General features: G+C 39.2%; 6 protein-coding genes, 1 long non-coding RNA gene and 1 pseudogene across 14 annotated transcripts; 2 read left to right on the top strand and 6 right to left on the bottom strand.

Annotated features, from left to right (window-relative positions):
* Positions 1 to 12,402: 12,402 nt before the first annotated feature.
* LOC134211225 (esterase B1-like) lies at positions 12,403 to 34,544 on the bottom strand. Its single transcript, XM_062687920.1, has 4 exons — positions 34,441 to 34,544; positions 33,516 to 34,374; positions 32,991 to 33,459; positions 12,403 to 12,932 (listed from the first exon to the last, which is right to left on the bottom strand). The coding sequence occupies exons 1-4, from the start codon at positions 34,507 to 34,509 to the stop codon at positions 12,509 to 12,511; spliced, it is 1,821 nt and encodes a 606-aa protein (XP_062543904.1). The 5' UTR covers positions 34,510 to 34,544; the 3' UTR covers positions 12,403 to 12,508.
* A 23,348-nt stretch (positions 34,545 to 57,892) lies between these two features.
* On the top strand, positions 57,893 to 60,702 carry LOC134211223 (para-nitrobenzyl esterase-like). The gene is made up of 3 exons (XM_062687919.1): positions 57,893 to 58,781; positions 59,483 to 59,945; positions 60,009 to 60,702. Exons 1-3 carry the CDS (start codon positions 58,013 to 58,015, stop codon positions 60,439 to 60,441), a joined length of 1,665 nt encoding a protein of 554 aa, XP_062543903.1. The 5' UTR covers positions 57,893 to 58,012; the 3' UTR covers positions 60,442 to 60,702.
* Positions 60,703 to 66,468: 5,766 nt separating this feature from the next.
* LOC134211222 (esterase B1-like) lies at positions 66,469 to 81,848 on the bottom strand. 4 transcript variants are annotated; one of them, XM_062687918.1, is made up of 4 exons: positions 81,660 to 81,848; positions 67,741 to 68,712; positions 67,077 to 67,545; positions 66,469 to 67,015 (listed from the first exon to the last, which is right to left on the bottom strand). In XM_062687918.1, exons 2-4 carry the CDS (start codon positions 68,498 to 68,500, stop codon positions 66,592 to 66,594), a joined length of 1,653 nt encoding a protein of 550 aa, XP_062543902.1. In that variant the 5' UTR covers positions 68,501 to 68,712; positions 81,660 to 81,848; the 3' UTR covers positions 66,469 to 66,591. The 4 variants fall into 4 exon arrangements, with proteins under 4 accessions (XP_062543902.1, XP_062543899.1, XP_062543901.1 ...); XM_062687915.1 differs by lacking the exons at positions 66,469 to 67,015; positions 67,077 to 67,545; positions 67,741 to 68,712 and adding exons at positions 77,860 to 78,244; positions 79,640 to 80,626; positions 80,685 to 81,052 and having other exon boundaries at positions 81,511 to 81,833; XM_062687917.1 differs by lacking the exons at positions 66,469 to 67,015; positions 67,077 to 67,545; positions 67,741 to 68,712 and adding exons at positions 77,860 to 78,244; positions 79,640 to 80,626; positions 80,685 to 81,052 and having other exon boundaries at positions 81,660 to 81,832.
* A 679-nt stretch (positions 81,849 to 82,527) lies between these two features.
* LOC134211219 (juvenile hormone esterase-like) lies at positions 82,528 to 93,365 on the bottom strand. Of its 5 annotated transcripts, XM_062687911.1 has the most exons (5): positions 93,288 to 93,363; positions 85,667 to 85,758; positions 85,236 to 85,603; positions 84,191 to 85,177; positions 82,528 to 83,005 (listed from the first exon to the last, which is right to left on the bottom strand). In XM_062687911.1, exons 2-5 carry the CDS (start codon positions 85,694 to 85,696, stop codon positions 82,699 to 82,701), a joined length of 1,692 nt encoding a protein of 563 aa, XP_062543895.1. In that variant the 5' UTR covers positions 85,697 to 85,758; positions 93,288 to 93,363; the 3' UTR covers positions 82,528 to 82,698. The 5 variants fall into 5 exon arrangements, with proteins under 5 accessions (XP_062543895.1, XP_062543896.1, XP_062543897.1 ...); XM_062687912.1 differs by lacking the exon at positions 85,667 to 85,758 and having other exon boundaries at positions 93,288 to 93,365; XM_062687913.1 differs by lacking the exon at positions 85,667 to 85,758 and having other exon boundaries at positions 93,226 to 93,345.
* A 246-nt stretch (positions 93,366 to 93,611) lies between these two features.
* On the top strand, positions 93,612 to 103,862 carry LOC134211221 (ester hydrolase C11orf54 homolog). Its single transcript, XM_062687914.1, has 3 exons — positions 93,612 to 93,859; positions 102,787 to 102,885; positions 102,945 to 103,862. The coding sequence occupies exons 1-3, from the start codon at positions 93,781 to 93,783 to the stop codon at positions 103,733 to 103,735; spliced, it is 969 nt and encodes a 322-aa protein (XP_062543898.1). The 5' UTR covers positions 93,612 to 93,780; the 3' UTR covers positions 103,736 to 103,862.
* A 14,504-nt stretch (positions 103,863 to 118,366) lies between these two features.
* On the bottom strand, positions 118,367 to 120,237 carry LOC134209383 (uncharacterized; annotated as a pseudogene).
* Positions 120,238 to 122,853: 2,616 nt separating this feature from the next.
* Positions 122,854 to 129,859, bottom strand: LOC134211218 (uncharacterized). Its single transcript, XM_062687908.1, has 4 exons — positions 128,996 to 129,859; positions 127,427 to 128,780; positions 127,228 to 127,367; positions 122,854 to 123,640 (listed from the first exon to the last, which is right to left on the bottom strand). The coding sequence occupies exons 1-4, from the start codon at positions 129,519 to 129,521 to the stop codon at positions 123,465 to 123,467; spliced, it is 2,196 nt and encodes a 731-aa protein (XP_062543892.1). The 5' UTR covers positions 129,522 to 129,859; the 3' UTR covers positions 122,854 to 123,464.
* A 721-nt stretch (positions 129,860 to 130,580) lies between these two features.
* LOC134215511 (uncharacterized) lies at positions 130,581 to 137,542 on the bottom strand. The gene is made up of 4 exons (XR_009980198.1): positions 137,403 to 137,542; positions 136,918 to 137,309; positions 131,241 to 131,503; positions 130,581 to 131,179 (listed from the first exon to the last, which is right to left on the bottom strand). It is a non-coding gene; the product is annotated as an uncharacterized LOC134215511 (long non-coding RNA).
* Positions 137,543 to 144,179: the final 6,637 nt, after the last annotated feature.

The following is a 144,179-nucleotide window of genomic DNA, read 5'->3' as shown; positions in this document are numbered from 1 at the left end:
CTTTTTTCAAAAAATCGACGATGATCATTTCTAATGACCAGGACTAGCTTTCTGAGAAAAAAACTCAGAGGTACTTGAAACCATAATAAGCAATTTTTTTAGACCGTGTATCATGAGGCGATAATACTTTTATGCCCAGGGAAGTCGAGACAATTTCCAATCCGAAAATTTCCTAGACCGGCACCCAGCCACCCTCAGCATGGTCCTGCTTTGTAGCCACGCGTCTTACCGCACGGCTAAGAAGGACCCTGAACATACTACAAACAACTGATTTGGTATGAATAAAAGTAGTGTTTACTAGAGTCCTATAAGATATATAGTCCTATAAGAATTATAGTCACTGTAGTGTTTACTACTGATTTCTTGTAGTCTGCGCTAGACGTTGCTACTCACGTCTCAAATGCAACTCATCAATCTGATTCGGAGAGATGCGTCACTAACTACTGTAAATATTGACCTACATTTAAATTTCACTTATTTTAAAAAGTTGTTTATAACGGCGATTTAAAATAAATGCGTATGGTGCAGTTATGACAAGAAATGAAAATGACATAGTTGAGCTACATGTTTACAGCCGGGTGAAAATGGATCACGAAAGAACAACACTAGAGAACGGTTTGAATATATTTATGAGCAAAATAAGCCTAAAAATACGGTTCTTCTTTGAGCGCTATTGGTATCCGACCTGCAGGCTTTCCTTGATGACCCAATATTACCCACTAGACCTATTGTCACGCCTAATGATGATATGGTATGTATTCCGTCTATGATTAAGTTATACTTATCGGCGCCTCGTTTTCCAATACATGAATGATATTATGCGAATGCTAAGTCTAAAAAACATAGGTATTTCGTGATTCGATGGCAGGTGTCGAATTTGCCCCAACAGATAACATAATAATGATGAGATACATGTGAATGTTTATTATTAGAAAAGTTAACTATTTTTCTACAACATAATCAAAATGATGTTCAATTATGGATCAGAGATGAATTAAATACAAAAATGAACAAATTTTTGTCGAAAAAGCTTATACACCGATGCCAAAATTTTACATAACTTATCTCCTCAATGGTGATCAATGCTAATTGTCTGTTTATTATGACTCTTACACATCTCCGTCAGTTACAAAATGACTATAATACAAGAAATCAAACGTTTATTCAAAGTGTGTCGAAATTCTGTTCGATAATCACTTGAAATCAGAGATTTGAAGTGGTGTCGGTTTTACCCGCAGTGTCGGTTTTACCCACAATTCCCCTGATGAAAAAAGCGATGATCAATTGAATGAGTTTATTCATTTCTACAATAATAAAACTATGTCCAGTAAAAATTTTACACGTTTTGGTTGGATATATTCAAAGTTATTAAACTTTTCTCCTTTGGAGAAAAAATGAATTGAGAACGCTAAAATCATAAAACTTTTCAAAAAACTGTATACATGAAGTAATATCAAATGTGACTCAAATTCAATCATCTGTTTAATGGATCTGGTAACACATATCAGTGGTATAAAAATGTTATTAGTTTTCGAGAAAACAGGGGGGGGGGGCATTTGTCCCCGGGGATCATTGTCCTGTCGGATTCCAATCCATCGGCGATTGCTCCGGTTTCAGCTTGGTGGAAGTTAAAAAAAGCCAGGCCTAATGGAGCAGGACGATGGCCATTGGATGTCGCCGCTACGTACCTATCAAGTAAATTTTGCCTGATTCTCACCTACTCAGCCAGCGTAAATTTCGCACTGCAAATCGAGCAGCCCAAGCACCCCTAGATTAAAGAGCGTTTCGCAAATAAGCGCCCTAACACGACATATCCCGGGAAACTGCAAAATACCTGTCAACACCTATGGAATATCCGCCATTATAAGAGATGCCCTTGCCAGTGACACCGCTAGCCCTACTACCCTCATCTACTTACTTAAGGATGGAGGCCTGTAGTGACAAATTTAAATTCACAATCCCCATAATTTCATTATCGTCACCTATATTTGCAATCTGCCTCACATTTTCCTGATCGATCTTCTACAATTGAGTAATGTCATGAAACTACTATCAGAATCAATAGGAAGTTATGTCGCTGACTACTCTGACTCACTCTGATTAGGTTGTTATAAATAGTACAGGGTGTTCAATAAGTTCGAATACAAATGTTTGATCATTGTGTCTGTAAGCCCAATGTACATATGATGTATAAGTATTGGTGTCAGCGTATATATACGCTAACGGATGTGTGTGGTGTTGACATTCATTCACTTGTTGTTTGTTTATTACGCGCGGTGAAAATGGATTAGGGCATTGTAAACAGCATTTTTTGAAGGTCAAAATCATTGCGGTGTACTACAAAACTGAGATTTTGGGGAAGATTGATACCCCCAGTGGCCCGGTGATAAGACGGAGATCAGCCCTACATGTTCCAATAGGACGATAACCCTTTATACACGGAAAATGCGATTTAAGCCTTATATGGGGACAATTTCATCAACTTTTTGGACAAAACTTTGCGACCTCCCAGCTTCCCGGATTTGAACCCTCTTAACTTTCTTGTTTGGTCCTTTATTATGTTAAAGCTGTACGAATACAAGGTCAGTAACTTGGACCAGTTCAAGACGTAATTCTCAAAATCTGGAACGAAATGCCCATGCAGACCGTGCGTGCCGCTTGCGATGGATTTCAGAAACGTTTGAAGCTCGTGAAGAAGTACAAAATAAAGGTCATTCCAGAAGAAATGTTACAAACGTTCCTTATAAACAATACTTTCAATGAAATGTAACCGGGAAAAGAAATAATTTAATTACAATTTTTAAACATTTTTTGAAAGTGTATTCGAACTTATTGAACACCCTGTAGACAACGGATACACTATACCCATTGAGTCGAGAATGTTCTCCGCCTAAAAACTTCCTAGACAGGAGCGAGAATCGAATTTGCCATCTCCAGATTGGCAATTCTACAACTTTGCCCGCAAGGCTAACTCGAAATTCATTTATTTCATAAGCCCTATAACCAATGAAAGTAAATTCCGTTAGCTATTACTTCATTATATCTCATTAGCTCACGTTGTGGTACTGGTTGTACAGCAAAAAATCAAAAACTAATGCCTAAAACAGCGATTTATAGCTTATGACATGGATTAGAATGTTGGCGAAAGTACGGAGTTATCTACCGTAACTTGTTACCAGCTGAAAGAAGAAAATTAATGCGTTTTAGTTAAGGCTATGGTCGACATTACATCAAGAGTGTCTGACAAAGCTTAGGGGAAGAAGGGGCAGTATGCCCTAGCTAAGAATAGACTATGATATGGAAATGCTAATATCATCTTCCAAACTTAGACGTACATGTTCATAATGGTGTCCGCTACTACGCCTAACTTCGGGAAATCGAAGCTTAGATGCCTTTCGCCATACTGATTTTAAAAAGTTAACTCCTAGTGTGCCGCTGTTAGCACGCTCAAAGCAAGCGATTCATTGATAGAAAACCCTTCCACCCGCGACGGCATATGAGCAAACCAAACCACCTTCCTTTTGCCAGTGAAGATATATCAGCTTCCACACTGATATTCTTCCCTCCCCCCTTCATACGGGAGTTTGGCAGAAGGAAGGCCGTGCGAAATATACCATCACAAAAATTGACCTCCGCTCGCTTTCAAATCGACTTCTATGAAAAAACGTTCTTTATACCTGCCGTATCCAAACGGAACTATCAATTCTATACTTTCGCCTATAATTTATCCTAAACATGTGCGTCTAAGTTTGGAAGATGATATTATTATTTCCATATCGGGGAATGGGGGACAATATGCCCTAGCTAAGCAAATACGGCTTTATTGTCTTATTTGTAACGCTATTCATGAGTATTTTTACATTATGCATCAGTTAAACAAGATAGCTAGTTGATGCCATTCAAAAATTGTCTAGAATCTCAATCATATTGACAATATTCACATTTAAAAAAAGTGGTGATATTCTGTTGCCGGAAAACTCATGAGGCAAAACGCCTTTTAGCTGGCAGCTCCTAGGGAACAAGCACCACGCGTCGGCGAATCAGCATTCTGGTATGGAAAGTGCGTGGAGACACAAGTACATTGTAGGTTAGTGCCACTAGGGCGTTTTGCCTCGACAAAATGTTAGATGTTTCTTCAAAATGCCGACCTTCCCATACATTATTTTGAAACTTTTTTCGCCTAACCTACATAATTTTAGATTTAGTTTTGTTACGGCTCTCTTAATGACGGTAAATCTGAGGGTAACTACAAAAGGCGTTTTGCCTCGGGGGGTGGGGGTTGTTTTGGGGCCTCTTCCCCTCATTGTAAATCGTTCTTCACGTAGAAGTAGGGGAAGGAAAGGCAATATAGCCTAGCTAAGCATAGACTGCTTTTATGTCTTATCTATAACGGATGGGTGTTTCTACATCATGCAACAGTTAAACAATGTGGCTAGCTGATGCCATATTAAAATTAGAAAAAAAAACTCAATCATATTGGTAGGGAAAGAGGCCCCAAAATAGTGTATGGGAAGGTCGAAAAAACTGAAAATTTCCACATTTTGAAGATACATCTAACATTTTGGCGAGGCAAAACGCCCTAGTGGCACTAAGGGGCAAGCCAGAGTAAACGCGACGAGCGATGCGACGCGACGCGACTCATGTAAAAGAATAACAATCATTATCAACAGGCTGACAAATTGTCGCGTCGCGTCGCATCGCACGTCGCGTTTACTCTGGCCTGCCCCTAACCTACAATGTACTTTCGGCTCCACGCACTATGCATACCAGAATGCTGATTCGCTGACGCGTGGTGCTTTGTTCCTTAGAAACTGTCAGCGGCCACAGAATATCACCACTTTTTTGAAATATGAATATTATTAAAATGATTGAGATTCTAGACAAGTTTTGAACGGCATCAACTAGCTATCTTGTTTAACTGATGCCTAATGTAAAAATACCCATGAATAGCGTTACAAATAAGGCAATAAAGCAGTGTTTGTTAAGCGAGGGCATATTGCCCCCCGCTTCCCCTAAAATTCACATTTAAAAAAAATGGGGATATTTCGTAGCCAGAAAACTCATGAGGGAAAACGCCTTTTAGCCGGCAGCTATTATAGGGAACAATGTACCATGCGTCGAAGAATTAGCATTCTGGTATGGACAGTGCGTGGAGACGCATAGTACATTGTTAGTTAGTTCCACTAGGGCGTTTTGTCTCGCCAAAATGTTAGAGGTTTCATCGAAGTGTGGGATATTTCGGTTTTTCCTACATTGTTGTTTGTTTTTGTCTACTTTTGTTAAGGCTATAACATTGTAAATATAAGTGCATACCCAAACGTCGTTTTGCCTCTGAGGGCGTTTTGGGGTTTCTTCCCCTATTCACTGACCTGATAATTGCTGTGACGAACTATCTGAACTGTAAACGATTTTTCAATCTCCCTCCCGTTCTGTCTCGCACAAGCTCCTCTCCGTCATTTTGACTTACCGTATTATAAAACAAACTTGCCAAGGCCGCCCTTTGCCCTGATTTGATTTTTGATAATTGTAAATATTTAAATCACAACTATTAGTATGTACATCATTGGCCGGTCAGACTGTCCTCAGTCACCATTGACTACGCTCAGAGAGTTATAGTACCAGGACAGCAGTGTGCAATATCTCGCTAAATCTCTTTGGTGCACCCCATACCAATTAGATTTACGGTTAGGTACCAACAACCAAAATGAAGATAATAACAAATTCGTTAGGCAACGATGAAGAAAAAATCGAGTGGCAATCTTCGCATCGCATCGATCAAAATTACACTCGACCCGACACGCGTGTCAGACCGTTTTGCTCCCGCACTCTCTAGCTCTTCGTTGGTTTTCCACAACAGAGTGAGAAAAGTATGCATCGGAATCTAGCTACGCTCTCGGAAAAGCGAATTACGACTACCGGCGAGGATGAATAGTAATGAAGGCAATACGGCTCGTCTTGGTCGGTCGTTATCCATCAGCATTGTATAGAATGTGGTGTGAAGGAAGGAAATATAACGAATCTCGAGAGCTACTTCCATCGAAATGCTTTACAAGGGCGCCACTCTGTTATACGGTGTTGAACAAAATAATTTTGAAATGGACCAGTTTAATTATAATCATCACTAAGATTAAGAGCTATATTGCCATTATCGTTTATGTTAAAAGATAATTAAAGCATACGTATTACAAAAGAAAATTATGCTGAAAACTGCTATTTTATGTTGAAACATGCAGATAAATATGCAATGATTCAATGATAATTATATGATTTAATGATTATTATCGTTTTGTTTTTGATATAGGATTATATCATGACCATGTTATATGTATATTGTATAGATTATGGGTCCCAAACATCTGTGCAGAATTTGGGCCCGATTGATTGCTTCCTCGCTTTCCGAATCGCATTTGAAGTTTATATGGAAAATAGCGTCGGAAAACGTATATTTTTTAAATTCTTCGAAAGGCCGTTCGACGACGACCTTTTCGGTGAATGGACACCATCTGTCAGCATGAATAATTTTATGAAAAACTGCTTCACTCTTAGACGAACTTTAGAAATGGCCAATTAACCTGTCCTGTCAATCTTTTTTATTCGTTCAATCGTTTCATTGATTTATTTACGGTCAACCTTCTCAAAGAATCCATATTTTTTGTCACCTCTAACAATTATTAAATTTCAAAACGAAAAAATCGTTAAAGTGCTAACGTAAAAGTTTGACAAAAACATCCATCAAATTTTTAACCAACCTCAGGCCAACTCTTCAGCCTGGTTCCCACGTACTGCAATTTTACTGTTTTTGCTTTCGAATTTAGAGATTTAAAAAAAATGGAATTTTGGGGAAAGGTGATATTGCGAGTACGATTTCCCCGTAACGCTGAGTAGACACCTTTGCGTGGTGTGTTACGGTGTACGATCTACCACGTCACATTGTCAGCTACAGGCAAATCCTGACCTAACGAATAACTTCCCTACATGCAACTCCGTGGTACTTATGAGGGTGTCGCTGAGTCGGGGGCCTCTCGTTAAGTAAGTACTACATCAACACTTCCTTCCTCTCCCAAGTTACGGTGAAGATGGGCGTGGCCAGGAGTAGTAATCCTCATGCTTTTGTGATTTTTATCCTAGATTGAAATCAAGGACCACACCTACCTTGATTTCTGATAGCAATCTGAATAAGGATTTCAAAAGAAAAACATGAGTATCACTAGTGTCCAATCTACGAAGTACGCCGTAACTATGCTATGCTATGCTAAGGTGATATTGCGAGTACGATTCTCGGTTCGACCTAGGATGTTTTCGGTTGGCAAACATTCTCGATTCCCAACATTCAGTACTTGTCACACAAGATACATACACATGCTATTGCGGGCATCGAAAATCTTTCAAATCAAAAACTGAGAAAATGCTGGTTGAATACTGAGTTCAAAAGCAAGCCTAGTTTTAGATGGAATGTAAAGCCATTGAAGAAAAAGAAGTCAACAAATAATTTTCATGTCATTTCATTAAATATATTACAAAAACCCAGATTGCCTCCAGAGAGCAATTATTGGATACCCTTGTGGCCCGAGGTAAACAACCCTTCAGGGAAGTTCGCGGTGTTTTGGGAGATCGTGATGTTGTCTATATGCAGGCCATTTATAGTTTTCTTTGTGCTTCTGACATAAAAATCTAACATTTTGTTTTTTTTTTCTTTCTTTAAAGTTTTTTTTTTGTACTGTCTCTGCCTTTTTGTTCCGTAGAGCTCCATAGCTCTTGCCATCCGGAAGATGCTCCCAGTCGAACCATTCTTCGAGCACAACGACACGCCACATTGTCCCTTCGCCAAATGCCCAGATGAGAAGATGAAATTTCAAAATCCGAAGCCCCTTCCATCCTTAAACATTGTAAACTAACCTTGAGTCACCACGAGTACGTTGGCTTCTACCCCCTCTTACTAACCGTATAATAAAATGATATTGATTGTATATATCACAAAGAACAATGGCTCCGTAAAGTGTTATACACGCCTGAGCCTACCAAATAAACGAAATTGAAAAAAAAAAAAACCCAGTTTAATCCAGCTAGTGACGATGTTGATTTTCTCATGCATCATAAAATGTCTTGAAAAGAAATAATGAGAAAGCTCAAAAAAGCTCTTTCGGGGAGTAGATCGCATGTTTTCTATCATCTTGCATGTTTTTGCATTAATTAATACGCCTTGCCACCATTCTTGAAAGAAAAAAAAATTACCTCGATTCGTCGAACTGAGTCAATCGGTATATAGCACTCTGAGTCTCAGGGCCTTCTATCAAAAGTTGTTTTTTGGAGTAATCCTATAGCCTTTCGGTACAACTTTGTTGTACAATAAAGGTAAAAAATCATATTGCTCTAGGACAAACTTGACAATCAAGCACAGTTGTACACAGTATGAGCGTTTTAGGATCACGCGCATTTCACGTAACATTTATCACGGATCACGTAAACTTTATTTTATTTTCTTATTATTTTGCATTTTCACAGTATTATATAAAGTGCTCGGCCACTTTGGCCATTTAACTTTGATTCAAAATTATGATAATTAATTCTATTCTAATGAAAAGTGTTCAGTATTCTAATTAATTTTCCCATGACGGCCTTTAGGAGGCTCTGGTGTGTTTTATTTGATAACCTAACTACCTATTTACACTTATATTTACATATAAATTTGTTTTTTTCTTCTTTATTAAAGAGGCTTTCAGCTCTTGGCTGGTTCACCTCTGGCGATAAATTTGTTAACAGAGATTGGAACGAGCGCCTATTCGCTGATTGGTCCGAGAAGGTGATTTCATCCCGGCCAGACGGTGGACCTCAGATGTTCTTGTTCTGGGTGGAGTGTTCATTATCATTAGCAGGAATTTAGTTTGTACCCGTTACAGTTTGAGATGGTGGGTTTTGGCGCAACTCTTCCAAACCGGCATGCCGTAATCGATCACAGCGAGGATGATTTGCAGCAAGCTTATTCTTCAGGGACAAGGACGACCGGCGGTTGATCAAAGGGTACCCTAGTAGCACAGTTCTGGCAGATTTGGTTGCAGCAACTCTTATATGACCCAATTTGGTCGCATATGAGTCACAGAAACTCCTCTATAACAAGTGTGTTGCTCGGGTACAGTAGTTTCAACAAAACGTTACACTTTGTCACCGTTTTGTTAACCTGTTGCCGAAAAATAAGCTAGTCGGACGCCTGGAACGATGTTGTGCACATTGTAGCTTGCTCCGCTGAATGAGACCCGGAATGTCCTTGCCGACAGGTTGATGATTTTCACTAGGTAGCTGGGACGAATGCAGCGTTGTAGTTTGTACACCAGGCCATCAATGACACATGTCATACATTGTCGAATGCCTTCTCGACCTCGAATAAGTCCATGGCGGATGTTTTAGAGACATATTGAGGACGTTGGTAACTCGGGTCAGTTGGCGTACGGTTGATTTACCGCGTCGGAAACCAAAATGTTCCTCGAGCAATGTGTTGAGAATTTCGGCAGACTCAAGTAACCGGTAATGAATAGCTTGAATAACCCTGAGAGAAGGCTGATGGAACGGTAACTTTTGGGGACGGAGGATCCTTCCCTTTCGCTGACTTCCAGGACGATAGAAAATAGCTGAGCCGGAGACACTGATTAAAGATCAGCCGAAGGTGCTCCACGAACGGAGCACTCATATGTTTGAGTTCGAGTTTCAGGATGCTGTCGAAGCCTGGTTTTTCGATGATTTGATATTATTACCAGCTGCTTCATGTGGACTGACGATGTTCTGTCCAAGATTGTGTGAGCTGACAAAGTGACGACTTATTTCGGCGACCTTCTCTGAAGGAGTTATCAAGCGATCCTTAGAGCCATTGTTCTCTAATGGGATCAAAGATGGAATGGGCCGTGGTCTGGATTTTAGAATGTTGGTCAATTTCCAGAATGTCTTTGCACAGTCTGGAAGAGCGCGGAGCTTATTGGAGAAATCACTATTCCAGAGGTCCACCATTCTGGCCTTGATAATTTTTAAACGGAACCATGTGGAGCAACGACTTGGAGGAAGGTCACTATACGATCTTGAGCCCGAATTCCCACTCGACTAAGTTGGTCCGGCGTTCCTGAACGAGCAAGCGTTCCAGTTGACCAGACCCACCCTAGCAGCCATTTTCAATAACGAACATGCCAAGAGTGAAGACCTGGTCGAAACGGGTTGTGCAGCCGCACAGCCGAGTGGCTAGCTGTGCGAAGATCGGCATCGGTTGCTCCGGAGTGTAGAGCGGGGCAGGTTCTTCCGGTGGTACTCCTTCGTTCTCCGACTGCCGACGGAACCCAGGAGGAGGCAGCGGGGGGCATTCGCTGGTTACCGATGGTGCTGGAGCTTGAATCGACGCAGCTACAGCTGCCAGTCGCTTGTGCGGTTGTAACGGTGGGAAAATGTATTTGATATTTACTCCAAAACACGGATGAAGTCCAAATGGTATGCCTACATTTGTAGGCTCTTTTTTGATAATTGGTTCTCACTAAATATAAGAGCTATTATGACAAACTTTGGAATTTTAATTTAAAGTACAGTGTCAAATTTATTTTATTAGCATAGCAATTTCTATTCTTCTTCAATGGCTCTACATTCCAACTGGAACTTGCCCAGCTTTTCAACTTAGTAATCTATTAGCATTTCCTCAGTTATTAATTGGAAGCTTTTCTAGCCCGTCATTGCATGAATATGTATCTTGTGTGGCAAGTGCAATGGATACACTCTTCCCAAGGTGTCGAGAAAGCTTCCAGCCCGAAAACATCCTAGAGCGTACCTTGAGTGTACCTTAAGTACAAGTTTGCTATTTTCTTTGGAAATACATAATGGTAAGGGTTTCTGAGGTGCACAATTGATTTCATGAGGCTAACACGATGATACTTCTGTGCCCAGGGAAGTCGAGACAATTTCCAATCCAAAAATTGCCTAGACCGGCGCCGGGAATCGAACCCAGCCACCCTCAGCATGGTCTTGCTTTGTAGCCGCGCGTTTTACCGCACGACTAAGGAGGGCATACGTGATGTATTTTCGTTGAAATATGCAAATGTTGGTAGGGCTGCTTACAATAGTCACGAACTGCCATTGCAGCTTTTCACGCTATAAGTACATAAACAATGGCAATTTCACATCAGATACACTGGCGGAGACAGAAGCGGAGCACCACACAATGCAATCACATCATAGTTCTCAAATGGTATTGTTCTTGCGGTGCCCCATCAGATAACAACAGCTGGCTTCGCCAGTAGTGTTCAGGGATCAAGTTCTTTAACGAATTCACCAAGGGAGCGCTTGGATTACCGATTTTATAACAAGAATAAACACTTTTTTAAATGAGTAAAAATATTTTAAGCTCTTTTAGTGGAATGTGTTCAACCGTCTGAGACGAGTTTAGTACTCTCCATTTAATTCCACTAATTATTTTGTTATCTTTGCAGATACGTATTTCGACCACACAGTTGTGGTCGAAATACGTATCTGCAAATATAACAAAATAATTAGTGGAATTAAAGGGAGAATACCTACTAAACTCGTCTTAGATGGTTGACTTCTATAAATTTCATATTTAAATCTAAATTTCCTGAAAATTGAAGATATTTTAATTAAAGATTTGTTTATTTATAAGAAACAGTCATACAATGCACGGCAAAATGAATACTTATGCGGTGCATACAATATCAGTGAATAGTGTGCCTCACATAACAGTTCATTCCTGCACCGTTGGTGGTGTGCTCCAACCAAGTTTATAAAATTTCTTTCACCGTTCTGTTTTTGATAACTTGTTAATTAATTTCCATGCTGCTAGTGATGTCTCAAGTGAAGATAATATATTTTCGTCTTACCACTATGTGCTGCATTTAAGCTGCAGGAAGAACATACGAACTCAATTAAATCAGCATAATTATTAATTATCCATGCTGAATTTATTTTGAAAACTTTTAATACGTAAGTTGACTTTCATCAGGAGATTTGATAAAAAAATCAATTCAAGGGAACTGATTACCTTTTTATCACGTGGTTTAGTTTTCCGGGCTTCGAAATGATGAGTTGACATCGGTGAGGGTGCGTCGTATTCAACTCTGATCCTCACAAGTTCCAATTCTCTCGGTTCCACGGGTCTGCCAATAAAAAAAACTAACCCAGTCCTAGAGGAACTTTGACCGTCAGCTATTTCCAAGATGGCAGCTCCATCACATGACTTAGTATTACACCCCTGGTAAGGTGTCATACCGCAAAATAAGCAAAATACAGGATGGAACCCTTTTGGAAGGTGAAGATAGCGGTTACAGCGCTTCAGGAGGTCTTAAGGCCTGGAGAAAGAGAATTCCGTGCAGTGAACTTAATTGCTCGTGTGTTAAAGGATGTATCATCAACAAACAACAAACATTGTTTTTTTCTCCGAGGATTATGTAATATTTATTCATAAAATAAATATGAAGCCCAATTTCAACAAAGCATTTTTTAAGCGGAATAATCAAATGAATTGACTCCCTTAGTTAACAACACTTCCATGCAAATAAGTATCATAATATCGCGCAAAAAGCTCACGCCAAAACTGCACTCTCTCCCCAAACGGGTTCTGCACCATCTTCAACTCATCATTGAGCTCGGCTGCATCCAATACGAACTGTGAATCACTAACCGGCTTGACTGGCGCCCAAACGAAATCAATCCCTCCGTCAGTGGGTGTAGGATTTCCATGCTTTGCGAAATTGGTCCACAGCTTACAGATAGTTGATCGGAAGTTATCCTCCCGCGAACCCTGCTCAACGTCGGTTCCCAACCATGTTGAACTAAACAGATACGGTAGCTCATCCGCATGGCAAACTCCTTCTAGATGATCGGGAGCCGCAAATACATTGCGATACTTGTTCAGCTGTCCAACAAACGAATCCAGGTAGAAATACAATGGAGCCCTATAAATGAAAGAAAATGTTTTAATGCAAGAAATTTAACATAAAAGGTAAATGATCTTGAACGAAGTTGTAGTAGATAAGATCAGGTCTATAAAGTATCGGAAAAAAGTGATTCACTGTACTGCATTGTGGTATTGGCAATCAGTTGATTTTTGTTATTTGAATACGCTCTTTTGATGTATTTCTTTCGAATGGGTAACAAGCTACCTTATTTTGGAAACATGTTGGATGATTGTGTCAAAAGCGAAAAGCGGATCAGTTTGCTGAGTATTGTTGCGACGAACGGACGAGCCTAGTAACCTCGTCTAGGTCACGACAATGACGCAGCCGGTAGATATAAATTCGAACCTCGTTTTTTGTTGATTTTGCTTTCTAGTGCTCCGCGAAAATATGTGATACGTAGTGAAGGATGGAATCAGGAAACGGTAAGAAAAAAAAATGAAAGAAACAACGGAACCAAAATCAAACAGAAATGTCCCCGGTAGGCTCCCTGACGGAAGGGCAGAGGAGTAGGCCGGGTGGAAAAAAAAGTGCAAAAAGACGGCACAATAAAAAGAAAAGGCAAGCGTCTCCGGTAGGCTCCCTGACGGAAGGGCAGAGGAGTAGGCCGGGTGACAAAAAAAGTGCAAAAAAGATGGCATCCAAAACAAAACAAAAACGCAAATGACGAAAGCTGGCGTCTCCGGTAGGCTCCCTGACGGAAGGGCAGTGGAGTAGGCCGGTTGACAAAAAAGTGCAAAAAAGACGGCACAATAAAAAAGAAAAAGCAAGCGTCTCCGGTAGGCTCCCTGACGGAAGGGCAGAGGAGTAGGCCGGGTGACAAAAAAAAAGTGCAAAAAAGATGGCATCCAAAACAAAACAAAAACGCAAATGACGAAAGTTGGCGTCTCCGGTAGGCTCCCTGACGGAAGGGCAGTGGAGTAGGCCGGTTGACAAAAAAGTGCAAAAAAAAGGCACAATAAAAACAAAATAACGGAAAAGGCAAGCATCTCCGGTAGGCTCCCTGGCGGAAGGTCAGAGGAGTAGGCCGGGCGAAAAAAACAAAGCGCAACAGAAAGGCAAAATAGGGCAACTAAGCAAAAAAAAATTACAAATGTTTTTAAAAACAAGCTGACGAGTTGGATTGTTTGTTTGATACAAATCTAAAACTTCGAAACAAAATTTCAAGATTGCACAGAAGGATTGGTTTTGGAAATTGGTTTCAAACATTATGTTTGCAGAGCTCTTATTTGGAAACAGTTCTTAGTTTTGGATTACATTCGAATTTTGAACTTGATTTGGATTTGTATTGGATTTAGACCTGACTTGAATTGGATTTGTATTTGATTTGGATTGGATTTGGATTAGATTTGGATTGGATTCGAAATTGGATTTGGAATAGAGTTGGATTAGATTTCGATTGGATTTGGATTTGGATTAGATTTAGACGGGATTTGGATTAGATTTGAATTTGATTTAGATTGAATTTGGATTGGATTTGCATTAGATTTCGATTGGATTTGAATTGGATTTTAACGGGATTTGGATTTAGATTTAGATAGGATTTGGATTGAATTTGAATTGAATTTAGATTGGATATGGATTGGATTTGGATTGGATTTGAAATTGAATTTTGAATGGAGTTGGATAAGATTTCGATTGGATTTGGATTTGGATTCGATTTAGATTGGATTTGAATTGGATCTGGATTGGATTTGGATTGGATTGAATTTGGACTGAATTTGGATTGGATTTGGACTGGATTTCGATTGGATATCGATTGGATTTGGAATAGATTTAGATTGGATTTGAATTGAATTTGGATTGGATTTGGATTGAATTGGATTGGATTTGAATTGGATTTGGATTTGATTGTATTTGGATTGGATTTAAATTGGATTTGTATTCGATTTGGATTGGATTTGGATTATATTTGGATTGGATTTGAAATTGGATTTGGAATGGAGTTGGATTAAATTTAAATTGGATTTCGATTGGACTTGAAATGGATTTAGATTGGATTTGAATTGGATTTGGATTGGATTTTGATTTAATTGGATTGGATTGGATTGGGACTGGATTTGGATTGAATTTGGTTTGGATTTGGATTGGATTGGATTTGGATTTGAATTTTATTTGGATTAAATTTGGATTGGATTTGGATTGGATATGGATTAGATTTAGATTGGATTTGAATTGGATTTGGATTGGATTTAGTTTAGATTTGTATTCGATTTGGATTGGATTTGGATTATATTTGGATTGGATTTGAAATTGGATTTGGAATGAAGTTGGATTAAATTTAGATTGGATTTCGATTGGATTTGAAATGGATTTAGATTGGATTTGAATTGGATTTGGATTGGATTTGGATTGAATTGGATTGGATTGGGATTGGATTTGGATTGAATTTGGTTTGGATTTGGATTGGATATGGATTAGCTTTGGATTGGATTTGGATTAGATTTGGATTAGATTCGGATTGGATTTGTATTAGATTTGAATTGTATTTGGATTGGTTGGATTGGGTTGGATTAGATTTGGATTGGTTTGAATTGGTTTTGGATTGGTTTAGATTGGTTGTATTGGTTGGATTACATTTGGATTGGATTTGAAATTGGTTTGGAATGAAGTTGGATTAAATTTGGGTTGGATTTCGATTGGATTTGAAATGGATTTAGATTGGATTTGAATTGGATTTGGATTGGATTTGGATTGAATTGGATTGGATTGGGATTGGATTTGGATTGAATTTGGTTTGGATTTGGATTGGATTGGATTTGGATTGGATTTGGATTTGAATTTTATTTGGATTAAATTTGGATTGGATTTGGATTGGATATGGATTGGATTTGAATTGGATTTGGATTGGATTTAGTTTGGATTTGTATTCGATTTGGATTGGATTTGAAATTGGATTTGGAATGAAGTTGGATTAAATTTAGATTGGATTTCGATTGGATTTGAAATGGATTTAGATTGGATTTGAATTGGATATGGATTGGATTTGGACTGAATTGGATTGGATTGGATTGGGATTGGATTTGGATTGAATTTGGTTTGGATTTGGATTGGATTGGATTTGGATTTGAATTTGAATTGTATTTGGATTAAATTTGGATTGGATTTGGATTGGATATGGATTAGATTTGGATTGGATTTGGATTGGATTTGGATTGGATATGGATTAGATTTGGATTGTATTTGGATTGGATTTGGATTGGATTTGGATTAGATTTGGATTGGATTTGAATTGAATTTGGATTGGATTTGTATTCGATCTTGATTGAATTTGGATTAAATTTGGATTATATTCGGATAGGATTTGAAATTGGATTTGGAAAGGAGTTGGATTAGATTTCGATTGAATTTGGATTTGGATTAGATTTAGATTGGATTTGGATTAGATTTGAATTTGATTTGAATTTAATTTGGATTGGATTTGGATTAGATTTAGATTGGATTTGGATTGGATTTAAACGGGATTTGGATTTAGATTTAGATAGGATTTGGATTGAATTTAAATTGAACTTAGATTGGATATGGATTGGAGTTGAATTGGATTTGGATTGGATTTGGAATGGAGTTGGATAAGATTTCGATTGGATTTGATTTGTATCGGATTTGAATAGGATTTTAATTGTATTTGTATGGGATTTGGTGTAAAATGAATTTGGATTAGATTCGTATGGATTTTAATTGAATTTTGATTGAAATTGGATTGGATTTGCATTGGATTGGATTTAGATTGGATCTGAATTGAATTAAATTGCATTTAAATTGGATTTGCATATTTCATTCCTTTTGAGTTCGATAGATGTAAGTTTGGACTTGAATTGGATTTGGCTACGGTTTAAGCCGTAGATTGATTGTATTACATTTTAAATCTTTTTGAAGAATTGAGAAGGGAGTTTTGAATTTCAATTTATTGGACTATAAAAAAGTAGTAAGAATAGAGTTTGATGTGGATAATATTTGTTCAAGGATCAACAATATGAAGTTCTAAAGTCATTCTACATTTATTACACATCTGGAGAGTAGAGGTGGAAAAGAATGTAGTAGATAAGATCAGGTCTATAAAGTATCGGAAAAAAGTGATTCACTGTACTGCATTGTGGTATTGGCAATCAGTTGATTTTTGTTATTTGAATACGCTCTTTTGATGTATTTCTTTCGAATGGATAACAAGCTACCTTATTTTGGAAACATGTTGTATGATTGTGTCAAAAGCGAAAAGCGGATCAGTTTGCTGAGTATTGTTGCGACGAACGGACGAGCCTAGTAACCTCGTCTAGGTCACGACAGAAGTTTGAATTGCACCGCAAATGTTTTTGCCTTTCTTGAACAACAAAGTTTTACCGAAAGATGATGACAGAACTTTTTTTAGACCCACAGTCTCATAAACCAGTCTCATGACTTGGCTCGATGAACTGAGCCGTATGAGTGATTGTGCACAAAGGGTAATAAAAACATTAGCCAAACTTTGCTATAGCAATTATCAGTCAATTTTCTCGCAATAAGTTTCATTCGACACAAGATCACAAGCTAAAATTTTGTGCTCCATTCACACAAAGCGCAGCTCTCCTGGAACAGGACACATTATGTACAACTGCCATGTTATTTATTTTTGAGTAGCCGACGGTTGACGACTTTCGATGTGTTTATTCAACACAGTGAGAGAACACTGCCCCCATTCGCATAACAGTCCCATTTAACTTTTCATCACTTTTGAATGCACCCAATAAAAAGTGTTCATTTTTTTATGTAGGTACTTCCATAAATCATACAAATTTGTTTTTTTTTTGCTGGGATCAAAGCATGTTTGATCACTACCTCATTCATTTCATTTATTCAGACTAAGGCCGAAGTGGCCTGTGCAGTATATAAAAGTCTTCTCCATTCGGCTCGGTCCATGGCTACACGTCGCCAACCACGCAGTCTACGGAGGGTCCGCATATCGTCGTCCACCTGATTGATCAACCTTGCCCGCTGTGCACCTCGCCTTCTTGTTCCCGTCGGATCGTTGAAGAGAACCATTTTCACCGGGTTACTGTCCGACATTCTGGCTACGTGCCCGGCCCACCGCAGTCGTCCGATTTTGCGGTTTGAACAAAGCATGGTTCTCCCAACAGCTGATGCAACTCGTGGTTCATTCGCCTCCTCCACGTACCGTCTGCCATCTGCACCCCACCATAGATGGTACGCAGCACTTTCCTTTCAAAAACTCCAAGTGCGCGTTGGTTCTCCACGAGCATCGTCCAGGTCTCGTGTCCGTAGAGGACTACCAGTCTAATGAGCGTTTTGTAGATTGTCAGTTTGGTACGGCGGCGAACTCTATTCGATAGGAGCGTCTTGCGGAGTCCAAAGTATGTACGATTTCCAGCCACTATACGTCTCCGAATTTCTCTGCTGGTATCATTTTCGGTAGTCACCGTGAGCCCAAGTACACAAATTCTTCTACCACCTCGTTTTCTTAACCACTGATGCAAACTCGCGGTGGGTGGCTCACATTGTCTTCTCTTGAACCTCTTCCTATCATGTACTTCGTCTTCGACGTGTTGATGACTAGTCCGATTCACTTGGTTTCCCTCTTTAGTCTGATGTAGGCTTCCTCCATCTTCTCAAAGTTACGTGCCATAATATCTATGTCGTCGGCGAAGCCAAATAAAGCTCATTTAGAATCCGGAATAATAAAATCATCTGTATCTCGGTAACGGATTGACGCACAAATAAGGTTAATACATCAAAACAAGGGTAATTTACTGTACTTTAAGGAAAATTTTTTGGTACAAACAATTTCTTCTTGTTTCTAGTGAAAATTCGCACCTTCTTCTTTATTCCTCTCATCAAAAGTTGCACACCTCCGGAGTCAACTTCCTTGGCACATTTGTTCAACATTTAGCTGGACGGACTTATTGAAAATTGTACCACTCGTATTAATTCCTGCTCTTCGTATTACCCCTTCCAAAGCGATGTTGAATAGCAGACACGAAAGACCATCGCCTTGCCGCAACCCTCTGCGGGTTTCGAAGGGACTCGAGAGCTCCTGAAACTCGAACTACGCACATCACCCGATCCATCGTTGCTTTGATCAACCGTGTCAGTTTATCCGGAAATCCGTGTTCGTGCATTAGCTGCCATAGCTGGTCCCGATCGATTGTATCATATGCGGCTTTGAAGTCGATAAATAGATGATGTGTGGGCACGTTGTATTCGCGGCATTTCTGCAGTACTTGGCGAACACCTGGTCCGTGGTGGAGCGTTCGCCCATAAAACCCGCCTGGTACTGCCCCACGAACTCCCTTTCAATTGGTGCTAGTCGACAGCATAAAATATGAGAGAGTACCTTATAGGCGTCGTTCAGCAATGTGATTGCGCGGTACTTGCTACAATCCAGCTTATCGCCCTTTTTGTAGATGGGGCACACGACACCTTTCATCCACTCCTGCGGCAAAACTTCATCCAAATCTTGGTAATGACCCAGTGCAGCGCTCTAGCTAGTGCCTCACCACCGTGTTTAAATAGCTCTCCTGGTAGTTGGTCAACCCCAGGGGCTTTGTTGTTCTTCAGCCGGCCAATCTCCTCCTGGATTTTCTGGAGATCCGGAGCCGGTAGAATTATGTCCTGCGCGCGTTCCCCAGGTCCATCATCATACCGCCATCTTCGTCTGCCACATCGCCATTCAGGTGATCTTCGTAGTGCTGCCTTTGGATCACCTCACGCTCGTTTGTAATAAGGTTCCCGTTTATGTCCTTACACATATCAGGCTGTGGCACGTGGCACTTACGTGAACGGTTCAACTTCTCATAGAACTTTCGTGTGTTATTAGCACGGTACAGTTGCTCCGTCTCTTCACGGTCTCGATCTTCCTGCTGACGCTTTTTCCTCCGGAAAATCGAGTTTTGTCTGTTCCGCGCCTGTTTATATCGTGCCTCGTTTGCCCTCGTGCGAGGGCAACAATCTTGCCCATGCTGAATTCTTCTCTGCTACTAACTGCTAACATTCGCCGTCATACGAGTCGTTTCTCTGATCCGGGTGCACCGTGCCAAGTGCAGCGGTTGTGGTGCTACCAATGGCGGTTGCATCGTTGACCGTTGTCAATCGATACGGTGTGCAGACTATCCGGTCCGATGACCGGTCTATACATTTCCTCCCTTCCTACCTGTGCGTTCATGTCACCGATGACGATTTTGACGTCGCGCAGTGGGCATCCATCGTATGTCTGCTCCAGCTGTGCGTAGAACGCTTCTTTCTCGTCGTCGGGTCTCCCTTCGTGTGGGCAGTGCACGTTGATGATGCTATAGTTGAAGAAACAGCCTTTAATCCTCAGCTTGCTCATCCTTGCGTTGATTGGATGCCAACCAATCACGCGTTGGCGCATCTTACCCAGCACTATGAAGCCGGTTCCCAGCTATTTGGTGGTGCCACAGCTTTGGTAGAAGGTAGCCGCTCGATGCCCGCTTTTCCACACTTTCTGTCCTGTCCAGCAAATCTCCTGCAGCGCCACGACTCCGAAGTTTCGGGGATGTAATTCATCGTAGATCATCCTGTCACAACCTGCGAAACCTAGCGACTTGCAGTTCCATGTTCCAAGCTTCCAATCGTGATCGCCTAGGTCTTTGCCGATTATATCGAGTCGCATTATCTCTTATATTGTTCGTAATTATTGGTTTTCCAGGCGGCTTATTGGACCTGCGCAAACCTCCTGTCTCGTCGGAGGGCCGTCGTGTCAGGGCTGTTTAGCGTGCCACCTAACACCAGGACTTGGGCTTGTGCGCTTTGAGCGGCACACGGTCGCTTTGGTGGGGTCTACTTGCGGATACATGCAGCTTTTTATAGGAATTTAACAGGGCCCACTGTCAAACCCCACCATATCCTAGGCAAGCCCCACAACTCGCAGAGGTCCTGGGGAAGGATCGTCAAGCCCTTGGACATAGTCCCTTCTGCCCGCAGATCACTACCGCATTGCCAGTAAAATACGATCACGATTACCAACTTTATCGAAAGAAAGATCACAACGAACGATGCGTAATAGTATCCAGCGATTGTCGGCGGAAGGGGTATCGGCTGAGTACCGCCAGAAGCTCGAAGAATGGAAAAGTGCAGCGGCAACATCAACGAACTATGGGAGTCGATCGATGGAGCGGTGAGCGCAGGACAGGTTGGTTCGATGTGGTGTGTCAGAGAGTGACAGACGAGAAGAACGTTACCCAAAGACGGATGTTTGTGTTGGGCAGCTGATCGAATAGAGAACGGTACACGGAAGCAACAGCAGTCGAAAAACGAACCCACCGCAGAAAGAAAAAATTGTATGAAGAACAAGTGATTAGTGAGGCGTAGGAAAAAAATGAGCAGGATGATAGCATGGTTTTTCGAGGCTGTCAATGGTGTGTGGAGAAAGACAGCGCCATCTCCCGTCATGTGCAACAACCAAGAAGGGAATTTGCTGACTGATAAAACCGAAGTGGCTGCCAGGTGGAAGCGACACTTCGAAACTTTGTTGAATAGTGGAAGTGCAATTCATCGGTGAATATTAGCGACGATGGACAAACTGTGGAGTCTCCTACACTAAATAAGGTTAGAAAAAACATTAAACAGCTGTACAACAAAAAGGTTGTGATGAAGAACCAGCTTGCGGCTGAGCTTTTCAAACATATTATGTCGAAAATATGAGAAAAGAGGTATTGCCTGCTACCGGATTGGAAAGCCTCATTTGCCCTCTCTTCAAGAAAGGGCACATACTGGAGTGCGTCAATTACCGAGGAATGATCATCCTTAATCCAGCGCTCAAAATGATGTCCCGTTGAACAGAATCAACATATTGAGACCACTTGCAGAGTTCTTCTTCGGCGTTTACCAGGCAGGGCCGATCAACGACGGATCAAATGTTTACCCTGAGGCAAATCCTTGATAAATTCCGGGAGTAGAACTGGCAGACACATCATTTGTGTATTGATTTCAAGGCAGCGTACGATTCAGTAAAACGAAATGAATTATGACAAATTATGCTAGAACTTGGTTTTCCGGCGAAACTGATACGGCTGTTTCGTATTACGTTGGACGGATCTAAATCAAGTGTAAGGGTTGCTGATGAAATTTCGACATGAAAATTTGAAAAATTTGAAGTGGTGGAAGAATATGTGCATCTGGAACATTAGTGACGTGCGATAATTATGTTACCCGCGAGGTAAGAAGTCTTATTGCAGTTGCCAATAGGGCTTATTACAGGCTTCAAACCAGCTTAAGTCTCGTAGTCTGCAAACGAAGACAAAAGTCGCACTATATACTACTCGAATTCTTCCGGTGGCATTATACGCCCATGAAACATAGACGTTAAAGGAGGACAAATCCGAGAGCTTTCGGTGTGTTTAAGAGTAAGGTGCTGCAGACAATACTCAGCGATAAACAGCAGAATGGCATCAGTTTACTGAGCAGATGCCCAAATTTACCGAGCTCGGAAAAAAATTTGGAGTTTAATGAAAATCGCGATTTCTTATGTCCGCATGTGAAAAAAATACTAAATTATGTGGGTCCAATATTGAAAATAGCCATATAACAGGCCTATCAAGAATTTGCATGTCCTGAGTGTACAAAACTGAACAATGATTCAATCATACTAAATCGGTTCACAGTAGCCGATATGAGCCGAGACAATATGACATGTGACGGAAAAGCAGTCTGAAAACGGACCCATAACCTCAATTGAAAGTTTTCAAATTGAAGTGAAAATAATTATTTTTTGCAATTCCTGATCAGAATACCTGATTGACAGTTTGCCTTTAAGTGACAAAACGACCTGCTTTTCCATGCTAACGAAATGGATGCTATAAGGACCAAATCAAATGAGTTGTATAAAATCCATTATGATAAAATCCATCATTTGCGAGCTATAATGAAAAATCAACATCAGAACAGTTGTTACATGAGAAATAGTGTATTATCTGCGTATCGTAATAATTGAAATAGTTTGGTGGGCACGACATCAAAATTTTTCAAAGACAAGTTCATCTATAAAAAAAATTCACGGGAAAGGTCTATTCAGTCATATAACAAAAAGTGTCTAAAATTTGACTTTGTTGTGCTACGCAGACATTTTATTATATAAATAAATTCAATGAATTGTGAAATAAAATGTATGGTCATCATCATGTACAGGGGTTAGACAAAAAGGTTGAGATAAGTAAAAATAAGTCGAAATTCAAATCAGCATAACTTTGCGTATAATAATCCGATTTTGCTAAAACCAGGACCATCAGAAGCGGACACTCTTCTTGTATACTCTCTTCCTGCAAAACCTGAGATTGGTCCTTGGCCACCGGAAATGTTCCGGGTTTTCCGAGGGTATGTTCAAGATGCATTTTTTCCACTGCTTGTCATTTTATGTGACGTTAACTTTCATCATGTTTTATGTTTTTTTCCGAAAACTAGAACTAATATGCCGGCCAATGGTGGCTGTAGATCGAGAATCCATCAAAACTACGCAGAGATATGGTCATTTCCGTAAAAACGGTCCCGGGAACATGACGAAATGATAACAGATCGGAATAATGCAAATATGAGTATCTGACTTCATGGCTTTGCGAGACGATGATTACAGAAACATTACCAGAATGATAGTGTCCACTACCACCCTTATAGCAGGTTCCATGGGCCTTCCAGGAGGGGCCGGTTTTGGCACCATCTGGAACCATGCATATATGGGTGTCAAAATTCATGTTTTCCCAAGACGATGAATATAGGATCTTTATTAGAGATATATTTTGAGGACTGTGAGACTCTTTGGCCAATTTGTAACAGGTTCCGGAAGTTCTGCGAAAGTGACATTTGTTCAGGGTGTATGGCCAATTCCGTATCGTTTTCACGAAAATGGCCATATCTCTGCGTATACCTAACGGATTTTCGATCTGCAGCCAGCATTGGTCAGCATATTAGTTCTAGTTTCTGGGGAAAACATAAAACATGATGTCAGTAAACGTCATATAAAATGACAAGCAGCAGAAAAAATGCATTTTTAACATACCCTCGGAAAACCCGGAACACCACGTATGGCCAAGGGCCAATCAGAGGTTTCGCATAGGGCCAGTATACTAGAAGAGTTTCCGCGTCGGATGGTCCCAGTTTGATCCAAATCGGATCATTCTACGCAAAGTTATGCTGATTTGAACTTCGACAAATTTTTGCCTATCTCAACCTTTTTGTCTAACCCCTGTATGTACTTGAAACAAATAATCAAATCAAACAAGATTTTACAGAATTAGGCCTCCATCCGATCAATATTGCATAACAAAATTATAACAAGGGAAGTTATTTATTTCAGAAAAATATTGTAACAAAATGTGTTATAAATTTGGCTGGTTAATTGTTAAAACAACAAAAATTATATCAAAAATACATATAGCCGTTCGGCGAAAGAATCAAAATATGCCGAGCTGATCTGAGTGTGTATGAATGAATACATAATTTGCACTTTTCTTCATTATGGTTTATCCACGGACAAAAAACAGTAGCGTTAAACAAACGGTAAGACGCGCGGCTACAAAGCAAGACCATGCTAAGGGTGGCTGGGTTCGATTCCCGGTGCCGGTCTAGGCAATTTTCGGATTGGAAATTGTCTCGACTTCCCTGGGCATAAGAGTATCATCGTGTTACCTCATGATATACGAATGCAAAAATGGTAACCTGGCTTAGAAACCTCGCAGTTAATAACTGTGGAAGTGCTTAATGAACACTAAGCTGCGAGGCAGCTCTGTCCCAGTGTGGGGATGTAATGCCAATAAGAAGAAGAAGTTAAACAAATAAATTTTTTTGTTGAAGAACAAACTGTAAATTTGACTTTTTTTTAAGTTTAGCTACAAATCGACCATCTTGGGATACACGTACTTTTTCTAGTGATTTTCAAGAGCATGAATTCAGAGAACCACAACGCCCATGGGGATGACATATCCGTTTTTATTTATTATCAGACTAAGGCCGGAGTGGCCTGTGCTGCACATAAAAGACTTCTCCATTCTACTCGGTCCATCGCTACACGTCGCCAACCACGCAATCTGCGGAGGGTCCGCAAATCGACCTCCACCTGATCGATCCACCTTGCTCGCTGTGCACCTCGCCTTCTTGTTCCCGCCGGATCGTTGTCGAGAACCATTTCCACCGGATTATTGTCCGACATTCTGGCTACGTGCCCGGCCCACCGCAGTCTTCCGATTTTCGCGGTGTGAACGATAGATGGTTCTCCCAACAGCTGATGCAACTCGTGGTTCATTCGCCTCCTCCACGTACCGTCCACGTACCACGTACACCCCACCATATATGGTACGCAACACTTTCCTTTCAAAAACTCCCAGTGCGCGTTGGTACTCCACGAGCATCGTCCAGGTCTCGGGTCCGTAGAGAACTACCGGTCTTATGAGCGTTTTGTAGATTGTCAGTTTGGTACGGCGGCGAACTCTATTCGATCGGAGCGTCTTACGGAGCCCAAAGTACGTACGATTTCCAGCAACTATGCGCCTCCGAATTTCTCTGCTGGTGTCGTTATCGGCGGTCACCAGTGAGCCCAAGTACACGAATTCTTCAACCACCTCGATTTCATCACCACCGATAGAAACTCGTGGTGGGTGGCTTACATTGACCTCTCTTGAGCCTCTTCCTATCATGTACTTCGTCTTCGACGTGTTAATGACTAGTCCAATCCGCTTAGCTTCGCTTTTCAGTCTGATGTAGGCTTCCTCCATCCTCTCAAAGTTGCGTGCCATGATATCAATGTCGTCGGCGAAACCAAATAACTGGACGGACTTCGTGAAAATCGTACCACTCGTGTCAATCCCTGCCCTTCGTATTACTCCCTCCATAGCGATGTTGAATAGCAGACACGAAAGACCATCACCTTACCGTAACCCTCTACGCGTTTCGAAGGGACTCGAGAATGCCCCTGAAACTCGAACTACGCACATCACCCGATCCATCGTCGCCTTGATCAACCGTATCAGTTTATCCGGAAATCCGTTTTCGTGCATTAGCTGCCATAGCTGGTCCCGATCGATTGTATCATATGCGGCTTTGAAGTCGATAAATAGATGATGTGTGAGCACGTTGTATTCGCGGCATTTCTGCAATACCTGACGTACGGCGAACACCTGGTCTGTGGTACCCATAAATCCCGCCTGGTACTGCCCCACGAACTCTCTTGCAATTGGTGTTAGTCGGCGGCATAAAATTTGGTAGAGTACCTTGTAGGCGTTCAATGATTGCGCGGTAGTTGCTACAATCCAGATTATCGCCCTTTTTGTAGATGGGACACACGATACCTTCCATCCACTCCTGCGGCAGAACCTCATCCTCCCAAACCTTGGTAATCACCCAGTGCAGCGCTCTAGCCAGTGCTTCACCGTCGTGTTTAAACAGCTCTACTGATAGTTGGTCAACTCCAGGGGCCTTGTTGTTTTTCAGCCGGCAGATCTCCTCCTGGATTTCCTGGAGATCCAGAGCCGGAAGATGTACACGTGCACCTAGGTTCATTGCCATACCGCCACCTTTGTCTGCCACATCGCCATGCAGGTGCTCTTCGTAGTGCTGCCGCCACCTTTGGATCACCTCACGCTCGTTTGTAAGAAGGTTCCCGTTTATGTCCATACACATATCGGGCTGTGGCACGTGGCCCTTACGTGAACGGTTCAACTTCTCATAGAACTTTCGTGCGTTATTAGCGCGGTACAGTTCCTCCGTCTCCTCACGGTCTCGATCTTCCTGCTGGCGCTTTTTCCTCCGGAAAATCGAGTTTTGTCTGTTTCGCGCCCGTTTGTATCGTGCCTCGATTCGCCCTCGTGCGGTGTTGCAGCATTCTCGCCCATGCTGCATTCTTCTCCTCAACTAACTGCTCACATTCGCCGTCATACCAATCGTTTCTCTGATCCGGAGCTAGGATAGGATGTGACAACTCAATTGGGACTGCCTTGTTGTTTTTTAGTCGGTTGCTCTGACGAGGTGGTCGCCAGTGCAGCCAAAGTAATTTGGTACAAAATCTTCCAAATATCATGAATCAAAATTTGATGTTTTTCTTCCCGTTCCATCCACTATTTATGTAAGAGAAGTGAAAGACTAACAGAGAGAAGTTTTCGCTACTGAAAAAATGACTTTTAGATCGAAAATGACGGAAAGGTGAATGATAATGCTTAAAATAAACAGTTTTAAACCTGTACAACCCTTGAGAATAATTTATATGGCGTTTGCAGTTCAATATAAATTTATTTCTTACCAAAAAACTGGAACTCAAACATTTTCGTATTTTGCTTAATATCAACTTTAAAAACCTGCAACACGGCCAAACTAACAACATGCTGCCCTACGGAAAACGCGCCGCTACCAATCGAAGTAATCGATTGTCATATTCAACCAATCAGCAACCGGTACGATTGTGACAGCAAATCGGTACGATTTTTACTGACTACTTGTCACATCCTATCCTAGATCCGGAGCCACCGTGCCTAGTGCAGCGGTTGCGGTGCTTCATATGGCGGATCGAATATCTCTCCAGCCATCTTCCAGAGATGCTGCGCCTAGTTGCTCTTCCATTGGGAGTGCCACTTCCAGCTGCTGCGCGTAGTCTTGGGCTAGTCTACCGTCTTGCAGCCGCCCAATGTTTAGCCGCGGCGGACGACTCCGACGCGTGTTGATCACCGTCGAGAGTTTTGAGCGCAGACATACTGCGACGAGGTAGTGGTCGGATTCAATATTCGCACTGCGGTAAGTGCGTACGTTCGTGATGTCGGAGAAGAATTTACCGTCGATTAGAACGTGGTCGATTTGGTTTTCCGTTACTTGATTAGGTGATTTCCACGTGGCCTTGTGGATATTCTTGTGGGGGAAGAAAGTGCTTCGGACTACCATTCCGCGGGAGGCTGCAAAGTTTATGCATCGTTGGCCGTTGTCGTTCGATACGGTATGCAGACTATCCGATCCGATGACCGGTCTATACATTTCCTCCCTTCCTACCTGAGCGTTCATGTCACCGATGACGATTTTGACGTCCCGCAGTGGGCATCCATCGTATGTCTGCTCCAGCTGCGCATAGAACGCTTCTTTCTCGTCGTCGGATCTCCCTTCGTGTGGGCAGTGCACGTTGATGATGCTATAGTTGAAGAAACGGCCTTTTATCCTCAGCTTGCACATCCTTGCGTTGATTGGCTGCCACCCAATCACGCGTTGGCGCATCTTTCCCAGCACTATGAAACCGGTTCCCAGCTCATTGGTGGTGCCACAGCTTTGGTAGAAGGTAGCCGCTCGATGTCCGCTTTTCCCACTTTCTGTCCTGTCCAGCAGATTTCCTGCAGCGCTACGACATCGAAGTTGCGGGGATGTAATTCATCGTAGATTACCCTGTCGCAACCTGCGAAGCCTAGCGACTTGCAGTTCCATGTTCCAAGCTTCCAATCGTGATTCTTTATTCGTCGCCTAGGTCGTTGCCGATTGTATCGAGTCGTATTATCTTCTATGTCGTTCGTAATAGTTGTTTTTAAAGGCGGCTTATTGGGCCTGCGCAAACCTCCTGTCTCGTCGGAGGGCCGTCGTGTCAGGGCTGTTTAGCGTCCCACCTAACACCAGGACTTGGGCTTGTGCGCTTTTTATAGAGGTTTAACAGGGCCCACTGTCAAACCCCACCACATCCTAGGCAGGCGCCACAACTCGCAGATGGCCTGGGGAGGGATCGTCAAGCCCTTGGACATAGTCCCTGCTGCCCCCATGACATATCCGTACGAAAATTATTACGCTAGATTTGAGCTGAGCTAGGAGTAGAAAACCGTGTGGAGAATTTAAAATTCACCACATGGCTTGATTGTATAATGAACAGTTTGAAATAAACGCAACTAGTATGTTGTTACAAATAGAATGTAAATTCATTACAACCTCATATTAAATTGATTTTTGAAACTGTTTGTAGCTGTGGAAAACATTTGTAAATATTAGACAACTAGAGTAATAATTTCAATCCAGCGTTGTTAATTTCATGTAAAATCTATAAAATTTACTCATAGATATTTTAAGGAATCACCAAATTATTTTTTTATTGCAATGACAGCATTGCTTTCCTTGCACAAATTTTCCGTCTTTCAACGCTATTTTTTCCGACGTTGCTCTTAGCGTTATTGGTTGTTATTAGCAGAGAAAATGGTTTGGTTTGGCTGTGTTTACTATATTTTTTCCTTGTTGGAATGTATACTGGTATAATGAGTTTAAATTTACGATGTTCTCTATACCACCTTTGAATCGATTCTTTGGTGAGACTTTTTGAACCCGAGTTACACATATTGGGGCCGTCCAGAAACCACGTGGTCATATATGGGGGAGGGGGGGTTTGGAAAATGACCACGATAAGCCACATGGGGGAGGGGGGGTGTTGCTCTCCAACCACGTGGTTTTTTTTACACGAAACACTTTTGGTGAATAACAATAGCGGTGTAAAAAATACAAATCATCAAAATTTAATGATTTATTCATTAAACGCAAAGCGCATCTTAGGGCCGATGCCCACGTAGCGTCTTTTCAACTCAGCGTTAAAAAGGCGCAGGTGTGCATCGAGAAAAACCGGTAACGCAGCGTCGGTCGTAACGCCGATGCATATCTGCGCTATTTGACCATTTTAGCCTTAGATCCTTTTTCCATAAAAAAATAAACGAAAAAACAGGTTGCGATTCAGTCTCAATTTCCACAACAAAAATTTGGAAAGGAAAAATGGGAAAATATTTAAAAAAATCCGCCGCGCCACGCCACCGCCGCAGATGGTTTTTGGCATCACGCCGCCGACACTTTTGCATCAGCGGACTGCAGCTACAAATTTGAAAAATATTCATGTTTTTACAATAATCCAAGAAAAAAACTTCAAAAGAATTTCTTGTGGATATTCAGGAAAAATCCAGTAAAGAAATTTGCTGTAAAAACTTTGACATTACTTCATATAATCCTGATAAAGTTCTGGCATTCAGAATGATTTTTGAACAATTTCCATATATATTTTTTACATTCTAATTAAATTTTCTACGACAAGTTCTTTCGAATCTTTACTAGAAATTCTTCTTTATTTCCAAAAGAAGTTTTTCGAACATTTTAAGGAGTGCACTTCAAAATGTTCAGTCTCCAGTTAGCTTTGCGAGCAAAGGCGTAGGGTTGCCAACCCGGAGATGACGAGTTCGATTCTCGTTCCTGTCTAGGATGTGTTCGGGTGGGAAACATTCTCGACATCCTAGGTATAGTGTATCCATCGTACTAGCTACACAAGATATATAATCGTGCAATGGCTGGCATATAAAAGCTTTCAATTTATAACAAAGGAAATGCTAATAGAATATACTAAGTTGAAAAGCAGACCAACTTCCAGTTGGAATATGGAGCCATAGAAGAAGAAGAAGACTTCTAAATTTTTCAATAAAAACTCTTCTGAATTTCCGAAAGATATTAAACAGCCAATGCCACATGAAACACTTTGATATTTCCGTTGATTTTTTGTTTTTGGATTTTTTATCAAATTTGGAATTTTAGAAATGAAAATTTTTCGGAATACTTTTTTACGCTCTTTGTGAATTTTATCACATTTTTTAAAATTTTCCAAGTATTTTTTTATTCGAGGCATTATTTAGAATTTCCACGGAAGAGTCTATGGATTATCTTCAAAAAAATTTTTGAATTTTCAAAAAATAAATCTTTGGAATTCTCGAGATTCTTGTTTTTTTAATTTGTACCATGAATTCTTCCAAATTTCATCGGGAATTCATTCTTCTTCGGGAAGTCATTTTGATTTCTTTGTAGGTTCAGCTAAATATTGCTTTAAATCTTTACCATGCAAAGATGCACAGGAAATGATTTAGAAATTTTAAAGAAATTTTCACATCAGAAAATCTTTAAAATTTTAATTTAGTTTTTTAAGGAATTCCTTTTCGTTATTCTCACTCATAAAAACATCGGAATTTCCTCGGGAAATTCATTATTGGTGTTTCAGATGAACTTTTTCCGATTTTCTACTGGAAAATCTTGGGAATTTCCATCGGAAATATTTTGGCATATTCCGAATAATTTGTTTTGGAAATTTAAAAAACTTCTGAAAATGTCTAAGAATTTCTTTTGGAAAACGAAAAAAATTTCCATTGGAAATTTAGAAGAATTTCCTTTGAAGATGAATCTTGTTAACCAGGATTTTGAAAAAAAAAATCTTTAGGGATTCTGTAAAAAAAGTAAGCTGGATTTGTTTTTAAATTTATACTGAAACCTGTTAACACCTGTTAATATTGGAATGTAAACTAATTTGATGATTCTGAAAGCAAAACTGGAATTTCTACAGGAATGCTACTCAAAATAAACAACAGTAGGAAATTTTATTTGCATCTCTAAGATTACATATTAACTTTGTGATTCTCTGATAAACTTTTTGTTGTAAGAGTTCAGTTCAGATGCTTCGCTGAGGTTAATATATCTTAAGAATTTCCAGTACCTCCAGAGCTACGGAAGGTCCCAAATACTCTTAGGAATCTATAGGGATATTCAGTGATGAACTTTATAATTATTTAAAAAAAATCACTAATAAAAAAATTTAAAAAAAATAATAATATAGGGATATTTTGGAAAATTTCTAAACCATTACAATTTTTTCTCGAAATTTTTATAACATATTCGCGAGTCCACATTTTTTTGTATCCTCCTGATGCATCGAAGGTGTACGAGTTCTAGATATCCTAATACCCGATACACATTACAATAAATTGATAACATCATCAAAATGTTCGAATTCATGAAAATTTATAATTTCCATGTTGGGCTCAGTTTGATTTTGAATCAGTTGAAATTGTCCATCTTCAAAACTGATCGGTTTAACCATATGTTTTAGTTACATAAGGTTTTTTTTTTAATTTTTGTACTTGAGAAAAAACCACGTGGTCATAGGGGGGGGGTTGAAAATCTTCAAAAATATGACCACGTGGTTTCTGGATGGCCCCTATCTTATGTGGCGATAGCCATATTACTACCAAGCCCGTTAAGAAGTGAGATGTTGGAAGTAAGCAGTGAAAAGTGTGAAGTGAGAAATGATTAGTAAGATGTAAGTAGAAAGAAGTGACATGTTCGAAGTGGGATGTAACAAGTAAGATGTTCGAAGCGAAATGTGAGATGTGAGAAGCGAGAAGTGATGAGTAAGCAGCTAGAAGTGAGAAGTTAGATGTTCGAAGAAATGGTAATGGTAAGAAATAAGACTGGAGAAGGAAGAATGAAGAAGGAAGAAAAAAGAAGGAAAAAGGAAAACATAAAAAGAAAAAAACAGTTTGAAGGAATCAGAAAAAAAGGCAAGAATGGAAACGGGAAAAGGACGAAGGAACAAAAGAAGAAAAAGAAGAAGGGAAGAAGAAGAGGAAAGCCGATAGAAGAAAGAAGGCTGAAGGAAGGAAGAAGCAAGAAAATAAGTAGAAGGAAGAAGAAGAAATCAGGAAGAATAAATATTGGGAGGAGTTGAAAAACTTGCACTAAACAAAAGATACGGATATACTACAAAAGCTCAATCATTTTGTTCTTCCCGAGAAAAAAAAAAGATGTGTTAAAGTCGGTAAAATGTTGTTAATATTTATCGAACACAATCGATTTTTGGAAAAATTGTCAAAAATTAAGCTCACTGCTGAATGCAAACAACACATTTATCTAACGTTAGTGATAAACTTAGTTATGAATTGGGGACGACTGAAAATAGTTTTCATATAGATATTTTTCCTGGCCGAAACGTCGGCCAGATTAAAATGTTAACTGTTTGGTTAATGGTGCCAAAATTTCTACACGAAAGGGAAGAACTTAAACAATATTTAACAAATCACTATATAATAATGAAAATAAAAAAATATCCAATGTTCAATTAATCTAAAAATTCATCATGAAATGTTTGTCTTTAAATAGTGAAGATCACCCAATAATATGTTATTCTCTTCCTCGTTATATTTCGAGGGACATAACCGGTGACATAATTGAAGTGTTACATATCACTTAAACTCGAAAAGTTCAGGAACACGTGTGTATAGTGATACAATGAAAAACAATATAAAACGTCAACATACTTACTCATTCTGATAGCGGGCGTGTAGTTCACTTGCTACATAAGCTGCCATAACAAACATGTTATCGGACAAAATATCAACCAAGGTCGACAAACGTTCTACAGTAATTGCATCGTCGCCAAAGAAGAAACGTTTGATTTCAAAAGCAGCATCTTTGAGACGGTCTCCATCCAGCGGCAGCTCTTGTGGTACCAACTTTGTAGCGTCGGCTTCATATAGCTCAATATCTTTCAACGATTCGCCCGCTACTAGTAAGCCTTCGTTGGATGTTAGGCCAGTGATTAGTGGGATATTAGTCATATTAGGTTTCATCATTAAGCTAATCAAATTTTCTGTTAGAAATGGCTTTTCTGAAAGTGTCGATTCAACCACAGGCGTGAAAGGGAAGAACTTATTTGTACCCTTATCCGCTTCACTGAGAATATTCGTCGATTGAAGAATAAGTTCATTAGGTGGCGCTCCCATCAATGTCCCTAGAACAAAACATGCCAATTAAAAAAATAATGAAGCTGGAAAGAAACTAACTTACGGTAAACGTCTTCGTCGTTTGTAACGTCAGCTCCCAACAGCTTAGCTAAATGGCGTGCCTTCACCTCTGGATTACTTTCCAGCACCCACGGGTTATAAGATACCCCGGACATGCATATTGCTTTGTGGAAGTATTGCCTTGAGGTCTCGTTAAGATAATTCAAATGCACCGAAGCTCCTCCAGCGCTTTCCCCAAACAGAGTAACATTGTTCGAATCACCACCGAAACCAGCAATATTTTCATTGACCCATTGCAACACCAATTGTTGATCCTTCAATCCCATATTACCATGAATTCCTACAGATGGCAAGCTCAAAAATCCAAGTGCCCCTAATCTATAATTGCACGTTACTACAACAACTCCTTCCTTGAGCAAAAACTCAGGCCCGTATAAAGAACTATCTCCGCTTTCAAAATTAAAACCTCCACCATGTATCCAAACCATAACCGGTAATTTCTCGTTGTCTTGTTTGGTGGGTAACTTTGGAGTGTAAACGTTCAGAAACAAGCAATCCTCCGAAGCAAGTTTCTCAGCCTCGGGAGGAAAATATAAGTAACTGTAACAGTTGTTGCCTTCCCGTTGGCAATCCAGAACATCATCGTCAAACTTCTCCACTGGTACCGGGGGCTTGAATCTTAAATCCCCAACTGGCGGCTTGGCGTACGGAACACCGCTAAAACTAAAGAAGTTTTGCCCATTGGGCAGGATATGCTTCACACCCCGAATTTTACCGGGACTGATATCCACTATTACATCATCTTTTTCTCCATTCACCTGACCAAATACGATGGGCGTTGGTTCTTCATTGGTTTCGGGTAAGCTGAAAGCAACAGCAGTTTCCTGATCAGCAGATTGGCCCTTTTGGGAAATTGAGGCTAATTAGTCTATTGAGAATCTATTGACACATCCAGTCGATCGAGTTACCACTAGTTTGGTTGGTTGACCAATTTGCTTATTCACAGTAGGCGGCACATACAGCTTTCGAATTACCATCTTCACACAACCGGGAGATACGTGAGAATACTGCCTTTTCATTCAATTTTGGACTGTTATTTACTCAATGCTGAGCCAGCAATTCCATTGTAAGACAATTCCAACGATAAGAGTTTTGTAATCAAAATCTAGCGATAAAACTGTACCTACCAGCGACGCTATCGTACCAGACGGGTTCAGATAAGGATCCCAGAAGAGTATCTCTATAGCAATCAGGTCGGGGTTCTGCTAAGTATCATTAAGCATCAATTTTTTGGGTATGTTTTCACGTTGAGATCCAATTAATCACAAAGTGAATCGGATGACCCTCCATCATATAAATAAGGATATCCTTCAACATATGTACACATAAATCGATATGAAATAAGTATCACAAAATATTCAAAAAGATGCGTACGATTTTGCAGAATCCCGATCATCTATGTTAGGGGCCGTACACTTGTTACATAAGTACTCATGGGACAAGGGGAGTCTGTCATTTTCTAACGCTTCATATAAATAAAACTAATGTGTAAGAATAAAATCTTATACGAATAGAAGGGAGTTTGTAGAACTCAGGGAAACCCTTTACGTAATTAATGTACGACCCCTTATTAAATACTAACTGAAATAACTTTTGATTATTTTGATAAAAAATAAAACATATTGTTTGGTTGGTATTACATCAGACTGCAAAAAAAAATAAAGAAATTAATTCTCTCCAAAATTTCTCATAATCTGTATTTTTTGCATGACTGTATGTTTGCTTGAAAGTGATAATCACCATCTTTCCATTATCACTTTTTTAACTGTATTTATTTGCTAGTTATCCAATTATCTAATATATACAAACATTCATCTCTTAGAATATGTGTTCCGTGTTTTCTTAACACCATCATTCTTATTTGCTATGAAACAAGTTTTTATTAATACATTTCAATAGCCTCTACTGTTAGGGTTTCTCCTCTGGTTGAATTGAACCATATAGGAATTACATTTTTTTTTTCAACTTAAACTAAACTTATCCTAATTTATACTAAGGGTACAAGGAGCTAATCGTTACAATAGAAGATTGCAACGATTTTTGCCTAAAATTAGAAATTATGTTGTTGGACATTTGTTGCAATCTCTCAATATTAGAAATTCTATGAAGTTCGGAGGCGACTTCAGAGTCATTTTAAAAATTTTATTTTGAATCCTCTGAAGTGTCTTCTTTTTGGTATTGCAGTCCATATTAGCAAAGCATACAACATGACTGGTCTAAAGATTTGTTTAAAATGGGATCTTAAGAGTGAAATCAGTAGTGATTCAGTTTCATTCCAAATTTTCGACCATTATTCTAGTTTGAATCTTGAGCAAAATAGAACTAACTCGCTGGTCAAAAAATGCAAAATAGCAAAATCAAGTTCATTCAAGTGAATCTACATCATGCAAAGGGAGCAACAGCTGTACTTTGTAAGAGATTTGCTGAGAGCAAACTGGATATCGCGTTAATTCAGGAGCCATGGACGAACAATAGTAGAATATTGGGAATTCCTACAAATACTTCTAAAGTATTTTACAAAACAGGACAGCAACCTCCCAGGGCTGCAATTTTGGTGAATGGAAGAACAAAAGTGCTTCCAATTACAGAGTTTATTGAACGAGATATTGTTGCGGTTATGATGGAGGTACCGACAATTCGTGGAAAAACGGAAATATTTGTCGCCTCAGCATACTTTCCGGGAGATGCTGACGATGTGCCTCCACCAGAAGTAGCTGCTTTTATTTCATATTGCAGGAAGCAAAATAAAGCTTTCATTATCGGTTGTGACGCAAACGCTCATCACACTATTTGGGCTAGTTCGGATATCAACAAAAGAGGTGAAAACCTGTTCGACTATATTGCAAAAAATGATGTAGATATATGTAACAGGGGGAACAAACCCACTCTCTCAAATGCCATCAGGCAAGAAGTTCTTGATTTAACCTTGTGTAGTCATACACTTTCGGAAAAAATCAAAAATTGGCATGTATCAGAAGAAATATCTCTATCTGATCACATGCACATATTATTTGAATATGAGGCTGGAAATCAACTCATAGAAACCAAAAGAGATCCCAGGAAAACTAACTGGGAATATTATATCTCAAACTTGGCTAGTGAGGCGGAAAACTTAAGCACCTCATTAAATACTAGTCATGGACTTCTAAGTTCTAAGCAACTTTCTTGCTTGATACTGAAAGCTTTTCAAGTCAGCTGCGCTGCTAAGAAACGTTCTTCAAATAGAGACGTATCTTGGTGGAATACCAATTTACAAAAGATGCGGAAAAAAACCCGGAAACTCTTTAACCGGGCTATACGTACACAACAGTGGGAACAAAACAAAGAATCCCTAACTGCTTACAATAGAGAAATTCGAAGATCTAAAAGGATAAATTGGATACACACTTGTGAAAACATTGAAAGTACTCCAGTAGCTGCTAGATTGCAGAAAGTCCTTGCTAAAGATCACACAAATGGTCTTGGGACTATTAAAAAAGATGACGGGTCCTTTACCAAGACAACTTATGAAACATTAGAAGTAATGATGCAAACACACTTCCCGTGTTCTATCATCAATTCACATGAGGACCAGAATGCATCTGTTATGCAAACTGGTGTTAATGAAGCCAGGCGAGATATTCAACAAACGAATAAAGTCACTGGGATGAATTGCACCAGGAGCAATGCTGGCATTCTGGCCAATGAAATATTCACTGAACAGAAAGTTGAATGGGCGATTGATTCACTTGAACCCTTCAAATCTCCAGGTAGGGATGGAATTTTTCCTGTACTACTACAGAAGGGAAAAGCAATCTTAACACCCGTTCTGACTAAGATGTTCCGGTCGAGCTTGATATTAGGCTATATTCCGACTGCATGGAAGGAAGTGCGTGTCACGTTTATCCCGAAAGCTAATAAGAAAGATAAATAATCCCCTAAATTCTTCAGACCAATTAGCTTATCATCCATTATGCTAAAAATAATGGGAAACTAATAGATGAGCGTATAAAATCATCTTATTTGACAAATACTCCTCTGAGCAAAATCAGTTTGCATATCAGGAGGGTAAATCTTCAGTAACAGCGCTTCACAAGTTAGTTACAAAGTTGGAAAGATCTTTTGCAGCAAAAGAAATTTCACTTGCAGCGTTCCTCGACATTGAAGGAGCATTCGATAACACATCTCACAGTTCAATGAAGAATGCTATGTTGAAACGAGGTTTCGATGTATGCATTGTTGACTGGATTGGCGAGATGTTATCAAAACGAGAAATATCGGCAAACCTTGGAAGCTCATCAATTAGTGTGAGAGCAGTAAAAGGGTGCCCTCAAGGAGGCGTACTATCACCTCTATTGTGGTCTTTAATCGTTGACGATCTTCTCAAACAACTGGAGGCTCGAGGCTTCGAGATAATTGGCTTCGCAGATGATATAGTTATATTGGTGAGAGGAAAATATGACTGTGTTATTTCTAATAGAATGCAAATTGCCCTAAATTTCATCACATTATGGTGTGAAAACGAAGGATTAAACATAAACCCTTCAAAGGCCACACTAGTGGCGTTTACAAGGAGAAGAAATTATTCTTTACCTACATTAAAACTGAAAGGAGCAGATTTGAAACTTTCAAACTCAGTCAAGCATCTTGGCGTTCGACTTGACAGTAAGCTGAATTGGAACTTACATCTTGAAGAAGCATTAAGCAAAGCTACAAATGCTTTATGGATAAGTAAGGCGACGTTCGGTAAAAAGTGGGACTTAAGCCAAAATGATTCAATGGATTTATACGGCGATTGTGAAACCCAGAATATCATATGCCGCATTAGTATGGTGGCCAAAAACAAAAGAAAGGGTGGTACAGAAGAAGTTGGGAAAACTTCAAAGATTAGCTACTCTTTCAATAACTGGTGCGATAAGAAGCACGCCGAACACAGCACTAGACGCTTTGCTCCACGTGCTACCATTGGATCAATTTATTCAATTAGAAGCAGAGAAGAGTGCTTTGAAGATCAAAAGAGATTCAAACCTCTTCGAAGGTGACCTAACAGGACATCTTAGTATTCTAAACAAAATAAGTATCAACTCACTGATCACAAACAACGATGATTGGATGAGAAGAAGATACAACTTTTATCGATGTTTTGATGTAATTAATATTGAGCGAAGCACATGGACAAATGGTGGACCAAATCTTCGTTCAGGATCGATTGTGTTTTACACCGATGGTTCAAAACTGAACAATCAAGTTGGAGCAGGCGTGACTGGCCCAGGGACGAATATTTCGATTCCCATGGGAAAGTGGCCATCTGTTTTCCAAGCTGAAGTTCAGGCTATTCTTGAATGCTCTAATTTATGCATACGTCGAAATTACAGGCATTCAAATATTTGCATAATGTCTGATAGTCAAGCAGCATTGAATGCTCTGAAATCAGCAAGATGCACATCTAAACTCGTTTGGGAATGTGTTCAGTCACTCCAAACCTTGGGTAGTCGTAACAAAGTGAACCTATATTGGGTTCCTGGCCATTGTGGCATTGAAGGCAATGAACAAGCTGATAAGCTGGCAAGACTTGGTTCATCTCGACAATTCATAGGTCCAGAACCTTTTTGTGGTGTATCTGCGTGTTCTCTTAGAATGGAACTCAAGTCTTGGGAACATTTAAAAATAGAGGACATTTGGAAGAACACCTTGATTGCGAGGCAGTCTAAACGTTTCATCACACCAAACGTATTTATCACTCGCAAAATCTTAGATCTTTCAAAAAAAGATCTTAACACATGTACAGGTCTTGTAACAGGCCATTGCCCGAGCCGTTATCACTTGAAGCTGCTAGGAAAACTTCAAGATGATGTATGTCGCTTCTGCGGTATACATGTGGAAGACTCGGAACATCTGTTATGCCATTGTCCGGCAATTTTTAGAAAAAGATTACAGTTCTTCAACAGGGGGCTGATAGAACCCTCTGAAGTTTGGAGAACAAGTCCCAATTTGGTAGTGCGATTCATCAGAACCATAATACCGTATTGGGAAGACGCTGGTAGTCAAGGTGATGCAATTGCTCTACATAGCAATGATGCGTCAACTTGACAAAGCTATATGAAATGGGGCATATATCACAATAGATCTAACAAATGGTCGCAGTGATTAAAATACCCAACAGGGAAAAAAAAAAAAAAAACTCGCTGGTTTCCCCAGCAGTGTTACATTCATGTATTTCAAATCTTCAATTAAATGAAATCATTATGTTGCTGCCAAGAAATGCCCCGTAATTGCAAGGTGGATTGATCCGTAGATAAAATGACGCATTCATACAACAAAACAATTGAAAAATATTTGAATCTCGTGATTCAATCGTGGTTCAAATCTGCAGAAAATAGAACGGAGCGTTATACCAGTTTTATTTTTTTTTGACATTTGACTGGTATAAAAAATGAATCTAGAACAGCTGCTGGGAAAATGAATGTTTCAGATTCATATTCAAACTGACAGCCTCGAAGTTTTCATTTTCTGTTTATAAGTGTCTGCTTAATATATTTGAAAAGATCGCAGTAGTCTGGTAGTAGTAAGTAGTACAAGACGCTAATAAGACCGGTTGTCCTCTACGGACATGAAACATGGACAATGCTCGAGGAAGACTTGCAAGCACTCGGAATATTCGAGAGACGGGTGCTTAGGACCATCTTTGGCGGTGTGCAAGAAGACGGTGTGTGGCGGCGAAGAATGAACCACGAGCTAGCCCCAACTCTACGGCGAACCCAGTATCCAGAAGGTAGTAAAAGCCGAAAGGGTACGATGGGCAGGACATGTTGCAAGAATGCCGAACAGCAACCCTGCAAAGATGGAGTTCGCTTCCGATCCGGCAGGTACGAGACGGCGTGGAGCGCAGCGAGCGAGATGGGTAGACCAGATGCAAAACGACTTGGCGAGCGTAGAGCGTGTATTGTGGCGTCAAATTGTTGATTCAGTGTTATCTGTTTAGATGTAGACTAAATAAATGAAAAAATGAATGTAGTAGTCTGGCATGCAGACGTTTAAAAAATTCTAAATTCTGTTCTATATTTATTTTTCGGGCCTTTAAATTTTGATTCAGCTGGCTTCATTGACGCTGCTAGTGGCTACGCGGGACCAATACAATTGGAACGACCGAATAAGACTACAATAACCCCAACAAACATGCCTATTGGCAACTTGATATAGTGAAATCAACGAAATACGGTGCGACTTCTTGATGAATTGATCGGAGCAGGGTGAGACGTCAATCCACCGAAAACTTGAACAGTACCACTCCAATATGGGGCCTTCCCATCAAACAGGTTGACAAAAATATTTTCTTCGTTCTTTCGAGCTTATAAGATGTTTGTTGTGAAGCAACAATCTCAGTCATGTCGCGACTAACTTTTTGAGAAGGCCTAATATTTTGACTCTTTACAAAAAAAAATATAAATCCCCAAACGACATTAATTTTTTAATCACAAAATATCAAGAACAAATATGGAAGAACTTTTATAATAGTAGAATGTTGAAATTCGTGTTGGAAGTTTTGAGCCAAAAGCATTTTTTTAAATCGCTTTTTCTCAAAATGGGAGATTTTCTGTGGGTATCGAGTAGAGGTGTGCGCCGCCGCGCCACGCCGCCGCTGCAGACAGTTTTTAGCACGCCGCCGCCGCCGGCATTTTTGCATCGGCGCGCCGCCGCTTGAAATTCGTCACGCCGTTGGTCTATAATTTTACACGCTGATTCAAAATTAAAGAAGTCCTCAGAATTTTCCGTTCAAACTAGGGCGTTTATTGAAATTTCCGTGAATTTTTCCGCATTGGGTTAACTAGCCTCAATGCCTAGGGGGGGGCTATAGCTACTTCATTTATTTTCTCTAGTTTGAGCTTCTTTTCAAGAATTCTCGAACATTTTCCCACCTCATTAAGCTTTCTTATTGATAATGTGATAAATACGGTCCAACCACCTAATCAACCATCAATCACACTCATCCATATTCTTTTTTCTCAAGTAGGGGAACTGTTCCGTTTTCCATCTCACTGAACATTTATTCATCTCTTCGCAAAACAAAGAAATACAGCACCTGTCTCGTAGCTATTTTTGCTAACACGCGCACACTGGTGGAAAAAATCACAAAAATAAAAACCAGCCAAATTCCCTTTCATTGCTTTGTTTTTGATGGAAATAGGAGCTATGGGATGAAGTGCCGAACCGTGCTTTCTGCTGTAGCCCATAGTATCGAAGTATGTTTGTTTAGCAGCAGACGATTGCTACAAAGACTCAAGTTGATAGCGTATGGCTTTGCATCTAAGTGTAGTAGCGCTCGGCTTGTCCCGCACACTGAAAGGACATTATGTCACACCGGTAGCCAGAGGAAATTATAACATATTTCATAAATATACTATCTATCTCAAATGAAGGAAAAAGGCGACATTCCTCCAGGAATTCTAAAGGCAACACACCAGGTATTCCGACAGGAATGTTCCAGGGCTTCCAATGAGAATTTTATGAACATCCTCCACCATCTAGGAGTTTCGACTTCCAGGAATGTTCGAATGTTCTAGTGAATCCGACGGAAATGTTTCAGGGATTCTAATGAGAATCTTCTAGAGATTCCGAATATAATCCTCCAGGAATTTCAACGAGAATATTTAGGGATTTCGTAGGTAATGTTCCAGGGATGAAGCAAATCGTCGAATGATTCCGAAACAATCGGTAGAGGGATCCCGAAGAAAATCGTGAAGGGACTCCAAACCAATCCTCCAGAGATTGCGTAACGAATTCTCCAGCGATTCCCAAGGGAGTCCTCCATGTATGTTTAGGCAAATCGTTGAAGGATTCCGAAGCAAATATTCGGAGGATTCCGAAGTAAATCGCCGAGGGAGCCCGAAATTAATCTTCTTGGAGTTCCGATGCAAACCGTCGAAGTATTCCGAAGCAAATTGTCGAATGATTCCGAAGCAATTCGTCAGAGGGATTCCGAAGCAAATCATTCAGGGATTAGTAGCCAAAACGTCGAGAGACTCTAAAATAAATATTCAATAAATTCTGAAGCAAATCGTTGAAGTATTCTGAAACAAATCGTCAAGGAATTTCGAAGCAAATCTCCGAACAATTTCGAAACAGATCTTCGAACGACTCCGGAGGAATTCCGAAGCAAATTAACGAGAGATTATGAAACAAATCCTCCATTGATTATGAAGGGTATCTCCCACAGATTCCCAACCAAGGGTATCTCTTAACGATACCGAAAGGAATCCAGTGTGAATTCTTCTGGATTCCGGTTGGAATACTTCGATGATTCTCAAAGGAATTCTTTAGAGATTGCTGTGAAAATTTATCTCGGATGCTGATGGGATCTGTGGAAATTATCATGCTGTTAGGCAAGCGGAAATCTACTGGAAAACTATCACTGTAGTCTGTGATGGTTAACCACATGTCTTCTACTACAGGCATAGTATCACGTTTGCTTTGATTGATATTTTAGTAGCTCTCCGTTGTTGTTCATATCAAGCTTACTTTGATGCTTTCAAATCAATTAGATATTGCCTTTTCATAATTATCAACAAGTGCAATTTCACTGCCACACAGGGATCTTTTTCAGAAATGAAAAAAAAGCTCATTTGTCTTGACTGCAGAGCATAAAATATTCATCTTCATGAAGCAACTTCAGTCCGAATTTTGACAAACATCGCATGAATATTCAAAACATAGAATGACATAGTCAGACGACTACTCCACCAACTCATTCATTCGACTGTCACTGAGTGTGTTTACTATGTGCAGAAAAAACATTATTAGCATTATTTACGTTAATGTTTACCGTTGAAAGTGCCTCGCGGATGAAAATCGGATTCAGTACTGAGTGATAAATCACTTTACTCATTTGAAACGTGTTTAGATTTCAGATAATTTATCAATTTGTAAAATGTGCATAAATATTCAATGACTATTATTCAACTGAATATTGACTGTCCAGAGCCGACTATGAATGTGTCTGGAACTGAACTGACAATTGAAGAAAGGTGTACTTCACCAAAAATTTTCGATTATTTTACACTTTGGTCTTGACACTCATTAATTGAATATGAATGTTTTTTTATTTTATTTTTTTATTTTTTTTAACTAATTTTATTTGCTTATTATCTAATACATGCATTCATCTCTTAGACTAGGTGTTCCGTGTTTTCTTAACACTATCATCCTTATTTGCTATGTTATATTTTTATTTATTATTAATACATTTCAATTGCCTCTGGCAGTTAGAATTTTTCCTCTGGTTGAATTGAACCATGTAGGAATTACAATGTTTTCAACTTAAACTAATCTTAACCTATTTTATACTAAGGGTACAAGGAGCTAATCGTTGCAATAGAAGATTGCAACGATTTTTGTCTAAAATTGGAAATTATTTTGTTGGACATTTGTTGCAATGTCTCAATATTAGAAATTCTATGAAGTTCATTGGTACTATACCACGGAGGCAACTTCAGAATCATTTTCAGAATTTTATTTTGAATCCTCTGGAGTGCCTTATTTCTGGTATTGCAGCAACTAATCCATATTGGCACAGCATACAACATGGTAGGTCTAAATATTTGTTTGTAAATCAAAAGTTTGTTCTTAAGACAAAGTTTTGATTTTCTGATTATAAGTGGATATAGACACTTAATATATTTATTAAATTTAGCTTGAAGACCTTCAATGTGATTTTTAAAAGTTAATTTTTGATCTAGCTGAAGTCCTAAATATTTAGCTTCGCTAGACCAATTAATTGGAACCCCATTCATAGAGACAATATGTCTGCTAGAAGGTTTCAAATAAGAAGCTCTCGGCTTAAGTGGGAAAATTATAAGCTGAGTTTTGGGAGTATTCGGGGAAATCTTTCTTTTATGCAAGTAAGTGGAGAAAATATCCAAACTTTTCTGCAATCTACTACAAATGACACGAAGACTGAAAGGCCCGTGTCATCTGCAAACAAAGATTTTTGACATCCTGGTGGTAAAACAGGTAAGTCAGAAGTAAAAATGTTATACAATATGGGCCCCAGTATGCTGCCTTGGGGAACACCAGCTCTTACATGTAATCTATCAGATTTCGAATTCTGAAAGTTTACCTGCAGTGAGTGATCCAATAAAAATTTTAATAATGTACAGAAGAGAATTAAAAATCATCAATTTTACAATCAAACCTTCATTTTGGCGTTTTTCCAATTATCTGTGAAGTATGCCAATTGAAAACTTTTGTTGAATAATTTAACCAAAAAGCCCTAGTAACATTTTGGTTTTATACTGGTATTATAACACTCTTGAAGAGTAAATTATGGTATTCAAGAGCGCTATAAAACTTAAAATGTTACTTGGGAGGATAAAGAGCTCTCAGGAAGTTTTTTGATAAATATGTAGATAATATCAATTCATTTTTGAATTTTCTAGTAATAGATCCCAACGAATGGTTAAACACTAGAGTGATTCAAATTTTGACTTTTTCGCTCCTCTATGCTTAAACGATGACATTTGCTGTTTTATTAATCCTCCTAAATTTTTAGCTAATTTGGATGTAACTAGACTGAGCACGCGCAGTTTGAAGTTTGTATGGAAATTACTATAGAAATCGCCACTTAAGTGAAAAACTGTTCCGTGTTGCGACCCATTAACTATTCAAATGTAATCGACACGATGACTTCATAGAATACTTCCTAAGCTAGAGGACAGTTGTTGTTGCGAAGCGATCTGACTTTTGTAAGCAAAGTTATAAAGGAAACAAAAATGCTCATTATTGATATTGATGTTATTCTTTTACGTGTTAAATTGAATTTACCACGATTCAGTATTTCCCTAATAACTTATCTTGCAAGCATAGAATCGTTTCGCAACAAAGACGATCAGTTTCATTGCAAAATTTTCTATGTTGCCAACATAGCCATATATTTTTAGAGCTTAATGAGCCTCGTTGCGGAACGGTTTTCCACAAAAGTAACTGTTTTCATAGTAATTTTCATACAAACTTCAAACTGCGCGTGATCAGTCTAGTTACATCCAAATTAGCTAAAAATTTGGGAAGATTAATAAAACGACAAATGTCATCATTTAAGGATAGAGGAGCGAAAAAGTTAAAATTTGAATCACTCTATTAAAAACATTCTCTTAAAGAAGGCTAGTGAGACCTAGACTAAAATTATGGGCACTCTCGAACTGCTGAGCAAGTTTTTGAGCCTTTACGCCATTTGTAATAAAATTTCATTCCCCAATTTAAGTGCTGGAATTTTTGAGGTTTTTTAAGAATTATCGTTAATTTCCAAAGGGATTTCGAACTGGGATCCAACTTCGAGACATTATTCTCAAAGTTGGTATTTCTTAGAATAGCCAAATAACTTTCAACCTGGGATCGCGAGTTCTTTGGTATTGCATTTGCCTCATATTTTTAAGACGGATCAGAAGCTGAAGATCGTCATCAACAATAATGGAGTTGAATTTAATTTCACATTTAGGAATTGCAATGCCTTTGGCTTCGACAATTAAATTTGTCAAAGATACGAGAGCATTATCAATATCACTTTTGGTATTGAGAGGAATACCAACATCAAAATTTCTGTCGATATACGTTTAATATAAATCCCAATCAGCTCTATGATAATCAAAAGTTGAGCTGATTGGATTATGGCTTCTTGTGAGGATTCAAACGACACAGGAAGGTGATCAGAATCAAAGTCAGCATGAGTTAACAATTGGCCACATGTAGCTGACATGAATCCGTTAAAACTAAATCAATTGCAGAGGGATTTCGACTGGAAGAAAATCAAGTTGGTCCATTGGGATGTTGAATAGTATAATATCCCGCAGAACAAATAAAATTTTACCATTGGAATTTCTTTGAGCATTATTCCATGAACGGAATTTGGGATTGAAGCCACCGGTTTAAATATGTTTCAGTTATAATAGCAATGTCCATTGGAATTAAACACTTTTTTGTGTGAAGGGCTTTCCCAGAAATTGGATTTGTGATACCCCCAATAAATAGCACATTTAAATTAATTGGAAATCTTCTCTCACAGGACAGGCGTCCTTGGCGTGAGAGGTTCCACCACAAATCATGCATTTAGCATCCATGCGACAATGTTTAATTCCGTGACCCCACTTTTGACACTTACGGCTAAGGGTATGCGATAACACACTTTTTCCTAACGAAACGAAACGAAACGAAATTTATAATGTCTATGTTGATTCGAAACGAAACGAAACGAAATATAGATTTATTTTCGAAACTTCGAAACGATACGAAATCAAGGTCCATTTAATTCGAAATTTTTCGAAACGAAACGAAATTTTAATTTTTTTTCCGCGGAATTTTTATTTAATTGGTTTTACATTATGTACGGAATTTTGATTTCACTTTTCATAGTCAAATAACTGTTTTGCGACCAATAATAGAGTCTGTGATAAATCGTCGCATTCCCGTTTATATACTATTGGCGATAAGGCAATACCCCAGTATTTGTTTTGAAAGGAATACATCGTGGAGCGTGTGCTCCCGAAGCTGATCAATCAGTTCAGTTTTATATTAGTAGGTAAGTATATAAAAATATAGAAATTGTGTGATTTTTCGTTTCAAATTTCGTTAAAAACCTTATTTCACTTAAGAATTATGTGATTATACAGAAGCATACTTCATATTCACTTATCAGCGTGGTTTTATGGTATTGAGCTAAATTGAAATTAGAAAATAAATGCATAGATTTAATTTTTTATCCAGTGGGATTCTCCGCCGTGAGTATACGCAGAAAGAGAATTGGTAATAGCATACATTTGCTAACTAGAATTATCCTGTAAACCTTTCTAAAATACACAAAGATATGTGTTTCAGATTGTATTTCACAAATGTGGCCGCAGAATTTTTACGGCAGCAGTTTACCAGATATGAAATAATTTATTCACAAGTGAACTATTGTCTGTTTGTCCTTGTATATGTGTTTGTGCATATGACATATCCAAAAAATGTTTAATTAAGTGCAAGAAACAGCTGTTATTGTCAGTATGAGCTGAAAACAATCATGAGTAAAGAACTTTCAGCAGTTTAAATGCTTCCAACCCGTTCTGGATTTTTTTTTGCAAATTTAATGCAAAGATCTGAGAAATGCCCACGAATCTGCAATGTTCCGTACATATCGGGCAAATAGTCAAAGAAGAGCTTAGCTTAGCTTGATTAACTGTACACATCGTAGTTGCTAATCATGATTGGCCGAGATACAGCAAATATGCACAGCTCACCAATTGTATAATCTACTTTGGATAAAAAAAATATTCTACTGGTTCTTGCATCGGAGTTCCCATTTCATGACCAATAATGATGCCGGTCACGTGCTTACAGTCAATTTATCCCTTAGGTCCTTCTTAACTCTTAAACGGTTCTTAACTATGTGCTTAAACCTGGTTTGCGGCCTAAGCGGAGGTGAAGAAATTGGTCTTTAATAAAAAATAGGCGCTCAAAAAAGACTTCACAAGGGCCCTTGGAATCCACACCGCCACACAGCTTTGCCTCAAAGTTATACTGATCTGATTCATATCTGATTAGATTCACGCAAATAGGATAGAATAGTTGAAGATATTTTTCGTTTTCTGTAAGATATTTCTAACAAAATACTAGGACGTTTTATAGAAGAATACTAAATACGTATTTGCGACTCAGAATGGGGTTATGTAACGGGTGGCCACTAAATAGCGGGAATGGAAAGAATGGCTCTGAAAGAAAATTACAAAGAAGTACAGTTCAATCTGATATATGTTATATTAGAGTGATTCAAATTTTGACTTTTTTGCTCCCTTATGCTTAAACGATGGCATTTGCAATTTTAATAATCATCCTAAATTTTTAGCTAATTTGGATGTTATTTCACTGAGCACAAGCATTTTGAAGCTTGTATGAAAATTACTATGAAAACAGTAACTTTTGTGAAAAGCTGTTCCGCATCATTGCCCATTGAGCTCTAAACATGTATGGATACATCAGCAACATAGAAAATTTAACAAAGAAAAATATCGTCATAGTTGCTAAACGATTTGATGATGGCAACAAAAGTTATTAGGAAAATACTGAATTGTGGGAAATTCAATTTAACACGTAAAAGAATAACATCAATAATGATCATTCCTGTTTACTTTATAATTTTGCTCACAAAAGTCAGATTGCTTCGCAACAACAACTGACCAGTGTTGGTAAAAACTCAAAATCTCAAAACTCATGGATGATTCAAATCAAGCGTGAGTTGAAACGCACCAACTCAGCACCTAAAAACTCATGGATGAGTTGAATCATCCATTTGAATCATCGTAGGTTTTCTTTTGTTCTCCTTCGTTAAAAACAGTGAATTGACGTTTGTCGTATAAAATATTAGACACTCTTTTATGTATAAGCAATAAATTGCCCCCAAATTGATTTCAAATGCGTTTTTAAACCAAAATGATTTTTTGGCAAATGAGTGAAATGATGCGTTTTAGCATGAAAAATTCAAGCGTGATGCATTCCTTTAAAATCGCAGATGATTTCGTTCGCACGGGAGCGCTCGTTGATTGAGATTTATGAGTGATTTTACCAACACTGCAACTGACTTTCAGCTTAGTATCTCTTCTATGATGGCGATGCGTTAAATATATTCAAATAGATTCTGAGCTGCTGCACGAAACGATCCTTTACATAAGTGGCAATTCTCATAGTTATTTTCATATAACCTTCAAATGGTACGTGTACAATCAAATTACATCCAAATCAGCTAAAAATTTAGGAGGACTATTAAAATAACAAAAACAATCTTTTAAGCACAGGGGAGCAAAAAAGTAAAAATTTGAATCACTCTATTGTTATAGTAGAGTTGGGCTTAGTCTTTAAACATGCGTTTAAACGTTATTAATTAATGCATGATAGCATATGGTCCGTGGTCTGCCGGTAGGCATAGTTTAATCTTGCAGGTTTGACATAACCGTTGGACGCCTGCCATTTCCGGATAGTGCTTCTGATCCTATGGATGAGTTGCTTCGTGTATTTGGCCTTCCAATTACCTTTGTATACAATGGAGCTTAGTAGACCAAAACTTCTTTAACAGTTTTCGAAAAAAAAATCACGTTTCAAATTGTCCACCGTGTACTTTCTCCACGATCTTTGTTCGCTTGAAAGAATTGTACAATGTGCGCTGCAGTACTTCCTGTTGAAGGCATGTTTTAAGCAACTAAACATGTTGGAGTAAATGTGTGTGGGCAACAATTTTCTGAATATTCTAACATTTCTAAGTATTCATTAAATAAGAAATACATAATTAATTGCATATTCTTCGGCAACTCGGCCGTACGAAAACCATTTTTTTGTTAAATATCTTGGCTGTGCATATGCACAGCACATGTTTCGAAATGGACAAATTGATATGAAATTTGCGCAAAAAGAATCCACGTGTCTTGGAGGGACTCGAACCCTCCACCTCCTACTCTCTAGATAGGCGTGATAACTAAGGGTATGCGATAACACATTTTTTCCTGACGAAACGAAACGAAACGAAATTTGAAATGCTATTGTTGGTTCGGAACGAAACGAAACGAAATTCAGATTTACTTCCGATACTTCGAAACGAAACGAAATTGAGGTCCATTTGATTCGAAATTTTTCGAAACGAAACGAAATTAAAAAAAAAATTCCGCGGAATTTTTATTGAATAGTTTTTTTTTGCTTTATATACATAATGCAAAAAACTAATAAAAAGAATACGAATAAAAGAAAATTAATTTTGTTTAATATTGTTAAAGAAAAATATTGTTACCCAAATTCCATAGGTAGAATCTAGCTTAATTTTACAAAAGGACATAAGTAACAGATCAGTTTTGTACCTGTTTACCATTTTCAAAAGTATGCCTCTTTACCATAAACAACTAAAAATATTCATCGCTTAATATTTCCAACAGGCCTCAGTAAAAATAAATTAAAGCTGATTTTTTAACTGCAATCAACAGATTTGAAAATCAAGTCGTTTTCGGCCGTTGCAGTCTTGTAAAGCAGCAAAAACAGGTTTACTTCTGCATCCGACGGTTTCGGTAATTTATTTTACCTTTTTCAAGGATTTGAAGCTTGTTTCGTTGTTAGAATGGTAGTGTTACACACTAATGTAGTCCATTCAATAGAAAAATGGCGCCCGCTTCGGTGCATAGGTTACAGTTATTTTGCGCGGCACTGTATCGTGGGTGGCTTTTTTTGCTATAAACCCTAAAGCTTCTCTTCTTTTTGCTATGCTTTCCACTATAATTCGTCACCTACGCTTTTGATAAATAAATTAACGAAACCGTCGGATGCAGAAGTAAACCTGTTTTTGCTGCTTTACAAGACTGCAACGGCCGAAAACGACTTAATTTTCAAATAAGTTTTCCACAGTCTCCAGGCAAATTTCCAACCAAATTCATGAAGATTTATTGAATCTGTGAGACTTTCCAAACAGCTGTTGTTTGCAGTAGTACACATTTAATTTTTTTACCGGGATATCAGCAAAATGGTCAACTTTTACCGAGATTCGCACAGCCGTGCCCCAGCAAACATGTTTTTTGTCGAGATTTCTGTCAAAATTGCTGGAAATCAGCAAATAATTTGCCGAAAATCAGCTAACAAACATCATTTTTGCCGGAATATCAGTTATTTATTTTGCTGGCGCACGGCTATGCGGATTTTTACCGAGCTGCAGAAATAAAAACTAAGTGTGTAAACTCGACTTTTTCTTAATTTTTACTAGGGTATGATGCAAATATTAAGCGAGCATTTTTTTTTTGGTTATGGTGAGGGGCATTTTTCATCCATCATTTTTTCTCGGCCTTTGAAGATAAACGAAAATCGTGACTGCTAGACGAAAACCTTTTTCGTTTAATCACTTCACATCTCACTCACTTTTTGTGAGAACGATTGGAAAAATTCTATGGTACGCTGATGGGAGTCGGACCTTAACAATAATAGCTGTGAGATGCTCTTACTCTAGCAACACCATTACGCTATCTGCATGTAGGCATTAGGTTACAAACGTCCCGGATTATGCGGGACAGTTCCGGGTTCAGCCTACTTGCCTCACATTGCCTGGCGCCCCGGAAAACGTTCTCCATTCCACGATGAATCTGTAAAGCCTGGAAATTCAAACCATTGGAAATAGAATGTAAAAAAAATCTATAACAGATCTGAATAATTAAGAGAATATAGGGAACTTGAACATACTGAAGTTGAGGGTCTTGAGGGTCTACTGAAGTTATAGGATGAAGGTAATTTTGAGTATCCAAACAATTTTCGCAATATTAAAAATACACAATCAGTTTTTATTTCTGCAGCTCAGCATAATAAAAAACAGACCTCCGGACAAAATACGGTTATTTGCTGATTTCCAATAAACTATTTGCTGTGTTTTAGCAATAAAAAATAGGCATACGTGTTTGCCGAAAGCTAGGACATGATGTGACAATTCAATCGTGTCTGCCTTGTTACTATTCAGTCGGTAGCTCTGATGAGGTGGTGGCCAGTGTAACCAAATTAATTTTGTACAGAACCTTCCATACAATATGTTTCAAAAATCGATGTTTATCTTCCTCGATAGAAACTATCGAAACTCGATAGAAATATCCATTATTTATGTAAGAGAAGCGAAAGTTACAAGCACAAAAGATTTCACTTGAAAAAATATAACTCCAAGATGGAGAAAAAAAGTGAACATAATGCTTAAAATCAACAGTTATAAATCTTTTCAGACCTTGAGAACAATGTATAAGCCTTTAGCTATTAAATCTTCTTCTTATTGGCATTACATCCCCACACTGGGACAGAGCCGCCTCGCAGCTTAGTGTTCATTAAGCACTTCAACAGTTATTAACTGCGAGGTTTCTAAGCCAGATTACCATTTTTGCATTCGTATATCATGAGGCTAACACGAAGAAGAAGAAGAAGAAGAAGTGCGTATATTGGACCCCCTGAACAAAAACCAAAAGTTTACGCTGGAATCAACGATTTCCTGCAAATTTCCATTGGATAAAGTTGCTTCACAAATCATGGTAGTTGTTTTTGGCGTGCCAATGAAATAAGTCTCAAAATGGTGTTGTTTGGTGCGGGGCAAGTTGAAAAAACGGTTCAAAACGTCACCCTCGCAATTGAAAATGATTTTTTTTTTCCAGAATTCACATTGGTCCGTAAATACATTCGGATAATATAAATTTATAAAAAGGTCCAAGCTTCTGAAAATAAATTTAATAAATTTTTGCCCATCCCGTCATGAATGCAACCCACCTGCAATTTCCACTAAAGAATAGAATTAAAAGGGGTCATGTTCAAACTGCATGGTCTTATTTTGAGATTCTTAATCTACTTGTCCTCGTAGTGAACACTGGCTTTCTAAAAAATAAAACAGAGCATGTAACCATTTTGTTAACTCCACCTTTCACTTTCCTACTCCCCTATTTCTTCAATCGAGGGGTTTGTGAGAGATATGCTGGTTAATTAATGTGAATTTTCGAAAAAGCCACAATTCAAGCGAACCAAATAATTAACCATCCTGAAATGAAAAGTAATCCGAGTAAATACAAGAAGGATTTGATTTTCAAAATTCTAGAACAAAGCCTAATATTTTATCACTTTTCCTTAACAGGAGACAATTTTGAGCTAACGTCTGAAAGATATTCAAAATTATCAGAAGTTTACATCAACATTTACATGGGACTCTTATGAGTTTCCTGGCAGTACAGTCACCATACCAAGCTTCTGCATCTTGAGTTTCACTGAGTACTATATTTTTTTTTGATACGGCAAAATTGGCTAATGTCTGTATATAGCGCAGTGTTTCAACTTGCCCGGATATGTGGGGAAGTTGAAACGATGCATATAAAAATATAATTTTAGTATACTAACTATTTATAGGAAAGTTTGGTAAGTTTGCTAATTGTTTATGTATATTCTTTGCCCCGAACTAGCAAATGCCGCAAACGAACTCAAAATTTATCAAAGAATGATTTTTTTTAATAGCACTACAAAGTTCAACTTTGGAAAAACCGTTTCAACTTTCCCCGATGAACCTTATAAAATTTTAAATAGAGTTTAAATGGCTTTATTTTTAGCCAAATTTTTTTACGATATGAAAATTTGAAATATTAAAAATTTATTTCGAAATTCCGCGAAATTCCGTTTAATTTCGTTAAAAGCATGATTTTTCCGTCGAAATTTTTGAAATTAATCGATACGAAACGAAATCAGAAAATCAGATTTCGCCATACAAAAATTCCGCGAAATTCCGCGGAATTTCGTTTCGAATGCCCTAAAACGATTTTTTTCGAAATACCGCATATGCTTAGTGATAACCCCTACACAACAAGACCACTTGAAGGTCACGTTTGCGGAAAAGCCATCAGAATCCGAGTACCAACCTCCACCACCGCTCTCTTTTTTGCAAATTGAATGTCTTTCGGATGCTTGATTTGTCCAATCCCCACATGTGCTTTACTGTTGTATATCCACAGTCAAGCGTGTGCACATTGTTTATTAAACGAGAGGATCGCACTCCATGCCTCCAACAACGGGCTGGGCGGACTGGATACATAAAGAAATATTTCTTTGAAAGCATTAACGTCCTCATAGAAAAGTATTGAAGTATTGAAATTCCCGTTTTTAGTGGCCACCCGTTAGTAAGCGTCTCAAGTAGCCTTGCGAGCAAAGGCGTATGATTGCTAATCCGAGTTCGATTCTCGGTATGGTCTAGGATGTTTTCGGGTTGGAGACATTCTCGACACCCTGAACATAGTGTATCCATTGTTTTTGCCACACAAGATACTAATTATTTCAATAACGGGCATATTAAAGCTTTCAGTTTATAACTAAGGAAGTGCTAATGGAATATTAAGTTGAAAATCAGGCCAAGTTCCAGTTGGAATGTAAAACCATTGAAGAAGAAGAAGCAAGCGTTTAAAAAAATGTATAACATAAGGTCTTGAAAATAGTTCTATGTTTTAGTTCAGCGGCGCAGCCAAAATTTTTGATAATATAAAGTTTGTTCAAGTTTAAATTTGTTTCGAAATTTCGCGGAATTCCGTTAAATTTCGTTAGACGCTTATTTTTTCTAGCGAAATTTTTGTAATTTTACGAAACGAAACGAAATTAAGAAATCAGATTTCGCCATGCTCAAATTCCGCGAAATTCCGCGGAATTTCGTTTCGAACCACCTGTAACGAAATTTTTCGAAATACCGCATATGCTTACTTACGGCACTGGGTGGGGTTTTGGAAATTTCCCCCAGGCCTGCGGAAATGCTCTCATGAAACACGGAGATGGGACACAATGCAGGCCTTTTCTAAACTTTTCATATTATTTAGTTCACTTTTGTTAAAGTGAACTAAATAAAATTCTTGAGAAATACTCCTCATGGAAGTACCAAAGCAAGATATCTTTTTCATCTTAATTACTTGGACTGGTGAAAATCCGAGTAATTGAGAAATTTCAATTTTTATATCATCCAGTGATTTATCATCACCGGGGAGACCTTTCAAGACGACTTTGAACAATCCCTCAGATTTGACGTCGTACGTGGAGAATTTATGCCGCTTCTAAGATAAATACCTACTACGTCTGCGATCGTCAACCTTCCCTTCACTGGCAATCTGGAATGAAACCCTTCCTGTCAATCTGGAATGAAACCTTGATCCCCTGAAGGTTACTCAAAATCTCATTACTAAAGCCAGAAAACTAGGCAACAGATAAGGGAAAAGACGGCTTTGGCAGGTTTTGTTCTATTATTGTCAGGGGGGTTTTTTGTCGACCAAATTTTATGAAATTTGGCCACAATATTCTTTGATATGCTAAGAATGTTTATGCTAAATTTGAGCATAATCAGTCATAAAAAAAACCCTGACAATAATAGAACAAAACCTGCTAAAGCCGTCATTCCCCCTACCATAATTGGTGGAATCCTTTGCTTCTTCGCCTGAATCAAATCACCCGGGCTAGAGGTTGATTCGATTTGCTCAATTTCGTCATGAATCAATTCGAACTGATTGCTCAGTTCGATAGGATAGGAATTATTTCTAATGTTAAAAGGAACATCTAAAGTCTCCACTCTCCTGCTTCCTTCTATTTTTCCGGTCTTGGACGGTCTTGAAACTTTGTTTCTTAGAACGAAGTGGAGAATTCAGAGACTCCCGCTTCTTCTTGTTTTTATTAATGCTCATTGCTGAGCGTGGAGACGTGACCTTCTAAGAGGTTTTTTTTTGTTAAAAAAAATATTTTGAGCTTTTCAGTGGAATGTCTTCACTTGTCATAAGACGAGTTTGTACAATCCCATTAAATTCCACCACTTAATTGTACCTTGACAGATACGTATTTCGACCTCAACAGTACGGCCGTCTTCAGTGTCTCGTACTTGACTCGACTTAAGTCGAGGACTTAAGGACTTAAGGATTTAAGTCGAGTCAAGTACGAGACACTGAAGACGACCTTATGTCGGCTTTTACACACTTTCCGTTCTGCCCAGCAAATTCCCTGCAGCGCCATGATGTCGGGCCCTCCTTAGCCGTGCGGTAAGACGCGCGGCTACAAAGCAAGACCATGCTGAGGGTGGCTGGGTTCGATTCCCGGTGCCGGTCTAGACAATTTTCGGATTGGAAATTGTCTCGACTTCCTTGGGCATAAAAGTATCATCGTGCTAGCCTCATGATATACGAATGCAAAAATGGTAACCTGGCTTAGAAACCTCGCAGTTAATAACTGTGGAAGTGCTTAATGAACACTAAGCTGCGAGGCGGCTCTGTCCCAGTGTGGGGGTGTAATGCCAATAAGAAGAAGAAGAAGCCATGATGTCGAAGTTGCGGGAATGTAATTCATTGTGGATTATCCTGTCGCAACCTACGAAACCTTCCAAAGCTTCCAATCTTCGTTTTCTACTATGACTCTACATTCCAACGGGAACTTAACCTGCTTTTCAATTTAGTATTCTACAAGCACCTCTTCAGTTATTAATTGAGAGCATTTCTATGCCCGCCATTGAATGTGTATGTATCTTGTGTGGCAAAAGTACAATATCAAAAATGTGCACCAAAATATCATTTAAATACCAAGATATGCTATGGATAAGAACAAACTAATGGCAAATGATATTGATCACTTCTTACAAATAGCATAACTTGATCTCCTCATGATATTGGATGGGAGGGGCCGTCAAGCCCTTGGCCATAGTCTCTGCTGCCCCAGATACAGATGAAGAATTAAAGTAATACAGAATCGAAAGATTTCAATACAACGATTGTGTTAGAATCATTTGAATTTGTACACCCAAAAAACAAATCTGACAATTATTTTATAAAATCTGGGCATATACAATTCTGTAAGCTTTTTATACAAATATTGTATTAAAATAACACAAATCTGTATTATTTCAATACAATAATTGTATTGAAATAATACAGATTTTGTATATGCCCAATTATTATACAGTTTCTGCAAGGTTCTTATGCAGAACTGTATTAAAATCTGCCATCCGCTGGTTGGGTGATATGCCAAAGTTTTAAACAGATTTTGCATGGATTTTAAGTAGAACTGTTTTAAAATCTGCCATCCGCTGGTTAGGTGTAGGAAACTGGAGGTGAATGTATACCGGTTTAAAATTTACTAATGTTTAAAGTGTATCAGTTTAGTGTTTAATGTGTAATATAATAGATGTGTAATTTAAGTCAGATTTTTCTCTTAATGCCTAGGAGTTTATTTTTAAAAGCAATGTTTGGAAAAAAAATTATAGGGCAATTCAGTCGCTGTCGGTTCATCGAAAATAATGAAGTAAATTTGGCTTGTAAAAAACTGGACAAGTCAGTCAAATAACATGTAGATGACGCTTTACAACACTGGTTGCATAAGATTTCTCCATGTTTCAGAATTAGTGGAATGAAATATGACACTACACATCACGCAAACGATTTTTGAATAACTGTTTTTAGGCTGATTATAAAGCTTTTAACTAAACCTAAACAAAAGATTCAATCGCAATGGCACACCCAAAAAGGAATGAATAAAAACCTTGAAAACATGAGATAGATAAAAACTCGAAAAGTTACGTAACATGACTACACCATACCCATTATATCTGAAAGAATATGAACTCGACGCTGCTTTCAAAAGCAGCGTGACTAGTTAATTAATGTGCATCCGCTGTATCACTTACTCAGCAATAACTCAAGCCAGATAACACGCTGGCGAGACAATTGTGCTTATTCTACGTCTCGCATGAGGTGAGATGATTCTTATTCAGTAAGAATGGTCACTATCTCCCATTTAAATTACATAGTCGTCTCCCGCAAAAATCATCTGACTCGACAATTCTCGAGTCAATCGAGATGGAGAATCAGCAAAAATCATCAGTACAGGTTTCAATCTTTAGTCGAACTCGCAACAGCGCAGAATCAACAACGTTGTCGCGGATAGTGCGCTGTTAGAATAACTCTATCGGATTATTGTGATTGAAGTAATCGTAAAAAAATGTCCGCGATGGAACGCGTTATTACCCAACTTGATGCTGGGAAAGTACAAGGTTGCAAGTCTATCTTACCTAATGGTGGTAGCTACTACTTCTACAAAGGTATTCCGTATGCTAAACCTCCGGTAGGAGAACTGCGTTTTCGACCACCAGTGGCCTTGGAAAAGTTCGAAACGGATGTCTTAGATTGCAGCTATGAGAGAAGTACTTGCTATACCTATCTGCACTTCCCCCCCATGGTGGCCGTTAGTGAAGATTGCTTGTTCGCTAATGTCTATACGCCGATTGATCCAACAACAGTGAAACAGAAGAAGCCGTTACCGGTAATGGTTTGGATACATGGTGGAGGTTTCATCGCTGGTAGCGGAGATGCAGCGATGTATGGCCCTCGGTTCTTAGTGCAAGAGGAAGTAATTGTGGTGACCTTCAATTATCGTCTGGGACCTCTTGGATTTCTATACCTCCCTGACAAAGGAATCTACGGAAATATGGGATTGAAGGATCAACGTTTGCTGTTGAAATGGGTGCACGAAAATATTTCCCAGTTTGGAGGCGATCCGAATAATGTGACAATTTTTGGTGAAAGTGCAGGAGGATCATCATGTCATTTGCAATATCTATGCGGATCTTCCCGAAAGTATTTTCATAAGGCTATTTGTCAATCGGGAACAGCTTTAACAGTGTGGACCGAGCAGGTGGATGCCTTATCTAAAACACGAAATCTGGCCAAATATTTGGGTTGCATTAGTGAAAACATTGATCACATTTATGGTAAATACACAATTAAAATAGCCTTCCGTAACATATCTTAAGTTACCGGTAGATATATCCAGGGAAAAATCGTTCTCGGTATAATATGAAAAGCAATGATCATTTATTACGTGACGAAGAGAATGCACTATTTGAACACTCACCTAAGCTAATTCAATAAAATGGAGTCATGTAACTACTGTTCTGATGTTGGTTCTTCATTATAGCACTCAAATGGGTGTTATAATGGACTTCATTTTTATGGAAAAGTGGGCCGAATTATCATTCAAACATAAACTGTAAAAACTGTAAACTGTATGATCAGGAATTGCACAAATATTATTTTACCAACTCTCAATCGTAATCTCTTATGCTAGTTTCAGCTACAATCAATATACCAGTTTTATCATATTTCTTCAGCACGATATTGTCACCAAATTCAGTAGTCAATTAAACTCTTTGTTAGTTAAAGCTTTATGGAATTTATATTCTGCCCGATAAATGCAATTTGGTCTGTTCTGTTCATAACAAATCAAATACAACTTAATTTGGTTATACATAATCACACATGGCAGGTTATACTGACTCGGTGAATATAACTCTCAATAATTGCTTAATCAATTAAAAATATTCTGGAAGTGTTTTGATCAGAAATCAAGAACCCCAAAAGTGTATTCATTTATCTTAGAATACAATTACAATTTCATCTTTTTTGTTTTCAGAAACCTTAATGAAGGCATCGGCTGACGATCTCATAGCTGGCAGTGAACAATGTGTAACAGCACAAGATTATGCTATATTTCGATTATTCGCGTTTACACCAGTTGTTGAACCAATGGATGCCGATGAACCGTTTATAACAGAGAACTACACCGACATTATCAGCAAACCAAACATCACAAACATTCCACTTATGATGGGATTAACCAGTAATGAAGCCATTTGCTTTAACGAGTACCTCTCAATTGATCAATTTGCCAACGATGCAAAAATGTTCGTACCGCCTCAATTGGCAGTATCAGAGGATCAACTGTCGAAAATTGGAGAGGAAGTGAAAAGATTTTACTTCGAGGACCGTACTGTATCAGCAGGAAATTTACAATCTCTTCTGAACTTTGTTTCCGATTGCATGTTCGTAATTCCTGTTTGTTTAGCAAGTGAATTACATTCTCGATATAATCATAGGTAAATAACATGCCGTTCAATAATTATTTCAACACAATCAGCCTATGTTTCATGTATTTGTAGTGCCCCTCATTACTTCTATCACTTTTCATTTGATGGCGAATTGAACAACATGAAGAAAACCAGTAAGGAAAAGATGCAACTGGATGGTGCGTCTCATGCGGATGATATGATGTACATGTTTGAAACTAGCTTTTACCCCACCGAGGAAGTGGCTATCAGTAGCCAAGAATACAAGGTCCGCAGTGCCATGTGTGGGCTGTGGACTAATTTTGCCAAATGGGGTAATCCCACCCCGGGAGAAGACCAATTCGGAATACTATGGACAGAAGTTGGGCGGACTACTTCCGATCAAGCAGAACGTGATTTTAAAGTGTTGGACATAAATCATCGCTTGGAAATGATTAAATCACCATTCAGTCATCGAGTGAATTTCTGGAAGCAGCTTTTCAAAAAATATAATGGAAACTATTTGAAATATCGCGCCTCAAAATAAAGAAACTTCTTCTCAAGACTTTTTTTTTTATTTCTTTATTAAAGAGGCTTGCACCATTAAGACTTATTTAGTTAGTGATTGTTCTAGATTTGAAAATTCTTCAAGCGTTTCCATTTGATTTTGGTTATCATCACCTACAATATTATTGTATATGTTGATAAACATAATAATAATGTACCAATACAAATAATTAAATTGCTCTTTTCATTCCAGATAGTCTGACATTTTTTGTAGATACATAATCGAGTGTAGAAATGACAAATAAAGTATACATATTTAAGCAGTATTTTGGACTAAAATAAAATATAAACTTAGATTATTACATTTTTGCACGGAACTGATGAATGTACAGCAATGATGGTTACTTACCACGTACATTGTTAGTATTTACGCAATTCTAAGTACTAAGCAGCATGGTGATATGACCAACAAAATTGTGTATGTGATGGTTCAGCAAATGACAAACCTGTTCAGAGCGCTGTTTGGTAAGAATACGACCAACCAACCGAAATTTATCCGATAGCCCTGAGTGAATGCTCCTAACCAGAGGACGCCAGGTTGTCTTACAAGTCTCTACCTACATTTTTGAAAAAAAAATGAAAACCTTTGAAATTAAATGAAAAACTGATTCAATTTCCATCTCACTGTACATATATTCATCTCAACGCGAAAGAAAAAAATACAAGGGAAATCGCGAAATGTTGAATGACTAACATTCTTCCTATTGTTGGGTATTCAACACCCAATTGCATTTTTTAGGCGGCCCTTTCCTGCAAGTACATCCTTGCAAGTGCAAGTCAGGCTCGCTGCGTTGATCACATTTTCGATTTCGATCTCCCGTGAGAGGACATTGACCAAATATTCTACATTTTACGCCATCTGTCTTTGGCATTTCCGTTCGCCTCCTGATAAGTAGGTGCGCGTCAAACCACGCTTAATTCCCAGAAAATCGAGGCTCTTTACTTTCTGCAAAAAGTAATCAACCCAAGGCCCAGGAGACGATACCTGGAGGCCCAATGTCGTCTGAGTTCTCCACTTCCAGTTCCACCTCACACGGTGGTAAACTTATTGCTAACTAATAACTAATAACTATTAACAAACTAGCTTGATGTACCCGTCTTAGCTCGGGATTTAAAAGTAAATTATGCAATTCAAATGTCTTATTGCGGCACCAAGTTTCACATAAAGATAGATCGAAACAGATGCGAATCAGTGTGTACTCTTTGATTGGTTTTTCAAAAGATTGAATGTACCGGTTTGTCCTTGTGCCCTACTTGGTGTTAGGCCATTTGCCCGAATGCCGTTTGGTCTAATACAATAGGCTAAAAATGGCAGTTCTTGGGGTGAATATTAAATAGGCTCCTTCTTCATTCCTCTTTCCTCTCTTCTTCATTGTTACCTTCTACATATCTTTTAACTTCTTCATTTTTCCTGTGTAAATCTTATGGAAGGGGGTCGCGACCGCCAACTTTGGGAAGCTATGGGCAAGATCATTTAGAAATGGGGCTCTTCATTTTAGAGATAGTGGCATTCCAATTGGTCGAATATGCAAGCTTTTCACAGCGTTTTATAACTAGTAAACCGTTTTTTTCGATCTATTTTTTCACAGTTTTAAACCAACGTTGTTCCAAAATATTCACCGTGCAGGAAAAGAAATAGAAAATAATTATGCACAGTCCTGCAAAATCTTTCTGCGTAAAAATAAGATTTTACCCTTCATTCAGTCCCATGATGGCCAATTTACGTTTTGGCTAGATTTAGCATCTCAGGATTTAGCCAGCTTCCATTGTATCAAGGAAGTGCTACAATGGTACTACATACAATAGCGGAGTCCAGTTCATTGAAAAAAAAAACCTTGATCCCTCATATTGTCCTCAGTTCCATCCAATAGAGAAATTTTGGGCGATAATCACCCAGACACTGATAGCAAAATGAGCATATCAGTGACATTCATTGGCGTAACTACAGGGGGCTAGGGGGGCTATAGCCCCACCTAGAATCAAGTTAGCCCCCCCCCCCCCAGAAATTCCTACAACTTTGCATGAGTATGGCACATATCTAGCGCTCTGATCTTATCTAGGCGAATCTGCAAATAATGAATTCTTATCATCTCTCTACAGTGAGTTGAATATATTTTATCATGTTTTCTAACTTTGATATATCTTGGGTTAGGAATGCTAAACACGAAGGATATTACGCTCCCTTTATTCTCAGCCACACATATAATTGCTAAAGGAGGCATTCGGAGGCACATAACGCCAAAACACAACTCGTTTTCAGTACGCACAAAAATGTTTTTTAGATGTGCTTATCACCTATGAATTGACATTTGTGCTGCCAAAATGAGAAATGGTTACAGTCATTTTGGGACTCTGTCGAGATAAGTGTTGGAGTTTGGAACAGTATTTTCATGCTGATTCAATGCTGATTGAATAAATAATAGAAGTAACAGACTAACAGAACAAATACAATAGCTGAGATTTTGATTTAATAAAGAAAATTCAAGTAAAATAATAAACTGCCTGTAATATTTAGACAACATGAAAAAAACAATTGTTTAACTTGAACAGGAGACACCGGATGCTTAGGTTACTGAAGGATTTCTAACAAATCTTGACTTTTATTCATCCGCAAATCATCAACTCTTTAAGTTGTTTATGGTTACATTGCGTTGCATTGCATTGCGAGTATTGTTTTTAAAGTGTGCCTCTATGATCTCTAGCTTTCCAACATAACCCTTAAATTTCTGAAAGGATTGTCAAGAGAAACCTTTCGATATTGTGATAGCTGAGAACAACACATCGTATGCCTGTAATAGCAGACATTTTGAAGGTATTTTTTTCTGTAGATTTCTCTGGTAAAGTATTCAAGCGATGTTGCTGCTATTTCCCCAACAACTTTGAATTTTCAATTATCTTGATAATCCAAAAAATGCATAATCCTTGAAATCCGAAAAAAGCTCATAAACCCTGAAATTTCAAGGAGAGGTTTACAGGAAAAATATCGTAGATCAAGTGTGACTATACTCTGAAGACCAATATATCCGAAACCTTGGGAAGATTTCGCTTCTTAAGAGCATGCAAATGAATCTGAAAAATTTGAGTACTGTACCGCATTGTTTGATAATTTTGAACACTCTATGAAGTCATGTTGAACGTCAAGCTAGTGATCAATTTCCAGGAATACAAGACGAACAAGGTGCTTCAAAATCCCACGGTATCTACCATATCAATCAAGTGTCTTGCAATGTCCTCCTCATTGGCTTATACCCAATCCGATTCAAAAAGCATCTGCACACTATGTAAACTGATACTCTGTTCAATGTACTCCAAAACGTTTTCGAACTCAGCAGACGGTATCTACCAGATCAACCAAGTCTTTGGCAATATGAGGATCTGTATATACCCAATTCGATTCATAAAGCATATGCACATTATGAAAACTGAATTTTCTTGAATACGAGATGTTTAGCCCATTCAGCCCACCGTATCCACCAGGTCAACCAAGGATTTTTATAATGAACTCATCGTCGGTTTATACCCAATCCGGATCAATAAGCATATGCGCGTTATGTAAACTAAATTTTCTTGAGTACAAGATGTTCAAGGTAGTCCAAAACATCCTCGAGCTCATTCCACGGTATCTACCAGATCAACCAAGGTTTTAGCAAAGTACTCATTATCATTATATACTCAATCCGATTCAAAAAGCATATACGTACCATGTAAACTGAATTTTCTTGAATGTGAGATGATCAAAATACTCCAAAACGTTCTACGGTTCAGCTAACGGTATCTTCCAGATCAACCAAGTCTTTGGCAATATCCTCACAATCTGTATATTCCCAATCCGATTCGAAAGGCATATGCGCACTATGTAAATTGAATTACCTTGAAAACGAGATGTTCAAGGTTCAGCCCACGATATCTACCAGATCAACCATGTCTTTTGCAATATACTCATAATCGGAATATACCCAATCCGGTATATATAAGTTCATACAAAATTGTCGAAAGGACCATCAGAGTAACTTCTTTTTCTCCTTCTTATTGGCATTACATCCCCATTGAGACATTGCCGTATCGCAGCTTAGTGTTCATTTAGCACTTGCACAGTTATCATCTTCGAGGTTTCTAAGCCAAGATACCGTTTTTGTATTCGTGTATAATAAGCCTCGCACGATGGTACGAGAAAATTTCCAACCCGAAAATTTCCTAGACTGCGACCGGAATAAGAACTCAGCCACCTTACTATAGCATGGTTTTGTATTGCAGACGCGCATCTTACCGCACATTTAAGGAAGGCAGAGTAACCGAGAAAATATTTTTAGTATAGAACCATATGCTTCCACGAGTTGACATTGAGTCTTAGAACATCGATTCAAGGAGGACCGCTGAAGCTTGTGAAATAAATGATTGAAATCCTATTGGCTCAATGGTCCTGCTGGGATGTTCAACACGATTCTGGGATGTTCGACGGTGGTTCTCCTGAACTTCTGGGTGTTTTGGAGAATCTAAAATAGTTTTCGTTTATTCAAAACTCGAATAATTTATGTATTACAATCACATAGATATTTTTGCACATACATCCTAAAATCCTAAAACATCCGAAAAAAATGTTTCAATGCATTTTCAGTTCTTTCTATACTAGTTTTGGTAGCAGGCCTGTGGTTGCTTGTAAAAGTAATAAATGCAATCCTATCGGCATAATGAACCTGCTGGGATGATCAGCGATGCACGGATACATTGTTCAGGACTTGGTTGATCGAATGAATGATATGTTCTAAACTCCAAGACGATATGGAGAACCAAAAAGGGCTGTCTGTAAATGAAATAAATGCAATTCTTTTGGTTCAATAGATCTTCTGAGATGTTTAACGATGCACGGATACATTGTTCATGATTTGGTTAATCGAGTAGATCACATGTTCTGAGCTCCAGTTTTGGAGAATCATAAACGACCTGTAGTTGCTTGTGAAAATAATGAGCGTAATCCTATCGGCCCAACGGACCTGCTGAGATGTTCAGCGATGCAAAAATACATTGTTGTTGACTTGGTTGATAGGAAAAATCACGTGTTTTGAACTCCAGGACGTGTTGGAGAACCATAAAGAGCCTGTAGTTGATTGAAAAAGTAAGGGTTAAAGCAGGTTGCATTTACAAGGGTTCGTTCACAAATTATGTAACGCTGTATTTGGCAATTTTGGATCCCCGCCTTCCCTTTCGTAACACATTTTGTACGGAAGATTTGTTTTTTTCTGTATGAACCGTGACACATGGCCTGACATTTTTTGTTTGAGACTTTTTTCGTGAATTTTTAATAGTAACATTAAGTTCATCACGAACGCACAACCTGATTCTCTTCATTCCCCACCAGCGTTACGTAATTTGTGAACAACCCCAAGGCATTGAACAACTTATTTCTACCTTGAAAATATCCGGTGAAAATAAAATTTTTATTTCTGAAATTGATCTTGAATGTAGAACATTAACTATGCGTTCCTCTTTTAATACAAGCACACAAAGCATTTATAAATTGTATTAATACGGTTGTAAAAACAAAAACAGAGTCACTACTAGAAATACTTTTATAATAGATAGGCGGAGCCGCCATCTTGTTCCCAATCGAACCGTCAAAAACGGTTCCAATTCGACATGTTTACATTTTTCACCCATAAGAGACAAGCTAAAAGTTCAAGTGATGCCAGTATTATTTCGCGATTTCGTACCTTTTCATACGTTGCCATTTCAACAGATTTTCACTCCGCCGTTCTCTGGTTATAGGGTTGCTACTAAAGATCATTTGCATAGAGGATCTATACTAAAAATACGTTAGAACGAAACTACTTTTTCTCTCGGCAATACAGGGGTATCAAGCCTCGCAAGAGTTGAAGTCCTCCAACGTTTCTCTACCAACTAAATCTAAAAATGTTCTTGGAATTTTCGGATGGTGGTGGCTCAAACATTAAAAAAAACTTTTATATCTACGACATTTCCGTTGTATTTTTTTTGTAATTATAATGACTGTATTGTTAATAGTTATTATCTTTATATATAAAAAAAATAACAAAAGTCCTTATAAATATAACAACCCAAAATAAATAAACGCATCTACCATGATATAAATAAGTAAATACATTGAAAAACTATCTTATTCTTGCTTTGGTTTCAAAAACGATCCATTATATTTATTATAGAGATTTCTCCAGAAGTTCAACCTTTCATGGAATGGATTTTTTGCCATCTCTACTTTCTCGTCCAACAACAAACAGTTGACCGACGAATTACCATTGCAATCAGTTAATAGTTCGTAAGGTTCCCATGTAAAATCCATTCCACTCGAAGTAGGATTACCCGATTTTGCGAAGTTTGTCCACAAATTGCACATTTTTGTACGAAGCTGGTCGGCCCTGCTGCCCTTCTTCACTGCTCTAGTATAAAAATGTGAAGAACTGAACAAATAACAAAGTTCATCGCCGTGACACGCTCCCCGTATAGAATCAGGAACATTCCACAGTCGTCGATACTTGTTCAACTCGTCTTCCATAGCAAATTGGTAGAAATAAACTGGTGTGCTGGAATAGTAAAGGGCATGTATAGTGCACTATTATCAAAGTTTCCGAGACTACTGCTTACGACGGATGATAATTCAGCTGAATCTCCAATGCCATAAGAGTTGGTATAACGTAAAAATTATCTGACATCAACCGTGTCAATTGATGAACATTTTCAGCCATCGGGACTTCGTGATCTGTATAATATTTGAGAACCATCCTTGCAAGTGACTGCTGTAACTCTTCTGGTACATCTAATGAATCCGGTAGAAATCGTTGAGGTTCACTTTTGTACAGATCTATGTTTTTGAGACGGGAGGCAGCTTTGTAGGACAGCTCTTCGCTGTTGACTCCAAAAATAGTGGGAATTGATTTACGGTTCGAATTCATCATGAGATTCAATACTTTTTCGGTGAGGAATGGTTGATCAGATTCAGGTACCTCTATCACAGGCTGGAATGGATATAATCCGTCGAGAGATTGCTCGTGCTCAATCAAGGCACCCATTTGTTTGGATGAAATTACCTCCGCGGGCATATAGTGTAGAAATTCTGAAAAAAATAAAACGTAATTAGAAGTAATTCACTTAAAATATACACAGTTTAACGGTTAAATAAAAATTATTGAATAAAAAAAATATCAACATTAAATGTTAAAACGTGTTTCATTTGCTCGTAATATAACATATTACGTAATATAACATATCTAAGGGTGAACATTTCCTCTCGAACCAATTCCATACTTACCATAGATCTCCTGGTCCGTATTGCCTCGGCATCCTATGTGCTGAGCTAACCGCCGAGCTTTTACTTCTGGATCCTTCTGCAGTATTCGCCCGCTAATAGCAACACCAGATTGACAAATAGCTTTATGAAAATACCTACTGGATTCATCACTCAGACAATGAAGATGCACGGACACAGCACCAGCGCTCATGCCAAACAATGTTACGTTGTTTTTGTCACCTCCGAAGGCCGAAATATTGCCATGCACCCATTTTAGCACCAGCAGTTGATCTTTCAGGCCCATATTTCCAAAGATACCGAACGATGGAAGACTTAGAAATCCAAGGGGTCCAAGACGATAGTTAAAGGTCACCACTACAACATCGTTCTGCACTAAATACTCCGGATCGTATAAGGTCGAATCACCGCTTCCAGTGCAGAAAGCCCCTCCATGAATCCAAACCATCACAGGTAGCTTTTTAATTGTTGCGTTTGGAACAACAGGTGTATATACGTTCAAATATAAACAATCTTCCGATGCGACTGCATCATTTGGCATATAACTGTGACTTAGGCTCACGTTTCCTTCACTACTACAGTCCAAAACTTGACCTCCGAACGTTTCTAGCGGCACGGGAGGTTGAAACCGAAGACTTCCAATAGGCGGTTCTGCATAGGGTATGCCTTTGTAACGAAACCACGCTTGACCATTAGGCAACGTACTTTTCAATCCAACCACCTTTCCAGGTTTAATATGCACTAATGGTCGTTTCGAAGACATTTCTGACCGCTGTCTCCAAAATATATCAGCACAACTATGATTACAACGACCGCAAGTAAACGCCGAATGAAAAGAGTTGATTTCATTTATGCACTACACCATTATCGTCGGTTCGAGTTGTAGTATGTATTACATTATCTGGTCTCGCAATCTTCAACCACAATCATCTGCGTTAGTTTCGTCTATCCACCACGCTGCCGCATACTGCCGGTCTATTGGGGCGTAGAAATAAAGTAAAGTAAAACGGTCAGAGAAGAACAATCAACTATACTCATTTAGTTCCACTTGGAGTCTCTGCTGGGTTAGATATCGAAAACAGTAAATTAGATTGCGGTTCACCAGATGCGTCAGTCTGGAAACAAAATGCAACGAACTATGCTACCCACTACGATGAAATAATATGGTTTTATTCATGAAAGTAGTCGATTAGATTGAAGCGGGACAGTATCACAAGTGAGTGTTAGGAAAAGGGTTGTAGGGGAATTGTTGCAAAGCTAAACGCATGCAGCAAAATGGCACAGCTTATAAAATCAGTATTTCAATACAACACAATTCAATATTTCAAAATTAGATACTCATTAGGCCGATACAAATATTTTAAAACTATTTTGTCTGCCCCCTCGGATTTTTTTACCAAAAAATAATATTTTGAGGGGGCAACAAAATAAAGTTCGGATAATTTTGAGGATTTTCAAATATTATTTTTTGGCAAAAAGATCCAAGGGGAGGGAGACAAAATAGTTTTTAAATATTTGTATCGGCCTTATTGGGATTTAATGCAAAGATTGAGTAAAATCCTTCGATTTGATAAGCGGATCTTTCAAATTTTCGTTCAGTCAAATAAATTTACAAACAACCAAGCGTTGATCGTTTATTTCTCATGCAAGCGTGCCATTTTATACCATCTCTAGCGCGTTTCACCCCAGCCCAAATGCTTTAGAAAATTTAATTTTCAACTTATTAAATAAATGAAACAGAAAGAGAAACCTAGTTATTTTGAGTAGAAATGTGACTGGAATATGAAGCTAGTTTGGTAAATTCAGTAGGGGAGGAGGTTCGGTTTTGGGCACCGTTCGGTTATGGGCACCCCTATGTATCTTTTGATAGATAAGAGATGCTGTCATTCTGAAAACCGTCATTTGTTTGCTAAAGTAGCATGATGTTTTGTGATCAATATCAAACCGAATGGGCATCTCTACTTTGAACTAGAAACAAAAAATATGTTTTTTGTACAAGAAAAACAACACGGAAGTTTTTTCTTGCCTTTTTAAAGGTGTCATAAATTGAAGTGATTTGATTAAAAAAGTGATTTCTAATGCGTATTTATACAGTAAATTTATTTTTTTTTAGGGTCAACGGGATTGCCATTAAAACTTTAGCGATAATTTTTTTTTCTTCACATTCCAAAAAGGCTGCGAAATTCGGTTGTGGGCACCCTTATTGGTTCGCTTATGGGCAGTGGGCACCCTCATTTTATTGATAAATCATTCAATATCATTTTAGTAGTCCCTTAACTTATTTTTAATTACGTTTCTATGCAATTTTTGATTAAAATAATCTCGAGCTCGTTCAGTAGCCGCTAGGTTGCGAAGGCTGACGAAGGTCCTTCGTAGCTTAGTTGGTTAAAACACCAGTTTAGCGTACTGTAGGGTCATGGTTTCGAGTCCCATCGAAGGAAAAGTGATTACCTCCAATCAAGGATGTTAACGATCGTTCAGAAATTTGCGTTCGATCATTTAGTAGTTTGTCAATAACACATTCTAGAAGCCGAATTTCAAAATATGTTGAATGGTGGACTTCTAGTGCAAAGGTTTTTCTACAACTCTGCCTAATGGTTCATTGTTTGAATTCCACTAGTGACGGAGTTATAGCTATAGTTTCAGTAACTTAGACTAAATGATAACAAAATTTCAATCATTTAGTTTAAGTTACTGCAACTAGTGCTCTAACTACGTTATTATTTGAATTCTAAAAACGAACCATTAGGCAAAGTTGTAGAAAAACCTTCGCACTAGAAGTCCACCATACAACATGATTTGAAATTCAGCTTCTGGAATGTGTTATTGACAAACTACTAAATAATCGAACGCAAATTACTGAATGATTTTTTTTTTTTTTTTTTTATTAAAGAGATTTTCAGCCCTAGGCTGGCTCATCTCTATTCATCGAATTAAATCTAAATATCAATAAAATACAATTCATTTAATATTTCTCAACATTATTGATCGTTTTTTTTATCACGAACTTGTTTTTTCTGAAGCCAATCAATCCATTTTTCAGGATTCTCATCGTACTCCGGTTCTTCTTCTGACGTCTCCATTCCAGCTTCATCGGTTGAAAGGTCATTTTTCATTACTACGGGTCGTTCCATTACGGGTTGTTCGGATTTTTTATTCACTTTCTTCCTAGGCGGCGATCTCGCAGTTGTCGCTTTGCACCGCTGTTCGTTTCGTTTGCTGTTGCCGAAGCGTTGGTTGCTGCTGCAGTTGACGGTCGATTTTGTTTTTATTCCCTACGTTCTTTTGAACAATAGGGCCACTGGGGGGTGTGTTATCCAAAATAGCTGCTTGATTGGCACTAGTTTGCGCCAAGAGCTTTTTGTTCATGGCGCAAGTTTTGCCGATATGAACTAAATTCGTACAATGCCGACATGTGGCTGGCTGCGAGTTATAAGATAGGTAAGTTTGTTCACTTTTTATTGTGACATATGATTTCAGGTGTTCTTTCAATGTCATTTGAACAACCCGTACACCTGAAGGAATTCCTCTTCCAGCGAAAGTTTTACCCCATACAGCTTCCTTAACACTGAAGACTTCGCCATACTGCTGTAAGTATGATGTAATGTCGGTATTCGTCACGTTTTCAGACAGATCGTGTATTTTAATTTCCACTCTGCTGTCATCCATCGTAAGGCGCACTTTGTACCGCTTCCCATTCACCTCGAGCTCGTGACGGTCATTGTGTAGCTCAACCACCATTTGAGCTGTTTCGAGTTTGTCGCATTTTACATGCACACAGCACTGAATATGATTCATTTGTAAGCGTTGAATCTGTTTTGGCCGTAAGCCAAGAGTACGGCAGATGAAATTATGCACATCTTCATAACTCGGACGTTTCTCGAAATCTCGGAAATCCACTTTGAATGTATTTTCACGAAGTGTCACCATGTTCACGATGAAAAGAAATTGAATATCGATTGTGGTGCTCAGTATGAGCACATCCGGACGCAGCAAAGGCTTCAGCACAACTGAACCTACTGATTGATCTTAACATCCTTACCTCCAATACATTTTCCAAATCAATATCTTCCACATAACGTACATATTCACATATGAGTTTTCACAACATTGTAAATTAATGTCCAAGTCGGGTGGTTTAATCCCCGGAAATAGGCAATTAACTTTGATTGAACTAAAATAATGAGTTTATTTAATATTTTTGTTCTTTGGGCATGTCTAGTTATTATACACACACTTTTTTGGAACAAAGCATTGACCGATCTGCTTGCAACAAGTTGCATTCGACGGGGAATCCTTTCCCATTGTTTCCTATTGAAAATTGGTCAGATCGGACTATGGGATCAAAATATAGGGGGAATGACGGCTTTGGCAGGTTTTGTTCTATTATTGTCAGGGGTTTTTTTTATGACTGATTGTGCTCAAATTTGGCCTAAACATTCTTTGCATATCAAAGAATATTGTGGCCAAATTTCATAAAATTCGGTCGACAAAAACCCCCCTGCCAACAATAGAACAAAACCTGCCAAAGCCGTCTTTTCCCCTATTACCAAAATATTATTTTTTGTAATGAACGAGAAAGGCACTATTACCGCTAGGGTGATTAATCAGGATTTTTTGACTGTGATGCATAACAATAAAATGTGAATAAATAAAAAATTTAAACCCATTTACCTAAAGTGCTATTTTTGACCTTTCTTATGTGTTTTTTTTCAACATCCTCCTTAATGCACCGAAGGAGGCATCATCACTGCTAGGTGGATTCATTTGAGTTTTTTAGTGTCTCCTGGCTATTAGAATGTATTAGAATTCCTTGTCTTTAAATCTGGGTGGTATTTATTCATGCTTCTTTATTTTGAGCTAAGTTTTCAAGGGTGCCCACAACTGAACCACAAAATGGAAATGTCCAAAAATGTCAATTTTTCTAAATTGTCAATATTTTTTTTTTTTTTCAAATCTATGAAATCTTACTAATTTCTTCACTAGTAGTAAGGTTATATGGTTATACGTCTAGCTTTCCATTGATATATAAATGTCGGCATAAGATCAACCAGGGTCAAAGTTATGGACCAAACACAAAAGGGTGCCCACAACCGAACCTCCTTCCCTATCATTTCATACAGATTTTATAGATTTCTTGAGGATTTTAGTACCAAAAACCATTGTGAATTACTTTTATGCTACTCTTAAATGATCTTATTGAAAGCCATTTTGGGATTAATTAAATTCCAACTTAAAAATACAGAGCATGTGGTCTGTGGTAGGTTTTGTTCTTAATTAGCAATTTATGCAGATAAATGGTTTTTAACTTCGATCAGATTATGTTCCGGAAAATGTTTAGATTATATTTTTAAAAATGTGGTCTCAGAGAACGCTCTAAAATAATACTAAAGAATCAGGTCTTGCTATTATTGATCAATGATCATATCTGAAATGCTTTGAAACAGTTTATCAGTGTGGCTGAATATTAATCCAATAACGTTGTTGTGTATGGCAATAATGGATCATTGACATATGTTATTCGTAAATGATCAAATATTAAACCTTGGGAAAGCAAACATTGTTGCTTGTACTCCTTTATACGTAATCCTTGGAAAAAAAAATGTGCAAAACAATTGCAAAATTATGACGTGTCTGACTTGTAGCTCCACATAGTATTTCCAGACTAATAAAAGACGATTTTGATTTGGTTCAGATGGATACAGATTTGCAGTGCAGATTTTTTGACTTGAGATACAGATATGTAGGGTAAGCCGGTATAATATGCCCCCCCTAAGGCAACTCCTTGATAACTTTTTACTTTTCAACGCAATTTATGCAAATTTTGTGTTATTTGGTAGTCCAGGAAGTCGCAAATGCATTGCCCGTGAGTAGTCATATAAAAATATTACAGATAACACGTAATAAAGCTTTTTTGAAAAGTCGTGAAAAAATGAATTTTAAAAAGTGCCTGGGCAATACGCCCCACCTCAACCAAAGACGTTTCATAGCCCTTCATTAGTATTTTATCAATCCCATAATAAAAAGGCTACAAATCCTTATGCGCTTGACATTAAAAAACCAACATAGGTCCATTCAAGCAGGTGTGAATTACATTTCAATATTTTCCATACAATTTGGAAGCAACTACTGCAGGCTCGCTGCGCTTGTGTCCAGTTGGTAAGGGCATATCGTCCTGCCTACACTGGGGCGTTTTGGCCGTGAAACATGTTTTCGAAAATCGTCACATTTTTGAAGATGGAAGCAATTTTATATCTTATTAACCACTGAGAAAAGTTATTTTGTTGCCCAACTGAGTGTTCCAGTGCAAGTTTTGCGGACAGTGTGGTAGAGTCGCTCCAGAATGTTGAGCAAACAAACATGAAAAGTTACATCAAAACTGTAACTTTTTGTATTTTGCTATTATTTTCATTGTGTAATACAAAAATACTTCCACATTCACATAGTATGGTGGGTTTACAAATACTTATAGGTACCAACTGATTTTGACCCTTAATTAGTTATAGTTTTCTAGAAATCAAAGGGGGGCGTTTTGGCCAGGTGGGGCGCATTATATCGTCTTACCCTATAAAGATTTTCTGAGGCAAAAATACAGATTTAAATGTGGCAACCCTGTAGGGGGGTCATTCTGCAGAATGAAATTGAAGACCGTCACGAAAAGTGGTCAGGAAGTATGGGCTATGGGATCCATATCATATCATTCATATCATATCAATTCATATCAATCGAAAGACAAATATTTTAAGATTTTGCGCAACTACCACCAGGCGCTAAACTATTGAAAAATTGAATTTCGTCAGGCACTGTTGAAAACTTGTCATACACAGTTAATTGCCTACATTTCGGCTATTAGTCATCTGGCGCGTGAATTGATAAATGGTTAAAATCAATTTCGAAAAATGATTAAAGGCAAGAAACCTATAATTACTGTTCCGAGACGCTTGAGTGTAGCGACAAGTTCATCGCACTTGTATACAAAAACAGAACCGAATAGGCAGCTCCCATACCGAGAAGTTATGATAAAATATTTCGTTCTCGCTCATTTTCCGATGGGGACAGCTATATTTTTTTCACAAAGCTGCAGGGAATGTAAAATAGCAACATTGCCAATGACAACAACATTGTCCTCTCTTGTAAATTTTGGGACAAACTCAACTCGCAATAAGCGTTTGTCCCAAACTGCAACAGAATAGGACAATGATTGCCTGCCGCGTATTTTGAGAAGTAGTCGGTTTTCGATGTTTTTTTGGTTAAATAAGTATCAGTTATCATAGTTTAGACATAAACTTAACCATCTGTTGACATGATTTGTGTTTTACTTCTGAAATATACAAGATATCGCAGTTTGAAAATTTCACAACAATTACCTCTCCATATTTGTTGCAAATAAAATGGAACGCAACAATGTCTTTATCCTCTGCAGATGAGGACAAAGAGTTATCGCTATTCTCTTTTATCGCTTGTTTATTTGCATTTTTCAGCGATAATTACATTCCTTGGAAAGCTGTATTAAACAAATTCATTGGCGAAACTAAAGGGGTGCTAGGGGGACACCTAGGATTCAATCGCCCCCCCTAGAATGTTTTACTACTTTGCATAAGTGTAGTACATATAATTTAAATTAGCGTAAGGTGCTGCGGACAATACTCGGCGATAAACAGGAGAACGATATCTGGCGGCGTCGCATGAATCACGAATTGTACCAGGTGTATAAAGGGCTGGATATTATTAAGCTTATACAACACGGCAGACTACGGTAGGCTGGTCACGTTGTTCGTATGCCGGAAGAACGTCAAGCGAAGATAATATTTAGTAGAGAACCCGGAAGAGGCCGCAGGCTTCGTGGAAGGCCGCGTACACGATGGCTTTTTGCAGTTGAAGAGGACCTGAGGGCGCTCAATGTTCAGGGCTGGAAGCGATTAACCCAGGATCGAGTCCAGTGGAAAAGGATACTCCATTCGGCGTAGGTGACTGCCGCAAATGATACCAGCAGAGAAATTCGGAGACGCATAATGGCTAGAAATCGTACATACTTTGGACTCCGCAAGACTCTCCGATCGAATAGAGTTCGCCGCCGTACCAAACTGACAATCTACAAAACGCTCATTAGACCGGTAGTCCTCTACGGACACGAGACCTGGACGATGCTCGTGGAGGACCAACGCGCACTTGGAGTTTTCGAAAGGAAAGTGCTACGTACCATCTATGGTGGGGTGCAGATGGCGAACGGTACGTGGAGAAGGCGAATGAACCACGAGTTGCATCAGCTGTTGGGAGAACCATCCATCGTTCACACCGCGACTGCGGTGGGCCGGGCACGTAGCCAGAATGTCGGACAGTAACCCGGTGAAAATGGTTCTCGACAACGATCCAACGGGCACAAGAAGGCGAGGTGCGCAGCGGGCAAGGTGGATCGATCAGGTGGAAGATGACTTGCGGACCCTCCGTAGACTGCGTGGTTGGCGACGTGTAGCCATGGATCGAGCCGAATGGAGAAGACTCTTATATACCGCACAGGCCACTTCGGCCTTAGTCTGAATAAATAAAATAAATAAATCATCGAAGAGCTGTAGCCCATCAAGTATCAAGTAAGTATATAGAATTTTATATAGTTTTTTAATTTCGAACAATTGTTATATCTTGCAATAATAATGCTAAACACGTAGGATTTTACGTTCCTTTGATTCTAAACCCCAGGAAGTTGGAGTAGGAACAATGAATGCATGCTCTGGTTGAATAAATAATAGTAACAATCTATCAGAACAAACACAACTTCTGAGATTTTGAGAGGGAGAAGAAAATTTAAGTAAAATGCTTAACGGCTTATATGGTCTTAATATTGAGACAATATGAAATTTTTAAAAAACATATTTAAGATTTACAGAGACACAGAATGTTTAGGTTACTGAACAAATTCAAACAAATCCTAAGTTTTTAATGGATTTTGTCAGCAAGTGAGCAAGTAAATCCTTTAAGATTTTTAAGTTTTTCTAGGGTGTCGTTAGTAATTGAATCATTTGTTTGAGAAACTGCATAAGTCCATTTTACACTATTTCGAAAAAACAACAAAAAACTGTTTTGGAACAAATTTGCACCGAATCTTTCGATTTATTCGATACAGATCAATAGTTTTTGGCAAAACTCAACACCCTGGGGCATTTTCAGTGTAAAAAATGTGAGCAGTACTCCACAATTGCTCTTCAAAGTACGTGGATATATGTAGTTTCTCAAACAAACGAAATTTATTCATACATTCCTGAACAAAAAAATTTTTTTTTTTCGTATTTTTTGCCAGAATACGTTTTTTTTTTATAAACGGTTCAATTAGTCTATCAATGGAATACTTTCGGAAATATGATTCGAGGCATAATCTGCTCTTCCCCCGTAAGGGAAAACCCTTTGCTATCCGTCATAGTTTGAGTGAAACATGGCCGCCATCCCCTAATCTATGTTGCTCTACAGTAAGAACCAATAAAGAACTGTCATTAGATGTGTGAAGAATTTTGCTACGACTACGATGAACATCATTTGTAATATTCAAGTCGTCTATAGATGTGTTGAAAGAGCTGCTTGATAAGCCAACAAAGCTAAAATAGTAGCTTTTCTGTCCAACCGTCTAAGACGAGTTTAGTACTTTCTATTTAATTCCACTACGTTTTGTTATCTTTGCAGATAAGTATTTCGACCTCACAGTCACTAAACTAGACGGTTAAATACATTTCACTAAAAAGAGGTTAAAATATTTTTTCGGAGCTTTTCTGTGTTTTGATTGTAAAATAGAAAAATTAAAACAAAAGTTAGCCCCCCTAGAATTTTTCTTTAGTTACGCCAATGAACAAATTTTGTTTTCATTGGATTATGTCGATATAGAAGAAATTGCCCACAATTGTAGTTTTTTTAAAGGAATTTATCATGGAGTCTAGACTCCCGGATCAGAACATTGTCTGTACAACTTACGAAAAATGTCTCTCATGATATGCTGAATAACGTAAGAGCATACAGAAATGATAAGTGAGAGATTTGTTCCATTTCGCTTTGAATTTAATCCCTCCTCATACTTTAAAACCTCCGAGGAATAGTTTTTCTTTCAAACTAAATAACCATTGAAAATTAATAGGTTATACAAACACCATTTAATATCAATCTCGATGTTACGTTTTATTTCCATTACCTCATAAATATATGTCCAAAATTAAATGATCACAGCTTCACCTTCAATATTCCCTCATTGAACCGCCTGTACACCGACCTCCAGAAATCCATTCTTTGCTTATCCGGGTTGGTAACCATTTTCGGCTTGTCGCTAATGTCCAGACAATCCAGTTTAAATTCCTCCTTGGAATCTGGCGCGATCTTCTGCACTGGATCCCACCGGTAGGGGAGTGAGCTGTCCTCCGGTGGAGTCGGATTGCCATATTTGGCGAAGTTGGTCCACATCCGACACATGTAGTATCGTACGCGAGCCTCCGGCGAATCGGGTTCCACCTCAACCGGGGCCATTCGAAATCTGGAAGGTAAGGAAATTAGAGGATTTATCAATTTGAGGTGAGGAGATTTGTTGAGGAGTGGTGACATAAAAATTGGGCACTGGTGGACTTCTAGTGTGAAGGTTTTCTTCAATTCTGCCTTACAGTTTGTTAATTGAGCTCCAGTTATAAGGGAGTTAAAGCGATAGTTGCATTAAAGCAAGCGGCTGTTTGGGATGGCCGTTACCAAACTAGACCTAAAATTATGTAGATTAGGCGAAAAAAATGTCAAAATAATAGATTGGAAGGTAGGAAAAATATTTTTTTTTCACATTTTGATGAAACATTTATCATTTCGACAAACCAAATGCCCTAGTGGGACTAACCTAGAATGTACTACGCGTCTCCACGCACTGTCCATGCCAGAATGGTGATTCGCGACGCATGGTTTGCTGTTCCCTAAGAGTAAATGTTTCATCAAAATGAGGGTAATTTCGATTTTTCCTACCTTCCTATTTATTGTTTTGACACTTTTTTCACCTAACCTACATAATTTAGGTCTGTTTTAGTTACGACCACCTCAAACACGGTTGATATGAGGGAATACCCACAAGGCGTTTTGCATCGAGGGCGTTTTGGGACCTCTTCCCCTACAAAACTCATCTCATCTACCAGGTTTTTTTGACGTAAACTACGTCTAAGAGGAAGACTACCCACTACCTTTCCAGGATTTGCAGTCCAAATATCTCCTGGTTGCATAAAGCCACTATTTAGAAGTTTAGATCTACCCTTGTACAATGCATCACAACTGCAAGGCAGATGTTCCGAGGTTTCACGTTCCATGTTACAGAAACGACAGATATCATTCTGAATCTGTCCAATATTTTTCAAGTGATATCTGCTCGGGCAGTGTCCGGTTATTAGGCCAGTGAAGGTGCAAAGAGCTCTCTTGCTGGTGGAGTACACTTAGTGCACGAGAAAAGCAAAAGCTTTTCATTGTATTGACAAAAAGTCACCAATTTGCGGAAAATCTCTAGTCTGTTGGAGTCAGTGAATACTCCAAGCCTTCATAACAACTTTTAATTATTATTTGTGGGGAGATTCCAGTATGACGTCCACTACTTTTTTAAATTTGTAGACCCCACCCGAGCAGCACAAGTCAGACCAAAATGGTTGCAGCAACTTGATTGTGACTGAATCCGGTTGCATATGAGTTGCAGTTACCGATGGGGAACATGTGTGCTGCTAGGGCACTACCCCCCCCCCCCCCTCCTTTGTCATTTTTTTTGGTATTCCTTGTATATGATATGTCACAATATCTCCGATAACCTCCCCCACTAAAACATTTGACGCCATCATTGAACGACATCGGTTTTCGACAAAAATTTCCGCTAATATGTTTTTGACATTAAAATTGGTTTTACAAGAGTACTTACAGAAATTGATAAGATAATTCGTCGGCATGACACGCTCCAGGCACGCTTAGGTTCAGCAGTATTTTATACATGTTCAACATTCCATCGAAGCTAAAGTTATAATAATACAATGGAGATTGATGCTGATACCGGGAATGCAGCTCGCTGCAAACGTTTGCAATAATTGTAAAATGATAGTCACTCATCAAATCTGCCAGCTGTGGAAGAGTCTTTTTGTCGACCGATTGATTCCCGAAATAAAATTTCTTAATCTCCTCACCAAGCTCGTTGCTGGTTTTTGTACCAGGATTCACATTCACACTTCGTGGAATCATGCGAGCCATATCATTATCGTACAGCTCTAATTTTTTAATGGCATCAAGCAGCATGATTGTGCCCTCCTTATTGTTCAGTCCCATCATGACCGGTATGTTAGCGATACTATTTGGTGTCTTAAGTACATCAATTGGTGGTTTTGTTACAATTGCATCAATGGCAGATTCACTCTCCACTACCGGTTTGAATGGCATGGGTAGTCCACGAATCTTCTCGTCATCCGTTAAAACAGCCGTCATCCGTCCAACAACATCAACAGTTGATGACGTCATCAACGATTCATAAACGTCTTCATCAGTCTTTCCTTTGCATCCGATCAATTTGGCCAAAGTTCTCGCTTTGTACTCTGGATCCCGTTGCATAACCCATTCCATGATACTGCATCCACTCTGGCAGATGGCTTTATGGAAATATTGCCTGGAATTGGGCGACAGCAAGTGCAAATGCACTGAGGCACCTCCAGCGCTTTCTCCAAAAATTGTCACGTTGTTTGGATCGCCACCGAACTTCCCAATGTTCTGTTTAACCCATTTCAATGCCATCAGTTGGTCCTTTAATCCGGCGTTTCCTTCAATGCCCTGACTTGGTAGATATGCGAATCCCAGTGGACCAAGTCGGTAGTTCAATGTTACTGCTACAACATCTTCTTGTACGAGATATTCAGGAGAGTAACTAAAATAAAATCAGGCATATATTGAGTTTTCACTAAATCAATCCTCAAAGAACTCACCAGTCACTGTTTCCACTGCCAAACATAAATGCTCCTCCATGGATAAATACCATCACTGGAAGTGCCTTCTCCTCACTTCCTATCTTTGGTGAATACACATTCAGATAAAGACAGTCCTCTGAGCCTTCCACCTCTTGGGTGAACATATTCCTACTAAAGCACACATCGCGTTCCACGCTACAATCCAGTATTGGAGACTGAAATTTGTCTAAAGGCTGCGGAGCCTTGTAACGTAGCTCTCCGATGGGTGGCTTAGCGTACGGAATCCCCCGGAATGCGAATGATTCATTTCCGTTAGGAAGCTTTTCCCGGACACCGGATACGGTGCCTTGATGTACTTTAACATTGATGCGATTAGTCGCGCTCATCTGTGAAATATGCAGTTTTAAACAGATTCGTTTTAACTATCTATTTATCACAATCTACTAGCCTTCAAAGACTGTTCTAGAATATTCAGCATTTTAATCCCACGTAAATTCACACTCCAAACTCCAAACACATCCACCTCACTCAAAATTTCCTTAAAAACTACCGGTGAACAACAAATTCACGATAATCAGATTGCTAATCTTATCACGCAAGCTCATTCAGTTTCGTATAACTTAGGTGTACAAAATTAGGCTCAGAGCATATTTTAGCGAGATTTGCTAATGAGAAATCGATTCATCCACCACCACTTTGATGTTGGTTCAAAGTCCATTTTAAATTCGCGAAGCCACCGTCTTCTTCGTCATTAAATTGACGCGTTGATCGGCAAACATGTTTCTACTCAAATCTGTCATCCCAAATTTAAAACAAACAAACAAGAACCACATAATATACTTGCCGATCGAGTTACAGAACCACTTTCGATATGACGTAGCAATTTGCAGCCAAATGACCTTATCACATATATCATTTCAATCAACACTTACGACACCGTTTCGAGTGCTTAGCTATTATTATAATGGTTTAGAGAGCCTATATGAGCAGTACCTATTCCTCTCGTGTAGGGACCACAAAAAAAAAACAAAATCTTGTTTATATGATGCAATTTCGTAGACAAAAATGCGAATTCTAACACTGTAGTGTATCACTTCTTGGACTTTGATCTTTCAGCCTGCGTTTAAAGAAAACTTTAATTGGTCGTGGAAGACAAGTGACATCTGTAAAGCTATAGTGTGTGTTGGATGAATGATGCTAAAACGTCATAAGCATAAAGTTGAAATCGTTAGAATGAACATCGCAAAATACGATGAAGGCATTCAAGACATAAATTGTACGCAAGTTTGAGGTAGTAAGTAAAATGTGAACATCAGTGGCGCAAAATTCTCATTGATCCAAAGCCAGTAAGACTTTAGTCACGTGGACGACGCATTCTTATTGGGATGCAAGGCATCAAGTTTATAAAATTCTCGTTTGGGTTGTGTCTGTATTTGCCATATTTTATTAATCTTACTGTACATGAATGATGCTACGTAGGCACCCAGCCTGAGATGAGAGCCAAACTTTAGGAGACACAGAATGCCATCGGAACCAATTCGGCTATAATTTGGTCTGCGTATCCTACAGAGCATTCAGGAGCGCACTGAATGAGGATTCAAGCACATCCTAAATTCCACGTTGATGATAAATTCATAGAAAATATTAAATAATCCCTCTGTTTTGGCCTTTCTGGCCATAGATATAAAAAAACAGAGTGATTCTACTGCATCCGACGTTTCGAGTCTTCTTCAGGGAGAAATCACTCCGCTTTTTTTAATTCTATGAACAAAAAGCGAAGGAATTATTTGTCAACTACCCTGGTCGTTCTCTATATAAATAAAAAATAATGGTATTTAATATACTATACCACTAGGTGCATTATTGAGGGTGTTTTTTATCCTTTTATGTATGTCAATGTTTCAAAAGCTAATGTTCTAAATCTTCTAACAGATAATTTTCCTTTCAAACCAAAAAATCAATTCCAATTAATATCAATCTCGATACTACTTAATTCCATTATCGGATACATTACATATGCAAGATTAGATAATCACAGCTTCACCTTCAATACTCCCTCATTGAACCGCTTGTACACCGACCTCCAAAAATCCATTCTGTGCTTATCCGGGTTGGTGACCATTTTCGGTTTCTCGCTAATATCCAGACAATCCAGTTTGAATTCCTCCTTGGACTCTGGGGAAATTTTTTGCACTGGATCCCACCGGTAGGGGAGTGAGCTGTCCTCCGGTGGAGTCGGATTGCCATACTTGGCAAAGTTGGTCCACATCCGACACATGTAGTAGCGTACCCGTGCCTCCGGCGAATCGGGTTCTACCTTAACCGGAGCCATTCGAAATCTGGAATGTTGAGAAATTAGAGGATTTATCGATTTGTGGACAGAATTTCTTTATATGAGTGGTGAGCTGCGAGACGGCAGTGCCACGGTTTGGCACGGGATGCCATCAAAGAAGACAGAACAATAAGAACGTATAGCAAGTTATGAAACTAAAAGTAAATGCAAGTAAAACAGACTTTTCGAAATTTGAAACAGCTTACAGTTTCATACTCTTAACAGCTTCGCAAATAGGATACAATTGCGTGCGATGGACAGATTTCTTTTGAGAAAACTATCGAACATAATCCAAACGTATCCTAGATGCGGGGCGCTTTACAGGCACAACTTAATTCGTCAAAAAAAGTCATTTGGTATTGTCCCCGACTTATATTTAAATAAATCAATTTGGAGTGAAATCAATTATACTCTATTACTACACTCAGAGCCGTAGCGTGCATTCCCGGCGCCATTGGCTAAATCTGTTTTTGGCGCCCCTCTCTTACTAAAGAAAATATGTGCAATATTTTACATTCTAATAACAGGGTGTCGACTACCTGGAAAACCTGGAATGTCAGAGAAAGTCAGGAAATTTCAATTCGGGCCTGGAATGCAGGGAAAGTCAGGGTGTTTTGATTGAAGTTAGGGAATAAATTACAAAAACCATTGTTGACCATTTATGATGATTTTTTAAAATTCAGTTTTCAATCCATGAAAAAGGACCAATAAAGCCCAATAAATCTCTAATCAATAACAGAGGTTCCAAAGCCACGTTGCTCGAATGTTCCAGATAGATCTTTTTTTTATAAAATATCACATTACTTTTTGATGAACTTACCGCCCAATTTTTGAAAATTTTCTATTGAAAGTAGTTGAAACTGAATCAAATGGTTGAAATGGGCTATAGTTCAGAACCGTTCAAACAACAATCATCACAAATGTTCAACCTAAAACCAACAACTAGATATTTGGAAGCTTGTTTAAAGAAAACGTCGAATACTATCTTTGTTGACCTATGACGGCACTCCACAGCATCGGCATCATCTCCAAACAAGAATCTGTAGGTAATGTTTTAAAATCATTTCGTGAACTTCCATTTGATGATGGGCTTATAATGTCATTGATCGATCATTCATCATATATTTCGCTGACTATACTATGCTTGGTGAAATTCAATGTACATATGTAAAGGTTTGTCAAAAGTACTTACATAAATTGATAAGATAATTCATCGGCATGACTCGCTCCAGGCACGCTTAGGTTTAGCAGTTTCTTGTACATGTTCAACATTCCGTCGAAGCTAAAGTTATAAAAGTACAGCGGGGATTGGTGCTGAAATCGGGAATGTAGCTCACTGCAAATGTTTGCAAAAATTGTAAAATGATAATCACTCATCAAATCTGCCAACTGTGGAAGAGTCTTTGTGTCGACCGACTGATTTCCAAAATAAAATTTCTTAATCTCCTCACCCAGCTCGTTGCTGGTCTTTGTACCAGGATTCACATTTACACTTCGTGGAATCATGCGAGCCATATCATTATCATACAGCTCTAGTTTTTTAATGCCATCCAGCAGCATGATTGTGCCCTCCTTATTATTCACTCCCATCATAACCGGTATGTTAGCGATACTATTTGGAGTCTTAAGTACATCAATTGGCGGTTTTGTCACAATTGCATCAATGGCAGATTCACTCTCCACTACCGGTTTAAATGGTATGGGTAGTCCACGAATCTTTTCATCATCCGTCAGAACAGCCGTCATCCGTCCTATAATATCAGCAGTAGATGACGTCATCAACGATTCATAAACGTCTTCATCAGTCGTTCCTTTGCATCCGACCAATTTGGCCAACGTTCTCGCCTTGTACTCTGGATCACGTTGCATAACCCATTCCATGATACTGCATCCACTCTGACAGATGGCTTTATGGAAATATTGTCTAGAATTGGGCGACAGCAAATGCAAATGCACTGAGGCACCTCCAGCGCTTTCTCCAAAAATCGTCACGTTGTTTGGATCGCCACCGAACTTCCCAATGTTCTGTTTAACCCATTTCAATGCCATCAGTTGGTCCTTTAATCCGGCGTTCCCTTCGATACCTTGGCTCGGTAGATAAGTGAATCCCAGTGGACCAAGTCGGTAGTTCAATGTTACTGCTACAACATCTTCTTGTACGAGGTATTCAGGAGAGTAACTAAAATAAAATCAGGCATATATTGAGTTTTCACTAAATCAATCTTCAAAGATCTCACCAATCACTGTTTCCACTGCCAAACATAAATGCTCCTCCATGAATAAATACCATCACTGGAAGTGCCTTCTCCTCACTTCCTATCTTTGGTGAATACACATTCAGATAAAGACAGTCCTCTGAGCCTTCCACCTTTTGGGAAAATATATTCCTACTAAAGCACACATCGCGTTCCACACTACAATCCAATATCGGATACTGAAATTTGTCTAAAGGCTGCGGAGCCTTGTAACGTAGCTCTCCTATAGGTGGCTTAGCGTACGGAATCCCCCGGAAAGCGAATGATTCATTTCCGTTGGGAAGCTTTTCCCGAACACCGGATACTGTGCCTTGATGTACTTCAACATTAATGCGATTAGCAGCGCTCATCTGTGAAATATAAAGTTTTAAACAGATTTGTTTCAACTATCTTTTAATCACAATTCTACTAGCCTTCAAAGACTGTTCAAGAATATTCAACATTTTTCTTCCAACGTAAATTCACACTCCAGACACATCCACCTTATTCAAAATTTCTTCCAAAACTAACCGATGAACAGAAAATCGTCGTATAATGAGTTTGCTAATCTTATCAAGCTCATTCAGTTTCCAATAACTTAGCTCAGAGCATATAACATATAGCAAGATTTGCAAATGAGAAAACCGATTCATCCACCAGCACTTTTATTTTGGTTCAAAGTCCATTTCAAATTCGCAATGTCATCCTCTTCTTCGTCATAAAAGCGACGAACAACCCAAATATTTTTTATTTATTATCAGACTAACGCCGAAGTGACCTGTGCAGTGCCTAGAAGTCTTCTCCATTCAGTTCGGTCTATGGCTGTACCTCGCCAACCCTCGCAGTCTGCGGAAGGTTCGCAAATCATCAAATTGATCAACCCAAATATGTTACTACTCAAATCTCAAATTTAAAACAAACAAACAGAAACCACATAATATACTTGCCGATCGAGTTACAGAGCCAATTTCGACATGACGTAGCAACTTGCAGCCAAAGGATCTTATAACGTATATCATTTTATGCAACACTTACGGCGCCCTTGCGAGTGCTTAGCTATTATTGAAATAATGAGGAGATCCAATATAAGCAGTACCTAGTCCCCTCTGTTACGAACAACAACAAAAAACGATAATATTTATATGATGAAATTTTGTAGACGAAAATGCAAACTTTGTGATGTATCTCTTTTTGGACTTCGATCTTTCCGCTTGCGTTTGAGGGGAAGTTAGTCTACTGAGCTGCTTCAATTGGTCGTGGAGGACAAGTGACGCTTGTAAATTTATAGTCTGTGTTGGATGTATTATGCTAAAACGTCATAAACATAAAGAATCGTTAGAATGAACATCGCAAAATGCGAGGAAGTCATTCAAGCTTAGTAGAGAAAGCATCCGTCCAGTATACTGGGGTCATGATGGGTTCAAACACCACCAAAGGAAAAGTGATTACCTCCAATTCATTTTTCGAGCTAAATCTTTCACATGCTAAATCATTCACAATCTTCACATCGAATTTTCAAATACTGTGTACAATCATAATAAATTGTATGCAAGTTTGAGGTAGGAAGGAAAATGTGAACATCAGTGGCGCAAAATTCGTATTCATACAAAGTCAGTGAGACTGGAGTCACGTGGACGATGCATTCCTATTGGAATGTAAGGCAGCAACTGTATACAAATCCCATTTGGGTTATGTATGTATTAGGGACGTTCCGATACTTCAAAATATCGATATTTGGGGCACGACAAGCGTATCAAAAAACAATATTCAACAGAGAACCAAATTAGAGGCCTGCGACTTCGTGGAAGGCCACGAACACGCTGGCTGTACGCGGTGGAATCTGACCTGGGGACCCTGAACGTTCGGGGTAACTGGAGAAACATCGCCCTAGACCGACGATTATGGAGCTCTACAATACGCCAGGCATAGGTGTATCGACGCTGTAGCCAACCAGGTATCCAGGTAGGTAAGCGAATCGAAGTATCGATATTACCGATATATCGAAATAAAAGGTATATATCGGAGAATCATTTGAGAACATTTACAATATATTTGTCGCTAATATTTATTTTCTATCGTTAGTCACCGTTTACAAAAATGAATACAAAACGCTTTTTGCCTTTCTCGAATAGGCTATAATGTTTAAACACACGCGAAACCACACATCGCTGACACTTTCAATTGCATGCGTACACACTCAGCTTTTAATTTCTGCAGCTTGGCAAAAATCCGCACAACCGTGCGCCAGCAAACATTTTGCTGAGATCCCGGTAAAAAAAATTAAGTGTGTATGTTTTTCATGGCCAACAATTAATTCTAAAGTACACAACCTTCTGCAGCGTACATGCGCTCAAACACGTTTGACCAACATTGACTGCGGCTTCAAGAAAATGCTTCGGTTACTGCCTTGTTTTAAAAAAAATTAAAACGGTTTGATTTTGGTTTGAGCTGCCGGGGACGGATTCAAGGTTCGCCGAACATGCGAGCCAATGTCCTGAACGAAACAGTGATGGAGGCGTATTTTCCTATGCATTTGGCTGAATTCACCATACAAACTTCAAATCAAATGCTCCAGCTTATCCAATAGGAAATTGGGCTGAAATTTTCAGAGATTGATTTTCTCACCCAAAGGCACAATTCTGCAGAATTCTGCTCTGTAGAATTCGACAACCTTTTGCTTCCTGGACCAGTCTAATGGGCTCCTGCCCAACCTGCTAAAAATGTACCACAGAAGTTGTTTACCAGGTCTGTTATCTTCCATGCCTCGATCCCCCGACACCACCGGATACTGCGACTACTTTGGGGATGGGGGCTGTGCTCATGCACTTCTTCTAAAATTCCGGCCCCTAGCTTAGGCTAGTTCGCCGACTGGCTGGCTGACCCACTGCTCCACTGCCACGTTGTCTCGATCCCTCGAATCCCTCTGACTCCCCCTGGCGTCGATGCGTCGAGTCCACCAGTTCCGGTGAAGAAAACTTCCGCTTTCGCCCATTTCGCCGACTTCGTCTTCGGATTGCAGAGTTGCGGTGGTTGATGACGTCCACTCCCTACATTCCCTGAAGCACTTCCTTCTTCTTTCTTCAGCAGGTTGGCTGATCGAGCGCCGGTTCAATGATTCCGCTTGGTAGAAGACTTCCGGTTCACCGGCGCCCCGCCGACCCGAGACTAAACACTGCTCACTGCGCTGGATTTCCCTCCAAGCCAACGCTTATTTGCTGGTCCCTTCTCCATCCACGATACTGCTCTGACAGTATTTGCGTCACGACTCATCTGCCTACCGCATTTCACGTATCTTTATCGTGACAAATTCGTTCTGCAATACTGTCCGCCCTTAGGGCAGGCATTGTTCTACGTGCTTCCGCGAACCTCGGACAATCGAATAACACGTGCTCTTGAGACTACTCTACGTTGATACACGCCGCACAGTGGGACCAATTACAAGAAAGACGGTCAAAAATGTTAGAAGTGAATCAAATGGTCTAGCAGGCCACATATTATATTTCATTGAATGGATGGTTCATCTTCTCGGCATCACCGACCTGTAAGCTAGAGTTCCACAACCGGAACGAGAGGCGGGGCACCAGTCGTCGACGTCGTAAGCACGCTAACGTTCTCAAAGGCAACGTGCTTGCACCAAGTGGTGCCTCATCAAATATCAATGGCTGGCGCCGCTAGTGTAGAGTTTTATTTCGGCAGCCCTTACTTTGCACCGTTCAATGTGGAAAAACGATCCATAAAAAATGAAAAAACGATCCATAAATAACATCTGAATGTTCCATAAACGCTACCATAAATCCATAAAATAGTTCGAGAGATTCCATAAAGAATATTTTTATGATCCATAAAACTTTGAAAAATGATCCATAAAAACTATATATTGATCCATAAAATTTCAAATTTGCGCAATTTATATCCTGATGATGATCCATAATTTCAGCCATATGATCCATAATTTTGGTCATATGATCCATAATTTTAATAATGTGATCCATAATGCTTGGAAAGAAGGCCAATGAAACTATATTAATTGATCCACACATTTTATAAAATCTATGGATCTTTTTAAAAATTTATGGATCATATCACCAAAACTATGGATCATTTAACAAAGTTATGGATCAAATGGCCAGAATTATGGATCATCATCACGATAAAAAAATGCGCAAATTTGAAGTTTTATGGATCAAAATATAGTTTTTTATGAATCATTTTCCAAAGATTTATGGATCATTTGTCATATTTTCATGGGAAAATAGCAAGAATTGTATTGTTTTTCTTGACCATGTTAATGGAACATATTTCCCAATTAATTGCTAAATTTTAGCTTAGTTATGGATCGAAAAATTATTCCTTATGGAATCTCATTAACTATTTTATGGATTTATGGTAGCATTTTAAGGAACATTCAGATGTTATTTATGGATCGTTTTCCAGTTTTTTATGGATCCGTCTTTATCGTTTGTATGCAAAAGTATGTTTTGGCGTTCTATTTCTATGAGCACTTTCACAGCTATTAACTGCTACCTTTAATTACCAATTTCTGCCGCCTCACTGCAGTGCTAACAAAAAATGTAACTAACAGCAAGAAGATAATACAATAATAATTTTATACATAATAAAGACCAAGTACTTTCTGCGCAATCAAAAATAATTTACGAACGAATATGCGTGGCTTTATTAGTTCTAGGACTTCACTTTGTAATGGTACCAAATGTAATAGGTTTGGGCGATGAATACGTTGTGGCCAACATATTGAAGCAGTTATATAAATGTTACAAGATTTAAGAGAATTGAAAATCGCAACATGCTCAACTCGTATTGACTGTAAAAGTAAGATCTATTCGATTAGAATGATTAAAATCTGTGTTTACATCATCGTCAAGTATTCTACTAACAACCCGTGACCCATGTTATTAATTTGGAACACTTTGAAAAAGGGGTTTTGACCGTCTTTCTGAAGATTGGTTCTACTGTGCGCCGGGAAGAATGACGATGATGCATGGCCACACCCCCATCAGCACAAGTCAGTCTAGTAAAGTATTACTAATTTTCAGCCGACACTGTATTTTTTCTTCGGTCTTGCTATGCAAGGGAGCTATTACTACGTTCATAATAGGCCACGCAACCAACTTGATAACATATTTGAAACGTGCTATATAGTTGTTATGAAAGAGTTATTTTAATCTAGTTAAAACCGTTTGTACTAGCTCTGCCAAATGTCCTATTCGGCCAAATGTCCTATTCGACCAAATGTCCTTTTCGGCCAAATGTCCTATTCGGCCAAATCTCCTATTCGGCCCAATGTCTTATTCGGTCAAATGTCCTTTCGGCCAAATGTCCTATTCGGCCAAATGACTTTCTGCCAGATGGGTTTCGGCCTAATGGTTTGTTCGGCCGAATGGGTTTCGGCTAAACGACCCTTCCCCGGGTAATCTTTAATCATACTCCAAATGTTTTATTCAATAATCATAATAGTTATTCATTTGTCATAAGACGAGTTTGTACAATCCCATTGAATTCCACCACTTAATTGTATCTTGACAGATACGTATTTCGACCTCAACAGTAAGGCCGTCTTCAGTGTCGAGTCAAGTACGAGACACTGAAGACGGCCTTACTGTTTAGGTCGAAATACGTATCTGTCAAGATACAATTAAGTGGTAGAATTCAATGGGATTGTACAAACTCGTCTTATGACAAGTGAAGACATTCCACTAAAAAGCTCAAAATAATTTTCTTAACAAGTTATTCATTGTCAAAAATTAATTTAATCGGTAATCATAATCATTAATCATTGTCAAAAATGAATAAATCATTATACATAATCCTTGATCATAGGGTTGAATAATTCAATCATAACATATTTAATCATTCATTGGAAGCTTTATTCATTAACGCTCAGAGAATTTTAATTCGAGCAACACTTAACAATATATACCCTTCGTCATCAACAGAGTTTGTTACTGGCAAACGCACCTCAAAGCATGCCTTTTTTAGAACCCAAACGCAATATCACAAGAATCATTTGAAAAACTTCTAAGACGAGTTTAGTACATTCCATTCAATTCCACTACGTCAAATACGAATTTCTTCAGTGTTGAGGTCGAAATACGTATCTGAAAAGATAACAAAACGAAGTGTAATTAAATGGAAAGTACTAAAATCGTCTTAGACAGTTGAACACATTCCACCAAAAAAGCTTTAATATTTTTTCTGAAGAATCATTTGCCTTCCATGCTCTCATATTTCCGAGAATGCGATTTCGTAACCATAGTTAGATTCTCGAATATTTCCAAGAAAACAGTAACTATGATAGCATAAAGCCCAAATTTGCTGTGTAGGGATAATGCAAAATAACGGGATGAAAAGTTAGCAACAAAATTGTCTTCTTTTTTGTTGCTGACAAAAATTTTCGGATCTTTGTCATTATCATCTCCGACAAAAACAAAGCTTTGTCGTTGGTTCTTTTCTATCGCTTCTTCGCATATGCATACAAAAAAATAGATTCCCTGCTTTGAATTTACTAACGCCACTCACCTATTATGTACCAAGCGCCTCCACAGTCCACACGCATCTACGCACTAAAAAGTCGAGTGTCGACACCAAAACCAGAGAAATTAACTCTTAGGTAATTAATTGCCAACTGCCTCACAAATCCAACTATCCGTTTTTTATTTTGGCCTCCATTTATTTTGAATGGAGCAGGATACTTGATTATCCGATACAAAATCCGTGGACATTTCCGAGGTGTGAGGCTACCTTACAAGTCAATTCGTATCTTGAGCTTTCTGGCATCGGAATATAACGACTTCTTCCAATGTGAATGTTATCAACATTGAAGTGATTCTCTGCCATTTTTAAATAGCATCAGCGAGTAATGCTTGTTAGCTATTATATAGGTATTCCACTTCCATTCGGTTAATGACATTGAGTTCTACCAGATCGCGACAGTAGTTAGATGAGATTTTTTTTTTGTGTTTGATTATCAGAAATAAACACAGCAAAAGGTATGGGGTGATCCACGCCATGTAAAAACATATAAGCTCCAAAATTTTAACGTTGGAAATTTAATTTAAAAAAAGCTGAGACCTCATTGCTCATCTCGACTGGATAAGACTTTCATACGTATGATTTGATCGACTTGAGTCGAAATGTGCAATGCCACCCATGAGTTGTGCAAAAAGTCTTATTTAAATTGGAGCTTTGATTACGTCCATTGATTATTTTTATTCTCAAATTGTGCATATAGTTAAATATAAAAAAAAATGTCAGTGTGCTTATATTCAATTTATTGCCTTTTATATCTCCCACATCTATGGCGGCGGTTTTGCTTTCGTCTTCCGTCATTGTCCTATAATCTACTTAAGGAGGAAGAAAAATCAAGTCGAAGTCTAATAAAGATGTTGGCACAATAACGGTTAATATAGTTATGTTGAAAAGAAAATTATTTTGCGCTTTTAATGTCAAAGGTACAATCAAGTGGTTGAATTAAATGGAATTGTACAAACTCGTCTTATGACAAGTAATATAGTTAGTTAACGTCTAAAAAGTGCGTCTGAGAAAAATGTAGATTTCCAAATCTCCTATACCATTCGTTATGCTGTTTGAATTAAACATTTAAAAAAATATATGCATCTTCACACTCCTCGAAGCCCATTGAGTCTGCAACTCCGGCCATGAGTTTACAAAGGTTTATGTTATGCTAAGCTTTCTGATAATTGTGTAGGTACGAATCTCCACATTTGACATTTTTCATCGCTTTTAAAATAATGAAAAATGTTATACTCGATTCCTATACATATAGTATATGTTGCAATGCAACATATCCCTAGTATATGTTGCAATGCAATATCAAAAAAAACCACGTCAATTTTATTCATCCAAAGCATTTCAACACAGAACACAGCGGTAGTGAAGAATAAGTTTGTAGTGAATGCAAAATATCGCACCTGCGCAAAGCACACACAACATTGAATGAATGAAATATACCTACACATGAACATTCGTGCGTTAAACTAAAAAGTCAGACAAAAACAAAATCTACCGATCACTCACAAAATTTATCTCACAATTGGATAACTAGAACAAACAACCAGCACGGAACCTTCTCTCCCTCCCATCCTTGACGTCTATTGCCTTATAGCTGATAAGAAACTGATAGTGCACCCGAGTGATTGTTTGCGGTTTTGATAGTGTTTACAAATGATAAAAACAATATTTACAACTCTCAACCGGCAGACCAGTGCTTATAACCAACACATTGAGTGGACAGCTGATTCGTATCCGTATAATGATAATGCCACGATGAACGAACAAGTTTTAATTTGCGCCACTCGACACTCGCTAGGCTAGCGAACATCCTCGTACGATTTCTAGACTCAAGCGAGCTGTGCGGTGGTCAATCAAAGTGACTTTCATTCAGTCGACGGAGCTTGATGCGCGAAAGGTAGTCTGCACTAGTTGATGTACCGTCTTTGTCATTCGCGGTGTAGTTTATCCAAAACGATTGTCTTCAGTTAGAAAGTATAAATTAACAAATAATAGAGAAATGGCCAGTATCGATACAACCATACTACCGTTTGAAGAGAAGACCCTATATGTGCCGCCACTAGAAGAAGTATGCAAAGGTAGGTCAGCAAGAAAAAAGTTCAGCATCCGAGATACCAAACTGGTTTGTCTTTTTTTTTTCTTCAAGCGATGTATTTTGTCCGCGGCGTGAGACTTGTTCTTATTAAGATTAAAGTTACCGGTCGTGAATGCCTTCAGCACATGAACCAGACTATTTAGTGCACTAAATATTGTAAACTTGCCTCAATCCAATGTGGATAAAATACAACATATTCAAAAAGTGACTATCAACGATTTCTTTTTCGATATAATGTTCTTCGTGGTTTGAGATGTAATATTCATGGAAGTATAAACTTACCAGTAACCGCATAAGAAAAATAATTAGTTGGACCCGTGTGCTTTCAATACTCCAAATAGTCGCACAACGGATGTAGAAGCCATCGATAGGTGCCTCGGAAACCCATAGTGTTGAGTACCAATAGACTCAGTACGATGAATTGAAAAGACATCTTTATTGTTTCTGTTGTGAATGTAAGCAAAAAAGGACATTTTTATTGAGGCCTACGATTTTGGCACCCGGCGGATTAACCTGGTTTCCGCAAATATTGTCCTTTCAATGTCCCCTCCGCGTGTTTCTCTCATCTCATCAAAGTTACGTGCTGATGATGGTATCTGATAAGTGGAGGGAAAAAGGGGGGAGGGGGGTGAACAATACCTCAGTCGAAACCTGTCTGGTCTGGTACCTGGGCGTTCCCCACAGTATACTGTGCCTTGTCGTGTTAAACCGGGATTATATATATCCAGTGCAACTCGTGGGATTATACACTTCATATTCAGCGTTATGCAAGACTCATATAAATTGCATTCAATACACGGGTTACTGTCCGAAGTAGATCCTCTTGATTCTGAGTTAACTACTGATACTGTGTGAAAAAAGTGTTTGAGAAGATTGCAATTGGACATTTGTTACAGTGTTACAGACTAATTCAGAATTATTTTCAAAATTTTATTTTGAATCTTTCTGGTATTGCAGTAACTAGTCCAAATCGGGACAGCATACAAAATGACTGGTCTAAAAATTTGTTTGCAAATCAAAAAAATGTTCTTAATGATTTTCCATTTATAAGTTAATATTTTTGTTACATCTGGCTTGAATGCCTTCAATGTGATATTAAAAAGAAAATTTATCTAGCCTAAGTCCTAATATTTGACTTCGCTAATCCAATTAATTGGAACCCCATTCATAGTGACAATTTGTCTGCTACAATGTTTAAAGTAATAAGCTCACGGCTTATGTGGGAAAATTTTAAGCTGACTTTTGGATGCAGTCGGGAAAATTATCTATTTTTGCAAGTGAGTAGGAAAAAATATCCAAACTTTTTTTTGCAATCTACTACAAATGACACGAAGGCTTCGCCGTTTGGAGTAAAGGCACGTGTCATCTGTAAACCACGATTTTTGACTCTCTTGTGGTCAATCAGGTAAGACAGAAAAAAATGTTATACAATATGGCCCCAGTATGCTGCCTTGGAGTACACCAGCTCTTACAAATACCTAATCTATCAGATTTAGATTTCTGATAGTCTACCTGTAGTGACCGATCTGATAAATACTTTTGCATCAGTCGAATAATGTACAGAGGAAAACTAAAATTCATCAAATTTACAAACCAGCATGTCAAACCCTGTCAAATGCTTTCTCTACAACAAGAAGAGCAACTCTAGTCGAATCAGATTTGTTAAGTCCATAGGGGCTAGCTTTTGGGGGGCGAGGCACTTTTTGCCCCCTCAATAATTATCTAAGGGGGTAAAGTGTCGTTTCGCCCCCTCAATATATTTTGCCGTCAAAACTTCACTATCCAAACGAAGTTTATCCATAAATTGTCATATTATTGCAAAGGCCAATTCAAATAGCTACCGGACTATTTTATTTACATTGGATGTGGAGCCTATTTTTGCGTCGCTATGTGCGTTCATGACCATAAAAATCCTAGATGACGAAAAGAGAGCTTTATTTGTTCATTGTTTGGCTTACCTATTATACTTGGTTGTAAGAGATACCATCATATTTCAAATTGGGCTCTCAGGAATCAATTTTGACTGGGATTCTGTTTCAGGTTCTTCAATCAAATGATACCACCAATCTAGGACTGCTTTGCCCAATAAGATGGACTGTGAAGTATGTGTAGCAGTCGTCCTGTCCTGGTGAAATATTCTGGTTCATTTGAATTTTTCACAAATTTGTCAGACAATTATGTTTCAGGAGACGCGGCGCAATACACAAACAAACAAACAAAACAGTTGATGGTGCAAAGAGATATGTTTCTGCAGTTGTTGATAGAAGGTACCAAATCCACTGAAAGCGTCTCAGATGTCGTGCACTATCTGCAGGAACAACCGCATTTGATAGATGCTCTGCCAAAATTGATCAAGTTTGTGAAGGTATTGATCGCCATTCCTATACTGCTGCTACTGCAGAGTGACCATTTCTGGGCTCCGAAGGTTGAAAACCTATAGAAGATCCAGTATGGAACAACAGCGACTGAATTCCATATCTCTATTGCACTTCCAAAAGGACATTTATTGGCGAATAAATTGAATGTGGACGAAGTGGTGTTTCAATTTATTTCAAGGAATAGCCAGAAAAAAATAAGTTTATATGTAAACATGGCTCATTATATTTTTAAATCAATTGAAAGGATGTTTAAGTGTTGTAACTGGCCTGACCCGGACGAGGTTTAAGTTCTAGCGATATGCAGTTTATTCTTTTTATTAGCTCCAATCAGCATATATAGATAACGGACGGTTTTTCGTATCGGTGTCAGAACAAATCGACGACGGAATTCAGTTGCTGAGTATTGTTGCAACGTCCAGGTCACGAGACAATTTACATCTGGTTCAGAAGAAATCGAATTTATGTTGATTCAAGAACCAAAAATATTTGCAATATTGGCACTGGTATAAAACATCTCAATAGTAGAGAAGAGGACGAAATGTAGTGGATAAAAATGGATTGAGGATTTTTGTTAAAATTATTATTGAAAAATACCATTATCTGCAAATCCTTGAATTCTACATTTGACTATGTTCTAATGTAGATTACAAAGAATTGCTGATAATGGTATTTTTCAATAATAGTTTAATCACAACTCCTGCAAAAATGGTAACTTGACTTAGAAACCTCGTGGTTAATGCCTATGGAACTGCTGAATGCACACTAAGCAGCGATCCGGCAATGTCTCAGTGGGGGATGTAATGCAAATAAGAAGAAGATGAACCATCTATTCCATTCTTTTTAAAATAATCTTTCCAAACAGCTTACTTATTAAAGAAAGCGAACTGGTTGGGTGATAACTAGAAGCCTCAGCTGGATTTTTGTCCTGCTTCACAATTGCAACAACTTTGGCGTTTTTCCATTTATCTGGAAAGTATACCAATTGAAAACATCCATTAAATAAATTAACCAAAAAGGATTTAAAAAAATTCTCAGAAAGTTTGTTTATAAGTATGTAGAAAATAGCATCATCACCCGGGGCTTTCATGTTTTTAATTTTTATAGTAATATATCTCACTTCATCCAAATTAGTTCCCAACGAAGGGTCAAAAACATTCACTTGATTGAGATTAAGAATGTCTTCGAAGGTCCGTGTAACCTAATCATCAATTGGACTAGTGAGACCTGTGTGTGTGTACAAACTAACCCCCACTGTCTGGCAGTGATGTTATGGAAGAAAGCTGTCTGATAAAACAGTCAGATTTAATCCGGGAGTTAGAAAGTGCTAGCTCTACTGCAGCTCCAGTGACCCATTTCAGAGTGCCTGGTATTTCATGTCCACTCCGAGGTCACTATCACTAACAGTAAGCCCCGCATAAATACATTCAGATATCAAATGGATATATGCAATATATTTATACTTCCGGGATCAAGATTTATATCCATGATACATCATAAATATACATCGTTGAACTCAGACCGTATTTAGTGAAATCAGTTTTTATATATATATATTTTTAAGTATGGAACGGACTCACCATATTTGAAACTTTCCAATCCATCGTTTGTGCCTGACCATTTTGATCCAACCATAATCATTCTCTATAATCTTTGAATCGTCTCAAATATAATTAGGGTAATTGTCGGGAAATTTTGAATCATTTTGAAACATCTTCTCATCGTCATCATCTGGCTCTGGATTGAAACAAGTGTCCTCACATCTTGCCTTCGCTCACCCGGTCAGCAATAATTTATCAAAAAAGCACAAACAATGTCACTAAGAATTTCTAGTTTTAAAACATTCACTTTAGTCTCAGAAACTTGACTTTTTTTTTCTCAAAGAAACGGTTTTTTTTTTTCATCAATTGGACTAGTGAGACCTAGACTAAAATTATGGGCACTCTCAAATTGTTGAGCAAGTTTTTTAGCCTTTTCGCCATTTGTTAATAAAATTTTATTTCCATCTTTAAGCGCTGGAATTGACTTTTGAGGTTTTTTTTTTAAATTTCCAAAAGGGTTTCGAACTGGGATCCAACTTCGAGACATTATTCTCAAAGTTGGTATTTCTCAAAATAGCGAAAAGTTTTTTAATTTCATTTTGCAATTCTCGCCAAATAACTTTCAACGCGGGATCGCGAGTTCTTTGGTATTGCCTTCGCCTCACATTTTTTAGACGGATCAGTAGCTGAAGATCGTCGTCAATAATAATGGAGTTGAATTTAATTTCACATTTAGGAATTGTAATGCCTCTGGCTTCGACAATTAAATTTGGTTAAAGCACCAGTCTAGCGTACTGTAGGGTCATGGCTTCGAGTCCCATCGAAGGGGAAGTGGTTACCTCCAATACATTTTCCAAATCAATATCTTCCACATAACGTACATATCCACATATGAGTTTTCATAACATTGTAAATTAACGTCCAAGTCGGGTGGTTTAATCCCCGGAAATGGGCAATTAACTTTGATTGAACTGAATTAAATTTGTCAAAGATACGAGAGCATTATCAATATCACTTTTGGTATCGAGAGGAATATCAACATCAAAATTCCTATCGATATACGTTTTATATAAATCCCAATCAGCTCTATGATAATTAAAAGTAGAGCTGATTGGAGTGTTAATGGCTTCTTGTGAGATTTCGAACGTCACAGGAAGGTCCCAGTCAACATTTTGGTACCTACAACTCTCGATATAGGTTATTATATAAGAACCAACTTAATCGTATATAATGCACGAATTGGCTATATACGTACCAAAGTGGAGGCGATATAGGTACATACGAGTTTTATTTCACGATTTCTCCCGACATCATATGAACAGTATTACGATTAAACATTAAAATATTAAAAAAAAATACCAGCACCAAGTCTCGAACATGCGATCTTTGGATCTGAAGGCGGATATTCTACCACCGCACCATACCGCACATCTTGAAGAGAATCGGTTTTTTGTCCAACATAAACTACACAATTTATATCTTTACAACTGCTTGAAACTTCTACAAGAGATTTAGAATGAAGTGGTTTCTATTGTATTACGATTCACATAGACATTCATTAGCACTGATATAGGATATTGCAAGGAATATAAGTCATTACGAGGATTTATTCACACAATTACGATTGATTTCCACTACGGTGAAAATGATCGTATACGATGCATTTCATACAACATTTTTCGACAATAATCTGACAAAGTTCAATATGCAGTGCGATTTAGATTTTTGTTGGACGCAAATGCGACTTTATTTGCTGTATGTTATACGATATGTGGTTTACTGGGGTGATCATAGTCAAAGTCAGCATGAGTTATCAATTGGCCACACAACTGACTTGAATCCGTTAAAACTAAATCAATTGTAGAAGGATTTCGACTGGAAGAAAAACAATTTGGTCCATTAGGATATTGAATAGTATAATATCACGCAGAACAATCTTCAAATAAAATTTTACCACTGGAATTGCTTTGAGCATTATTCCATGAACGGTGTTTGGCATTGAAGTCACCAAATATGAAAAATTTGGATTTGTTGCGAGTTAGAATTTGAATATCAGCTCTTAACAAATTCCTTTGCTGCCCATTACAGCATATTACTAACATTATTTCATATTATTTAACAAAAGTGAACTAAATAAAATTCTTGAGAAATACCCCTCTGGGAAGAACCAGATTTCTTTTTTATCTTAATTACTTGGACTGGTGAAAATCCAAGTAATTGAGAAATTGCAATTTATCATCACTGGGGAGACCTTTCAAGTCGACTTTGAACAATCGCTCAGTATTGTCGTCGGACGTGAAGAATTTATGTCACTTCTCAGTTAAATACTGAAGAAGAGGTTTGCGATCGTCAGAGGACCCTGGCAAAACGCGGCAGTCACCCTTCCTGGCAATCCGGAATGAAACCTTGATCCCCTGAAAGTTACTCAGAATCTCCTAAAGCCAGAAAACTCGGCAACAGATACCACAATTGGCGGAATCCTTTGTTTTTTCGCATGGATCGAATCGCCTGGGCTAGAGGTAGATTCGATTTGCTCAATTTCGTCGTGAATCAAATCGAACTGATTGCTCAGTCCGATAGGAGAAGAATTATTTCCAATGTTAGAGTTAGAAGGAATATCTGAAGACTCCAGCTTCCAGCTTTGGCAGGACGGTCTTGAAACCTTGTTTCTTAGAAGGAAGTGGAGAATTCAGAGACTCCCCCCTTCCTCTTGTTTTTGTTAATGCTCATTGCTGAGCGTGGACCTTCGTGACCTTCTAAGTGGTTTTTTTACAGAACGGTGTCCCTGCAGGATTACCACCGCTTGTCGGAATTATACTTTCCCAAACGGGTCCAACGTAAAACGAAGGCACGGGTCAAAGCAAAGATCGTAACGGGATCAGTAGATACAACTAGCGCTGTAAAGCAATGTTGAAATTAAAATAGCTTCGGGTAGTATTAAAAACTTCCTTCAACAAAGAGAAAAGAACCGCACAGTACGAAAGCATGATGCGTTCTGATCCAAAATGCCTCGTTTCTTCGTTATTGCTTGTGCTAGTTTTGTAAAATGTCATCTGCATTTCAGTTCATGTGCAGTACACAACGCCCATTTTCGCCTACTATGCATGGCAACGTCTGCTGGGTCAACTAGTTTCTATTAAAATCAAAATCCCAAATTAGCTCCGGTGTCAAAAACAAGTGCTGCACGACTGTACTTGTATGTTCATTAGGAGCAGAATCGCACAAGTCCTATATTCCCCTTTACTTTAATATGAACTACGAAGTGATGATAGCTGAATTCATCACTTTGTGGACAGCACACCGTATTTGGACCAATTTGTTAAACATTCCACAGACCTTATAGTCCTTTCTATCTGCCTCTGCATCCATTTATCAGATTGTTCTCCAAGCTTTGTTGGGTAGGATTTAAGGACCTGTCTGGAGAATCATTTTAGAAAAATCGAGTTCTTACCGATTATGGTCCTCTGGGTTTATAAATAGTTAACACATTTTAAGTTATTGCTCTTCATTATTATCATTTACCAATTTGTGATTTACGTGCCATCTGAACAACTTACAATGAACCTCGTATCGATATCAGTTTAAGGGTGTAGATCAAGTGTATCAAGTATTTTGACAGAATATGAAAGTCAGTTCTACTTGAACGTATAGTAAGGTGGCTCAAAAAACACTTTTTGAAATATTTTGATGGGCCGCCCTCTTATTCGGTTCTATTTAATGCCCTGATGCTCTCGACAAAATTTCAGCCAAATCGGTCAACGTTTGGGCGGTGCTAAACTCGTTGGAAGTTTATATGGAAAAATGTATGCAGAAACACCGAAAAACAGTGATTTGCAGTTGGACGGTACAATTTACGATGAAGAACTATCATACTCATTCAGTTCTTGTCAAATTCAATGCAGAATGTTATGCTGAAAACCGCGAAAAGTTTAGAGTTTATTGGGCAAAGATATTAGCATTTTACTGGAGTGCTGTATGGGTGAATTTATTTCTTTTCAAAGGTAAAAGAAACGAAATTTGCTCGAACCCCACTGCAGAGAAGTGCTAATAACTTCGCCGGGCAAACACTAATCGTTTCGCGGTTTTCAGCATAACATTCTGTATAAATTTCTTCAATATCTGAATGAGTATGATAGTTCTTCATTGTAAATTGTACCGCCTAACTGCAAATTACTGTTTTTGGATGTTTCTGCATACATTTTTCCATATAAACTTCAACGAGTTTAGCACCGCCCAAACGTTGACCGATTTGGCTGAAATTTTCTCCAGAGCAGGCCCATCGAAAAAATGGAAAAAAGTTTTTCCCATACTAATTTGAGCCACCCTAACGTATAGCCTATTCATCAGTTATATCATTTGATAAAATAATGTATCTTGATATGAATCGTCGTGTACTTTATATCAGTGAAAGTTAAATCTGTGACATCGGAACACTATTTAACAAGCGATAAGGAGTTTGATTAGGCTATTAGTAATCCAAGGATCCATTTATTTATAAATCATTCTGCTTTACCATTCCAAACATTATACGGCATTATTAGCAAATTATTTCTTTTTTCTAGATCAAAGTTTCGATAGATGAAAAGCAACAGTATTGAAAATTTTCATTAGAATGTGTTTCGTCTACGTGACAAGGCCAATATTAGGCGATTTTGGTGTTTCTGTCGCGGATTTCGCGGATTGGAATTTGGTCAGTTTTTAACCGCCCTGTAATCAACATGTTAAAAGATTTCACATCCACCCACTCTTCGTCATATGGGTGTGGAAGCATGTTTAGCCTCATTTGGGACAAAGGAATTTTTGTTGAGTGATTTTACACAAAACTACCAAAATGTGGGAAAAAATGCAATAAAATATAAAACATATACACCATTATGAACGCATATATTGAATACGTTTATATTTTTATTAACATTGCGCTAAATATCCACCTTGTGTTCAAAATTTCACATGACCAAGAGTTAATAATGTTTTCTTCTCTTAATTTCCCACAGTTGTGGCTGCTGGACTTAAGTCTAATTTTGAAACAGTTCAGGTTGAGGTGGTAGACTGTCCGAACCTCACTCAACACCCGTTCCACCTCGCAGGGCAAGGTAAATAATGATTTTGTTTCTTCTTCAAACATAATTTCCTCATAGCCCTTTCATTCTAGGTCTCAATGGCAGCCCAACTCTTCTGGAACTAGGTGGCCCACCGTATCTACTTCCTGATGTGGACTACACCAAACTGTACGATCTGGTGTCTATTTCCGAGCAAGCCCTTAATGTTAAGAAAAAAGAGTTCCTCGCGATAGGAGCCGGAGCGGGCCCGTATCCATTAGTCGACTCCAACTGCGAAGGCATGTATAACCTCAAAGTACATGCTAATGGTCACGTGCTCAGTGAAAGTCACCTGGCACGAGTTTCACCTGATAGAAAAAGGGTTATTCTGGAGAAGATACCCAACACAGAAACGCGCTGTGCTCTACTGGCTAACATTTTCCTCAGTGAAGGCAAACCTGGAAAAGTTCTCAAAGTCAGCTGCAAAAAACGAACTGGCAAGAAAGATTTTATCGCCAGCATCCGCACTACGCTGGAACAGCACTACAAAGAACGCGCGGTTGGCATGGGAGGTGTGTTCCTGTTGAAAAACGGAAAAGCCAAACAGCATGTGATGTCGCCATTTTCGGAGACTCCCATATACACGGAGGATGAGCTGAACACCTGGCTGAATTTCTTCGACATGTCTGCAACATTGATTGCAGTCGGCACTCTCGTTACAAACGAATGTGATCTGGACCTGCGATTGCAACACTTCCACAGTTTCTCGAGGCACGGAGAAGGCGGCCACTATCACATTGATACGACCCCGGACACGGTCGAATACGAAGGCTATTTCAATTTGGGAGAAAAAATCGTACGGGTCGACAAACCAATCAACACTCACAAATTCGGACGTGATTGATGATACGGTGTACGGCATCACTCACTTTTCAAATACGAAGACAGAATCCAATAAAAAATGTGACGTAAAGGGCGGAGGTCAACAGCAATTAAATGCCTGATTAATGTTGTTTTTGAACAAGAGATAATTCATTTTCGTTTCGTGTATGTACGTATAGCTTAGCATTTCATGTCAATGTCAGCCGCAAGCGAATTTTTTGAGTAATGATAAGCCATAGCAGATGGTCGATCTGGTCGTTGTTAGTGAGCGTGGATAGACACTTTCTTTGGAGGGCTTGAATCGAACTGCATAGCCTCGATTTTGCGATAGTAGCAAGAAATCTAATCAAGTTACTGATCAAATAAAATGGGGAGACGGGGAGGGGTCACTTCCTTTTACTTTGATGTTTAGTTTCTTTGTAACATCGTTACATTCAGCCGACCGTAGGTTTTGCTGTTGGACAACGTCTAACCCGAAGGTACAGAGTGTCGATTACCTGGAAAACACTAGAAAACCTGGAATTATCAAGGAATTATTGTAAACCTGGAAAAATCAGGGAATTTTCTTGGGCCAATCAGGAAAATCAGCAATAGAAAGTGAACATTTTGTGTTTATAGCGTTTGTTCAAATAAAGAGTCGAAAATACACGCCTTAATGTTAAAATAAATGGGACATATGCCATAGGACAATGAGCCAAATGCAAGTTATCAAACAAATCACCTCATAAGAGTATAGATTTTGTTTCTTGTGGGCTTGAACGGAGTTGAACTGGGGCACGTAACCCATCAAATTGAATATTTTCATTAAATGTAAATATATGTATACGTTAAAATTTCTGTGAATTTTAAATCTGATTTTTCAATTTAATAAATTTTTGAATAAATTTTCAAAGATTTTATTCCAAGAATTGCCGGAGGAACTCCTGGAAGTATTAAGAAATTTCGTTGAAAATTCCGGAATAGCTTCGGGAATTTCTTTCAAAAATTCCCTCAGGTTCTCCTTTGAAAATAAGTTCAAAAATTCCTTCAGAATTGTTTTCAGTAAACCACCCTCCCCTCGGATATGTGATCTTGCCGCGATGGGTGGGCTTACGCCATTAGCACTGATATGGCAACCAAAGACATATCCTGTCGTGGTGGTATCACATGTTGACTGTTTTTGTTCAATATCGCTTCTCAATTTGGCATGCAAGCACTGATTTTGCGGATGTGCATGTGAACCAACGGACATTGTGTCTTGGAGCATGGAATAGTGATGCAGTAAGGTGGACCTCTTTCCTCAGAAATGATGAAGTGAGATCTCCTCCTTTTTTGCAATACTTTTCTGATGAGTTCCCTTATGATGATGAGTCGTAGCTACGCTTAAATCTAGCTAGATAGGTATATATAGAGAAAATGTAATCAACTTTATAGACATTAATAGGAAATTGGGTCATAGGAATAGGAATAGGTTTCACTTAGTAGAAGTTTTTTCAAAACTAGGAGCGTGGCGCCTCTCTTATTTTGTTATGTCTCAAATTAAAGAGCCATAATATAAAATAATACAAAATACACATGACAACTATGGTATACAAACAATCTAATAATGGCTTCATTCTCAATACATTTTATTAACAGATAGGGAATAGGCGTGATGAAGCTTTATTTTGCCATCGAAAAGTGAATCCTATAGGTGACCACGACTCACATATATAATAATAGTTATTTTACATTTGCTTGTATAAGGATTTAAGACGATTAAAAACGGTAGGGCAAATTTCATTATCTTCGCTCAACTTTAAAGCGATGCTTTTCATACTAGGTTTTTTAAACTAGGTTTTTCATCTATGCGGAAACGACCCTGGGAGATTAGTATTAGATAAATAAAATGTAGGAACAACGCAACAAAATCTACAATGAGTATCGACGTAGAGAACACAAAAAAAACTAAGAAAGACAATATGATAGGATTCGACCATCGAAGAAAAAGTGGTTACCTCCAATACATTTTCCAAATCAATATCTTCCACGTAACAAACATATTTACATATGAGTTTTCATAACATTGTAAATTAACGTCCAAGTCGGGGGGTTTAATCCCCGGAAATAGGCAATTATCTTTGATTGAACTGAACTTGAGTTGCGTGCTCTTGCCTACGCAATGCGGTCGGGTCTGAGCTCTGAGCTTGACGACCGACTGGCAAATAGCTTACACAACCTCACTTGATCAGTACAGTTGCTGATGAAGAATGTGTACAGCCGCCAGACATTCTAAATACTCACGCTCCTCTAATGTGGACGTGTACCATACACATGTGGAAGTATTGACTTGAGAAATGGATTGCGAGTGATTTGACTATGCGTCCAATTTGGGAATCTCGAGCTCGTTCAGTAGCCGCTAGGTTGCGGAGGCCGACGGAGGTCCTTCATAGCTTAGTTGGTTAAAGCACCAGTCTAGCGTACTGTAGGGTCATGGGTTCGAGTCCCATCAAAGGGAAAGTGGTTACCTCCAATACGTTTTCCAAATCAATATCTTCCACATAACGTATACATATTCACATATGAGTTTTCATAGCATTGTAAATTAAACAAGATAAAACAAAATTACATCTTTCGAAATATTCGACAAAATAAGAAGTAAACTTACTGTGTGACTATAACAACTTATAATAACCAGACATCACTACAATTGGTAGAAGACATAAAGATAGGTACAATTCTCCAAACTACTTCTTTAAACGCATCAAAATAAGGGAAGCTCTTAGATAAATATTTCGATTCATTATAACATAACTTGTATAAACACTATCAGAATAATATCCCCAATTTAAAGTGGTTATACAACAAATTCACAAATCTTCCATCTTGGAAACCACGTGCTTTTTCTAGTGTTTTTTTCAAATATAACATTTTACTTCTCAGAAAACATTACTTGTGTCTCTAGAACTTCTATTGTTTGTTTGGTTAATTATTGAAAGACTGACGGTAAAAAGACTGAATTTCCGGAGACGAGCCAGCCTCGGGCTGCAAGTCTCTTAAATAAAGGCAAAAACAAGACTGAAGGGAAATGGGAAATCTATACAAAAACAGAATTTTTGAGATTCTACTAGCTTCTACAATACTCAATCAAATAGTGTTCAAGCGGTCAACATAGACTAGTTCTTCTAAGTATTGGTCCTAGTAGAGGCAAAATTTCTGTTTGGGTCCAGCCTTGACAATTTTAGCTACCATGTAGCTCCAGCTGGATACTTACTTGATACTTGATGGGCTACAGCTCTTCGATGAACCTACGCCGAATGGAGTATTCTTCTCCACTGGACTCGATCCTGGGCCAATCGCTTCCAGTCGCCCTGAACATTGAGCGCCCTCAGGTCCTCTTCAACTGCAAAAAGCCATCGTGTACGCGGCCTTCCACGAAGCCTGCGGCCTCTTCCGGGTTCTCTACTAAATATTATCTTCGCTTGACGTTCTTCCGGCATAAGAACAACGTGACCAGCCCACCGTAGTCTGCCGTGTTGTATAAGCTTAATAATATCCAGCCCTTTATACACCTGGTACAATTCGTGATTCATGAAACGCCGCCAGATACCGTTCTCCTGTTTACCGCCGAGTATTGTCCGCAGCACCTTACGCTCAAACACTCCGAGAGCTCTCCGATCAGCCTCCTTTAACGTCCATGTCTCATGGCCGTATAAATCCACAGGAAGAATCAGAGTAGCACAGAGAAACAGACGTCTCACTTAGAACAAAATGCAATCAAAATCATCGTCATGAAAACATTATCGCCCAATGCTAAATGCCCTGTGTATGGTCAAGCAGCAATCAGATTGCGGTAGTGTGCAAACGTCAAACACAAACAAAACCGATGGAAGCGCCATCGGTGGCCGATCGACCATCTACAAAAAATTGAAAAAAAAAGCTGAACGATGGAACATGTGTTGAGTGAGACGTTTGTTTCTCTGTGAGAGTAGTATACAGCGCGAGTTTTGTTTTCGTTTGCAGACTACGGGACTTAAGCTGGTTACGAAGTCCGTAATAAGCCCTATTTGCAGCTGCAATACGCCTTTTCACCTCGCGGGTAACATCATTATCGCACGTCACTAATGTTCCAAGATAAACAAATTCTTCTACCACTTCAAATTTTTCACCATCTAGCACCATTTCGCTACCACCACCACTAATGAACCCACGTTAATTGCCAACGACCATATACTTCGTTTTGCTGGTATTGATCGTGAGTCTAATCCTCGCTGTCTCCCTCTTAAAAGGCACAAAAGCCTCTTCCACGGCACGGCGATCAATCCCGATAATATCGATATCGTCCGCAAATCCCAGGAGCATATGCGATTTTGTGATAATGGTACCGCTTCTTTGCACACCAGCTTTCCTAATCGCTCCCTCGAGCGCTATATTGAACAGTAGATTCGAGAGGTAACAAATGACGTCAATATTGCATCCGCAACCCTTACACTTGATTTCGATCCGTCCAACGTTATACGAATCAGCCGTATCAGTTTCGCTTGAAAACCATGTTCAAGCATAATTTGCCATAATTCATTCCGTTTCACTGAATCGTACGCCGCCTTGAAATCAATAAACAGATGATGTGTCTGCAAGTTGTACTCCCGGAATTTATCAAGGATTTGTCTCAGGGTAAACATTTGATCCGTCGTTGATCGGCCCTCACGAAAACCTGCTTGGTATTCGCCGACGAAGGACTCTTAAAGCGGTCTCAATCTGTTGAACAAAATACGGGACATAATTTTGTACGCCGAATTAAGGAGGGTTATTCCTCGGTAATGACGGTATGACGGCGAATGTGAGCAGTTAGTGGAAGAGAAGAATGCAGCATGGGCGAGATTGCTGCAACACCGTACGAGGGCGAATGAGGCACGATATAAACAGGCGCGGAACAGACAAAACTCGATTTTCCGGAGGAAAAAGCGCCAGCAGGAAGATCGAGACCGTGAAGAAACGGAGCAACTGTACCGCGCTAATAACACACGAAAGTTCTATGAGAAGTTAAACCGTTCACGTAAGGGCCACGTGCCACAGCCTGATATGTGTGAGGACATAAACGGAACCTTCTTACGAACGAGCGTGAGGTGATCCAAAGGTGGCGGCAGCACTACGAAGAACACCTGAATGGCGATGTGGCAGACGAAGATGGCGGTATGGTGATGGACCTGGGAGAACGCGCGCAGGACATAATTCTACCGGCTCCGGATCTCCAGGAAATCCAGGAGGAGATTGGCCGGCTGAAGAACAACAAAGCCCCTGGGGTTGACCAACTACCAGGAGAGCTATTTAAACACGGTGGTGAGGCACTGGCTAGAGCGCTGCACTGGGTCATTACCAAGATTTGGGAGGAGGAAGTTTTGCCGCAGGAGTGGATGGAAGGTGTCGTGTCCCATCTACAAAAGGGCGATAAGCTGGATTGTAGCAACTACCGCGCAATCACATTGCTGAACGCCGCCTACAAGGTACTCTCCCAAATTTTATGCCGTCGACTAGCACCAACTGCAAGGGAGTTCGTGGGGCAGTACCAGGCGGGTTTTATGGGCGAACGCTCCACCACGGACCAGGTGTTCGCCATTCGCCAAGTACTGCAGAAATGCCGCGAATACAACGTGCCCACACATCATCTATTCATCGACTTCAAAGCCGCATATGATACAATCGATCGGGACCAGCTATGGCAGCTAATGCACGAACACGGTTTTCCGGATAAACTGACACGGTTGATCAAAGCGACGATGGATCGGGTGATGTGCGTAGTTCGAGTTTCAGGGCATTCTCGAGTCCCTTCGAAACCCGCAGAGGGTTACGGCAAGGTGATGGTCTTTCGTGTTTGCTATTCAACATCGCTTTGGAAGGGGTAATACGAAGAGCAGGGATTAACACGAGTGGTACAATTTTCAATAAGTCCGTCCAGCTATTTGGTTTCGCCGACGACATAGATATTATGGCACGTAACTTTGAGAAGATGGAGGAAGCCTACATCAGACTGAAGAGGGAAGCTAAGCGGATCGGACTAGTCATCAACACGTCGAAGACGAAGTACATGATAGGAAGAGGTTCAAGAGAAGACAATGTGAGCCACCCACCGCGAGTTTGCATCGGTGGTGACGAAATCGAGGTGGTAGAAGAATTTGTGTACTTGGGCTCACTGGTGACTGCCGAAAATGACACCAGCAGAGAAATTCGGAGACGCATAGTGGCTGGAAATCGTACGTACTTTGACTCCGCAAGACGCTCCGATCGAATAGAGTTCGCCGCCGTACCAAACTGACAATCTACAAAACGCTAATTATACCGGTAGTCCTCTACGGACTCGAGACCTGGACGATGCTCGTGGAGGACCAACGCGCACTTGGAGTTTTCGAAAGGAAAGTGCTGCGTACCATCTATGGTGGGGTGCAGATGGCGGACGGTACGTGGAGGAGGCGAATGAACCACGAATTGCATCAGCTGTTGGGAGAACCATCCATTGTTCACACCGCGAAAATCGGAAGACTGCGGTGGGCCGGGTACGTAGCCAGAATGTCGGACAGTAATCCGGTGCAAATGGTTCTCGACAACGATCCGACGGGAACAAGAAGGCGATGTGCACAGCGGGCAAGGTGGATCGATCAGGTGGAAGATGACTCAGGACCCTCCGTAGACTGCGTGGTTGGCGACGTGTAGCCATGGACCGAGCCGAATGGAGAAGACTCTTATATACCGCACAGGCCACTTCGGCCTTAGTCTGATTAAATAATAATAATAATATTCCTCGGTAATTGGCGCACTCCAGTCTGTGCCCTTTCTTAAAGAGAGGGCAAATGAGGCCGTCCAACCAGCTAGCAGGCATTTCCTCGTCTTCCCATATTTTCGACATAATGTGGTGCAGAACTTCATAAAGCTGCTCACTGCCATGTTTGAGAAGTTCAGCCGACAGCTGGTTCTTCCCCGCAGCCTTATTGTTTTTCAGCTCTTTAACAGCTTTTTAACCTCATCTAGTGTAGGTGACTCCACAGCTTGTCCATCGTCGCTAATATTTATTCTGTTCACCGATGCACCGTCACTTCCTCCATTCAACAAAGTCTCGAAGTGTTGCTTCCACCTGGCAGCCACTTCAGTTTTATCTGTCAGCAAATTCCCTTGTTGGTCGTTGCACATGACGGGAGATGGCGCTGTCTTTCTCCGCACGCCATTGACAGACTCATAAAACCTCCGCATATCGTTCTGCTCCATTTTTCCTGCGCCTCACTAATAACTTGTTCTTCGTACTCTTTTTTCTTCCTGCGGTGGGTTTGTTTTTCGGCTGCTCTTGCTTCCATGTACCGATCCCTATTCGACATCCCTATTCGGACACCAACATCCGGCTTCTGGCAACGTTCTTCTCGTCTGTCACTCTCTGACACTCCACATCGAACCAACCCGTCCTGGGTCGCCTCTGTGCAGTGCCTACCACTTCTAGTGCTGTTGTGCTCACCGCTCCATGGATCCATAGATCGTTGATGTTGTCGCTAACGTTGATTGCACTTATCCGTTCGTCGAGCTTCTGGCGGTACTCAGCCGATACTCCTTCCGCCGACAATCGCTGGATATTGTAACGCATCGTTCGCTGTGATCTTTCGTTCGATACAGTTGATAACCGTGATCGAATTTTACTGACAAGGAGGTAGTAATCAGAGTCAATGTTCGGACCTCTGAATGTCCGCACATCGATAACATCCGAGAAATGGCGCCCATCCACCAGAACATGGTCCATCTGGTTTGCAAGTTTTACCATTTGGGTGTCTCCAAGTGTGCTTTCGGATGTTCTTTCGTGCGAAGTAGGTACTACTGATGGTCATCCCTCTGGCAGCAGCGAAATTTACTTGCCGTAGGTTGTTGTCATTGGTAGCGGAATGAAGGCTCTCCCTACCGATTATGGGACGGAAAAAGTCCTCTATACCGACCTGAGCGTATACGTCTCCGATAACAATTTTCACGTCATGCTTTGGGCACTCTCCATAGGCTTTATCAAGACATTCATAAAACGTGTCCTTCACGTCGTCGGATTTATCGTTTGTCGGTGCGTAAACGTTGATTAGACTGTAATTGAAGAATTTGCCCCGTATCCTCAACACACAGATTCGTTCGCTAATGGGTTTCCACCGCATCACTCTCTTCCTCTGTTTGCCCATCACTACGAAACCAACTCCATGCTCTGCTTTTTCACCGCCGCTGTGATAGATGTTATACTTGAATGCAGTGTTGGTCGTGGGGTCCACGGCTCGGAATTCACGTTCTCCGGATCTAGGCCATCGGACTTCTTGAATAGCTGCCACGTTCACTCCAACCTTCTGCAGTTCACGAGCCAGAAGGCTCACTCGTCCAGGTTCATTTAGGGTCCTGACATTCCAGGTACCGAGTTTCCAATCATAGTCCTCATTTCGTTGCCGGGTCAGTTTGCCAAAATAACGTTCTCTTTTCTTCTATCTCCATTTTCGTGGTATTTGAGGGCCTTCAGTAAGCTACCTTACCGGTGGCGCGTTACCTACATCGCGATGATGGGGCTGCCACCTTAGGTATAGCTGACGCGATACAGCATTTTGTTAATCAGCCGCTGGGTACCAGGCAGACGCTGTTTGAGCCGCACCTCCTGGTGAACAGACGCTCGAGGCGTACCTTCTCACTCTAGCTGATGTCAGAAGGACAACAGTGCCCAGGCTGCACTACCAGCTAAGTACACAACCCTTAGCTGGCGGTCTTTTGTCATCGGACGACCCGTGGAAGCGTGAGATAGGGACTTGTGGGGAAAAAGTGTGTATATGCATATCATCCGATCAAAACTTGTCGATCAGACAGAAAACGTTAAACATAAATTGAAAACAAACCAGATTTAATACAAATAAATAAAATTTAATATATTAAATACTCTAATAATTTCCGGATAATGACGAGAAAAGATAGCCATAACAAAACAAGTAAGGGTGCTTAAATAATGACAGTGATATAAAAAATTAAACATGATTATACAAATATGATCAAGATAATAGCGAAGTGATAAAGGTAATAAATAAAGTAATAGAAAAAAAATCATCAATTGCTATGAAGAAGATAGCGGGTTATAATAATAAGTGATCATAGTGATATTCAAGGTGAACCCTAATAAAAAATTCCAAAAGAATTACAATATGTATTATTGTGACAGTACGCTGAAATTAATAGTACTTACATTAAACTCTATTGTGGCTCACAATAAAATAACATTGAACACTATTGTTTTCCACCATTAAGCCTATTGTAAATGGCAGTTTTACAATAGAAAATAGGGGTTGTTATGTATCTTTACAATAAAAAAATCGATTTTTTCTCGAACAAATTTTTGCAATTACAATTGAATTTACTGTAATTCTATTGCCGACATTTCACTGGCAATAGAATTTATTGTACGTCTATTGGAATAACAATATGGCACTTTAATTGGTATGATTTAAAAACAATAGAATTTAATGCTCATCAATAAATTGTATTGTATTTTTATTATATTTTATTGCAACTCTACTGTATTTTTTATCCAGGAAACGCGATAAAAATTGATAATAATGACAGAGGCGGGATCTTGTTCTAAAAACTATTCTTTCATCGACACGTCTTTAACAGTGACCACATTAGCAACATCGCTTAGGAACGTCTGTATGATGATGAAATGAATAGAAGCTCATAGAAGTCAATATGGGCGGGGTACAATGTAGATTAATAGCAAGGGACAGCTACCATTGTAACCACCATGAAAAAAAGAATTGTTTTCAGTAAACCTCCAGGAATTCTTTTTCCTCCCGGAATTGCTCCAGAAAATTCATCTAGATATAATTTAAAAAAATTCTCCAACGATTCGTTTAGAAAATCTTCATCTAGGTATTCCTTAATAATAACCTTAATCAATTCTTTAGGATTTTCCTTAAGTAAATTCATCTTTTTTAGTGGACAATTCCTTCGGAAATTCTTTAAAAAAAATCCTTCTAAAATTTCACTGGAAACATTAAAAACCATTCGAAAATTCATTCATAATTTCCTTCAAAAATTTCACCTGAAATAATTTTCGAAGAAATGCTAAAAGAATTTCCAAGAGAATTCCGGAAGTAAATATTAGCAAATTTCCGATAGAATTACTGAAGAAATTTCTAAAAGACTTCCTAAAAGAATTTCAGAAGGAACTCTTGAAAGTATATTTGATAGAATTCCGGAAGAATTACTGAAAAAAATTAACAATGTCAGAAATTTCTTCTGGAAAGCTTTTAGAAATTTATTCGGAAATTTCTTTAGATTTTTTTTTCGAAAATTCCTAGAATTTCGTCTAAGAAATTTTGAAGAATTTCAAAAGATAACACCTTGACGATTTTTTCAAGAAATTTCAAAAGAATTTTCTGATAGAACTCCAGAATGAAATTACCAAGGAATTCCTGGAATTTTGAAGACAATATCCGAAAATGTTTCTTGAGGTTGGGTATCGAACCCATGACCACCGCTTGTAAGGCGAACGATACGGGACCCCTCCCCCCCCCCTTATGCTTTCGAGTTGTGCGGTTTTATTTTCTCTTTTCTGAAGAAAGTTTTTAATACTATCCGAAACTATTTTAATTTCAACAGTGCTTCTCAGCGCTATTTGTATCTATTGATCCCGTTACGATAAGGTGACCAGACGTCCCGCGTTTCGCGGGACAGTCCCGCATTTTCGCCATTTGTCCCGCGCTGAAAAGAGTCCCGCGAAATGTCCCGCGTTTCACTTATTTCAAGATAATGTCCCGCGAAATAAAGAAATATTTAATAAATAGCAGTAATTTAGTAAACGTTCTTCAAGAACTTATAAGATTTTGAAAATTTATTATATTGATTAATGATTTTCGATTTTCGTCACATACAAAGCATCGCTCCGGAGGCTTGATGAGTGGTCTTTCACCCAATGCCACGGCCACACTCGCATGTGGTTGAAACATCTTTTCTGCGTCCAAATTATATTTCTTACATCTTAAATAAAATTATCATCAGTAACAAATAGAGTAAGAAAGAGCTAAACAAATTTGTTTAGCTCTCTCCTACTCTGTTTGTTACTGATGATAATTCTATTTAAGATGTAAGAAATATAATTTGGACGCTGAAATGAGGTTTCTCGAAGGGTTTCTCATATTATCATCAACGTCATTTGTATCTTCCCGTCTCCCACAAAATTATAACTGTGGTAGTGCAACGCCGAGCGGCAGCACAAGCGCTCACTCAAAACACGTGTTTGTCGGTTTCTAATTTTATTTCGTCCAAAAATCTCGCGAGTTTGAGGAATTTTGACAAGCCTGCTTTGGTGTATTCTAGGGATCCTAGTCAAATCCTATTGGACACGATAACGAGGAAAGATTCAATTGGATATCTACTAAAAGAGCTATAAAAAGTGAAATTGAAGGTTTGAACGTGCTATTGAGGAATATTTTGCAGATTGACAACGATAACAATGCTTTTAAAGTGAAGAACTGAAATCATTTCAAAATTCACAGAAATAATAAATTTTCGAGATTTTTCGACTACACAGTCTGATTTATTAGAACAAATTTTTAAATTTTGTCCAACGTTTCGACATCTTCAGGGAAAAAATGGTTTGCTCTTTGTTACGGAACGCCTATCATACTTAACAAAAAGCGATCATTTTTTTTCTCCTGGAAGAAGACGTCGAACCCGATGACGAAACGCTGGACAAAATTTAAAAATATGTTCTAATAAATCAGACTGCATTGCCGAACAATCTCGAAAATCAACACTACAGTAGAAGGTGGTAGAAGTCAACAACTAGAAATAATAAAAAAAAATAACAATGATCCTTTGGCCCAGATTCTGACAGTTCTGAAAGGTTAGTTGGCTAAAGATCTATGAATGTAGGATCCCTAGCTCAACAATTTCAACTCACATCGTGTTCGTATGTTGTTAATATTTCAGTAAAAACTTTACTTGAAATCTGAGCAAGTTCGACGAATTTTAAGTAGCTCGTATCTTTTTTTGTTTCAAGTAGAGGGCCTTGTTCAGGAAATCCCAGGACAAAATCCTGATATCCTGGATGTAATGTCATCCCGGATCCCGGGATTTTTTATGTAAATCCCGGGATTTCTCGAAAATAAAAAAATACATGATAACAAAAATATTTAAGAAAAATTAATGTATGTATGTTCTGCATAATTGCACCGATTCTAGTTTGTTAGCCCATCTACTTTTATTTTGCCCGCATGTCTTATGCACACCCATGCATACAAACATACACAAACAAGCAATCACAGATATCTTCTCAATTCTATAGGTCTCCTAGCCTTCTGACTTTGTTTTTGGAGCGAACTTGTTTTGGAGCTGATGAAAATAAAGAATCATCTTTCCAGATTTTACAATAATCGAAGCGCCCAAGTCCAAGACGATCATGTCGGAATCAAAATTTTCAGATAATGCTGACGACGATTGTTTCAACGACATCAATGGTAGTGAAGAATCAGATGACGAATTCAATTCGTTCTCATTTGGTAATATCTGAACTTATATTGATTTTCTTAACCAATTGATGAATTTAATTCACGATTATATAAAACCGATTTTGGAGAAACATTTAAACGGATCCGAAACATTGCTCGAATTTTCCGTCGCTCGCCAGTGGAGAACTCAATGTTCCAGAGAAAGGATGAAAAACGGTTTAGGCAACAACTTCAACTCGTTCAGGATGTTCTGAAAACTACACAGAAAAAAATTATGAAAAATAAACAGCGCGTAAAACTTGACTAACTATAATTCTGAAATAACTGCACTAAGAAGATTTTTTTTTGTCGGATTCAAGCATCAACGTCTAAACATTTCTTAAACCGTATTGCCAGCGAGTAGACAAGTGGCGATTCGTTAGAAAATTGAACTCATACATATTTTACCATTCTTAAAAATGTAACAAATATATGAAATTGAAATTGCAAGTATTTTTATTTTTATCCCGGGATCCCGGGATATCCCGGTATAACGAAAAATTTAATCCCGGATCCCGGGATTTTTCATAGTCCGGGAAACAAGACCCTCTAGTTTCAAGCTTATGGAAAAAAAAATATGATAAATCGTCTGTCAGTTTGCGGGGAATAATAAAAAACCTGAGTAAGATGTAGGCATTTTAAGCAAATTTGAGCGCTCTGCCTAATTGCATAAAACGAATAATACGATCACTTTGAATGTTAGCTAAAAGAATCATGCAACCAATACAAATAAGTTTAACCATCAGGAACTCGCACCGTTGTAAAAAGTTGAACAGATTCATTCACAAGAGAGGTGAGATTGTGTGATTGATCCAGGGCCAAGCGAGTCCCAGTGGGGTTTATCAAATTTTAAAATTTTGACTTAAGCACATTTTTGAATAAAAACAAGGATTTAACAAATTTTGTCCCGCGCTGGCACAAAATATATCTGGTCACATTACGTTACGATCTTGGCTTGAACCAGTGCCTTTTTCAGTTTAAACAGTTATTCAGTATAATCAGCATTGACTTTTACATACGAATGTTGTTTTCAGAGATGTCAATCCGAGCCTTCCGATGGAACTGCTGGGTCTCCGACGAAGAAACCCAATGAGCCATACAAGTTCCACTTCAAAGCGGCCGTGTTTGAAAACGTTTCAAGAACCAAAATCGCTAGATCCGTGTGGGTCCTTGCTATCGGTAGGAGGCAACAGTGTTGAAAATGTTGTAAAACAAGTCTGGGATTTTGCTCCAAGTTCATCCACCGAGCAGCCATATTCAACGACTCAATTCACGAAACTCTGGATGATTCGGAAAATCGAGGCCCGGCTGCAATAGTATCATGGAATGAAGAAGCTCCGTGTTTCGAGAACCGTGACAACTTTATTGTATTCCAGGACAAGTCCAGTAAACGCAACTATCTTCCTACAAAGATTGACCAATCGATGCTGCGAAACTGGGTATCGAAAGACATCTCAATAATTGTTTACCGATTTTCCGATTCTGTGACTAACCTTCGCAGAATGAATTTATTGGAACAACATTTGCTGCGGCCGTTCGAGAAAGATAGAGCAGGGGCGGAATCTCTCGTTTCTGTCAACAAATTGAAAAATCAACTCAAGGAAAATCACGGCAGGTATTTGAGTGGTGACGATATCAATTGGGGATGCTGGGCGAGCTGGATTGCAAGTAAGTCAGCCGAAAAGCGAGAACAGCCGTTGAAGGAAACGCCACCGGTACATCTCATCAGTTTGTTTTCATCAGTACCAGTTCAGAGTGACACACTACTCGAGAAAGGTCGTTTGGATTTACAGGTTGCCAATACGATTAACAACGCCTACAGTAAAATCCTTAAGAACCTCAAAAACGATTTCGATAACATCCAAAAAGCTTCTTCGATTATGGGGAAAAGTATTACATTGATGGAGACTAAACAAAAGGAGTACGATGAAATGTTGCGTGCAATGAACAACTCCATTACTGCAAGAGAAAATCGTTTCTAATTAAAATTGGCTCAAACTGTTGCTGACTATATCGATGTTGATAACGAATAATGCTCAGGTTAATGTAATTTCGTTCGGACAATAAAAGGTTTGAGAATAAAGTTGAATTATCTCATTCTTAATACTGTTTTATCGTGTTTGATCAAAATTCTCAAAATTACACATTAATTACATAGTATTTTAACACAATCCAATACTGGGGTAGAAAGTACCGCCGGGCAAATATCCAGCCTTACGAAAAATGTTCACGCAGTCCCTGGTTTTGAAGGATTTGAATGCTTTCGCTATTATTATAGCTAGATCTTCTGAGCTGTTTTCTACGTAAGTTCTTTTTAAGTACTTTTTTATATATCCGAAGACCAGTTCAATAGGATTGTGGAATGGTGCATAGGCTGGCAAAAATATTACAATTATTCCCATTGAACGAAGATACTCGACAATAGATCGGTGACAATGTATCCTTGCTCCGTCCATAATCCACAAGGAATACTGACCTGGATATTGCTTCGCTTTACCAGATGATATGAATTGACGAATACAATCAAAAAATTTGGCCCGAGTGAAGGTACCTTCAGTTGAATACGTTTCAAGTATTCCGTTGCAACCGAGAAAACTTAGAAAATAACAGCGGGGTCGTCGTACAAATTCACCTCGGTATACAAGTTTCTCTCCTACGGATGCATAGCCTTTAGTTCGGAGCATACTCCGGTTATCGCAAGATACTTCATCTAAGAACAACAGATTATGGATATCCCAATGAAACTAATTTAACTCAATGAAAAAACGGTATATCTCCGTTTGTCGCAATTGAACTGCACGACGCTCCAAAACTTTCCAGGTGTAGCCTTCAGACAGTAAGATTCTACTTATCGAAGCAGTGCTGATAGATTTTTGGAAACGTTGAGTGAATTTAAATTTGGACTCGTCTAAGAACAGTACCGGATTCTCTCTGTACGTATTGACTATCCATGTCCGTTCTTCCGTCCCGAATCGCAGATACACTTTAGCCCTCTCCTTACGATCGAAGAATTCGTTCCGTTCATACGAATTAATCCAGCTAGTAATAGTTGAAGGATGTTTGGCGTAAATTTTTGCAAGCCGGGCTTTTACTTACTTACTTACTTATGGATCCTGTACACCTCCGGTGGTGCAAAGGGCCGACTTGAAAGATCTCCATCCTGAGCGATGCCCGGCTATCGCTTTAACCTGTTGCCAGGTTAGATTTCGGTCGACTTCTTTTATTTCTTTATTGAGGCTTCTCCGCCATGAGCCTCTGGGTCTGCCTCTGCTGCGATGTCCCGCTGGGTTCCAGTCTAATGCTTGCTTACAGATTTCGTTTCCGCCCCTACGTAGAGTGTGGCCGACCCAGCCCCACTTCCGATCCCGAATTTCTGTTGTTATCGGCCTCTGGTGACAACGACGATGGAGCTCGTTGTTTGAGATCCAGTTGTGAGGCCACCAGGCCCGAATTATATACCGCAGGCATCTGTTAATGAACACCTGCAGCCGTTGAGTGTTCTCCACTGATACACACCATGTTTCGCTAGCGTATAACAGCACAGATTTCACGTTAGAGTTGAAAATTCGTATTTTGGTGCGTTCACTTATCTGCCTGTTTTTCCAGATATTTCTTAAACTCGCAAAGGCAGCCCTTGCTTTCTTGATCCGTGCGCCTATGTCGATCTTGGTACCGCCGTCTGACGCCATTTGGCTACCAAGATATTGGAAGCTTTCAACATTCTCCACTGGTTGCCCGGCTACTGTGAAACTGGAAGGAGTCACCGTGTTTACATCCAACGATTTGGTTTTGTTGACGTTGATGACTAAACCTGCTGAGGAGGAGCGATCAGCAAGGTCGTTGAGCTTACTCTGCATATCAGAGCGCCGTTGCGCGAGTAGTGCAACGTCATCCGCCAATTCGAAGTCGTTCAGGTGCTCCATGGCCAAAGCCGGGCTTTGGAATAACCTAAATAATAATATCCATACAGGCAATGGTAGACAGTGTTGCGTGAAGCATGATGATTCAGCACTTTTTCCCGAATATCGCGCATCCTAAATTGGTTGCTTTAGAGAGCATTAATATTTGCAACATAAAAACAATTAGTTTAAACATTCTACAAGTAATAGGTAACTTAAATTAAAATTGCATAAAAAACGAACAAAACACACCTACTACAGTTGCCGTCCCGTTGATAAAGCACTAAACGTCAAAATAGTCAAATCAATCAACAGTGCGTGTGACAGCGACTGTCATGCGAGTATTCTGACAGTCGCGATAAGACCGCCGCGCGATTCTAATAAAAGATAAGCGCGATAATAATCGCAGGACGAAGATAAAAACCTATAAAAACAAAGCAAACACACAATAATGATCTCCACAATCAAAAAAAAATAAAGTGACGCTTACAGTAGATCACCAGCCTACTCAAAATGAATCTAACCTGAAAGTGAAAAACAAATCCAATTTGCAAAACACAAGGGGTGCTCTGCCCTATGCAGCGCTGGCCCCCTTTTCTTTCCGATTCAATGTTCATTATTATTTTGCATGATATTATCATTTTTGTGATGCAGTTAATATATATCCACTTATTCCATCACACTTTCTTTTTTTCTGGTATATCTGGCCGATTTTTTCACTTTACTCACCAATTTTCAGCGTCGTCGCCATTGTACCGGTGTAGGCTTGTTGCTGTCTCACTGTAAACTGCCTCGTCGTGCACGATCGCGCATCATCATTAGGGTCTCGCCGACATTTCTCACCAACACGAACGCGCGGTTGTGGTTGCAAACAATCCCATTTGATTTTGCCGTGACAACTGCTCGTGGTTGCAAACAAATTGAGTAAAAGTGTGAGTGAAATGTGCGTGTGCGTACACGCTCGCAGAAAGCCTAATAGCTCTCATATCTCAATCACCAATACATATACATACCAAGCGTAAACCATCAGTTCGTAACCAAAGTATCAAACAACGCAGGTAGTGTATTCGTTAAGATGTCAGACCGGTTGGAATATCACTTCAGTACAGACGCGAAGTTTTCTCCTAAAACTAAAACCGGGTTTCTCACGAAAAATATGAAAATTACGCGACGCACAAAAATGTCTGCTCTTTCTTCTTTATTTGAAAAACTGAACTAAAAAAACAATGACATTAGTAATATGTATGACAGTACCGCTTCTCGTTCTTGAAAATATTTGATACATGTTGATTTACTTGAAATACAGTTTTTGTTTTTTTCCAGGGTTGAATTCAGTTCCCTGATAACCATAGACAGCCAGACTTTATATCTAGTGACTTTACTGCAAAGGCATCTCCGGCCTTAGTCTGCATATAAAATAATAATCTTCTCTAGGTAAACTAGTTAGACGAATTAACTAGGTAATTCTCGCCGTCGGAAACGCTTGTGATAAAAAATTAAATAAAATGGTTTTTTTCACAGTTTATTCAATTAATAGAGCATTACACTATGTTTAGTTACAGTAATGGAAAACGCGGAAATACTTTTGTAATTATGCCTTGTTATCCGGAAACTATTTATACTTGTTGTACTACCTAATATGTTCGATTTGTAGTTCACATCTCGAGAATGGCAGAAAGGGAGGCATTACTTTGGACATTGTCCATAAAAAGGGTTCTGGTAGTGATTTGACCAATTGACAAACTGTTCACCACAGATCTCACTTTTGCGTTAATAATTAGTCAATTATTGATTAAAAAAATGAGGAATCGTTTTCATTTTTAGTGTTTCTGTCAAAAAATGTCTTCGGCACATCTATGAAAAATGCCGTAGGTACTTCAAAAACGTCACGATATCCTAATTCGTAATACGCCATTTTACCACATGGTCAACATTATATCGATAGAGAATTTCATCCACCCTTTGGAATGTTTCACTACATTCCGCTTCATTGGTGGTATTCAAACTAAGTCCTGTCTAATTCGCGAAGCGTAGGGCATGAAAGACTGTATGATCGATATTTGCACTGGCTATCACAAAATCGAATTTTACATTGAACATAAACTGCTGTCTATTTAATAGACTATGTGGATTTTGATTCAATTCGTTTTACTCACAGACATGCTGGTTAAAACCAATGAAAAGACACGATTATAAAATTGGTTTGTAATAGAATTGTCAACACCATCAATTAAGGATTCTGAATAAAATCCCGAAATGGATAACGCTTTGAATGTCATTTTCACAAGTAAGTTATTTCAGAAAGTTAGGGCTAGTGCTCTGGTTCTGCATTTCATGGATTTTATATTCATCTTATTAAAAAAAACAAATTGACCCATTCTCGCTTAACTTTTCAAAAGGATCTAAGTAACATTTTTTTCATGAATTAATTTGAATAGCGCAATCAACAGAACAACATGAAAGCTATTTATTGCAGTATTCAAATTAATTCATGAAAAAAATGTTACTTATGTCCTTTTGAAAAGTTAAGCGAGCATTCTTTTTTTTTGTGCTTTTGCTTTTTTTTCTTTCAAGATGGGATGAACTCACTCTGTGGTATGCACTAGAACATTTGCCATATTATTGTATCCATAAAATCGAAAATTTGGCCGTCGAAACAAAGCATCAAATGTGTTGAAAACGAGTTTTTTTTTATTAATTTAATAAATTTTACGATCAAAAATTTAAAATAAATAAAATAGTAAACAGACTTTAGCATAAATTTATCCTGGCGAAATAAATTTTGAATCACTTTATATAATTTCAACTTTGATTTAATCTGGCTTCTGAAACTTCAACTAAATTAGGAAAGAACTTTTCTATTCTCCTGTATTGTACCGTGTACCAACATTGTTGAGTAAGTTAGCAATCTATAGACTATTAGCATTATTTATAGGTCAGTTTATGTGCATCGCCAGGAAACAGGTTATAAAATAATATAAAAACAACTCTTTAACAAATAGCATAGATTAGAACCAGTAAACTTTGAAGAATTTACAACTCACATATCGCTACACATACTTAGGTATATACACTGCTTTAGATTCCTTCAACTTGACCGAAGGAATGTATCTAAACGAGTACGTTGGTTGGTTATCTATTGAATTATAGTCGGGTTGCAATTTAAACCCATTTAGTATCCCTAAAACCGCATTTCTTGCTTATTGTATTGTTTTCGATTCAAACACACTAAAATTAAATCACATTGTTCCAAACCGCTTGCCTAAATTGGTTTTTGTTTAAAGGACTCATTCGATGTGGCATGAGCAAAAGTCAATCATTCTCACATGTATCGCCTAAACAACCCGCACCTCACTTCCAGTTACACTTTGAACGACCGCACAACTCGAACGATGTACTGGCGACAAATTGGGCATTCGCTGAGCACCTTCCCGCAGTTGATGCACGTAGCCATGTGGCCACATTCCAATATCACACAATTGATTGGGGCGTCCATGCAGATACGGCACAAATCGTCAGCGGCAAGTCTCTCGGGTGCTAAGAATAAAATTGGAACATTGTTATAATGATCAGATTTGGATCTACATTCATTCAATAGGACTGAATCTTACAAGGTACCCGGCAGAACGTGGAACGTTATAGACGAACACGGAGACAGCAGACCCGCCTTTTTCAGGAGAAGAAACGCCGCCTGGAAGAAGCGGAGTGCGAGGAGATGGAACAGCTGTGCCGTTCTCAAGAAACACGCAAGTTCTACCAGAAGCTCAACGCATCCCGCAAAGGCTTCGTGCCGCGAGCCGAAATGTGCCGGGATAAGGATGAGAGCATCTTGACGGACGAACGTGTGGTGATCGAAAGATGGAAGCAGCATTACGACGAACATCTGAATGGCGCTGAGAATACAGGAAGTGAAAGTCAAGGCAGCGGGGGAGATGACTACGTCAGTTCAGCGGACGATGGAAGCCAACCAGCCCCCACCTTGAGGGAAGTTAAGGATGCCATTCAACAGCTAAAGACCAATAAAGCAGCTGGTAAGGATGGTATCGGAGCTGAGCTCATCAAGATGGCCCCGGAAAAGCTGGCCACTTGCCTGCACAAACTGATAGTCAGAATCTGGGAAACCGAACAGCTACCGGAGGAATGGAAGGAAGGGGTTATATGCCCCATCTACAAGAAAGGCGACAAACTGGAGTGTGAGAACTTTCGAGCGATCACCATCCTTAATGCCGCCTACAAAGTGATATCCCAGATTATCTTCCGTCGTCTGTCACCATTAGTGAACGAGTTCGTGGGAAGTTATCAAGCCGGCTTCGTTGACGGCCGCTCGACAACAGACCAGATCTTTACTGTACGGCAAATCCTTCAAAACTGCCGTGAATACCAGGTCCCAACGCACCATCTGTTCGTTGATTTCAAGGCGGCATACCGTGCTGTGCCCTTATTCCGTTCACCTAAGACAATGCGCTATGTCTAAAAGCTCTAAAAAACAGCCGTTTAGTATTTTGAAGCTGCAATTTCGCTACATAGTATCATTTGCTATATACAATTGAAAATAAAATATGTTGGGATGCATTCATAAACTTAGGTTCCAATAGTGAAAACAAACTTGAGCAATTCTGTGGTCCTAATTCCAATCATCTGAAATGGCATTGTTCCTAATTCCGTTCATTCGTGTTCCTAATTCCAATCACCCGAAAAACATTTGATTTCTTGGAGATGCTAATACCAGGCATCATTGTTCTCACAAATCCATCTTTCCATTTATTATAATATTGCAAATAAAAAGCTTAAAATATAATTTCCTTCCAAATTTAAAATACAATGAATGATATTTCCTTGGTATAGCCAAGTTGACTGTGTTCTCGTTTGTTTCACTTACCATTCGAGATATATTCAACATGAACATTGATGCTAGCTGCCCAGTTGCATTAGGTACCACAGAAAAGGACATATACGATTCCTTATCGAAGTTTTACACCTTATTCTCAACGTAATGTTGACTAGAGCCTGGATTCTAGGCCTTTAATTCTGACCTGAACCTTCAAAAGCAATGTCTCTGTTTGTTCGGAATTGTTCGTACCACTGTTTCGTTCAAATTGAATATTCTTTAAAGTTCCGGTTCTTTAAAGTACCGGATAACCCTATGTACTTCTACGAAGTATTAACCATTAACGGATTTCGGTGAAACATAACCTTATTTGCAGCTCAGAGAGGGCAGTTTGTTTTATAGAATTTCGCCAAGAAATTTCCGGATAAAGCTTTTAAACAAGAAAGCCGCAATTATGGATTGTGCTTTTTAAAACTGTCCGTATTCTCCGGAAACTCTTTCTTAACATTGTCCAGCATTCACTTTATAAATCATCAATAAATCATTAACAGAAAAAACTGTATTTTCCCGGCACGAGTTGAAAAAGGTCCCATAACCTATCGTTAACGGAATTCCTTTCGGTCTGCCTGCTTGCGGGATAGAATTTCATATGTTCACCATTCATATGGCTTCATGTACGATGCGATGTATGATTGCTCATAGATTTTATTCTCAAACACAGAATTTTCGGAATCCATCCTCCAAACCCAATGAACGGAATAAGGAACGAGTAGATTTAGATGTACCCTTATTCCGGTCAAGATATTTTACACTTTTCAGCATTTTCTATCGGGAAAATACAGGCAACAATTTAGTAATACGCTATAATGTTACCTGTTTTGTTTTATTATGCTGCTGTGTTCGAAATCCAAGGCAAATTTTCACTTAAAAATGCTTAAATATTATGACAGACGTTCTTAGCAAGTGGGTTAATGAAAACAGTCAAAATGGCGCTCGTAGTGACGACCAACAAATTTTGTTTAAATTTTCACTATTATTCGCTAAAATGACGCTGGTTTTCATTTCATTGCATGCATACATAACCATAGAAAAATACAAGGATATTTTTCTGTTGTTTTTAGACAAAAACTCTTTATTATTTATCATATTGTCTTGAGTGAACGGAATTAGGCGCTGATTGGAATAAGGGCACAGCACGGTACGACAGTATAGACCGCGTAGAGCTATGGAAAATTAGGGACGAGAACAGCTTTCCTGGGAAGCTTACCAGACTGACTGAAGCAACGGTGGATGGTGTGCAAAACTGTGTGAAGATTTCGGGCGAACACTCCAGTTCGTTCGAATCACGCCGGGGACTAAGACAAGGTGATGTACTTTCGTGCCTGTTGTTCAACATTGCGCTAGAAGGTGTCATGCGGAGAGCCGGGTGTAGCAGCCGGGGTACGATTTTAAACAGATCCAGTCAATTTATTTGGTTCGCGGATGACATGGACATTGGCGGCCGAACATTTGCAAAGGTGGCAGGACTGTACACCCGCCTGAAACGTGAAGCAACAAAAGTTGGACTGGTGGTGGATGCGTCAAAGACAAAGTACATGCTTGTGGGCGGAACCGAGCGCGACAGGGTCCGCCTGGGAAGCAGTGTTACTATAGACGGGGATACCTTCGAGGTGGTCGAGGAATTCGTCTGCCTCGGATCCTTGCTAACGGCTGACAACAACGTTAGTCGTGAAATACGAAGGCGCATCATCTGTGGAAGTCGGGCCTACTACGGGCTCCAGAAGAAACTGCGGTCGAAAAAGATTCGCCACCGCACCAAATGTGTCATGTACAAGACGCTAATAAGACCGGTTGTCCTCTACGGACATGAAACATGGACAATGCTCGAGGAGGACTTGCAAGCACTCGGAGTATTCGAGAGACGGGTGCTTAGGACCATTTTTGGCGGTGTGCAAAAAGACGGTGTGTGTCGGTGAAGAATGAACCACGAACCCAACTCTACGACGAACCCAGTATCCAGAAGGTAGCTAAAGCCGGAAGGGTACGATGGGCAGGACATGTTGCAAGAATGCCGGACAGCAACCCTGCAAAGATGGTGTTCGCTTCCGATCCGGCAGGTACGAGACGGCGTGGAGCGCAGCGAGCGAGATGGGCAGACCATGTGCAAAACGACTTGGCGAGCGTGGGGCGTATCCGAGGATGGAGAGATGCGGCCTCGAACCGTGTATTGTGGCGTCAAATTGTTGATTCAGTGTTATCTGTTTAGATGTAAACTAAATAAATGAATGAATCTTACACGCAATAGATTTGTAGTCGAACCACAGCCTCAATACACGCTCGCGTAGCTCTGCCTTTTCACAACAGCCTTTGAAGTCGACTCGGTTCAGCACGAGGATTTTTTTAAGTTGCTTCACCGATAATACGTCCAGATCAGCGCTGTAATGAAAATACAAATCCTGTAAGTCTACACTATGCTCGAACAAGTTTTGACTCACCTTTCTTTGATATCGCTAAGTTGAATCAGGCTCATACTGGCCAACTGCTGGTTGCCCGACGAATACACATTAGTTTTCTCCGCAGTGTCATCCGCGTCGACCCTCGGATAGTTCAGCGTTTGTTGTCGGCTCTGGTCGTTCGGATCAACGGACGGCATCGCAAATCCTGCGGCTATTCCTGTATCACCCTCGGCCAAGCTAATGCTCGCGTCTTCACTCATCGATTCACCTTCAGAAAGCTCGATCGATCCTTTACTTCTCCGTTCCAGATAACTGAGGAATGCTTCCAACTGACAACGTTTGTCAGCCTCCGATACCGATGCCGTATCAAGCAGCTTACGTATCTTTTTCAGCTGCTTTCGAATTCCGCTACGCCGTTTACCGCATTTAAAGCACTTGTTAGTGTTAGTGGAAGTTGATTGACTAGACTGGGTTATTATTTCCTCTGGATCCATTGATCGTGCGGTTACTATGCTATCGCCATGAGGTACCATCATTAGGAAGCTGTCCGAACGCCTTCTCGCAACTTGATTCGGCACGGGATCACTGCTTGCTGGTGTTTGAATTATTTTGTCCGAAGAATTTAAATCACTAGAACTATCAGTCGTTTCGGTCATTGTAGCCGTTGTGGTAGTCGGTAAAGTAGGCGCACTGGCTTCTTGTGTATCTGAGCAATCCGGATTATTAATTAGCTGCCATGGTTCCGTATCTGTTAGAGCGCTCGTTTCTACTTCTGGAAGGGATTCATTTTGATCACATTCTGGGTTCAGTTCGTCGAAGGAAGAAGATGAGGTATCAGTTTTAGATTCCGGAATGCGCAATTGCGTTACGATTACAGGTTGGCTACTCCCGGCCCCCGAAAGTATATTATCATTTGATCCAGCTTTCTTGCATTCTTTTCGACGCGGGGCATCCAGCTCATCGGCTTCATCATCCGAACATTCACAGTCATTTTGGTTCTCTTCCGACGCTAGCATATTGTCTATCCTTTCGCTGAGAGAAAGTTTTGGTTTCACACCGGAAATTGAATCTGTGTGAGCCGGAGAAGAAACAGACGATGTATTAGCACTGGAGTCAGCACCGCTTGTTGTCCCGCTACTGCCACTGAAATCATTTAGTGTTGAAAAGGTTTTCTCATTTGGCACAACTCCCACAGCACCACCAACTGGTTGCGATGCCTGACTCGATCGATTTGCGCTTTGAGCCGCTTGCTGCTCATGAACCCAGTACACATCATTATTACCGAAACGAGGCTGCTGATGAACACTTCCTTCTGGTTGAGCACGAGGCCTCAAATTTTCCTCGGTGGAGGAATTGGAAAATCGTGGTCCAAAGTTTGTTGTTCTAGGAATGTCTGAAATAATGACAATGATTAGTCACATTATGCCCTGTAATTATTAACAAGCGTTTTTGTATTCAATTTCTTATAAAATACTCCAGTATTATGCAACCATTTCTGAACGTTAGAAGAAAATAATTAAAACCAAAAGTAAGCGACTATAGGTGGCCAAAAAAATATAATTTTATATACCTAACTATTAAAACTTTAAAAATCTTTAACCTACTTACCGGTACTCAACTTATCCGAAATGGACGAGAATAGATTCTGGCAAGTATTCTTTATTTGATCGAACGTGTTTGCACAATTTTCCGCACTGGATGCATAAAAATTCCTGGAAGATGACCCCGACTGACTCCCACCTCTGCCGTTTCCGCTGCTCCCGCCGGTAGACGACGGAGAGCTGAAATTAAACATCCTTCCATTGCCGGCGCTGCCGGTGCTTCCGGCAGGACTTCGGGGACTATTTGCGGCTGAGTTAACGTGCGCAATCACCAAGTTGATAAGGTCATCCTTTTCCACGCAACCCGTTGTCGAGATGTGTTTCGACTGAAGATACAAAATCAAATCCTTATTTTTTAGCTGGCCCAGATCGACCTTCGACAGGGGTCGCTTAGTAAAAATCAAACAATTCGGGCAAAGAATTTTTTCCTGCCGCTTCTCCAAGCAATTTTTGCAGAACAAACGCCGGCACTCGAAGCAGGACTTTTTTCTAGTGATTATTCCAAACTGGACATTGCAACCTTCACAAGGCATTTTTGTTGTCTCACTTATCTGCTGATAATCCTGCTTATCATGAACAGATAAAAACTCTATTCCGATCTTTTGGGCTATGGCACAACTTTCAAGGCAACGTCATCTGCCTTTCGCTGCTGAGTAATTTCTTTCGCTCTTGTTAAAACAATGTTTCTGGATTTTGCACTCGAATATATCAATCCACACATATTTAACAGCAGCAGAATTTTGCCATTAGTACCGTAAAGCTATGGGAACAAACATAAAACTTCTAATATTTTCAGCATTGCGCAAATTGCATCCAAAACGCGTCACAATGAATCAAGTTGACCAGATGGAATAAAACAAAATCCATTATTTTTTTTTATTTTTTTCCCAAAAAATATATTTGACAGCGAAAGGGCCCATGCAGCACAAACATTTGAGTAAAACCAGACACTCAGAAATAAATTTATACTCTATATTTAGAGGCCTCTATAGATAGTAGAATCTATAGATAAGCGAAAGCATGGCTGAGTTGATTTTTTTTGCCCGTGCACACGCGCATATGACGTCACAGCCCTTAACGTTTCCATTGAAATCGTGACGTCATGCTCGTTTGGAGACACGTTTGATAGTTCGTTTGGAGACAGAGGATTTATCTTCGCTCATCTATATATTCCACTATCTATAGAGGCCTCTATTAGGCTTTCAGCGATCGTGTACGTACACGCACGTTTCACTCACACTTTTACTCGGTTTGTTTGCAACCACGAGCAGCTGTCACACTGATAAAAAAATACACGTTCGATTCATGTTTTTCGGAATATGCACAGCAAAAACAGTTGTTGAATATTACACTCGAAACAGATGCACATAGGCTATTCCGTCAGAGCTGTGATATTACACTCTTTTGATGTACTCGAAAGCTTGCTGTGTAGTAGACGGAACCGATGTGATTTTTTCTCGATGTAAAAATTACGCGACGTAATCGAGGCGATGTACAATAAAGCTACGTGAAATAGTGCGACGTACATGGCATTTGTTTCATTGAGTTTTCTTTCGTATTTAGTTTTCTTTCTCGGTTAATCATAATAGGTATTTTTGTTTTTAAGTTATATTATTTATTTTCTTAGTTAAACATAATTCTAATTACATTTGTTTAGATTTCATTTCAAGTTGAAGCCTAACGTAAAGACATAAAAAAATAAGTAAGACATAACTTAGTGTGGAAGTTATTTTTAAGATGTTTCAAGATATTCGGCTACTTATACTTTTAAGATGTTGCATCTTGTCAATGTAACAACTCTCCAAATTTTATATACATTAATCACCTCCATAGTTGGTTACTTAATTTTAAGATTAAAAAAACCTCCACGCGGTTCCTGAGTTGTATTATAATTCATGCATGCGCACAATACACGTGGATAGTACATTTTTTTCAGCCTTAAGAAATCGAAGTAATCTTGATTCAAACCCGGTGTCCTTCAACATGGTTCTCCTTGAGACTGCTCATTTTAGAGATTTCCTTTATAGGATTAATTCCGAAATTTGTGGCGTTGGATGATCTAGCGTTGTTGCGTTCGATGAATGTCCGGATATTCACTTGCAAAAGCCGATGCGATTGCGGATGAATTTCACGCTTGATGGCTTTTTATGTTTTAGATTAACCGGTTCGGGATTTGAGCGACGTGCGACGTCTATAAAGAAAAAAAAATGTAATGAGAACACAGAATTTGGTGTTGTTAGAGATTGGATTACCTAAGGGGAACCGGAGAAGCTGGATCGCGGTGAAGATAATTTGGATTTGTCTTCGGTGACTGAATCAAATGCCGACCTCTGCTATGATCAATTCTGCATATACCTCCGGATACTTGCTGTTCCATTCGTTCCTTACATGCTTCCCTCCGAAGGACACCGAACTGTATGTTGTCGTTTGAGTCCTTCTGTGAATTGCCATTTTTCGAACCAGAATCTTGTGGTTCGAAGAAATACTCTTCCGACGATCCAGTACTGCTGATTGTCTTGAGATAGAAAATAGAATACAAATGAATAGAAAAAGAAAAAGCAACATAAAGTAGATATAGTAGGGGGAATGACGGCTTTGGCAGGTTTTGTTCTATTATTGGCAGGGGGTTTTTTTATGACTGACTAGGCTCAAATTTGGCCTAAACATTCTTTGCATATCAAAGAATATTGTGGCCAAATTTCATAAAATTTGGTCGACAAAAACCCCCCTGCCAATGATAGAACAAAACCTGCCAAAGCCGACTTTCCCCCTAGTACCTAACTAAAATGGAAGATGGCCATGTAAAAAATCTACCACCGTCCACCATCATATACATCTTTGGAGGAACAAAAACCAATAAACATTCAGGAACATAACTCCAATGGGGCAAATCTTATATCCTGTGGGGGACTCAAGGTCGTTCTAAAAGGCGAAAGGCCGGAACGGAACAACGGGAACATTCTCGTTAGGTCACTTTCTTGAATTCCTGGTTAAACTAACTTTATCGCTTCTTTGATCGGAATTGAGTTGCAGTTTTAAGGACGTTATCCTAAATAACCTTTTTTTTATTTATTGCCAATGAATAATTCAGCAATAGAATAGGAGAGAATGATATAAAAGACATAATATATTATATATTATATAAGATACACTCCAGCTTAAGCAAATTCTTCTGGGATATCAATAGTAATACCACACTACGCTGAGAATCCGAGGGATTGTGAAGTGAATGAGGTTTGAATTCTGATGGAATTCATCGAAATAAGAAGATCTTCTAATATTTTAGAGAGGAAGCTTTGGGGATTCCGAAGAAGAACTTAAATTCCGATGGTATGTATAGAATGAAGGATACCTGTCTGAATCTCCAAAGGATTTCCGTCAGATTCCCCAAAGGATTGTCGTCAGAATCCCCAAAGGATTCCCGTCGGAATCTCCTTCAAGGAAATCCTTGGATTATTCGAGATTCCGACGGGAATCCTTTCGGGACTCCGACAGAAATCCTTTCGGAAAACCAACGCGAATCGTTTCGGGATTCCGACGGGAATACTTTCAAGATTTCGACGGAATTCTGACGGGAATCCTTTCGCGATTACGAAGTGAATCCTTTCGGGATACCGACGGGAATTCTTTCGAGATTAAAACGGGAATCCTTTCCGGACTCCGACGAAAATCCTTTCATGATTCTGACGCTGAATCGTTTTGGGGCTCCGACGGGAATCTTTTCGGGATACCGACAGAAATAATTCCGATGGGAATCCTTTGGACATCCGGAGAGCAACCCTTTGGGGATTCCAAAGCGAAACCTTTGGGGGTTGTTAGGGCGTTTTTTGTGATTCCGACGGAAATTCTTTGAAGATTTCGACTGAAATCCTTTGGGGTTTCCAACAGTACTGCGATTGTAACCCTTTGGAGATTCCAACGTAAATCCTTAGTGATTTCTGACGGGGACCTTTGTGAATTCCGTTGGAAATGCTTATAAGATTTCGTCTGGAATCCTTTGGACATTCTAATGGGAATCTTTTGAAGATTCTAACGACAATTATTGCAACAATAATTCTTTGATGGGGTTCTCAACGTGAATGCTTTGAGGTTCCGATGGAAATACTTTGAGGACTCCAACTGAAATACTTTGGGGACTCTCATGGAAATCCTTTTGGGATTTCAACGGAAATCCTTCGTAGATTCTGACGGGAATCCTTCGGAGATTACGACAGGAATCCTTCGAGAATTCCAACGGGAATCGTTCTGAGGTTGTGATGGAAATTATTGTAGGATTCCGCTGGATATTCCGTGAATTCTGATGGATTTTTTTCGTGGATTCCTATAGTGTTGCTTTGAATACTCCGACAGGAATCTTGCAAGGATTACGATGTAAATCCTTTGATTATTACTTTGGGAATCTTTTTAAAAATTTCAACGAAAAACTTTTAGGGTTTTGACACGAATCCTTTAGGGACACCGACGGGAATCCTTTGAGTATTCCGACGGAATTTGTTTGGGGATTCCGACGGAATTCGTTTGTGGATTCCAAAGTAAATACTTTGGGGATCCCAACTGGAATAGTTTGGCGATTCCGTCGAAAAATCTTCGGGGTTCCGACCGGAATCTTGTGAGAATTCCGTTGAAAATACTTTTGCGATACCGTCTGGAATCTTTGTAAGTTCCCGACGGGAATTCAAGGGGATTTCGACGGGAATTATTTGAGGTTTCCGACGGAAATGCTTTGTTGATTCTGACGAAATACCTTTGGGGATTCCGACAGAAATCATTTGGAGATTCCGACAAAAATCGTTTGGGGATTCCGACAGAAATCCTTTAGGGACTCCGAAGAGAATTCTTTGGAAATTTCGTTGAAAATGCATTTGGGACTCTGACGGGAATCCTCTGGGGATTCTGACGAGAATCCTTTGAGGATTCTAACGGAAATCTTTTTAGAGATTCAAACGTTAATCCTTTGAGGACTTAGATGGGAATCCTTTGAGGATCCAGAGGACAATCGTTTGGAGATTCAAACAGGAATTCTTTGTAGATCTCGATGGGAATCTTTTGAGAATTCCGACGATAAGCCTTTGGTGATGTTGATAGATATCCTTTGAGGATTTCGACGGGAATCATTTAGGAATTCCGTTGGCAGCACTTTGGAGATTCTGACGGGAATCCTTTAGGGATCACCACGGGCATTTTTTGGGGATTTCGAAGGCAAAAATATCCCCAGAGGGTTTTCGTCGGAATCTCCAAAGGATTCCCGTCGGAATCCCAAATGTATTTTCAACGAAATTTTCAAACAATTCCCATCGAAGTCCCCAAACGATTTCTGTCGGAATCCCCAAAGGTATTTCGTCAGAATCCACAAAGCATTTCCGTCGGAAACCTCAAATAATTCCCGTCGAAATCACAAAGGATTCCCATCGGAATCTCACAAAGATTCCAGACGGTATCGCAAAAGTATTTCCAACGGAATTCTCACAAGATTCCTGTCGGAACGCCGAACGTTTTTTGGCGGAATGGCCAAAAGATTCCAGTAGGGATCCTCAAAGTATTTACTTTGGAATCCCCAAACGAATTCCGTCAGAATCCCTCAAAGGATTCCCTTCGGTGTTCCTAAAAGATTTGTGTCAAAACCCTAAAAGTTGTTCGTTGAAATTTTTAAAAAGATTAATAATCAAAGGATTTCCATTGCAGGATCCTTGCAGGATTCCTGTCGGAGTATTCAAAGCAACAGTATAGGAATCCACGAAAAAAAATCATCGGAATTAACGGAATACCCAGCGGAATCCTACAATAATTTCCATCACAACTCCAGAACGATTCCCATTGGAATCTGCGTAGGATTCCCGTTGGAATTCTCGAAGGATTCCTGTCGCAATCTCCAAAGGATTCCCGTCAGAATCTATGAAGGATTTCCGTCGAAATCCAAAAAGGATTTCCGTGAGAGTCCCCAAAGTATTTCAGCTGGAGTCCTTAAAGTATTTCCATCGGAACCTCAAAACATTCACGTTGAGAACCCCATCAAAGAATTATTGTTGCAAGAATTGTCGTTGGAATCTTCAAAAGATTCCCATTAGAATGTTCAAAGGATTCCAGACGAAATCTTATAAGCATTTCCAACGGAATTCATAAAGGTCCCCGTTAAAAACCACTAAGGATTTACTTTGGAATCTCCAAAGAGTTCCAATCGCAGTACTGTTGGAAACCCCAAAGGATTTCAGTCGAAATCTTCAAAGAATTTCCGTCGGAATCCCAAAGAATCCCCAAAGCTCGGAATCATTTCTGTCGGTATCCCGAAAGTATTTCCGTCGGAGTCCCGAAACGATTCGCGTCAGAACCCCGAAAGGATTATCGACGGAGCACGGAAAGGATTCCCGTTGTAATCGCGAAAGGATTCCCGTCGGCATTCCGAAAGGATTCCCATCAGAATTCCGTCGAAATCTCGAAAGGATTTCCGTCGGAATCCCAAAACGATACGCGTTGGTCTTCCGAAAGGATTCCTGTCGGAATCCCGTCGGAATCTTAAGGTGACTCGGGAAGGCACTACACACCGTTGTATTTTTCCTATCTTTTGTCTCTTTCTAGCATTGCTGCAATGCCACCTCGTAATTTTGGAGCGGCGTATTCCGGTTTTCAGTTGTCTAATGTAACTGTAAATGTATCCCGAATGGATTCCCGTCGGAATCCCGAAAGGCTTCCCGTCGGAAACCCGAAAGGCTTCCCGTCGGAATCCCGAAAGGCTTCCCGTCGGAATCCCGAAAGGCTTCCCGTCGGAATCCCGAAAGGATTCCCGTCGGAAACCCGGAAGGATTCCCGTCGGAAACCCGAAAGGATTCCCGTCGGAATCCCGAAAGGATTCCCGTCGGAATCCCGAAAGGATTCCCGTCGGAATCCCGAAAGGATTCCGTCGGAATCGAAAGGATTCCCGTCGGAATCGAAAGGATTCCGTCGGAATCTGAAAGAGTTCCCGTCGAAAACTCGAAAGGATTCCCGTCGGAATCCCGAAAGGATTCCCGTCGGAATCCCGAAAGGATTCCCGTTGGAATCCCGAAAGGATTCCCGTCGGAATCCCGAAAGGATTCCCGTCGGAATCCCGAAAGGATTCCCGTCGGAATCCCGAAAGGATTCCCGTCGGAATCCAGAAAAGATTTCCGTTGGAATCCCGAAAGGATTCTCGTCGGAATCCCGTAAGGATTTTTGTCGAAATCCCGAGAGGATTCTCGTCAGAATCCCGAAAGGATTCTCGTCTGAATCCCGAAAGGATTCCCGGTGAAATCCCGAAAGGATTCCTGTCGGAATACCGAAAGAATTCCCGTCGGAATCCCGAAAGGATTCCCGTCGGAATCCCGAAAGGATTCCCGTCGGAATCCCGAGAGGATTCCCGTCGGAATCCCGAAAAGATTCCCGTCGGAATCCCGAAAGGATTCCCGTCGGAATCCCGAAAGGATTCCCGTCGGAATCCCGAAAGGATTCCCGTCGGAATCCCGAAAGGATTCCCGTCGTATCGGAATCCCGAAAGGATTCTCGTTACCATTGTGAAAGAATTCCCGTCGGTGTCCCGAAAGGGTTCTTGTCGTTATCGCGAAAGGATCCCCGTTGGAATCCCGAAAGGATTCCGTTCGTAGTCACGAAAGGATTTCCGTCGAAGTCCCGAAAGGATTCCCGTCGGAAACCCGCAAGGATTCCCCTCGGAACCTTGAAAGGATTCCCGTCGTTATCGCGAAAGGTTTGCCGTCAGTATACCGAAAGGTTTCCCATCGGTATTCCAAAATTATTGCCATTGGAATCATGCAAGAATTCCCGTCAGAATCTCGAAAGGATTACCTGAAGGAGTTCCGAAACAATTTCCGTCTGAGTTTCGAAAGGATTCTCGTCGAAGTCTTAGGCAAATTATTATAAACCGATTCTCTTCATTTTAATCTTACGGTCTATTTCACTCACCTTGCCTTATATCCTAGCATTTTCTAGAAGCAGTTCACTGAAGCCGATTCCTCCTCCGGATGCCTCAAATAAACTGCCAAAAGATGAATACTACCAACGGGTTCGCGATAGCCGACGGAACTTCAAAAATTATATTTTGGAATCCACTATATATAGTCGTGGTTAGTTAGCACGAATATCGGGTATGCACCAGAATGTTCGGAGCGCACCGGCATGCCGGCCGCGGCATGACGAAGGATGAAAGTTTTAGCAGGGCTAATCGATGCGATGGATTGAGTACATTATTGGTGATAATCGCTTATGGTTTCCAGTCAGTATCCTTGGTATATTACTTGTGTGGTCCAGATTCCACAACTCAAGCATCCGATAGAAGAAAACAATCGCTGATCCGGCTGGAAGCAAAAGAAAACAAAATTAATATTCCATCTCCTACGAAATGTTGTATTTCAGGTACAAAACTTTGCAATTTATTATAAGATACTTACCCTTCGTAGGAATGGTTATATTTATATTTATACCTTTTAATATTTTGAAATTTAATAATTTAATCAAAAATTCACAAAAATAGGCTCGACAATCGTATACGAAACATGACAGCGAAAAAACAAACATGGCCGCGATCGACCGATTCTGGGCAGTGTTGCCGATATTTAATATTGCATTTTAATTGAATGTGAAATAGCATTCAAACTGTGTAATTTCACACATTTGTTCATGATTGACTGGTTGCATCTATTTCGATGTAATATTCACTATTTTATTGCTTGAATATTACACCGAAGCAACGCACTAGGATATGGTAAATCTGAATCTGTGTAATTTTGAAGCGACGTAAGATAACATAAAAATATAAACAAATATGCATTTGAAATTCGCTTTTACATCGGATTTTGAGTACGTTCATTTGATTACATCGATGAATATTACTATCTTTTTTGCTGTGTAGATATTTTCAATCCGCTTACACCATCAAGTCTAGTGCAATCCACATCAACACGAAGTTCTTCACACTCTCAGATCAAATGTCAATGTTTATGACAGAATCCATTACTGATACACTACATTATGATATGCATATCCATGAATATTCATAACAAATACACGTTCGACTCGTGTGTTTCAAAATGTGGACATTTCATTCCATGTTACACCATCAAGTATGGTGTATTTCACATAACTGAGATGTTCTTCGCAAACACAATTCAAAACATCAATGTAAATAGAAAATTCCATACTTGATACACCACGATGTCATATGTTTATCTAAAACATGTTATGAATCCATTCAAACGAATTTCAGTATGCATTTAGACGAACAATGTGTCATTATTTCAATAAAATCGCACATGTTCAAGTATGTTTCGAAAGAGTTGCAATTAGCAGCTGTAGTGAACTAACTTTACATTAAATTTCACTTATATAAAGAAGAAAAATACCATGTTTGATTATTTATTATGAACAATTTATTCGTGTTTCTATATAAATGTTAAATCACAAATGTAAAACGATAGTGGAAGGAAGGGGCAATTTATTATTCAGTAACCCGAGCAGTGACCAGGAGGGCAGAAGGCACTGAAAGCTTCCGTAAGATGTGGATGAGGCAAATAAATAAATAAAATAAAGCAAAACTGCTAATTCAGGTAAACACAAGTACAATATTTGATTTAATTAATTTAAACAATATATTTATGAATGCCTACAAATCTACAAAGATTTTCTCAAAATCTACTTTATTTAACTTCCATATAGTTGAAAATCGTTTGGCATTGTAAGTGAACGAGAGAAAAAAGTCCACTTTTTGGGTTTCCAAATAATTTATTTCAATTGGTACATCCGGAATGCGATTTTTTTTGGGTTTGAAATTAATACTAATACAAAAGAAAACTTAATGAATTTAATATATAAGTAAAAATGTTTCTCTACAGTTCTAAAATTTTATTATTTCTAAATTAATTTTCTTTTTCTGGACTAACTGGCTGACCTGCTGTGACTCCCTCATTCACGTTTAGTTGATTCGAAGAATACTAACTTGGTACTTTTTTATGTATTGCATGTTCCCTTCCTGCTTCTGCGGGGTTTCAATAAAGAGGATGACGTGATATTTACTGATATACGCCGAAGATGAATCCTCAATACCAGCTTCTTCTGACTACCCTTTACGATGTACGTATACTTCGTGACGGTTTCCCGCTGGTAGGCATCAGCACCGAAGCGATCACGTTCATCGACACCAATTCTTTTAAATGGAATTTGAACTTTGGAAATCTGATTCATCGATTGCAGATGTCAGAAGATTAAAGCACTTACCTGCTCGTGAACAAACTCTTCGACCGCAGCTAGTAATGGTGTTTTATGGAATTCAGTTTTAAATATAATAAATACAATCTCCCGCTTCGGCTGCAATTTTTATCAACTTGATCTCATTTTATTTTATAGGTCCGGAATGCGATTTCCGTCAGAGGTTCGAAAACCAACGAAAGATGCTTTCCTATACTTCAACTGTTGATTCGTTGAAGTTATAGCAAAAATATGTTTCTGGAAATGGAATTCGATCCGATGACGGAAATCGGACTCCGGACGATTATGCAATTATCATCATTATTTGAATATGGGAGAAACACAAAATTCACTCGTTATTACAAATGAAATTCAACACGATTATACTTCGATGTCATATATTAAACAAGTGAAAATGTCAAGTCAAGCAACCGAATTCTATTTGCTTTACACGTTAATACCTTGTGGTTTGTTTATAAACAAATGATGAGTTTCGGGTGAGCGATGTCATTTGTTTTACACGTGAAATTGATTTGCTTTGACAACATGCGCAAATTCATGTGTAAAACACACGGCCCTCTCGTGTATTTTTTTTATAGTGCACGGCAAAATCAAATGGGATTGTTTGCAACCACGAACCTGCGTTTGTGTTGGTGAGAAATGTCGGCGAGACCCTAATAGAGCTGTTCAAATATAGGCCTTTTCATGTGACACTGCCGAGACTGCACTTGTTTACAACCGCTGAACAGACCTGCAAGTCCGAAGCTGTCACTTTCATAGAGGAACTGTCAATTGGGTTGTTTAGGGGTATACATGTTTTTACTATAGATAGTAGAATCTATAGATGAGCGAAAGCATGGCTGAGTTGATTTTTTTGCCCGTGCACACGCGCATATGACGTCACAGCCCTTAACGTTTCCATTGAAATCGTGACGTCATGCTCGTTTGGAGACACGTTTGATAGTTCGTTTGGAGACAGAGGATTTATCTTCGCTCATCTATATATTCCACTATCTATAGTTTTTACATATTCTGAATCTGCATAAAAAACTAAGCCTAACCCCAATTGGGTTGTTTAGGGGTATATATGTTTTTACATATTCTGAATCTGCATAAAAAACTAAGCCTAACCCCAATTTTTCAGAATTTTTGGAGACCCGGAACTTTTAATTTGCATTTTAAATTTATATGGGACTAAAAATTTGTTCTTATGCTGCATGGGCCAAATGTCATTCTATGAATGTTAGTGTCATTCTATCGATTGAAATGGCTTTTTGTTTGCTATACAAAAATGTAAATAAAAGGTTTACAAAAAAAATAAAAATATGTTGGAGATCAGAAAAGCATGCTCTTTATGTTAAACTATAAAAAATCCCATATTTTTCTCTGCTAAACAACCCAATTGACAGTTCTTCTATGAAAGTGACAGCTTCGGACTTGCAGGCCTGTTCAGCGGTTGTAAACAAGTGCAGCCCCGGCAGTGTCACATGAAAAGGCCTATAGTGTGCGTGCGCCAAACGTCACTCATATCAATAAGTCAAAACAGGTGAAAACAAGCGTTGGCAAGGTTGCCGGTATTTTATGTCCTGGATCATTCAAACGTCAAAAGTGTGCCGAGTGTGCCACACCAAGGGCCACACATGTGAATCAAATCCAGCAAATGTGTGCTTGGAACATTGTGCTCAGCGTCCCACCCCTTGTATGTGATTCACTATTTGGATCTGAAGCTGCCGCTGATAAATGTTCCGCTTCATGTCGCTGCTATCAGGCTACCAAAATTATTCCGGTCTGGTATTACATGCAGCCCTTCTTCCGGTCACTTGTATTTTAATTGTTGGGTAACATTATTTAGCTACTAAGTAAACGACAACATAATTTAAAATAGCTAATGACATTTTATACATGATTTCATCAAATCAATAAAATAATTTCCGTGATACGACTTTTTATTGCACGATATAGCAACATTACATTCCATATAAACAATATTTTCAATATCCAAAACAAAAAAGGTTCACCCATATCTGAGTCAATTTCACCTACACTCAGAAATTTAAAAAATCATTTATAGTATGAAATATAATCTGATTTACATTAAATGAGATTTATTCATACCGTAGTATAAAGTGTATACTATCATAGCATACACAGCAAAAAAAGTTGTTGAATATTACATCGAAATCGCTGCAACCCATCGAATCCATCGATTGCTGAATATTACACTGTGCGACGTACTCGAGAGCTTGCTGTGTAATGGACAGTAGCGATGTAATTTATTAGATGTAATCAATAAAATTATGTAATCCAAACGATGTAAATGAATCAGATGTAAAACCGGTCAGAATGTTAATTTCGGTAAGGCGGAAATTTCGGGTTTTGAAATGTTTTTATTGAATTTGCATCTAAATAACATTTTATTGCTCTCATTTTGTATATTCTATTACAGCAATTTGTATAAAGAAAATTATTTTATGGTCAGAAATCGGGGTTTTTCTACTGCGGAAGCGGTGTAGTGAAATTGAACAAATTAATAAATAATTGATTTCACTGTGGATGAGCATTATTCACACCGAGGGTGATTGTTCGTCGAATGGAAGCCCTCACCAAGATGCCCTCATTGTCCTGATCGGTCCATCCGCAGCTCTTGTAATGGTCATAGCATACCTAGCGAGGGAAAGCGAGTCATCCTGGACATAAACTTCCGAGCCAGTGATATGGCATGGCGAGAAATGAGCGGCATCTCATTCGAAATTCCCAGGATAGCGGCGAGGAAAAGTGTTTTTGGACGACGTCATACGCTGGAAATAGAAATACGCAATGATTAGGAATGATTGAATTCCAGAAGGCTCCCCGTCGGAAATTCAAAAGTATTCCACTAGGATTTTTTTTGGGTTTCCGGAGGGAATCCTTTTGGGGGTTTCAAAGAGAATCCTATCTAGATTCCAAAACGATTACTTTTGCGATTCGAACGGGAATCCTTTTGAGATCTTTTAGGATCTTGACGTGTATTCCTTGGGGACTCAAACGGGAATCCATTTGAGACTCCGAAGGGAACCCCTTTGAGATTTCGATAGGAATCCTTCTACCGACGGAAATCCTTCTAGCATTCCGACAGGAATGCTTTTAACCTTCCGGGGCACGCAACGTTGTAAACTACTACACCTTTCGAAAAAGCCCGCTTGTCGTTAATTAGGGGAGTTAATTAGAGGAATAAAGATCCAGTACCACGTGAGTCCCGGAAGGTTAACATTCCGACTGAATTGCTTTTGAGTTTTCGGCTGGAATCCTTCTAAGGTGCAGAAAAGATTCCGATGGTAATCTCTTTGAGAATTCTTCTGCGGTTGCTAAAGAAATATCCTTTTTAACCTTCCTAGTGCATTCAAAAGAAGTGACACATTATGCATAGCGGGTTCAAAATGACCCCAATATCAAGTCGCTCCCAAAAGTTCATTTTCGAATCAACTTTTAATCTTTTTGAGCCAAATTAAAGCTATGGATGTCGTTACGGACTGATTTTTGCTATTTGGCCATTTTAATTCTCAGGAATCGGCTTTGAAGAAACATAGATTCTTAGGATAATTTTTGGCGTGATTCCTTGCCTTTCGAAGGGTAATTTTGGAAATGGTCATTTTTCATCAATTTTTGTGGCAATAATCACAATAGAATGTAACTACTGTCTATTTCCATGGGTCATCATAATTCCTGGTTATTCCACGGTCCAGTGTCCCTCCGGGAGTTCCGGAGCGTTCGTAAAAGTGGTCAGTTCATGAAACTCATCCAAGATAAAGCATTTTATTTTCAAATTTTTCTGTTCTCGTACTCTGAGCAAGACACAAATGTCTTCTCTATTCAGCTCGGACCCTAGTTCCACGTGGCCAACCACTCCACGGAGGGTCCAAAAATCATCCTCTACCTGATCGATCCACCTTGCTTGCTGCGCACCTCGTCTTCTTGTGCCCGTCGGATCGTTGTCTAAACCCATTTTCACCAGATTACTGTCCGACATTCTGGATACGTGCCCGGCCCACCGCAATCGTCCGATTTGGGTCTTTCTGGAATTCTGGAAAGAGCCATGATATGCGATACCTTCGGCTATCCTGGGGAAATTGCTTCAAGCAGGAATTGCTGGAGGCATTATTTCGGTATTATGGAGGATTCGTTCGGGAATTTTAGAAAGATTTCTTCAGGAATTCTGAAGGGATTTATTTTGTTTCTGGAGCAATTCCTTAGGAAATTCTAGATGAAATTCATCGAGAATTCAGGAGGGATTCATTAGGGAATTATAGAGGATTCCTTCTGGAGATTTTTCTTTAGGGAATTCGGGAAAGATTCCTTTGGAGATTCTGGAGTGGTTTCATCAGCAATTCTGAAGGATTTTGGAGGATTCCTTCGGGAGTTCTGGAGGTTTTTGGGAATACTCAAGGAATTTATTCGGGTATTCTGGAAGGAATTATTCTGGAATTCAGGAGCGATTTTTTTGGGGAAATCTGAAGAAAATTCAGGAGGGATTCATTCTGGAATACACGAGAAAATTTTTCGATTCCTTTGTGCTTTCTGAAGGTTTTATCGGGAATTCTCAAGCGATTCCTTCGGTAATTTTGATCGATTTCGATTCATTCTGGAGTTCTGTAAGAAAACTGTCCAGAATTCTCGAGGGAAATTAGGAGGATTCGTTAGGGAATCATGGAGGATTCCTTAGGGAACTCTAGAGGAGAATTCTTCGAATTCAGGATTTTTTTCAAGAATTCCTTTTGGAATTCTCTATGGATTCCTTCGGGTACTTTGGAGGGACTCCTTCGAGAATCCACGGGGATTTCTTCAGGAATTATGAAGGGATTTTTTTTCAAGAATTCTGGGTTTCTGCGGAAATCATGGAGGGATTCCTTCGGGAATTTTGGAGTTTTTTCGAGAAGGAATTTTCAAGGATTGCTTCTGGAGTTCCGGAGGGATTCCTTCGAGAATCCACACAGGATTTTTTTTGGGAA

The sequence above is a fragment of the Armigeres subalbatus genome, chromosome 2 (assembly GCF_024139115.2).
Source record: "Armigeres subalbatus isolate Guangzhou_Male chromosome 2, GZ_Asu_2, whole genome shotgun sequence".
Classification (NCBI taxonomy): Eukaryota; Metazoa; Arthropoda; class Insecta; order Diptera; family Culicidae; genus Armigeres; species Armigeres subalbatus.
Note: the sequence above shows the minus strand (reverse complement) of the source record. Positions and strands in the feature narration are given on the sequence as shown.

Bases quoted from the DNA above. Each gene is read 5' to 3' on its own strand.
- LOC134211225 (XM_062687920.1), bottom strand. From the start codon at position 34,509: ATGGTAATTCGAAAGCTGTATGTGCCGCCTACTGTGAATAAGCAAATT. The intron at 34,375-34,440 runs GTAACTCGATCG...ATTTCCCAAAAG, and splicing joins GTCAACCAACCAAACTAGTG to GGCCAATCTGCTGATCAGGA. The intron at 33,460-33,515 runs GTAAGTTAGTTT...GTTTTGTTCTAG, and splicing joins AAACGACGAAGACGTTTACC to GGACATTGATGGGAGCGCCA.
- LOC134211223 (XM_062687919.1), top strand. From the start codon at position 58,013: ATGTCCGCGATGGAACGCGTTATTACCCAACTTGATGCTGGGAAAGTA. The intron at 58,782-59,482 runs GTAAATACACAA...TTTTGTTTTCAG, and splicing joins AAACATTGATCACATTTATG to AAACCTTAATGAAGGCATCG. The intron at 59,946-60,008 runs GTAAATAACATG...ATGTATTTGTAG, and splicing joins CATTCTCGATATAATCATAG to TGCCCCTCATTACTTCTATC.
- LOC134211222 (XM_062687915.1), bottom strand. From the start codon at position 81,582: ATGATATATGTGATAAGGTCATTTGGCTGCAAATTGCTACGTCATATC. The intron at 81,053-81,510 runs GCAAGTATATTA...CATATTTCACAG, and splicing joins GTGGTTCTGTAACTCGATCG to ATGAGCGCGACTAATCGCAT. The intron at 80,627-80,684 runs GTGAGTTCTTTG...ATTTTATTTTAG, and splicing joins GGCAGTGGAAACAGTGACTG to TTACTCTCCTGAATATCTCG.
- LOC134211219 (XM_062687909.1), bottom strand. From the start codon at position 86,251: ATGATATACGTTATAAGATCCTTTGGCTGCAAGTTGCTACGTCATGTC. The intron at 85,604-86,179 runs GCAAGTATATTA...TATATTTCACAG, and splicing joins TTGGCTCTGTAACTCGATCG to ATGAGCGCTGCTAATCGCAT. The intron at 83,006-84,190 runs GTAAGTACTTTT...TCAACATTCCAG, and splicing joins GAATTATCTTATCAATTTAT to ATTTCGAATGGCTCCGGTTA.
- LOC134211221 (XM_062687914.1), top strand. From the start codon at position 93,781: ATGGCCAGTATCGATACAACCATACTACCGTTTGAAGAGAAGACCCTA. The intron at 93,860-102,786 runs GTAGGTCAGCAA...AATTTCCCACAG, and splicing joins ACTAGAAGAAGTATGCAAAG to TTGTGGCTGCTGGACTTAAG. The intron at 102,886-102,944 runs GTAAATAATGAT...CTTTCATTCTAG, and splicing joins GTTCCACCTCGCAGGGCAAG to GTCTCAATGGCAGCCCAACT.
- LOC134211218 (XM_062687908.1), bottom strand. From the start codon at position 129,521: ATGCCTTGTGAAGGTTGCAATGTCCAGTTTGGAATAATCACTAGAAAA. The intron at 127,368-127,426 runs GTGAGTCAAAAC...TTTTCATTACAG, and splicing joins CTTAGCGATATCAAAGAAAG to CGCTGATCTGGACGTATTAT. The intron at 123,641-127,227 runs GTAAGATTCATT...TTTTATTCTTAG, and splicing joins CGACTACAAATCTATTGCGT to CACCCGAGAGACTTGCCGCT.